Genomic DNA, 144,179 nt, shown 5'->3' on the forward strand with positions numbered 1-144,179 from the left:
TTCCATTGCTAACACAGTCCGAAAAACTCGTTAATGTCGTCGTCGCTGATAAATTTAGACTTAAAATACTCAAAAATGTTACCAAGCAAATTTTGCATAACCCAAAATGCAAGAAAACTTCGAAATCAGTTTCATTGACAAGATAATTTGTTAAAAAATGACCAAAAAGATGGAGAAAATACTCGCCCGAGTGCAAGTAGTAAAACCTCCAATGCAGCCTTCATATAGCCCGAGCCTCATTTTTTGCGCTTGTTGTTAAGACCATTTCAGTCGTCAGTGCTTTATTCTGCACCAAAATTATTCGGCGTGACCACCACTACAACTTTTTTATTTTTCAGAATTTTTTTTTCAATATTTGCTAATAATCATTTTTTCCACCAAATCTAACTTTGTGGAAAATTTGAAGTCAATCGGAAGACTTTGGAAATTTCATGACCCCCACCACTGCACGTTTTAAGGGAAAGTTGGACCCCCACTACAACTTTTTTGTTTTCCAACCGATTTTGCTCATCTTCGAACTCGTCCAATATTTTGACATGTTTTATGTGTGTCCAAAATTTGAAATCGATCTGACAAGTAGATCGACCGTAATCGTGTGGACAGACAGACAGACAGACGGCCGCAACGGGTACATAAGCCATCTCACCATCGGCTCGGGCTAAAAATCAAAATTTCTCTTAAAATCTCTTGTGCAGTCGTGTTGAGTTTTGTCCAATCTTGTCGTCAGTTGTGAAATCGTGTCTTCCAGCATGAGTTTCTCTGCGTCCTGTGACACGTGCGGAAGTATCGGTAGGCCAACCCGGGTTGCGGGGAAACAGTGGAAGAGTAATTTTGAGGCTGCCAATTCCCGGAAATTTATACGACCCGTGTTCAAATTATCTCCAACCTCAAACGAGGTAGCGCTACCTCAAACGAGGTAGCGCTGAGAAGGAAAATATGGGGCCCGTCAATCAGTGCCAAATTTGCCGGAAAACACTAAGCTCTGTGGAAATGCTGCGGCTTCATGTTAAATGGAACCACTCCTTTAAAATTCTTAATTCCTGTAGAAAATCCGACTTCACTATGAAATCCAGATCAAAATTGAGGATCCATTGAAAAAGGGTATTTCGACGAGTAAGAAACATTCTTGCTATTTTTGTTCAAAGATGGTTTCGTATTTCTCTCAAATGGTGCGTCATTTCGGGCAAAGTCACACTTTAGAGGATGGTGTAACCCACTTATGTAGGAAATGTGGGTTTGAATCATGTTCAAAATCAAGTTATAGAAGTCACATATGCGGGATGAATGGAGTGAAACAATATGAATGATATTTCTGTGGGCAAAAATTCCTATGCATTTCCGCCTTGGAGAGTAACATTGGACGAGTACATAATTAAGAAAATTAAACTGCTGTATGTATGTAATCTTGACTCATGTATTATTCTATTTAGCACTAATAATTAAATATTTGTGAATCATTTGGGCTCTTAGGATGAGATAGATACATGCATAGGTATGTATGTAGTAAGTTTTATTTTGATATTTGATAACCTATCCGATATGTTGAATGGATTTTAAATTTTATTTTTCACTTGAAGAAAATGAATTTGAATTATTCGTTATACTGGAGATTGTAATGATTACAAAGGGTTTCATTCTACATATGTACATATATAACCTGTAATCAGGGCCCGTGAGAGGGGCGGGCAAGCCGGGCACTTGCCCGGGGCGCTGAGGCGCCGAAGGGCGCCAGGGGGCGCCGGCGGAAAAACTGATATACTTATCAAGTAATTTTACTAGTGTGGTAAATAATTTTAAAAAATAGAGCGTACAGTTTGTTTATCTGTTTGAAAATTCTGGAATAGTCTTGCAGTAATGGTATTTGTTGGTATTTTACAAATGCGTACATACAGTAATGCTATTTTTTAGTTTAGGATACACTACCACAGGTTCTTGTAGGTTTCAGTTATTAGGGTTTTGTGCTTACTAAATGCCAGAAAATACTAGCGTTTAACGGGAATATTGTTTTTGCGGGGTTCTTGTAAGGGTTTGAGGCAAAATTGCAACAAACTTCTTTAAACCATATAATTAATACAAGTGATTCCAAGCTAAACTTGAATAATTTAACATTCTGGTTCAGCATGAAATTTTGTATATTTTTGCGTGCAACTTGAATTTCTAATATCCAGTGTTTCTTTTTGTGCCCACGAAATTATTTTTATGCATGCACGGTGCATAAAAATGCATAAAAACGCATAAAAATGCATAAAAACGCATAAAAATGCACGAAAATGCATAAAAATGCATGATAATACATGCAATGCAACCTTGCAATATGTAATATGTAACATGCAATATGTAATATTAAGTTTCTATGAATGCAACTTATGCAGGGAATTGAATTTCATAGATATTTAAAAAAATTATATTTTCGTACCCTGTCAAATTGGAATTTGTGCACATATCGAATAATACAGAATTATATTTCGACAAGAAAATTTAAAACAAATGAAAAGTATTTGAAGAATGATAAAACAAAAGAAGACCAGGAGACCTCATGATATCTTTTGACGTCGTCTCACTATTTACTAAAGTACCAATAGAGCAAAGTCTAAATATAGTCAAGAATAGACTCAAAAGGATACCAGATTTGACTTCGATAACAAAATTATCCGTTGATGATATTATAGAATGTCTTAAAATATGTCTTTCCTCCACATATTTTAAGTTTCAGGACGGTTACTAGTCACAAATAGAAGGAACAGCAATGGGGAGTCCGATTTCGGCTATAATAGCAGAAATATTCCTACAGGAACTAGAAATGCATATCATTGCTAACGAACGTGCAATCTACTTTTGGCGCAGATACGTAGACGACATCTTTGCATTAATAAACATCGTAAGAAGAAAGCAATTTTAACCAAAATCAATGAGTTCCATAATTCAATTAAGTTTTCCACGGAGGAAGAAAAACAAGGGAAATTACCGTTCTTGGATTTGATGCTATATGAAAAATCTAACCGATCAATTGGATATCATGCATACAGAAAGCCTACCAACACCAATAAATACCTGAACTACAATTCACACCACCCACTGGCTCATAAAATTGGTGTAGTGGACACTTTACTTATTAGAGCTTATCGAATGTCAGACGAAACCCACATCGAAGAAGAATTGGAATTAACAATTGACATTTTAAAGAAAAATGATTATCCAAACAAGTTAATTAAGAATAGATTGGATATAGTAAAAAGAAAAGCAGAACTAAATTTTCCAAAAAAAGATCCGGAGTTTGAAAAAAGAGTCATTTTACCCTATGCTGGAACTGTAACTACGAAAATAGCTAAATTCTTAAGAAGAAAACTGGAGATAGAAATTGGATATTACCCCGGGACTAAACTAAGCTCTCTTATATGCAACACAAAAGAAAAACCTCCCAATACCAAAGCAGGAGTATACAATTTCAAATGTAAAAACTGCTCGTCTAAATATTTTGGAGAAACTCAAAGAGATTATGAGAAGAGATTTGCAGAACATCTATCCGACATACGCAGAACAGTAATAACCAGAGTCCGGATAAATTTGTTCTTAAAACCCCCGAAATATTTATGTAAAATGTTCAATCAAATCGCCAAAATATGTATATAAAACATATTTTTAATTCGCTCTAAATTGCGTCAAATTTAACTTATTTTACTGCAGAAACGAAAAAAAAATTCCAAATGACAAACTAACAACGTTTCCACATGCTCTGGTATTATTTCTACGATAATCAGAATTTTTTATGTATTGTGAATTTCTGAGGTTTCTCGAAAAGGATATATTTTTTCGAAAAAATCGCTGAAATATGTAAAAACATATTTATGTGTATCAAAAATAAGATATATTTTTGAAAAAATCGCCGAAATATGTAAAAACATATTTATGTTGATCAAAAAATGCACATTTTCGGCAAAATAGTCGAAATATGTTAAAACATATTTATATGTACCAAAACCTGGAAATATGTGAAATATGTGAAAACATTTTTTTGACCGTGTGACCTATGCCTGACCAGGAACAATATCCCAAAGTTTCAACCCGATCGGGTTATTATTGAAAAAGTTTAAAATACATACATATCCGGACTCTGGTAATAACTTCCCCGGTAGCATTACACATGACAGAAAATGATCATCAAGTGGACACAACTTCTATCGAATTAATTATGAAAGAGAAAAGATGCTACTTCCGGAAGTTTAAGGAATCATTATGTATACGTAGCACAGAGAACAAAATGAATAACTCTCAAGGAATGAATATCAACCCTATATGGTGCTCAGCACTTGTCACTTTTTTAAATTATCAGTCGCTATAATTACCCAAACTACACTTCATTAATTCCAAAAAAAACAAATATGTATGTACTTCGCCATTTATGTTTTCAGTCCAATTTACGACCTGATGAAGGTATCTGTATGTACCGAAAGCTTGTCAATAAACTCAATTTCAAGAATATGTCCTCCAATGCCGATCAATCAGATTATAGAAAAGTATTTGTTTTGTTATAGAACACAAGCCAATGTTCAGCCGTTCATAAAAATCATCGTGTTAATTCATTTTCATTTATAAAACTTTCATTCATTTTTCGTGTTGATAAATGAAAAATATTTTTACACTAAAATACGAAAATGATGAGAAAAATTCTTAAATAGCACGTCGTTTCCTCAATTAATCGAATATTTAGAAAGATTGCATTATTCCAATATTATTTGCATGCAAATTATTTTTGTGCATTTTGGTGCATTTTCATGCACTTTTTAGGATTTTTAGTGGGTGTCAATAAACGTTTCAAAACATTTTCGTGCACTAATTTCGTCCAGGTGTTATTTAACAGCAGAAACACTGCTAATATCCCTAACATGTAAATTCTATCCTAGTTTCCCAATTTGACTTATGCACAAGTTAAAAATAGACTTTTGATTTGACAGTATAAATGTATGAATATGTTACTTAAATTAATAACTTAAATTCTCAAAACTTCATGCAGAATTCCAATGTTGAATCAAATTTACTCACGAGGGAAACCTTTTTGGTGCCCTGAGCCCCCAGCGTAACCACTATATACATTCGACGCAGTTTTTAATACTAGTCCGACGATGTAACAAAATTTACGTGTTAAAATGACATTTGGTCACGTTGTGACGACTTTAGTGACGCGCGGAACGGTCACTTTCGCCATGCTTTTAATAGCGGACGTCCACTCACTCGCTCCTCGCTTATCCTGGAGAAATCTCAACCCATTTACTCAAGCTGGCACCGTATTTTGAACCATATTTTTATAATTACAAATTAACTTTAATAATAATTATAATTAATAATTGTCATTAATTATGACACCAGATTAATATTCAACATTAATTTACCTACCTATATAATTAATTAATTATAATTACTATCTAAGTTTATTAGTAGTTATAAAAATACAGTGCAAAAAAAAGTGTCAAAACACAGTGCCGGTGTTGAGTAAATGTGTTGAGTAAATGGGTTGAGATTTCTCCAGCGAGATGAGCGAAGAGCGTGTTACTGGACCTCCGCTATTAAAAGCATGGCGAAAGTGACCGTTCCGCGCGTCACTAAATTCGTCACAACGTGACCAAATGTCATTTTAAGACGTAAATTTTGTTACATCGTCGGACTAGTATTAAAAACTGCGTCGAATGTATATGTTGGTTATGCTGGGGGCTCAGGGCACCAAAAAGGTTTCCCTCGTCAGATATGTACGTAAGTAATTTGAAGAAGTTCGTTTCAACCTGACAAAATTCTTGCAAAATCCCCCCACAAGAACTCAAAATTCCTTAACAAGCCCATTTTTTAAATTAGCGTTTCTACCGTTTGGGTTTATGCGTGAGACAAAAATGAATCACTTTTTTCGAAAATTCAAATTAATTTTTCCGGAAATTTTCTGAAAATACAGGCCGTTCACACGTACATACATACAACTCAGGTTTACATGAGATGATTTTTTTTGTGTTTTATTCACGCGAAAACTAAGCATATCATTATTTTTTATTCTTAAGACTAACTTCAGGAACGAATTTTAAACTTTTCCCGCCAAAACCTACGGTTCTACAAAAGTTGGAACAGTTTGAATTTAACGCCAATTCAAAAATTCAAAAATAAGAACTTCCGCTTGTAAAATTTAAATATCAGGATTTTCTGTCAGTTCCTGTGGACATAAATTCCTGTGAATCATTCAAATTTTTAAAAAAATATTGATGTTTTTCTAATCAACCAAGCAAATCATTGTGAAGAAACATATTTCCGACTATTCAAATTCGTGCTAAAATTCCAAAACTTACACGATATTATTTTGGAAGCAAAACAATTTAAAATTCCCCTCTCGCGCTCAAACTAACGCTTTCTAAAAATTCAAAAAATATGTACATATTGGTTATGTTTTTTTGGTTGGTATGTTTTTTTCGTGATCAAAATAAAACTGATCACATGTACATAAACCTAAACCAGAGGTTTACACATTAAAACCATTGTGTGCAGTCTGATTTCTTCGAAATTTTTTAATTAAATATCAAATACTGATTATTTACTCGCCTTGAAAATATGTGATTAAGACCCATTTTTTACCCCTAAAAAATTATCGGGTTATGAAAATAAAAAGAGAAAAATTAGGGGCGCCGAAATATATTTTGCCCTGGTAAATATTTTGGGTCGCACGGGCACTGCCTGTAATAAAGTTATAATCAGTCGGATAACTAAATACTGTACATGTAATTAATGGACCTTCATTAACTGTATTAATTAAAGTATTAAATCAGGTTAACGTGTTACAATTTGAATTGTATAGAATTTTTTCAAATTTATGATTGTAGTAAATACTGAATTTATGTATGTATACTAGTTTTGCATTAAATTATTAAAATAACATTACGTCGTACTAATTCTAAATAGTTCTAAGTGACATTGGTGCTTAATTTTAAATAGTCCTAAGTGACATCGATGCTTAATTTTAAAAAGCCCTAAGTGACATCGATGCTTAATTTTAAAAAGTCCTAAGTGTCAAAAAAATTTCTAAAAAGTCCTAAGTGCACCCATGTTATTAGTTATGCATAATTTGACTAAATACTATGGGTGCACTTAGGACTTTTTAGACATTTTTTTGTCACTTATGGCTTTTTAAAATTAAGCATCGATGTCACTTAGGGCTATTTAAAATTAAGCATCGGTGTCACTTAGGTCTATTTAGAATTAGGACGACGATTTGTTATGTGGCCCAATGTGGACAAATTGTTTTGTAAATCGCTGAAGTTTAAAAGAAACTTTATTTTGCTACAACCTGAAATAAATGTGATACTAAGGAGGAGAACGTCACCACCTGCCCTTCACAGATCTCGATGCCCTTTGGATATGTGGTAGGGTCCTATGAGTGTACTAAAACCCTGAAGTGGTTTGACTCCATGGCCACATTTGCGCCCGCCACACCCACTCAAAGGCGCCAAAAACACGAAAAAAGCCCTGTTTTCATGTTCTTTAAATGCCACCAAAAATCCAATTTTGCTCGGATTTTTATAAAATTTACATTTTTGTGATCCCAGATACTTGTGTGATCATATCCAGTAGATATCTCAACTTTTTTGAAATTTTGAATTTTTTCGAATAATTCATCAGCTCGAAAATTTCGAAAAAATCAAAAAAGTTGAGATTGCTATTGGATATTATCAGACAAGTATCGGGGATCACAAAAATGCAAATTTTATAAAAATCCGAGCAAAATTGGATTTTTGGTGGATTTTTGAAGTTGGTAACTTTTGTGGTTTTCATCCCTTCGAGTGGGTGTGGCGGGCGCAAATGTGGCCATGGAGTCAAACCACTTCAGGGTTTTAGTACACTCATAGGACCCTACCGCATATCCAAAGGGCATCGAGATCTGTGAAGGGCAGGTGGTGACGTTCTCCTCCTAAGAAACAGAAAAGTACAACTTTAACATTTTCTTATTGTTTATGTATGTACAAGTACTTCATTAATCTGGATTATATTTGATTTATTTCTTTGTATATGTAGTTGAAACATGTTTATATTTTCAGGAGTTGAATTTTAATAGTTGAATTTTTTGAATAAGATCCTGAGAATCTTTAATGATGTCCCAATGTTGGAGAATCAGGCCTTGGTTGGGGTACTGGAGGAAGTGGGCGATTTGGCGGTGGGCCAGGTGGCGGTGGTTGGGCACGATTGGGGGCTGGTGGGTTTGGTGGGGGATTTGGTGGACGAACGTTAATCCTCTGCGCATGCGGGTCCTCTTTCCTCTCTTGACGAAAATTTTGTTCCATTGGGATGCCAAAAGAGGGTGTGGCAATGAATGCGATCAGGATAACCTTTCGGGCAAGAGAGATAAATAAATATTTAAACGCTCGAAATAAATTTGAGTAAAATATACTCCTGGTTGAGTTAGATTTGGGATGATACAACAGTTGAGTAAAATTTACGCCACATGGGGTAAAATTAGACAACGTGGCGTATTAATTGGGCAACGTTGGGAGAGTGTAATCCAACTGTTCTGTCATTGAAAGAATTTTACTCAATTTTATTTAAAATGAAATATTGTCAATGTTCGCAAACCTTGCATATTTGGCCAATGAAGCTCAGCTTGCGAATTTTGCGAAGTTTGCGAACTTTACCAAGGAAATGTTTTTACTTCGCGAATTTATTTAGAAAAAATTTGCTAAGATGCGAAATATGATATTGTTGAGAGTACGCAGACTATTCGTATGTAAGTCTAATTTTTCAGGATTCATATTGAATGTGAGTACTTACGCAAACAGTGAAAAGAAAAACCAACTTCATGTTTACAGATTTCTGTTATTTCTGCTTGTGGCTGTAAAGGATTTCCAAAATGTTGGAATTGATGAACTGTGAAATTTTATATGATCGTTGCAGCTTTTATGGGTATGGAATTAACGAGGCAAATACCACGAAATATTTCCGTTCGCGTCCTCATAGAGGGTCCAGTAATGACATAATTACATTTAAGCCGAAATGGGTAAAGTTTTCTGGTAAATGTCATTACTTTGTCGTTAGTGGTTTCGTCGTTAAGTGGTTATAGAAACACGTCATGCTGGACAATAATTATGCTTAAGTTAAATAGCAAGACTGGATGCCGGTTGAATAGTAAGATTGGATTTTGACAGGTCAAGATTGTTTTGACGCATGGTTAATATGCCTTTTTTTACAAAGGGGTTAAATCTATGTATCTATATTTGTAGTGTTACATATATGTACATACCCGCAATCTTTTTAATATTAGTCAATGTATACATATCAGTAATATCAGTGTTGTAGTAGTTAACTACATAATGTAGTTACACAACTACAACGGTTTTGAAAAAAGTAGTTGTAGTTAAAATTCAACTACATTTTTAAAGTAGTTGAGGAAAGTAGTTCAACTACTTTATGTTCAACTACGTAGATGTAGTTAAACATCTACGTTTCTACTACATTTCAACTACATTTCAACTACATTCACTTTTTAAGTTTGAGAGCAAGGTATATGTATTTCACAATTTCCCGACACCATGGAGTGATTACCTAATAATTCAATTCAATTTTGCCAAAAAACGATTAGAAATAGCAATGTATGTATCTTGAACAAATCTCAAAGAAACCAAACTAAAATATATGTACAGGTAAAATATATGTATGGTGTATTTTTTTATTAATTGCAAAAGCGGTCTTTACTTCTTTCTAAAAAAGTACTTAAAAAGTATTTGAAACGTAGTTGAACAGTAGTTGAAATGTAGTTGAAAAGTAGTTGAAAGTAGTTGTATTTTGTAGTTGAACTACTTTATTGAATAGTTGGAAAACACTGAGTAATATATACTAATCAGTTTTTACGTACGTATGTATGTAAATTTGTACGCATTATTAGTAAATAGCCCCAGGAGAGATAAGGATATTCACTTTATCAAGCTGTTGTATTGCATATTTCTTTGGTATCACATTATTTTCATATCATGAAACCCCTCATCCTGGGTCGTCCTAACTTTCCAAATCAATTCCAATCGCACCCAATTTTTTTGGGGTTGCGAATTGCCCATGTTTATGATAATTGAGAAAGTTGGTTATACACAGAAATAACTGGGTCGAACTGCAAACCGTCGGGTGGGGTTAGTTCGGGTTTTTTTAGTACCCAGGAAAGTCGGGCATGGGCGGGTCGGGTTTTCAAAAACCTTGACCCATCTCACCTCTACCTATAACCTACAACGCCCATTGTCGAACTCATTCGTCCTTCAAAAATGAGAAACATGTTGACTAAAACTGCGTGTCGAAATTCGAATCGGTTCTAAAGTAATCGTGGATACAGACGGATGGACCGACAATACATTTGCATAGAAGGATTTCGCTTCACTTCGCCCCTCAATAATGAAGTAACAAGTTAATCTAGATATTTGAATAAAGTTCAATAATTCGGACCGTTCAGCACTAACTCCTCATCTTCATCTGTCGCAAATTCTTATAAATTAAGCAGAAAGGATTCATAGAGTCTATGGGCGAAAAGAATTTCCAGCTCGGTAGATGTTTCAACCTATATACATAGGCAATAACACATTTAAATATACGAGGGGGACTAGAAAAGTTTCCGGCCTGACCTTGAAGTGGTTTCATTTTGCCCCAGTTTTTTCTATGGCTCAAAAGATAAACTCATATAGATCTCTCATAGCACAACTAGAAAAAAATACGGTCATGGCCGAGTCAAGGAGGTCGTTGTATGTGACGGAAACCAGTGAAATCAATCAAATCACGAAAACTGACTTTGAAAATGGAGACAAGTACTTCTTTCCACATTTGGTCACCGGCGATGAAACCTGGGTGTACTGCTATGACCCTGAAACCAAACAGGAAAGCATGCAGTGGAAGCACTCCGACTCTCCACCCCCAAAGAAATTTAAAGTACAGAAGTCAGCCATGAAGGTGATGGCAACAGTTTTTTGGGATTCGGAAGGAATTCTCCTTGTCGACTTCTTGGCTCCAAAAACTGCGATAACTGGCGCCTATTATGCCGAAATTTTGAAGAAACTACGACACGCTGTGGTGGAGAAACGACGAGGGAGAAAGTGGCGTCGCTTGCTGCTTTTACACGACAACGCCCCACCTCACACATCCAAAGTTTCGCAGGATGCTATTTCAAAAGAGAAGATGACAGAATTGTTTCACCCCCCTTACAGTCCAGACCTGGCCCCCAGTGATTACTACCGGTTTCGACATTTGAAGAAAGATCTAAGGGGAAGGAGATTTTCAACCATTGAAGAGGTGAAAGCAGCAGTTTTGTCCTTTTTTGACCTACAAGATGCAACCTTCTACAAAACTGGGATAGAGTCTTTGAAATCTAAATGGACCAAATGCGTTGAGCTTGGAGGGGATTATATTGAAAAGTCATAAGGTTAGTATCCCAAATTTGTTGCGGCATCATGGTCAGGCCGGAAACTTTTCTAGTCCCCCTCGTACATTTCATTATTGTCTAGTCAAAAATTGTAAATTAGATACCTTAGCACACTCTTTATGATTTGCTTCGATTATTTTTGTATACTCGGCGAGAATCCCAAATGGATTTGGTGCAAATTCAATTTCAAGCGTACCTATAACATTTGTTGAACGAATTTTAAAATACACAATACTAGGATTAAATTTCTAATACATCCACTTACCAAAGCTGGTTGATGGCGCTGAGGACATTTCGAGATTAGACATTGCTTGGTTCTTGTTTTTAAGTTTTTGAATTCATACTTCAATTTGTTTTTTTTCAATTTGTTTATTCAATTTTATTGTTTATTTTGGCCGAACACGTGTCGACCATTGGAACGCGAAGATGGAGAAAAGAGCAACCAACTTACTTCTCCCGCCAAGAGCCCTTGCATGAATGCGACAAAATGCATACACAACAAAGATAATTATATAATTGTATTTGCTATATAGCAAATAATTATAGAATAGCAATTAATATTAGAATAGCAGAATTAACAAATAATTATAGCAAATAGTTATACGTTTAGAAGGTTACATTATTTTACATAGATTCAATTGTGGGCTTTTAGAATATGTATGATGATTGAAACATTTGTACAAGCATAGCCATTATTTTTTACTGGTTACTTTTTTCTGTTAATAGAATCGACACTTTTAATGACTTATTCCTGATTTATTTGATAATATAAAATATTTCAAATATTCGGTGGAAAATTGTGATGTTAAAATGCATAATATTGAAAATTTCTATTATTATTATGTACCTTATATATTATCACAGCGGAACCGTCCTTGACATCCAAACAAAATTACACTTTTGGTTAATAATTTCATATTTATTTTAACTCTTTCGAAAGCTTGTTTGAGAATTAAAAACGGAAAATGACGACTTTCCGTAATACATCACATTACTGCAGCAGCAACTATAATACCACACATACATATAAAATAACGTTTGAATTCCTCCCGCCATTGTCATCTTTACTTACTTCATTACTTTCTTCAATCCACCTGTTACCCGTGGGAATACGAAATTTGACCCTCCCCGCAGTATCTTCTAGTTTAAAACGCCCATTCTTTACTAGGATACCACTTGGAAGGATGTCCCAGTTGAGCAGAAATCATCCTCGACTTGGTAATAAGAACAGTCTTCTCGCAACCCGCGGCCTCCTGTTCCACGGCGGCATCGGCAATTTCTGGGGTAACCTGCGTCTTGTTGATCTTAACATAATTGTTCATAACTTCAGCATGATAAGCATGCTTAGGATTAGCAAAATCCAGAAGTAAAGATAAATATGTTGCTCCCTTGATTGACTGGTGTTTTTTAAATATCGCTAAGTACCTCGGATTATTAATGTCATACAAATAATGTGTCTCCGTTCCAAGGTAAATCAGGAAGTCGTAATTACGAATCCCTGGCTTTTCTTTCTTTACATGAGACAAAAGTCTAAAGCAGTCCTGTGAGACGTTCTGATCTCCTGGCTTTATAAACTCGTTGATTCGATCGGCAACACTATTTTTCCAGTAACTCGCTCCCCTCTGGCTACCAGTCATACGATTTACCCAAGACTGCATACTCAACTGATCAGATTGACTGGCGCTTAATAAATTTAATCGATCATTAGTATCACATACTAAATATTTCCAATATATTGGATGTGACCCTCGTAGCGGAGCATTCAAGTCGGTTATCATTAACCCATCGTAAGCATTCGTGAGAAAAATCAAGAATAGCGACCACGTACCGAGAATAAGACGGATGAATGTTATTTTTATGTAGACTGTCATAACTGCAATTAGTATTGGCAAGCAGAGCCCTACCATTAACCAGAGTAAGGACTGGAAAGGTTTAACATAGAACACAAAACTAATCGAGGGTTGGGTATGGCACGTGATGAATTGATACCCTCCAAATCCTGTTAGTATAAAGTATTCAGAGGAAATGATCTGGATCCTGTCGGCGACATTGACGAGATTAGCGATTGCTCTATGTTGAAAACCCTCATTTACATTAAATAGAAAAATTGTCGACTTCTCTTTTACAATAAGTTGATAAGCCAGGAGGAACAAAGGCGACCATTTGATCGAACGGTCAAATGGGTTTGGTTGACTCTGATGGGGCATTTGTGAAGCGAAACCTTTGTATGGTACGTCCTACATTTGGGCGGCTTTTGCAAGTTTAAAATAGTCTGATAAAATTTTAAGAAACGAAATCCTTTCGGTTTTAATCCACACTTTATATTTTTTTGGTTTATTTCTGTGCTTTATTTCAACGCACAATTGTATACCAACCTTGTCTAGGGTAATCGATTTGAAGGCAATTATTAGAACATAATATAAATCAACAGGGTCACGGAAAGTTTCTGAGTTAATTTTACCTTCCATTTCCGTCTCACTTAGAGTTGTCAGAATTATGATGAACGCTACTCTTTTTCCATAAAATATTTGCTTTTCTCCTGCCTCGGTGAAATACAGGTCGGCCTTACTTTCAGCCATCCTCCATTCTACGATGGTGTATGTTGCGTTGTTTCTGTAGTGCCCGTTGGTCCAACCAGACGCAGATAAAAACAATAATGGGAACATAATTCGTAATCGAAAATTTGGAGACCGAACTTTGTATAAATCCGTCGTGCTGAATTACCACGTCACAATTTTGTCCTCCTTCCAGTAGGATCTGTTGACTGGGGTAGCTCTTTTCTCTTACCATGGTGAAATGTGCGTCAATACTTAGAATTGCAAATCGATAAACTAAAATTGTTATTAAAATTATGATAGACATACATAATGCACCTAGAATACAAGTACTAAAGACAATTATATAACTAGAGGCTGCTGATCAACCGAGGAACTCAATAGAGGGTGTTAAATAAATTTTAGATTTGGGATGTAAAATTGTGTTTAATTCAAGATCGCAAAATTGTATCGTAGTAAATGGTTTTCTCATGGAAAATGAACAAATTTTAACCGACTTACGACGTCAAAATTAAATATTCTCAAACGTTTTTCTTGACTCGCGTGTTAGATGAATCGATTTTTTAAGACCTTGTATATGAAGTTATAATGTTAAAATCTATTTTATGTAAATGAGCATTTGCCTTTCACTGGTCTCTACCAGATTATATATGTATCTGATTCTAGCAATGGATTTATTCAGTTAATTTAATCCATTCAGTTCGTGTTATTCTTGACTCGTCCTTAAATCTACAATAGCATGAAACGGACAATCAAATCTTTAACATGACATGTACAATCAAACCTCAAAAACCAGGTATTAAAACCTTTCCTGTATTAGGGAGTTTGGCCCTCCCACGTCAAGTCACGACTCTTGAGCGGGTACGTTTTTTCGTCACGAAGATTAACGGTCACATTCTTAATGACATTTTTTCGGCCTGAGTGTGAGTGGCCACTCAAACTCAATGAATTTCATATTCTTAATGAAAATAATCTCCACTCAACTGAGTGGAGACTTTGGAAAAAAGTGAGTGAACTTTGGGTCATGGAGATAAGTTCAACTCAGACAATTTTCACAGTTTGTATTCCCAATGACTTTTTTATTTCTCCACTCAGCGAATTTTCAGCGAAAGTATCACTCAATTTCGCTAGTTACGCAACGAGCTATCTTTGGCTGCACTCTCGACATTCACTTGCAAAAAATAACTTGATTTCATACAACAAAATCATATTTCCGGAAAATATTTGGAACACCTTCTGGAAAATTACTTTCTTCATTAAATACGTAAGTTATACAAATATAACAAACATACCAAATACCTTTCACACTATTTGTTCAACTCATTAAAATTAATCCAATTATGCATATTAACAGTGAAACATGGCTCCCGTTTGCAAGATTATGAAGATCGATTGGAGCGGATTCACATTGTCCCGAGTCGTCAATTGAAGGACAAGTCAAATCCTATGGAATCCCTCTCCGAGCACCAATTCCAATCCCGGTGTCGTCTCAGCAAGGACGCTACTATATTTGTGGCTGACCTTATCAAAAACCAGCTTGTCAATCCCTTAAGGCGTGGAGTTCAGATCCCTCCAATACTGCAACTACTCGTTGCCTTACGTTTTTATGCTGGGGGCAGCTTCCAAATTGAAGTCGGTGACTTGGCACGATTATCGCAAGGGACTGTATCGAAGTTGGTCAAACGTGTCTCCGGTGCCCTGGCAGCCTTGGGCCCTCATTTTATGAAGTATCCAGATAACAACGAGGCCCATTTAGTTCGGCAACGCTTCTACACGTATGGCGGATTTCCAAGGGTGGTGGGCGCTATTGACTGCACTCATGTTCCAATTAGGTCTGTTGGAGGAGATAACGCAGAGGTTTTCAGAGATCGGCATGGGAATTTCTCGATCAACGTTCAAGCAGTCTGCACATCAGACCTGAAGATCACTAACGTTGTAGCCCGCTGGTATGGGTCTTGTCACGACAACAGAATTTTCGAAAATTCAACACTTTTCGGACAACTCGGTCGAGGAGAAGTTCCAGGGATCCTTGTTACTGACTCGGGATACAGCTGTACTCCTTATCTGATGACCCCACTGACAATGCCGAGAACTGCAGCCGAACAGCGATATCAAAGTTGTCAAATCAAGACTAGGAACCCCATCGAGCGCTGCTTTGGCACCGTGAAACAACGTTTTAATTGTCTTCGGTATATGCGCCTCAAGCTATCAACAACCTTGTCCACCATTGTTGCATGTTTTGTTCTACATAATATTGCTATTATGTATCGTGACGATTTGGAATTCGATAATGATGATCACGAGGACGATGCGAACAGTGATATACCGAACCAAGGTACAAGTTCCGGAATTTCTGCTAGGAATAGAATTATTTCTTCTCATTTCTCATAATTTAATTTTAGAGAATGTTTTATTTACAGTTACTTGTATTTAATTAAATTCGAATTGCTTACATAAATTTCCAAACAAGTAAAATAAATTGACTGCATAAATTGTATACATATTTGAATTGCAATCATTTAAGTTTAAATGGGATAATTGTTTACATATCATCATTGCATAGTTTAGATTTTTTAATTTGTAAACTAATTAACTTCATTCTCGCATTGTGAAATTCTACATCCATCGCTATATTCTTCTCTTCTCTTTCAATTTGCATGTCGAGCAGTTTCAGTTTCTTGGCTTGTAACTCTTCCTCCAGTGAAATAATAATTTCATGCCCTGCAAGAAGCTTGCGCTTTCGGTTTGGTGGTCTCGATTGCTTGGTTTTACTACACATCACCTTTCGAACTAAAAATTACAAATGGTTATCAAAATTGCAAAATTGCCGTAATCATGATAAAAAGTTGTCTCACTACTTGTGTCATTTGTATTTCCGATGTCGTCGCAATCAGATGGCGGGACGATAGCAATTGCCTCAACTTCGACCGTGCTTTGCTTGGCTGCATCTTTTTGATTTCGTCCTAAATAGATATATACATTGTATAGCTTATACAAACAAAACAATTTGTGACAAAATAACGTACTCCGTAACCATTCATCGAATCCAAGCTCCACACCCGATCCTGCAGAATCAGCGTCATCGTCATATTTATTTTCAAGCGAGGTCATCTGTGCAGGAACAATCGATGCGACCTTATTGGAGGTTGGGGAAAGAGAAGTCTCTTTCGACCCTCCGCCGGTTTTACCTCGTCCCCTCTTCTTTTTTGAAATCTATTAAAACAATGTATCAATGTTATGTAATCATAATTTCAAATTATAATTGTAATCATGTAATGGAAAATAGTGATAATACAACTAACCTGCTTTTTGCAGCGACTTTTCAGATTTTCCCAGCCTTTTTTTAACTGAGCCCCTGTATGTTTCACTACAGAAATGTGCGAACAGAATTCTGTACTCACACTGTCCCAAGCGTCCTTCTTCTGAGCTGTCCACACCGCGTTGGTTTTCTTGTTCTCCACCACGGCTTTTACAGACGGCTTATTCACTATTTCCAACAAGATTTCTTTCTCCTGAGCAGTAAACGGGGGCAATTTTGCAGTCTTTTTTTTCAGATTCGTCTTCCGAATTAGACATGATCCCCTCTTCTTTCGTTCGACGCAATGAAACAATAGTTTTGATAATTTACGGTTGCATTAACAATTAAAGAGAAGTCCACCAAGCTTTGGAGATGTTAAATAGTTAACACGAATTCTATTAGTAAATTGTTTATTTACTTGCTCTGGTGGGCAAATTTTATTTTTTCAAGTAAAGTTGAAAGTCCCACTCAAAAATCTCGACTCAGCTCACAAATTGAAGACTCAGCTCACAAGATCTGAGTGGAGGTTAATTTTCATTAGGAATACCAACTGAGTTGAGTTGAGAATCGACACTCACACTCACACTCAGCAAAGTGTGAGCGTTAGTGGCGATTTTTATGTCATTAGGAATGTGACCGTAAGACTTGGAGTAGGGGCGACTCGAGTTAGCTGTAAACAAGCAATAGAAAGAATTAAAAAATAACGGACTTTCCCTAATCTTTTCGAAACATTGTCAATAATTTTAACTCTTATGTATTTACATCTCAGAACGCAATAATGTTACGAACTGGGTTGCTAATTTTTGATTACTTAAAACCATGGGTTTTTCCGAACCCAATTTTTCATATGAAAACTTAAAGCCAAATGATAAGTTGTCAATTCCATTGTTAATCGCTATAAAAATATCTCCATTTATTTAAGTGAGTACGGAATACAGAGGATGATTTACGTAGCCGGACAGGAGTTTGAAGGTCAGTAACTTCGGAACGACTTGGAATGCAGCCCTGTAATATATTTTTTGAAAGCCCTTATTTTGACCTATAAGTGCAGAACTTTTGTGTACTGAAATCATTCACTATACCATGTAAATAATTTTTCATTCCATATTATTTCATAACATTCTCCATGAGTTACTGAGGATACTTAAAGAAGGGTGAGGGAAAAACTTAATACAATCCTAAGGGGTATACATATTGAAAAGGCTGAGGACAAAATTAGACGAAACAAACAAAGTGGCATAAAATTCTGTACCGGACCGTATGTATAAGGAGAGACTGACTCCTTACGTACATATATTTATCCAATCGAGCATAAACTTAATTTGAACTGCTAACCAAAGCAGAAATAGAAATTGGAATTTGCCGACCTCGGCAGGAGGAGGAGACGTAATTACATTTGACAACAAATTAATATTCGAAAGAAATTGGGTTAAACGTAGTAAACTTAGATTTCATTTTAATCACAAGCCTAATTAATTGCTTAATGAAAATAGAGCATTGGAAAAATGATGATCCCAATATATCTCAGACTGTTGGAAAGCTTCATTCCGAATTTTAGTTCTAAAAAACTTTTGTTTTAGTGCCTTTTCACAACTAAAATTTGGAGAATGTTTGACAAAAAAGTTTTCGAATATTTTGATCGCCTTATCCTATTTTGTCGCAAATTAGGTGCTAGCCCTTTCGACTGGGATGGAAAAACTAGACAACTTTTCTCCACAAAAAAAGATACACGCAAGGCTAGATTTGAATTATTTGTCAAAATCGCTTACACAATATATTGCGTCACTAAAGCCATCCTGTTACGTGGAAATTTGAATTATTTCAACATTTGTCTAGTCTTTGGTTATGCGTTCTGCCTCAATTGTTTGATTTCGATGCCCGCGACAATCTATGAAAAAGGTTTGGCAGCCGTTGTGAATTGTAGTTGTCGGTTCATACTCCAATATCAAGGTATGGGGACAGAAATGATTTCTATGAAATCTTCGAAATCGAAAATCGAAGATCAACATCGAAATCATCGAAATCGAAAATAGAAATCGAAATGAAAATAATCTATGAATTTTCAGAGCGGTGGTACGATTTGAAGGATCCATACCTTTTGAAATTGAATACATACATGATACAGAGCTTTCAAGCTTTAGCCATTTCACTCAGCTTGGCGTGGACTTTTGCGATGTGGATGTATCTGTGGGCCCCGTTAACGCCGCCATTACCATATGAAGGTTTGCCATCATTCCTTCAAGGTTGGATTTCATATCTTGTGGTTGGATATTGGTACTGCTTCCTTATAATGAAAGCTTCGGCAACCATTGTCTTGACAGCGATAATTACTCTGATCTATATAATTTGCCTATTTCCAATCATCACGAACCATTTGAGAGCTGATGTACCAGTGTTGTCTCGGAACTTTGAGAAACTACGGAATCCCAAAAATCTGAGTTTGGTATATCGATGTGTGGAAATTTGGCATGCTGTTTTCCTAGAAAATTGTGGCTATCTCTTAATACCGATACAATTCTTGGTAGCACAATTTGCACTGTTGGTAAACTATTTGGTTATCACGAAATGGTACGTGATGCAAGATGCGGCAATTTTTTGTATGATGTTTACCTCATTTATCGTTCAGGGGGGGTGGTTAGGCTTCACAACTTTCGGGGCGTGGTTTCGAGATAATTCTATAAAAGTGCTGCAGTCTTGGAACAATATACCGGGTACAAGTAAAGCGGAAATGAAATATATGGACAAGTTTAGAAAGTCATGTCGCCCTCTGTATATTGGACACCCGGGAATGTTTAAGATTACTAGGGCGACGGTGTTGAAATATATTCAGGGAGTTTCGAGGGGCACATTTAATGTACTGCTTGGGCTAGAAGATGCTTAGGCTTTGGGGGAATTGTAAATTCCGGGTAGACAGTTAGCTAGCGATAATAAACGACATAACATCAGCTGTTGTCACCAGCCTTACTCCAAATAAGTTAAACTTCCAAGGTATTATTTAAATAACCCGCACTTGCTATTTTTTAAAACCTTCTATTGTAATAAATATTTATTATAAGAATAGCCCAGTCTGTCATTCTGTCCGGAACGCATGCCCTCAATGAATAAGCACACGATAGCATTGAAGGATAGCACGAGGTATGTGGGAACAAATATGCAGTTGGTTTTGTGTTAGTTGGATATATATATTTTATATCTATATTGAATATGTATATATATATAATAATATAATATAATAAATAAATATAATATAATAACATACGTGTTTACATATAGAATATATATTGGCGCCGGTCGACCATTCCAAATACCAAGTCTCGCTCTGCACAGCCTACGAGAACACGTTATTGGAAAATAATCCTATCCGTTTTTATCTGCATGTCTGGCTAGTCTAGTTTTCCGGGATGTAGTGTATGAACTTCCACGATTGCAAGTTTCTCGCAGCCCCTTCTTCCGTTGTCCCCTTCCAGCTGGCTTTGTCATGGATTGACCCGTTCGCCTCCTGCATCGACAATTATCCTGGTAAGGCTTTTGTAATTGTTTGTCCATCATCAGCGGAAAGGATCACGAACTCTCCAGGTTGACGAACTCGCTGTGATGGAGGCGTGGGAGGGAGAAGTTTGGAGAGCAGACGAAGTCTCGATTTCGGGTGATTCTTAACGTAATTAATCAAATGACTTCTCACGTCTTTGCTAATGTCGGTCTCAAAATGTGTAATCCCACCGTTTCATTGCAATCAGCAGGAAACGACTTCTGCCCTAAATCAATAACGGATCTCATGGCCTTGGTCTCAACGACTCGTTCAACCGATACCATTTGAAAAGGTTTGGTACATAGATGCGCGGAATTGAACCCTCCCTGTGCCATTGGTATTGGCTTAGGAAATTTACCAGTTAGACAATACAGATAAAATACTTATATATGTATGTGAACTTGCATACCATAACATTTCTATTGAATAAGGCTTCGATTTCCACAATATTTGCGAATATTATTGCATTGGTTCGTCTTGAATTTACGGGATCGCTGATTGCGTATTGCATTGATTTCGACTTAAAGTACTCTCCCTCTCGGTCGTCTAATATTTTTTGAAGATTTTTTGAAGCTCTCTTTCTCTTTTCCAATTTGATCATGTTATCATAAACTGTTTTCGGGTAGACGTGTTTGAACCCAAACGTTGGATAGGCTGCCTGAAATAAGAAATTCTTTAGCTTCTGGTTCTGACATTCCTTGTCTAGATGGTCAAACTATTCCGTCTCTGGTGCTGTATTTTTCTTAATTTAAGGATTTCCAATTTCAAAATTTCAATTAACACTTTTGTAAACATACTGATGGTGCAAGGCGACTTCATTAATTTCTTGAGTGATTAATAGTTTTTTTTATTGCTTACGTCCAAAACCAATAACTGGGAAGAAACAATGCAGCATACGATCCGAAGTAGGACGTTAGGTCGGTTCATAATTCCGTTTGGCATCGATCGCCGATTTCTGTTTGACGTGTTCTATTTGACATAAGGTCTTCGGTAAATTTTATTATGAAGATGTAATCTAGTATGGGCGGCTTCACCAAAGACCATATAATGAAATTAATTTGTTAGCGGCAGATAAAGAATTTTCGTGCTGGAACTTGTAAATGGATTTACAAGCATTATCATTATCGTCATATATCACCAACCATTTCGTAGGCAGCTTCGACTTGATATTGCTTACCTAATATTTATAACAAATATGTGCGGGCCATGTAGAAAAATAATGCAAACATTGCATATAGTTTTTCCCAGAATTAAAAGTAAATAATGTTGTACATATACTTGCGAATTTTAAATTCTAACCTTTATGCAGCCAGAACTAAATCTGCGATAAGGTTTATAATATTAATCCGCAATATCTGGGGTATCTGGGTATGTTAAGCGTTTTGAATATTTAACTGGTCTTCAACAGGGCGGGAATTATACTGTAATACATAAGATATTTTGGAAATTAATACACATTTATGCTGTCGCACTTTTTTATTGCTACCTCAATTAGTGAGCAGTCCGCCTAATTACATACATCTCATTTATGGTGGATCAAAAACACCGTAGAGTAATTCCAAAAATTTGGAACTTCGGGGAATTGAATGTTGGAAAAGTGGACAAAAAATTTATTACATTTGTTATAAAGGTAATGGTACTTTATGATTTTATTTATAATGAAGACTAAAGTGTAAATAATTCTGAGAATTTTGTATGTAATCCGCCCTTTAATAAATTATATAATAAAAATTTCAATCTACGTCTGCATTTTATTGCCTCGTTGAATATATGTAAATACAGTCCACGTCGGACACTACTGGACCACTGTTGAAAAATATTTTGCGCAAATAAGAAGATATTCCACAACTTGCGATATAATTCACGACATGTCTCTGATAACTACATTTTACTGGATCGTACTTAACGGTTGCATTTTCCCATCTGCCCATCGGATGCGGGTTGCTATACCATGTGCTACCCAATGCTGGCATGTTGTGACGGTAAGCTAAAAAGAGTGCATTTATTTGTTTAACTAAAAGTAGTATGTATTTAATACTATTTTTTGTAGTTTCTATCAACGTGAATTGCCGGATTGAGCAAAATTGTATGCAAAACTGCTCCCCGGACTCTAACCCTTACACATAAATCGAACAGGAAGAAACTTCTGAAAAGTTAAAAATTCTAAAATTGTACATTTTCATCGTATCTAAATCTGATTGAAATTGTGGATATGTACTTTCGAAGTAAATATAATTATGTATAAGAATATGTATGGACAGTATCAGTATATAATATGTATAAGATTATGTACATTATGAGATAAATTTGGTCTTGAATTACTTTTTGGTCAGTTTATAAGATAAACCGAAATAAATTTTAGTTGGGTGCATAAATATCAATATCTAATCAATTAACTCTATAATATATGTACATATTGTCAACGATTTTTTATAGAACACTTATGTATGTATAAAACTACATAATTAAGTTATGAAATTAGGATTTTTTGCGCACTTCTTCCTCTTAAGTTGCATAAAAATCAAACATATTCTGAACATGAGTAGAGCTCAATGGGTACATACATTTTAGTGTATACAATCCTTGTTAAGTACATAAATCTGAATTAAAATTTACAGATAACAAATTGTACCGTATCAGTTATAAGTTCGTCGATCTGATATTACTAATTGGGAACTGGGATGGGTAAAATAATAAAATTTCCAACATGTCACGCCACACTTGAATTAAACAATCGCTCAACACACGTGTAATGAAGTTATAACAGATTTAATTACGTTTCCGTGTATTCTTTATCAGACTGGTAATTGCGAACTTTAATCTTACATTATGGCATGGGTGTAGCCCCATGGTTGAGTCTGGTCCAATATAAAGGTTTGCACCATCAGGAAGACCAAGTTAGCAGATTGAGTTGATTTACATTCTTTAACCGTTTCAAAAAGTCGTAAAAAAATGTCGGTAAAAATTCAGGTATTTCTTGCAGCAATAATTTGCTCAGTGTATTTCGTCATGTTAATCAACGCCGCATCCGTGTCTATTGAAGCTGACGAGCTGGTTAGGTTAGGTTAAGGAAGACCAGGTAGGGATTTATTTGGTTTCAAACTTATATTTTTATTGACAACTTATTTATTCTCCAGCAATCATGCAGTCCAAGGACGGTACCCTGTGTTCCAGTCACGAACGTGTCGCATTGTTGCGATTTATGTACTTTTACGATATTTGGTTTCAGTTGCGCTTTAAACTAGTAAACTGATTTGGTGATGAATAAAGTGCAAATAGTAAATTCCAGATTGTGAGGGTTTTAATGTATTCAGTTTTTTTTAAAATATTTACAACATATTAAACAACAGATTATGCATGAAGATCTGGGTACATAATTCGATCACTAACTTTCTCATAATAAATCAAATACCTGTTTTGTACATGTTTACCAATTACCATTAATTTGCCTGCATGACTACATATACTACCTAGGTAAATCAGTCGATAAATTAACCGACCTTTCGTACCATACTACATTCATATATGTATTTACATATATACACACACTTACCAGATCAGTCGGAGTTTGTGGGAGAAAAAAAATAAAAATATTATGGAAAAGCAAAAAAAATAAACAAAAACAAAACAAAACCCATTGATTTTTTCCATACTCTGATGGGAAATGAGAACCAGTTTTATAAGTCAAATTCTGGAATCCCTTCTCCTACATTTTGAACTCTAAAAATTATGTTCCTTAAGTTGGGTAAAAATACTTAACATCTTAGAATCATGTACGAATATTTATAATTAGAACGATCCGTGTGTGTCATTAATCATCATTTAATGTGTGTATCATTTATGTGTACAACATGGCCTGACAAAATAATGTATATATGTATACATTTGGTAAATAAAAGGTAACTGTAATTATAATGAATTTTGCAAATTGCTGCTTTTAAAAACTTAAGAAACGAATAAATTAGTCATCGTACAAAGAAAACTCACACTAGTATAAATATCACAATTTTTCTAAAACAGCAGTAGTAAGTTAACCAACTGATCCGTGCAAAACTGTTGTACAACGAGTGGAGTAAATCCGTCCACAAAATTCTGACCAATCCTTACCTTCATCGGTGTCAAAGAAGCCAGTACTTTTCTACTTAACCGCATACTTGTCCCCGCCTTAGAATCCCGCAACCATTGCGCGCTGCCCGTATATATCTTGCCCGCAGCGGAAAAGAGGATCAACTTAAACGCCGTGATCATCAGGGTTTCCACCCCGATGAAAGAAAACACCAGGGGGTTCATCCCCTCTCTGAGGCGGATGCAGGCAAACGCACCAAGGATTTCAAGCATGGGACTGATTGACATGGCGACGGGAAATATGCGATCCTGGATGCATGAATTGAGCACTTTTTCGTACACTTGGAGTTATCTATATGTTCGAGTTAGCTTTACGCTGCTGGCTTCAAAAAACAAGGAACATTCTAGCCAGAGGTGGATCATTCCACCGAATAAGACACACGCGACAAACACGCCCAAACCCATGGTCATGTAGTGCATCGCGGCAAATTCAAGGGCTGCCAGGGTTACGCGGATAAATGGACCGGCAGACTGGCAAGAATTCCGTTGAAGCAGGACTGAACCCAGGAAGGGCTGCTGGCATGGGATGAACAGTACAAGGGCCGCAATGACGAGGGAGAATATGAAGTGTTCCAATTCCATGTTGAGGAACATGATCTGGGTTATGGTCCGGACTATGATCCGTTCCTTTCCTGAAGAATCTTGGAATGACGAGATTGATTATATATTATATGTCCAGTATCATTACTAAAGATTGAAGTTATTAACGCATTGTAAATCTTACTTTTGCTCGAATGATACTCAGTGATGTTCTTCTTGATAGAAATTAGCGCAGCCCTGATACCTAATTTGAATGGTTGGTGAACCGTTTTTCCAACAGTACGGCGGGCAGGGTTGCTTCCTAAAAATTAAATTCTATACTTCAATTTGCAATTATTTTCCTTCATCTGCTATCGTCAGCCTAACCATTTGCCGGTACTGGATCCGCTGAACATTTTGTCATGACATTCAACAAAGCCGGGGCACCTCGATCCGCCTCCCAGTACAGGCTGATAACCATCGTGACGACGTATGGTAGGCAGAACATGGCAGAAATTATCTGTGTTACGTGAGTGGAATGGGAGTTGTGCAACAGGATTCCATACGCCTGGAGAGCAACATGGATCAGATAGGCCAGGAAGGAAAGATGGTCCAAGGTAGCGGACCTTCCAGTTAAGACCTCCTTATCTGTGTCGAAAGTTAATGATAACCAGGTAAAGCGGTCGGCGTTGGAAAATGTACGTCTCAGAAAGGGGAGCAGGATAGGTGACAACATTTCAATGATAAGAATTGAACTCTGTATCAAACTATTTCATTCCTGTCATATATAGAACAGTAATAAATTGGATGCACTCCTAAAAATTTAGCCGATAAACCTTACCAAGTAAGGAAAACCGAGTCATAAGAACACGTGTACTACTTTTGAGTTAGATTTACGAGGTATGCAAACCTCCATACACAAATTGTTCACATTTGGGAAACTGGTTTTCAAATTTTGAAATAAATGGATTTAATTTTACCCCCAATTTCCAAACGGGTACATACATCAAACAGATGGACTACTTTGATAAACGCATATTAGAAAGTCGTCCCTTAATCTGAAATAAGTATGAAAAGAGGGTAAGCGAGGATTCGTTACTTTGTGGTGTATGTGGTGTGAGAAAAAAATTCGTTTGACATCTTAATTGCTAAGAGTGTTTTCATACCCCCAGTCATTAATTTTTTCCTCGAATTCAATAACATGAAAAGGGTAGCGCTACGCATGCATAGATAAATGAAGAAATACTCATTTCTACTGAATCAAACATGTCAAATAGATAAGACAATGTTGACTTACGGCGAGATAGTTGTAAATATGGGGCGATGGTAATCAAAGTTTTGCTCTGCATACATATCCTGCTGTGAGCACAAGAAACCTGGACGGCATTTTGACTACGCCTCAAATGTGACGAGCTTCAAGGGGGTATAAATATTTAGAGAGAATCACTCCGAAATAAACTTCACTTGTCCGCCCAGTGTCTATCGCAGGGCGTAAGATAAAACAAAACTAAATAAACCGTTACAGCGCATGTAAGCAAGGGGTGAAAGAAGTGTGCTATCCGTAAAATTGACCTTAAAATGACATTTTATGACCTTTGACCTTGAAGGGTGTGACCCACAGGGTCCATCTTCGAACTCGTCCTGTCCCTTGACGTTAGGAGTTTACGTTCAAAATTTCAAGTCTCTATGTCGTTCCGTTCAAGAGTTGTCGTACCAACGGACAGACAGACAGACAGACGGACATAACGATCTTATAAAGGGCTTTCACCCCTTAATAATTGATTTCAGTCTATTTAAAAATAATTCTAGCCTTCCAGACCTATTCAAGTATTTGTATCAACGTCTATGTATATATTTGGAGAGGAAATGTAAAAATTTCACGGCCTGCGTCAATCCACCTTGTATAATGTGTATGTATGTATCTGTGCACACGAGTTAATAATACAGAGGCGTAGTCTCTTAGGTGTAGACAAACTAAAGGGCTTTACATTTAAACAATTACCAAAATTCACAGACGAAAGATAAGGCTCCAATAAATTAAGCTAGGGTGGCTTTAAAAATCTATCTCTACATGCGTACATGTGGTTATGCAATCTAAGAAGTGAAATAACACCAAATTTAAATTTATTACTCTTCAGTAAAGATGACACTCATTATCCTCGGACAATCAACAATGCAAATAACATGAATAAATAGTTAGTTTCCAAAGTTATACATGGCAATTATGTTAAGTCGACATAAACAAGATTATCTGTATACAGCTCGGAATGAAATTACACTTGGAATGAATCATTAGGTTCCATTAGGTTGGTTACAACATAATATAACTACTTATAAAATAAATACTTGTGTCGGCATTAAGTATTCCATCAAACTTCAACAGCTTTGTAACCGTCAGCAATAATCACGCATTTCTTTCTGATTCCCTCAATTGCGCAAAAACGATCACGAACGATACGACTGTACTAATTGTCTGAATTATAGTAAAATTTATTCATATCAATACACTGAACTCGCAATAAATGATTTCAAACTTACCGTTGTAATTAGTTTTCAGTCCAACGAGAAGAAGTTGCTAGGGCGAATTTCAAAAGTTTGGAAGGATATTACTTGTCTTAATTCCTTAATAAATGGACAATTCGAATGACCGAAGGATGGATGATGCTTTCTCATCTCTACGATTCCAAGTTCAGAGAGTGTAGTTTTAAAATGGTCCCCCTAGAAGTATAGGTAAAATTTAAAACTTCGTGTAGCACAAAGATGTAAGGCTTACATAATTCTGAACAGGATGAACTTTTAATTAGTGATTAATAGGTACTAAATTGCTGATAAAATTACATTTGCACAAATTTCATAGAATAAGTCATTCCCATTGTTGTAAATTTAAATTGGTCACAAATTTAATTTTCAGTTACTACATAATTAATTTTTTTGAAGATAAGCTGTCAGCCTCACATCTTAGTATATATTGTTGAACGTTCCTGTCTTTTCCTCTACTCCTTTGCAACAATTGGATTTTCGGCGATATCATCCCTGCGGAACGTAAATTGCCTCCGACCGCCTGTTCAGAAAACTTTCAATCCCTACCAACTTATACAACTTACCGCGTTTTGAATATCCTGTCCAACCTCTATGAGTATGACAATCTTCAGGATAACACATAAAACTATGACAACCATTGCTGCCGTTTGCTTAACCACGACTCCCCGCAGCTCCCCGGGCGGAACGTTGCTTAACCTTATCAGTGTGACAAACAAGACGTGCACCGCCGTAATCAAAATTAGTATAGATGACGTGATGAAGGTGAAAACAAATTGATCAGCGAATCCATTCACATCCCGTAAAGTTTTAAGGAGTTGTCGAGTTCTCTTTAAAGGGTCCCAATAATACTGTCCTCGGAATATCTTCGTGTCACAGTACGGACAATTTACTGCATGTTCGCTTACTAGGTGGAACTCCAACTTTCCCAGTGCTTTGCGAATGGAACGATGGAAGAATATAAAAATTGAAATAAAGACGGTAAATGCCGCATCACAATGGATGTTGGTCCAGTGGGCCATTATTTTTCCGGTGACAGGTGTCCCCGTTGCTAGAGAAACAAATAAATTATGTATGTTTCTATTTAATCAATGATTTGTTGTATACACCGGTTCGGAATGAACAATGATTCCCAAGAGTTATTGCCGCCGCTCGGAAGCAGTTTGTTTCCCATGCGGTGATAAACAATCTATTACCAGTACCGTTAGTTATGACATCATCCATAATCTGGTTAAGAAGATTGTATGGACAGAAAAATATTTGGGCTACACGCGTCGTAACCCTCGCAATGTTCACATCCCACGAAATAATATCAAGATATGCTAAAAGGGGCGAAAACCATCGTTATCTAAATAAATCCACTAGATGGCGCAATGCAATTGTTCCTGCTTACCGCCTTAACCAATTATTTTACAAAATCAATTTAAATTTCCCAATTTAGTATATACCTTGAATAAAAATGTTTAACGGGAGAATCTCCCAATCCTTGAAGCCAGACGACTCAAACACATTTTCCAAGTCCTTCTCTATGACGGTAACCATTGTGCAAGCATTTACAACGGATCCGATTGAAAGAATAAAAAACTGAGGACTAAATACTGAAGGAGATTCCTTTCCAAGCAAGCCCAACTGAGACATCGATTCTAACAGTGATCGGATTTTTCTCGTCTTCAAAATTGCCATTGGTTGCCAGAGGTATCGTTGAATGAAAAATATCCAAATGTAACCACCAAAAATTATTTTATCAGTGGATCTATTATCCGGACTTTTATACCATTCGGAGGACGTTACAAAAAATGGAGTTATTTGAAGCACGATGGACAATGAAATTGTACAAAAGATTGTGGAAGCGATGATTGATTTTATTGGGATTCTCGCATTTCCCCACTCAAATTTCAACGGCAGGATGCACGGGTAGCGGGAAATTGTTAGGAATAGTTTGATAGATGAAGTTTTACTTTTCGGGTCCATGGTAACTGTAAGACGAAGGGGGAACACACGCTGGTCACCTTTTACTCAACTGATCTACTTAAATATATTGATCGGAACTAATGATAAAAAGCACTTATGCAAAGATTAATCGGTGCGTCTTAATGTAGGTTAATTATTAATTATTATTATATTGTTGGGTGAAGGTTCTGCCTATTTATCAATTAGATTGGACGTCAGAGCAAGTCACGATATTTGTAAGCATATCAACTTTCATATTTAATTGTCGAATTCATCAGCGTCAAAAGTAATGGGAAATATATGGATTCACTATTCTTCATGAGTTTCTGCCAAGTAGCTTACTACAGTATGACATTATAAATATGTAAGGAGGGCAAAATATTTTGTATAAAATTAACATCAAGCGATAGATTAACTTCAGGATATAAATTTTGTAGATAAATTTTATTAGAGTGTTGAAGTGTGTTTGTAGATAAAAATAAACCGTTACAACGCATGTAACCAATGGGTGAAACAAAACCGACGGTCAGAAAAGGTCAAGGTCAAGGTCAGTGACCTTGGGAAAAGGTCATGAGGTCAAAATTGTGTTGTGGACGAGTTGTACACCGTTAACAGGGCTTAACTTTTGAGTTTGGAGTCAATCGGACACCTGGAGGCACGGGCGCGCACTCAGGTCACGGTGACCTGAGAAAAAGGTCATGGCGTCAAAATTTTGTTGTGGATGTGTTGAACACGTCTAATGGAGCTTAAGTTTTTACTTTGAGGTCAATCGGGCACGTGTAGGCACGGGCGCGCACTCAGGACACGGTGACCTGAGAAAAAGGTCATGGCGTCAAAATTTTGTTGTGGATGTGTTGAACACGTCTAATGGAGCTTAAGTTTTTACTTTGAGGTCAACCGGGCACGTGTAGGCACGGGCGCGCACTCAGGACACGGTGACCTGAGAAAAAGGTCACGGCGTCAAAATTTTGTTGTGGATGTGTTGAACACGTCTAATGGAGCTTAAGTTTTTACTTTGAGGTCAATCGGGCACGTGTAGGCACGGGCGCGCACTCAGGACACGGTGACCTGAGAAAAAGGAAATTTTTGTTATTGTATCCAAATTTTATTTTAATAGATACATGTGAAAATATATATATGTACTTATTGTGGATAAGAGTACCTCAATAAATATTGTATCTGTGTATACGTATATGTGAGGATTTTGAGATCATGTTATGCTAATTCATTAATACATGTATAAATTTTAAGTAAGTTGAATAAAAATATAGATACTTTGAGCATCCCGTGCTCGATAATTTGATGTGTAATGGAATTATGCATTTTATTTGCAAAAGTACAGATAATAAACCGTTACAACGCATGTAACCAAGGGGTGAAAGAAGCGTGCCATCCGTAAAATTGCCCTTGGAATGACATTTCATGACCTTTGACCTTGAAGGGTGTGACCCACAGGGTCCATCTTCGAACTCGTCCTGTCCCTTGACGTTAGGAGTTTACGTTCAAAATTTCAAGTCTCTATGTCGTTCCGTTCAAAAGTTATCGGTCCAACGGACAGACAGACGGACGGACAGACAGACGGAGAGACGGACATAACGATCTTATAAAGGGCTTTCACCCCTTAATAATGGGAGGCAAGTAGACGCGTGATATTTTTGTCTTACTCTCATGCATTTGAGTAAGAATTTTTCGATTCAACAATAAGATCCACCACTAATTTTAAAATTTGGAGTTAAGTATTTTAAGATTGGTCCATCTAATAACAAAACCGTGGCCTTTTCCTATCTAATTTTTCTTCAACAACTTGGCCGATGGCTTCCATGCCTATTAGCATTGGAAACTCAACTAGGAACTATTTTTGCAATTCCTAACCGATTTTGAAAATTGAACATGTTTTGGAAAGGTCGGACATTTTTCTATAATATATATTTTCAAAATTTAAAATTTTGACCTGTGTGACCTGAAATCAAGGTCATAAGGTCAAGAAATGATAATAATTCAATTGTCTTAAAAATACTATTATCATGGATTAAGTCGATATTTTAAGGTCAGGGGAGGCCGCCCTAATTCCAGTCACTTATTTTTTTCACCCCCTCCCCCTCTCAGTGGGTGTGCCAACGGCGCTTTTTATGGCATCCCCGAAATCATGTCATGCGATACCAATAAATTACCGGGAGACCAAGGGGAGCTCAATAATTACTTAAGATTTCAAAACGCCACACCCCCCCCCAAGTGGGTGGTGTCATCAGCGCTTTTTCCTATATCCAAGATAAGTATATAGTGCGACACCAATAAATTACCGGGAGATCAAGGGGAGCGCAATGGTCACTTCAAACTTTAAATAACCACACCCACAAGTGGGTGTGCCGAACGTCGCATTTCGCGGTATCCAAAATAAGTAGGTCATGCGACACCAATAAAGTATCGGCGGATATAGGGGAACTCATGCGACATTTCCAATTTAAAAAAATCGCCCCCCCCACTATACTATATACTTATCTGCCAAAGTGGGTGTGGTCATTCATTCTTTTGGTATTAATGAAATGCATGTTAAACGACACAAATAATTGATTTGTCCCGATGGATTAGCTTCGTTTACGACTTAAATGCTGCAGTGAGATGAATAAATAAAGTATCTCCAATAGCTTTTTTTATTGTGATTTATTACTTTGGTCTTATTTAATGTACCCTGGCATAACTTTAAGAAAAACCTATCAGTACAGCTTTGCTAAGCCCGAGCCAGGGTGGTGTACTACATTAGATCTGAAAACAAAATTGGTTTACCTTACCAAAACTTTGAAAATTTGTGCAGAATAACCCAACAGGGGTTTCAGTGACCCCCGTGGACCGATATTTACCTCAATTTGGCTTTCATTTGACTTTGATTTGATTTTCAAAACTCGGTATGGGTCACCCACTAGGGTCCCCCCCCAGATGAAAATTTTCCAAATTTTCCATCATATTCATCCAGTAGAAGCAAGTAGCAACATCTATGCCAAATTTCAGCCTTCTACGACTATTTTTAAATTTCGTCACCATAGACCCCCACCACCTATTTGACCCCCATCTAGTTTTATTTAAATAGAACAATAACAGTAAAATTTTAATACATTAAGCGCGTTTTGCCGAATTTTAAAATTATTTATTGTGAAAATAATTTATGAAATTTAAGCATTATAAGCAGAGTCCGGTTATGTATGTATTTTAAACTTTGTCAATAATAACCCGATCGGGTTGAAACTTTGGGATATTGACTGGTATGAATAAAACCAGGGAAATCCTCCAAGGAAACGGGAAAAGGGAAAGGCATTTGCCTGAGGGAAATAGCTGTTAAATTTGACACATCCGAGACACAAACATTGAAAACACGTCAGATAGATGTGTAAATTTTAACAAATTTTCGAACATAACATGAAATTCACTTTGACGTTTAACACACTTCTTTCACCCCTTGGTTACATGCGTTGTAACGGTTTATTAATTTCGTTATTACATATTGCAGGATTACTGCTGTAAGCTACGAAGCCAAAAAACTTGGCATTAACAGAGACAGTACGCCCTATGCTCGCCAGGCTATTGCGATTTGTCCCAACTTAATATTAATTGAGCAACCGGCAGACTTTGACATCCGATTGAAAGAAGCAAGCTACCAGATAAGACTCTCCATAGAAACGGTGCTCAAGTCTTTACCTGTGGAAACAACTTACGAATACTCTTCCCCAGACGAATCCTACATCGAGGTTACAAAATACATCGACCGTGTCTACATTCCGGGCCTAGTCCCGCAAATTGTCCCCAATGACCTGTGGGAAAACACATTTTTGTACAACGGTCAAGTGGACGGTAAACCGTCACCTACCTATGTACGTCAGAGACTACAGAAATTACGGCGAGGAGAAGTTGCTCCTTTGGAAAGGCAGGAAGTTCGACTAATTCATGGAGCCGTTATAGCTTCCAAAATCATCAAAAATATCCTACGTATGACAGGCTATCAATCCTCTATTGGAATCGGAAGTAACAAGTCGATCGCCAAAATTGGTAGTGGGTTGCATAAACCCGGATCAATAACAGTTCTTGCACCTGCAGGACTTGAACAATTTGCAGAATTTGTGAAAATTGATAACATCCCTACACTTGGAGGAAAATTGGGCAATGCCTTAAAACAGGATTTTAATATTGAAACTATGCTGGAATTGCAACGTGTGAGACATTTGCATTTAGCGAGAGTGCCAATGTCCAACAACGAGAGTGCCAATGTCCTGGGATATGAGAAAGCTACGGAAATTTTGAATAAGGCATACGGTCTTTGTAGGGATCTCGTAGATTCAAAAAAATTTGCAAAAACGGCAACGGTGTCTCACCAGTTTTATGGTAAGTTGGTTCGCACCCACTGGTTCTTCAGCTAAAATTGAAGAGATAAAATGTTGAATTTATTTTAAAACTTCCAGGGCACACTTTCACCCCGAAGCAATATTTTACGGAGATTCTGCAACTACTAGTTGACAAAATGCTGGTACGACTGGATTTTGAGAAGACAAATCATGCCAGGACTCCAGCCACCGTTAAGTTAAGTATTTTCCTTAAAAATGCTGACAACATTAACTCCAAATTAGAAAATGTGGTCTGGAAGGAAATAAAAGATGAGGAAGGAATGATCAAAAGTTTTATTGATAAGAATCCCCATGTCTCACCTATTCGGTGGAACTGGAATTATCAAGTTGATAAGGTGCAAATATTTGTAACGTTTGAAGATAGTCCGAACGAAATGTTGGTATCAAGTATTTATTTAGTCTCTTCAGTAATTCATAATTTAGAGAAATTTAGTTATACATAGATACATATTCAGTAATATCGTATTTACTATGCAGTACATTTAATTTAATGCTGTTTAATTTAAGCCATCTGCTCCAAGTCATTTGAATTAATTAATTAGGAAGACAGATATTATGTAACTACCCAGTGCTCAGTGGTAAAGAGATATCTTTACATATAATGGAGGACAACTATAGTACATACATATGTATATGTAGTTGCAACTTGGCTACCAATTAAGATCGCATTTTCGAAATACGAGCTAAAAATTGCAAGTATATTTTTATCATTATTTTTTACTTATATATGTAAGTGATGGGATTTAGGAAAAACTTGTCGTTTCTTGGGAACGTATTTCGCAACCCCCTTGTACACTAACATAATTTACTTCAGCTAATAATGTTTAAATACTTACTATAATAAACTGTATCATATTTACAGATCTTATTAAAATTGTAAAAAAACAAATATGTAGAATATAGGATTTTAAAAATATTAATATTCGACATTACAAATTCCAATTTTTCGAATTCATATTTAAACATCATGTGCATGCTAATCACCAACTTCAGCTCTCACAAGCATATCATTTTTGTCTTTCACAAATCTCGATTTAGGGTATTTATCAGTTTATTTTGAGCCAGTGTAAATAAATCTTTCAAAACAATACACGGCACCTTTTGTCGGCCGTAGTGTACTCGACTATTCCTTTCAAAATCGTTCAGGGAAAAATACACCGCGATAAGCCATCCGCAATGTATGTATTATGTGAGGAGGATTCCTACCCATTGGGGTAGACATCCAGCTGCGCAGGTCACCATTTGGACCTATTGCAGAGCCATCCGCAATAGACGTCAGTTAATACTCTCAAGGTGAGTTAGACGATACGTTCAAGCAGGGTGGGGTAAAACCACAACAAATTCCCTGTCCTTCCGCTGATAATATGCCTCATCGCAAGAGTGGATTTGCAAATTAAATACATATTTACCGACATACTTAGAGAGGTATGAGGATGGGTTATCAGGATTGTAAAACGAATTAAAACGAATTTATTTAAAATATATGTACACAAATACAAATGAACAAATTGCTACGATTGTATCTGTAAATAATAATTTTAACTGCCAAAATCCACGCAAAATTCAGTTGGGTATTTATTCATGTGTTTCATTAGTAGCAGCTGCAGAACGGTGTAACACATAAGTTACACCTCCGAGGCTACGAAGCTTGCCAATTTGAGAACTAATTTTTTTAGGAAATATTTTAGTCGTTACAAATTTAAATTTATAAAAGGCATTGATTAGAAATTTATGACTAATTAAAACAAGTCATTGGGTACATATTTTGGAATTTCAAAGCTAATCGTAGTGTCGGAACCAGGATACGCGGCAGGTATGTGTTTACTACAGAATATTGATGAAGATATTGTGCACAAATCTCTACACGTCCTGTTGCTACATCTGATATTGTCGCCCTAATGGGAAGCGTACTACCAGCCAAAACATCATTTGGAGTAATCGTGAATCTGATAGTGTAAGATTGTCCCGGCTGTACAGATGAGTTGGGCAGGTCAGCATCGATGTACTTATCAACTGAACTCAAGGAAAGAGTGCTTAGGTGAGACTAGAAATGAGACAAAAATTTCGAAACCAACCACAACTGAGGTATCTACGTATATACTCGTACAAGCGAAAATATTTGTATTCCTGACATCACCGTCCTGGCAATAATTCCTTGGGTTTCGTAATTATATAAATTTGATTCTAATTCTATCAAGAAAAATATTTTAATGAATTTTTAGCGCGTATCAGAGCTTATTGGAACGCTTTGTCCGTCTGTTCCGTCCTTAACTTTCGTGGAACTTATCGAATCGATTTGAAATTTAGTGTTCATTTAAAAAATGGAAAATGTAATGCTAATTTCGAATATGGGTATCATTGGTTAAGTGGTTGCCAAATCCTGGTTAGATAGGTTGGTGGGGGTATTATATGTAAAAATTTCAAAATAGTGTTGAAACACTGATATTTAGTATGAAGGTAGCCACTGAATTACCTCTAATGAAATATTTAATACGGAAGGAAATTTAGAAGGAGTTCTTCTTAGGATTTAGCGTGATTTGAATTTAAAAAATTGTCATGAGCAGGGACAACATAACCCACAGGGATTTTTGAAAAGCATGCAATCGAATTAAAATTTGGTGCGGAGTTTGCTGGTTATCAGGTTGGCTCAAGAGGTTCTGATAATAGAATATGAATCCAAGTTGAGAAAATGGTGTTTAGCGGGAATTTTTTTAGGATAGGTGTTTTTTTCCTGACTACAGCCCCTACCTAAGAAAAATAAACTTGCATCACATCATTTCAACAAACAACATGATGGATGACTGAAATATCTAATTTTACAGATAATAACCACTTAAAACTACCTGGCATCAATACAACATCATTCGTATCAAAAATTCCGTACCATATCATAAGCAAAGAGAATAAATTATTTTTATTGACGGAAAAACTACAAAAATTAAGCCTGTCGCAATTTCTGTCGTTTTCGCCTTAGCCCTTGGCTTTGTGGAACCCCATGGCTACCTGATGCAACCTTTGGCCAGGACGTCCATACATTTGGACACCAGTCACCCCCACGACCCGCCATATTGGTATGACAACAAGTAAGTATCAGTAAACTAATCCGACATGATGCTATTCTAAATAAATTACTATCCAACAAGTTTAGCCTGGCGCAATCCATGGACAAATTATGGGTGGTTTTATGGTGTTAAATTGCGCATTATGAGGATCTCAGATTTTTTTAATTTTTCGGGGTTAGGCGTGATATGAGACTGAAATTAATGAGTAAGATTTTGCATTTATGTACAGTTCAGTCTCACATCACCCCTAACTGTGTAAAATTAAAAAAATGAGATCCTCATAATGCGTGATTTACCACCATAAAACAACCCATAATTTGTCCATGGATTGCGCAAGGCTACACTTGTGGGGTAACACATCAGTCCCATTGATATTTCTCTGTATTTGCATTAATGAAGCATGACAGTGCCCCCTACGTTTGTCAGGTTAATTAATAAATATATCTTGCAGAGGCGTCTGGTTCAATAATGTTCATTAGGATATCCAATATAGCCAGTGTGGAAGGTGAGCAGGCGTTTATAGAATAGTTTTTTTCTAATATAAGATGGTATTCAAGTTACGAAGTTTTATACCTTGCTGAAATACAGGCATAAGAAAAATTAGGGCCTATGTTTGAATCTATAGGTGTGGAGAGGCCGCTGGTAACTACGACGCCTCCCAGGGTGGTATTTACGACAGGGGTGTTCTTACCGGAAATTATACTTCAGAATCTGTAAGTAGTGATTCCAACTTATAGAAAATGTCAGCGAAATCCGGTTAAAATTTAAGCTTGGCAAATTCAACTAGTACCATAAAATTATAAATTTACCGAATGTATTGTTTTAGATAATTGAAGTCAAAGCTGGCTTTGACAACGCACATTTTGGCAAAAACATTTTGATCTCGCGCGATTAAAAATAAGTTTTCCCTAGATTGGCCTGCCGTGCATATCATAGAGCTTTACAAATTTACACCGTACGTCATAAAGACTTCACAAATCATGTATCAATTTGATTTGTACCAAATTGCTTCGTAATAGTGTACACAAAGCTGGCTTAAACTATCTAGGGGATAAGTTCACATGTTCCCAGTGTCTTTGTCAGTTCCACAAAATCAGTGAACACATGTACATATTTAAGTGCAACTTCCAATCCCCTTTCTAAATCCAGGGCTGGTTTTCCATGAAACGCTACGTTTAAAAGTAAAACGAATGATTTCTCGGTAACCGCATTGCTACCGCCATATATGGGTCAGTAAGTAACGAAGAGAGCGATGTTTCCATCCACCTATCAATGTTGAAATTTGGCTCATCCGTTAATTTCCATCCCTGAACTACGGCAGAACCTTTCCATTTTATTTCTGGGCGAAGAGTAGTCAATCGATTATCTTCGGATGGGAATTCTGCCACCGAAAAACTTACAAGCAGCTCATTTGCCTCGTTATTGTTCCGCTCCGCCGTCCCACAAATCTGACAAATTTTCCATCCAACTTTTAAAATATTCCGATCAACGCCATCCCTCGGTTTGAACAGTTTCATCCTGACAGCTAGAATGAATTGGCGAGACTTATCAGCGATAAAGATCGGTTCCCAAATAATAACTTTATATCCCCGAAGCATGCAAATCATCTCTGGGTGTGATTGGAGGCTTTCAAGTATTTGAAATGTTATCGGGATCGACGACTCATACTGTTGAAAAGCGTGCTTCGGGTTGGAGATCACATGATCCCACAGCTGCTCAAATTTTACCGACTCCGAACACGTAGAGTCGATCAGGCCGCACCAATTTTTCTCGCGAAGGTAAACATTTGAACACAAATATTTATAAAACATTCATGTCAAATCCTCATTAAACAAAATTCTTATCTGATGTTTAGAAACATGTACATAAAGAGGATGCATAATTGTGTGAGGAAATTGAGACTGCGTTTAAACGTACGTAAAAACTAAATTGCATGAGAGCAGGTAGTCAGGAAATGCATATGTAATGATATGTAATGCATATGTGTGTATACACTGGATAGCACGAGAAAAGTTACTCGATTCGCTATGCAGCCGTCTCACACTCTCACTATGTTTCACCCACAAAATGCATGCAATGTAAAAACAGCAACTTTGTTCATGAAAAGCAGAGAGAAAGAAAGATACATGCATGCATATTAGTTACGAGACGGTCAATTCTCGGAAAGACCGAAATAACTGCGACTCAGGTCACGTAAGCAGCGTGCTTTTGCGTCCGACCTTCGGTATATAAACGGTCACGGTCCACCGCCAAAGGAGTCCAAAAAATTCTGCGTGCTAATGCAAACGCTGTTATGCACACGCGTGTTTTAAATAATCTCACGTTACCTCAATTGAGAAGGAACGGAGATATTAATTAAGCACGTATCAATTTGCCTCAAAATTAATAATAAACATAATAATAAATATCACATGCATGAAGTATGTGTATGCCAAAAAGTGTAAATAAATGAATAATCGTTTTATTGCCACAAATATTAACTTGTTCGTTTATTTATAATCACAAATACACATAACATAAAATCATTCATCACAATTTCTCACGAACCTAAACACCTGAACTTGCAAGTGGCAATATGATCTCTCGCATCTGACAGAAAATACCGCTCCGTGCAACCAAGTTTGTTGTTGGCGCACGTAGTCTCAAATTGTAACCGGAATACATACATATGAATAATGACACACAGTATGTAATATTTGATCGCATGCATACATGAACCTAAGTAATGAGCCATCACTTCTAATCATGACAATACGATCTGGTTAACACATCGAATTCTTTTGTGACTCAAGATTATCTTGTATATGATAAAAATATCTGCACGCAATAATCACGATCACATATTTTTATATAAATGAAATCTCAAAAGTTTGTGATTCCTTTCCTTTCCTTGGTGGAAATTCAAGTCAGTTTAAAATAGTGAATTTATAATGATAACCAACACGTGTTCCAATTATAGTACTAAGTAAATTTCAAAATTAAGTTATTCAATTTTCTAAACATACTTATACATAGTTTATTAGTTTACTGAACAAAGTCAACTACATGTTCCTAAATTAATTGCAAGGCATGCACCAAGTAGACAAATGTAGATCCAAGTAAACTACATATATGCATAGAATTATACTAGAAATTACGTGAGGCCTGATCGACAAAATATACATATGAAGATATTTGTGCATCCTCAAAACTCAATCCAAACTACTTAAAATATTAATGGGTTCAAAAAACTCAAAACTCAAACTTAACACTGAACCAGTTTTTTTTTCATTTACTTAACGTGGTCCGACAAACAGAACATTGCCAATTTGGAGTTACGCCTTTACCTATTTAGGGAACAAAGAATATGCAATATTTTGGGGGGCTCGAACCTCTCCTTAATCATCTCCCTCATGGCGACACTAGCCTTTTGAATATACTGTCTCCGATCCTCATTTAACACTTGGGTCACCCTGAGCATCCAATGCCAATTATGAATTCCATTCGCTTCACAATCTCCACAGATATGCAAGCTGCACACGAGGCAGAGAAAAATTGACCCTTTGGATGGGAAAACGTTGCAAGTTTCGCATACTAAGGGATGCGATACGACGCCCTCTGATTCAACCCTCTCGCTAGTTTCCAGCAGGTACTCTGCATACTCCTCTCCATTAGTGGGTATAGGAAACATCATTCGAATCATGTCATGCTCGGAGTGCAACCCCTTCCTGGCGCAAGACTCACACAAATCGAAATTGTTGCAAACTGTGCACTTGAACCTACTCCCTTTTATTGGAACCGCTTTGCAAATGTCGCAAGAAACTTGTGAAAATTTTGGAAACTCAAAAGAGCCTGAAAAGACATAGTTTTCTGTAACGTGCCTATAATCGAACTTGGGTTTGAGAATTTCGTTCATAAGGTAATCTACGTAAGGTTTACGAAATAACTCACCTTTTAACAATATGTCCCGATAATCGCTGGCAATCAGTGGGAGTTCGCGTTCCATATTTGAATAAACGTCATCTACCCTTTGGAACTTTACCTTCAAAAGTAGAATCACGGATTTCTCGTTGATCGCTGTTTTATTTCGATTTGCAACCGGAATTAAAGACGAGAGCGGTGTTTCCATCCAGTTGTCGCTGCTGATGTTTGGCTCATCATCGGTTAATTTCCAACCCTGCACGACACTGTGCCCTTTCCATTTTATTTCTGGGGTATGAAAAGTCCCCGGATTTTCTTCGGATGGGGACCGAACTACCGAAAAGCTTAGACCTGAATGGCGCTCCTCGGTTCCACAAACCTGCAAAATTTTCCATCCAATTTTTACCCTATTACGGTCCACACCATCCTTTGGTTTGAACAGCTTCATCGTTACGGCAAGAATGGACTGGCGAGATTTAAAGACGATGAAAATTGGCTCCCAAATTATAACTTTGTATCCACGGAGCAAACAAGTCATCTCCATGGGTGATGGAAGGCTTTGCAAGATTTGAAAAGTTGTCGGTTTCGAAGACTCGCATTCTCGGCAGGTGTGCTTGGATTTTACGTGATCCCCCAGGTGCTCAAGTTTTACCGACTCCATGCACGTAGAACCTAGCAAGCTGCACCAAGCCTTTTCGCTGAGAAGTTAAAAGATAAAAGTTAGGGCACAAAATACAAATTAATGAAGTACAGATTAATGGCGCCCGAATCAGGGTGTACTTTTCTATAGTAGAGGAATTATGTAATTTAACTTTATCCTGCCAAATTTCTACGTCTTGATACACCAATATCAGAGCCCTTCCCGAACTCCGGCCTTATCTTTCCCTTTAGATGCAATACGCCTATTTTGTACCTCTGACTTAAACCGTGGAAAACGCATCCTCGGCGTTTTAATCAGTTAACCGATTCTCAGTTAAACGATATTCTTCAAGTCGATTCATAATTTTGCATGCCTCAAATTTGTTTAAAATTATAATTGGATCCAATTGATTTAAAAACACTTGTCACCAATCTGCAAGACATGCAAGACAAGAAAGTTTTGCCTGACGTGGCCTGCATAAAGGAGCGAATAAAATACCTATATGTAGCTATCATTATGTGATTTAAATATTATTAGTTATAATGACTTCTTTACCATATTACCTATTATAATTATTATTAATTATGAGATTATAAATTTCATTACACACATTTCCATCCGTGCATATGTATGATCCAGCAAATTATTTAGGTTGACCTTGAAAATAATATGAGCTACTTTGTTACGCTTGTAACCTTCCGTAGCATAATTCTACATAAACCGACTGATATCACCATAACTTTTAATTTCTTGACATCGTTATGACAATCTTGTGACGTCCTAGAAATGTTTCAGAATTTAGACATAGCATTAACAATTTCACAAAGTTCCAACTGTTCCATTAGTCAGGATCGGTAAGGTAATACATGGTCGAAGTAATATGAAGCACAAAAGAGAGATACATACATATGTATAAAACGTGCCGATGATCAAATTCCAGATAAGGTTCAACTTGGCTTAGAATTATCGGAATTGTTATCAACTGGTCGGATTTTCTTTATCATAATCACCCCCAACATGTTTTTAACGCATAATCATTTTTACTAAGTAATTATTCATTAAGCAATCATTAATTGGATAGTTTATATAATGCAACAATTTAAGTTTTTCGGTAAACCAGCACAAACTTATTGAGCCAGGTTTTTCTATATACCCACACATACATCTCTTCATTGCCAACAGGTATATGAATAACAATAATTTTTGTTTTGTCACTACAAAGGGCAGGAGATACATACATATCTGCATACATGGTGTGAAAAAATTATCTGACCCCCCATAAGTACACTTTCAAACTATTGCAATTCTCACAAGAAAAAAAAATTGTTGACAAAATCTTTTCAGTATACAATACATTAGTATTTTCTTCCTCCTCCAGACGATGCTTGCATGTTCTGAGTTTTTTTCCGGAAAATTTCTGGGAGATGTTTCAAAACAGTTTTGGAAATATTTTTCCAAGTCTTCTGAAATCGGCGAGTCAGAGAACCACGGTCGTGTGGGACTGGTTCTTCGTATGTCTGGTTTTTAAGGTAGGACCACACTCTTAGCAAAATGGTATTGAATTTAATTGAATCATCACCAAACGGAGTGCATATATGACTTAACCAAATTGTGATAATATTTACCCCACATTGAGATAAATCTTCCCCACATTGTGATAAATCTTCCCCACAATGTGTAGACTTAACACTAGACAGTGAGGATGTAACACATTGTGGGGAAGATTTATCACAATGTGGGGTAAATATTGATTATGTTCCAAGCAAAATTTCTTAGAAAGTTATTCTATCTGCCTAATTATCTACCTCTCTGGTTTTTGAGACTTGAAACAGGGTGCTACCCAAGACAATTAAGCATAATTAAGAATGCAATGAGCTTCGTACTGAAAACACTGCAACGCCCGGAAGGCAGTGCACTTAGGATTAGACAAGTTCTTAATAATTTGATAAAAACAAGTACATATACTAAAAAGAAAATGAAAAATAACTGGTACCGTGATCTGATAAATTTTCTGAAGAAATATGAATGTGATTCACTTTTTAGCTTTGATCTTCATAATGTAAATTTAGAAACCATTAATAATTTAAAGCACAATAAAAATAAAATAGTTGATAAGATTCGCAATAAAATAGTGGAGGATGATATAACTAAAATGAAATGTTCAAACTCTTTAGGACATTTTAAATATATTAAACTACATGTCAAAGTAGAAAATTTTTTAAATAATAATATTAATTGGAATTTAGTTAAATTATGGATTCAATTAAGAGCCATGTACCCGAGATTTACGATCAAAACTGTAACTTTAAACGGAATTAATGTTATTTATAAAAATGATGCTGACATAATTTGTAGTTTATGTACTTCTGCAGTTGAGGATTTGTATCACTTTATTTGTGTATGCCCAAATTATGATCTAATCCGTAAAATTCTAAGCAATAAGCTTGCCAAATGTCTTCCGTCAAGTAAAAATGATTTTGTAATTTTTCTATCCGATTTGAATGTAAATAGTTTAAAAAGTATTAGTCATTTTCTGAAACAAGCTAATGAAATAAGAGAGATCCACCATGGCATAGGATAATTAACCTCTTACGGGCTACTAATATTTAAATAAAATTTCCCTTCGGTACGATATTGATTTCATAATTATACCTGATAGCAACCAATTAAAATTTTCCACCAGTTTCCAATATTCGAGTTTTTGACGAAAAACACGAAGAACATTGGTCGGTATAGGGAAAACTCCAAAATTTTAGGAGAAAAATAGTGAAAAAAATCCACTTTTCACCATCGAGTTTTCCACAAAATACCGAAGAAATATTCTTTTTTTGAAGAAATTTTGGTGTCAAGGAAATTTTGAGTTTTGTCTCAAACCCGTCCAAATTTCGTTTCATATGTCTGGAAAAAATTTATAAGTTTATTTTGGACGAAAATTTGACCACTGCCTCGAATTCTGACTCCAATATGTTGAATTTCATATCCTTGTATCATTCATCGTTGTATTCAACATATTTTCAATATGTTGAATTTTTCAAAATAATTGTTATCATAACAATGAAGTAAGGAAATAAATACTGTGTAGTAAAGTCCTTAACGGGATTTTCTTTTTTTTAATGCAACACGACACAATTTGAGTCATTCATATTTTACAGAGGTGGGCAAATAACTGCAGTGTCGTTGACCGATGTGTTTAAAATATACAAGATAGATTTACAAAACATTTAAAAATTAAAACCCATAAATATCACGTCATGAATTGCAGATAGTATTCGAATTATTTACAAGTAAAGTTTAATGTCTTTTGATTGTTTCCAGTAGGGGCATGAGAAGAGGAGGGCATGCCCCAATGGAAGACATTGTCGCACCCAAATTACCTCCGAATGATAGTCGCGTTCACCGCTCCGAAGTGCAATGGTGGGTCTTAGTCTGGGGCAAGCACCCTGTGGATCGTGCTTATACCCAGCGCTAGATAAGGTTTAATCGCATTTTGTCCTCCAGGAGACCAGGTATTTTATGCCCTGTGTCCACCACGTATGTCCAGTTTTGCTGCATCTCACACACTCTCTCGTACCTCTCCCCACTGGGAAAAGTTTCTCGACAAGTGCGGGAATCCAAGCCCTTCCTTGCTTTGCAGTTTGTGTTTGTATTTGTAATTGTTAAAATTTATAATAAATTAATTTCAGCTACTTATTCAAATTACATGAAAGTTGGGTTTACGATGTCTAATGGGATTGTGAGATAAAAAATCGAGTTTACGTGGCACAAGCAGGATCGCCTCCACCTTCTAGCGCGCGGTTAAAATCCCAGCACGTTTGCTTTTTGCAACTCTAAAAAACTTTACAAAAACAAAAAACATAAATATTTTTCATATTTTTGCTGTTTTGATTGTAGTCGTTACAACTTTGGATAGTCGGACCAACGTGGGGGTTAAATATAGTAATTTTTTGTTATCCTTACTGAGTAAAAGCCAAGCATTTACAAATAATTTCCTTTAAAATAATTGCACCTTAAACAATCTTCATCCCACAAATTCCGGTTCTGTCTAACTGTTTCATATTCTACTACAACAGTAAAAAACATGGCTACCATTGCACAATTGAGGAAACTGCTGATCTCAACACCATCACTACAAGGATGGTACGACAAGAGTTGGAAACCAAACTTGATGAAGATTTATCTGAAAAGAGAAAACAAATTGAGAACTTGGTCTTGGAAATTTTGGACAAGCAAAACGGCGCAGGAGACGGCGTAAAACAAAAGCTGAATCTGAATCTGAGGAGGAAGACACGCCAAAGCAAAAGAGGGGGAAGAAGGCATCTGACGATGATGATGATTCTGAGGAAGAACCCAAGAAGAAGAAGAAGCCTACTGCAAAAGGGAAGAGAAGATTCATTAAGAAGTGTAGATTGAGTCCCCAGTTGGCTAAGGTCATGGGGGAAGAGAACATGGCTCGTCACGAAGTGGTCAAGAAGATGTGGAGCATCATTAAGGAGAAGCAGTTGTATGATCCAAAAAACAAACAGTTTGCTATTTGCAATGCGGATCTGCTTCCCGTTTTTAAAGTGAAACGGTTCAGAACTTTTGGGTAAGTTAGCGGGACATTTACATAGTAATGAATGATATGATCCATGGACTAATACTAATAAATATGTTTTTTTTTTAAATTTAGGACGATGAAGTACTTGGAGACCCATTTCTTCGAGGAGGACTGTATTGAAATTCAAAGTAATTGATCCAAGTCAAATAACTGACTCAAAGTTTTTTCTAAGTCTCATCTAATGTTTTACTTTACTCCTTTACAGTTGACGATTGATGGCTATTTTTGTTTACGACGGTACCTCATCTATACTAAATCCTGCTGTACTGTATGGTTAATTTGTTGGTATCGTGGTTAAGTTTCCTGTTTTTTTGCCTTTTACTATATATAATAAATTTTTCTTATGTTTAATTAAATGACACAAAGTGTCCAAACTCAATTTTATATAGTAAATATCCCATAATAGATCGATAACCTTGTATTAGGGCCCCGTTTATTATTATCACAAGACTTGAAATTAATTAAAGTTTTTGTGTTGGTAGCTTATTGCAATAAATTATGCCACAGTTATTTTTTTGTTTTCACGACATTTGTACGTTTAAAACCAACCTTTTGTGCTGCTTAATTAAGGAAGGACATTATTTTTCGTTTTGTATTTTTAAAACTTGTATAATTTTCCCAGCTCTGATATTTCATGCGACACACAACAATGAATGTGACGAAGTAGAAGTGTCATTGTTACAAATGACACTATCATCCTAACAAGAAGGTGGATTGGATTTGAAGAATAATTTTTAGATATTATACTCCATTGGCGAGATAAGTTCACGACTAAATATTAATGATTGGCTGATTAGCTGCTACTGTGTAACTTTAGTGTTGTGTCTGTCTGCATAGAAAATATTAAAAATCGACACATTTTCAAATTCTGACTTCTCAAATGGTAAGTTTTGTCTACTACGATTAATAATCGTCTCACAAGGGACCATACCGAGGTGTCCAACGAGTTGAGGGTCGACACCTATACCAAAATGACCACAACACATGACTTGTTAAACAAACTGGAGGAATTTCCGTGTAAAATTCACTTTTCGTCACGTTGTGACGATATTTGTGACGAGCGCATGACCATCCGGTTGCCAGTGGGAGAGGTCGGCCACTGAACGATCAGGTCGACAGAGAAGCGTCGCCGTCTTCAGAGATTTCAAATTCTTTCAAATTTTGAAAACATTTTGAAATTTTGAAGAAATTTTGAAATTTTGACGAAATTTTGAAATTTTGAAGAAATTTTGAAATTTTGAAGAAATTTTGAAATTTTGAAGAAATTTTGAAATCTTGAAGAAATATTAAAATTTTGAAAAAAATGTGTAGAGGACATGTTGTCTTCAGAGATTTCAAATAACTTCCACACCTATTTTTTCAAAATTTCAAAACTTTTTCTAAATTTCAAAAATTTCTCAAAATGTTAGAATTTCTTAGAAATTTCAAAACTTTCTCAAAATGTCTTCAAAATTTCAAAATGTTTTCAAAATTTGAAAGAATTTGAAATCTCTGAAGACGGCGACAATTCTCTGTGATCGACCTGATCGTTCAGTGGCCGACCTCTCCCACTGGCAATCTCCCGATGGTCATGCGCTCGTCACAAATATCGTCACAATGTGACGAAAAGTGAATTTTACACGGAAATTCCTCCAGTTTGTTTAACAAGTAATGTGTTGTGGTCATTTTGGTATAGGTGTCGACCCTTAACTCGTTGGACACCTCGGTATGTTCCCTTGTCAGTCAGTGAGTAAATAATCATTTCATGTCTAATCAAAATCTCTGCATTTTTATTTACTCTTCTGCTGACCTAGAGTTCAGATTTGTTATTTACTACTTGATAATCCCTAACCAAACCACGAAATAAAGTGGGTAATAATAAATATCATGGAGAGGGTGTCGGTTATCGTGAAATTATGTAAGTATTAATGCATGTATTGTGGCGAGTAAATTAAGTACACAATAATATAAGAGCCAACTGCATGCAACTTTCAGCTGGACAAATGCATGCGAGGAAATTGTATTCCTAAATATTTATTTGTGACATACTTTAATTTTACGACCTTCATAAAGCATAACCCCAAAGCGACCTTAGGAGCATGTATGTCAAACTCGGGGAATTTTGGGGGTAAATGTCGCTTTTTCTCGTGGTTTTTTACGTGTTATACACGAATTAAACACCAGTTGACGTGAAACTCGTGTAAAACCGGTGTTTAACACGAGTTTAGATACACGTGAATTTAATACACGTGTTAGTCACGTATCCATTAACATGGGACACGTGCATAACTCGGGATGTGCTGCTAGGGATGTACATATTCACCATCATCACCATCATCTCCAAATGAATTATCTATTATCATTCACATCATTGATTCCATGCAACTCGGGACGCCCAACTGACGCCAAGACGCCACGAAAAGAAATTCATTTCATAAGTAATTTGTGCGATGAAATAAGTTAAGAGCCCTACTTTTTTACTGTTTGAGAGAAAAGATAAAATTCACACCAGACAAGAAAGTCAAGGAAGAGAAGAAGCACAGTCGCGCATTCATCACAACTTTTGAAGAATGTATGTACATAAATATGATAACGTTCCCCATTCATCAGTCAAAAGTCGAAGCTTGTACATAACTCTTAATACAATTATGTACGTACTGAGCTGACGTAAAGTGAGAATGAATGCCTCTTAACGTCTCGAATTGATGGATTTTTTAGTGTAAATAAGAAACGGATAAGTTCTCATCCAGCCGAAATTTCTTCACATGTTATCAGGCTGGCCGAACATCTCGGTCAAATACGGTTTATAACATGTGAAAATCCGACCCTAGATTTGTGGGCTATTCGTGCACATCATCATCACTATCACTAATCGGACGAAAATTAGGTATCGATGAAATTAATTTTACTTTTCCATTTTAGTAAGACAATAATTTGCGTGCAGAACTTTTTAATTTTTGTGCTTATCTGAACCCGCTATCAAGGGATCAAGATAAACACTAAATATGATCCCTTGATAACGGCTTCAGATAAGCACAAAAATTAAAAATTTGTGCACGGAAATTATTTTCTTACTAAAATGAGAAAGCAAAATGAGTATGAATGAAATCTGACATATTTAGTGGTTATCTTGATGCCTTGATAACGGCTTCAGATAAGCACAAAAATTAAAAATTTCTGCACGGAAATTATTTTCTTACTAAAATGGAAAAGTAAAATTAATTCCATCGATATATAATTTTCGTCCGATTAGTGATAGTGATGATGATGTGCACGAATGGCCCACAAATCTAGGGTCGGATTTTCACATGTTATAAACCGTATTTGACCGAGATGTTCGGCCAGCCTGTATGTTATTATCTATGGAGGAATTGTCTCTAATCAAATTGTGGTAGTGGCATCGCCAGTCAGCCGTGCCTGACAACGTGAGATGTTTGTCACGGACAAAACAGAAGGAACATGACCATGAATTGGTTTTCGTTTAAGAAATGAAATATTATCTTGCGTGTGTGTTTCTCCATGCTACAAATAAAATCAGTAGTCGTCGTTGGAGAAATGCATGCATGGAAAAGTTGAGACAAAAGTTCGGCATGGCAGGAGATTCATCTCTCATGACCTGACAGGGGCAAAGGTCGCTTGTTAAATGTTACTATGAAAATTAATTCATCGCTTTCTTTCCCTATATTTGAAAGGTTCCGTACAAAATGTTTACTTTCTATGGGAATGTTTTTTTAACAATTAAAATGAAACGACAAATTTCATGCATTTATCTGCTCATGGAAATCTCACAATTAAATACAAGTTTCAAGTAGTTAATATTTTGTACTGAAACCTAGTAAACAATTGTTGTAAATAAATGTGTACTTATAAAGCTGGAAATTGATGCAAGTGGGTAATCAATTTTAATTTGTGTGCATTTGGTGATGTTTTCTTCAAGCTTTATTAACGCATAATTTTAAAACTTCATAAATCAATAATTCCATACATGCTCAGTCAATTGCCAAAGTTGTCACAATAAAGGCAAACTTATCAACTTGATAAGTTCTTTACTAACAACTAACTCTCTAAAGTCTTGGATTCCCGGAAAAAATGGTATGGAAAAAAGGGTAGCAGATGTCATGGTCTCGATAAAAAGGTATATGGATAAAATGGTATGATGAGACAATGGTATGCGGAAAAAAGGGTATGATTAAAAAATGGTATGCGGAAAAAAGGGTATGATGAGACAATGGTATTGCTCTTCGAAGAGTAATACCATTGTCTCATCATACCCTTTTTAGGGTCAGCGATGCATACATGTAGTAGTGCTGAAATCACTTTGAAATTCCACAACTTTTCTCTGATTATAAGCGGTCCATCTACCCAGCGTGATAATAACCAAAATAAGCAAATTTCCTCAAGGAGCTTGTCAATATGACCTGTCATCCACTTTACAACTCCTGATCCCTGTAATATATGCCAGTTCGAAGTTCTAGTTTGATTATATAATGACTGGCGAGCGCATGAAGTCATCAAAAATGCAAAATAGGCGATTCTCTCGAGTTTCATCTTCAACACTCCATATTTTACTCGTTAAATCACAAATCCATCTTTAACCTGTGCTGCGTGAAAGAGTACAATACCTATATACTTCTTGCAAATTTTCAAAAAATTCGGCAGCAGATTCGTAATACAGCACAAAAAATAGAATGGTTGATCATACAAAAATTTCCGAAAATTCAATTTTTGCATGCACTTTTTGACTTTGGGATTTTATTGTGAAAAAACTATTAGTCAGATTCTTATGAATTTTCGTACACAATGTACACACGATGCACACAAGGATTAAATACATAAGTGAGGTTTCAAATTTCTACCTTCACGCCGAAGGGTAGATGAACATTACTTTTTGATTTTCCCTCGTAGATAGTGTGCTGGAAACAGTTTAATCTTGTATAAATTATTTTGACAACTCATAATTTGTATCATTTTGTCGGTATCCATTGCATCCCATAATTATGTATCACACCAATATCTAAAAAAAAATTACTATTCCGGACTGGCGAACTCTTTCAAATTCTAAGCAAACCTTGCCCAACTTTATTTCATTTGTTAATATCGACGACGAAGATGAGCAGTTGTTCAAAGGAAGCATACATCTTAAGTTCGACTTCGGTTTTGTACATAAAGTCTTGTATTCGAGTTTCTTAATCAAATACAAAGATACGCAGGTGCACATGGAACATGTTTGTTGCAGTTGGCTAAACCAATGGCTTAAGCCAATCTGAAAAAAGTGCCTTTAAAGAAATATTTCTACGTATGTGATCGTTCACATCTATGTAAAAAGGTCACGTGTTAGTAAAGCATAAAAATTGAACATTTTATATTAATAAATAATATTTTAAAGCATTTATTGCTTCCAAGACTAATAAAACGTATGAATACTGATTTTTTAAAATATAAATTAAACAAATTAACAATTTAACCTTATGCTAGCTACGCTAAAATCTAAACCAAATTTATACGTCATTCCCCATTTTCTTCCTTCTATCTCGGGTTGGAGACACATCGTTTGTCCCGAGTAGTTCGGGCCAGAGAACAGGCCCCAAGAATACTGTCCGCTGAAAAGAAGCGACCCAATTTTCACTGGTGGAATTATTGATGGCGTTGAACGTTTCGCCTTAAAGGGCACGCCATAAAAATATGTATCACGATAGAGTAAAATTTCTTTATCGATCTGAAGCGGATCCCCAAGTCGAGTTGCCGTCCATCGGGAATTGTAGTTCTAAAGCATGAATTGGCACTCATCCCCGACTCCGTAAAAGTATGAGTTGGCACTATGGTCGTACCCATCGTATTGAGTTACCCTCCAGCTTATAAAATTCAGAGCAATTAAAACCAACTTATAATTTATAGAAAATACTTATTAAGCCGAGAGGATGCGTTCTCACTAAAATGTTTTTGTTTTAAGAAACTTACAAACCCATCACTTTGAAGTACACGTCCTCACCATTTCTTGGGGGAATCAAGTCCTGCTCCTTGTCAGATGTTGGATTGAGACCTATTGTATGATTCCCGGAAGTGCAATCCTGGTCAGCGACGTATTGTAGAAGATACTGAGGTACTCCTTCAGATGCCTGACTAATCTGGAATATCGTGATTGTCGCGTAGCAGCCGACAATGAAGACATTTATTGGATGCATTATAAATTATTTTCTGGCAGCTAAATTTCAGAGGATGTGGTAAGCCTTGAGAAAATGATTTGTATGTGATTGCGCGAAGCCGGATTTATACAAAATTGAGGACGTTGCAACACACCCTCTCGTATTTTGGAGATAGCAAAATAAATACCTTTTATATTTTTGTCAAAATAAGAAAAATAGCATTGGTTCAGAATAATGGTAGAAATTGATGAACGTGATAAACCCGCAGTCAACAGTCGGTATTTAATAAATATTTTTGCTTTAATGTCCACATGCAGAGTAATTTCCATTCGAATAAAATATGCAAATGAACATCTGGTTATTTCTAATGTGTTTTTTCAAGATTTCTAACAAATTTGAGAACGTGCAGCTAGGCAGACATAACCGGCGTTTAATTTTTGCATTCATAGACTTACTACCTGTATAATCCGTGTGAGTGGAAACTCTCGGGACATCAACACACATAAATATATACACATAAATTAGATGCTGGATAAATATTTATTTTTATTTTTGCTCATTTGTCACACTATCTGCATTAGAATAAAATGGAGATAAACATTTTATGATTTTTACACCTTTTTTATCAAAATAAGAGGACGTGATGAGAAACATTTGGTTTGCTGTATAAAAGTGTCTCACTTTTATCAATTCGACATTATTCTAACAGCAATTACCAAAAACTGTACTACACACTACAAACCAAATCATCAAAATGCAAACAAAAATATTTTTCTTTTTTACTCTCTTCGCCGAAATCGTGGTATTGAAGACCAGTCAGGCATTTCTCTGGTATTTCTCAGTATCTAATTCAGCACATGGGGGACCCGCTTTGCACCCCAGGAAACCATTCGTCAAGTATCAACTCCACATCTGATCAGGAACAAAATTTAATCCCTCCAAGGAACGGGCAAGAAGTTTATTTTAGAGTGATGGGTTTGTAAGTTGTGTAATTTTTTAAAGTAAACTTTGCAATACGTTTCACTTCTGTCGAATGGTTTCTTTACCTTAATATCTGAATAATTTAAATTCGACAAATTACTTATGTTTAGCTGGAGGATAACGCAATACAATGCACTCTTCGATCGTGCTATCTTCTACTTGGCTGGTACTGGAAATGAGTGCCAACATCTTTGGTCAGAATTAGACTACCGTTGGACGGCAACTCGACTTGGGGATCCGCTCCAGATCAAGAAGGAAATTCAACTATTCAGCGATCCAAATTTTAACGGAACACCTTATAAAGTTAATGCTTCGATGCCATCGATAATTCCTCATGTCAGAGTTGGCTCCCTTTTTTTCAGCGGAAATCACTCCTGGCGGTTGTTTTCCGAGCCGAATTACAAAGGAGAAACCACCTGCTTCAGCCCGCAAGTGCAAGGAAGAGACTGGGGCATTACGTACAAATATACTAATAATTTAATCGTTGGCAGTGTGAAAGAAGGATGTTAGTTATGTTGTAAACATTTGTTTATGTACATGAAATATATCAAATACATTTTTGCAATTATGTAAACTCTGATATTTTATTTCGTTGCCCAAATGCTAACATTTTTTTTCTTTCAACTACCCAAATTTACTTGTCCTCATACAACTTCAAGTGTATTGGTTTAGAATAATAATGAAAATGTGAATATTTAAATCATACAAAATCTACATGCTTGACGTCAAGATTTAAGAAATATATGGGCCTCACTCTGACTTTAGCTTACACTAACAGTAACGTGATAAGAATATCCGTACAAGTTTTCCAAATTACAAGGGATGTCATCCTATCAAAAAATGTATCATTTCCTATCCCAACTTGTAAGGGGGAACACGACGCAATAAATCTTATTTCCCATCTCGACACCTTTTTCAATCCTCGCCTTGCAACCGACCTTACATCTTCAGATCGTCGATACGGATATGAACAAATATTGAAAAAAATCTGGATTGTGATAAGGTTAGGTTACCTAAGCAACTCGACTGCCAGGAAGATAAATAATACTAGGATGGGCAAAGGGATCGAATCGTTGGCGGAAAGTAGGATATAGAGCAATGTTCTTTCACCCAGGATTACCCCGCCAACAACTAAATGCACGGCGGGATCTTTCCAGGCATTTTTGTGCAGGCGAGGTAGAAGTTCAAGACTCCTGGACTGAGGGAGTTACCGGCTTGGAGAGTGTTTCCCTGAGTGAAGTTCCCTGAAAGATATATATACAATTAGAAGTTAAGCTTTTTAAAAATAGATGTTACACATTGAGCAGCATGCACACCTTTTGAGCTCTTTTAACAGTAGGAGTTGAACTTCGATTGGATAAAGCAGGAGTGCAATTACTCCAAATATCCGTATGTTGATCATACCAGAACCTTTATAGGTAGCAAGTATGGCTTGAAGCCCTCTTATTAGCATCAAGTCTCCTGGAGCGTCGTCCCAGCCTTGGCAAGGAAAAATTGCCATAGTTACGAATGCCGGTGGCATATACATAAGGTTTGACAAAGCTGGCGGCAACGAAAGCTACCGGTCCGGCTTGAATAGTTTAAGGCAAGGAGCCGGATCCCAATAAAATAGTAGGGGACCTATCCTACCAAAGAGACAGAATAAAATATTTATGGTTACAAGTATAAATTTAGTATGTAACGAATTAGGCAGCTGCTTTTAAAAATGCCTGCCTAGCTTCTACTAGAGGTAAGGGTTACGATAGAATCTATTTCTAGTTTGAAATATTCATACAAAAAAATTCTAAAGCTAGATGTTAAAAATTTCTAAAACTTCTCAAATAAGAACGACTCATTGTTGTGAATAAAGGAAATATTGATGTAGGTCGATGGACAATCGACACATAGGAAAAAGGAAGTCATGACTTTCATTATAAATAAGTTTGTTCGCACCAAGTGAACAAAAACGGAGGTCGACAGGATAAGAAAAGCATAAAATATAAAAACCCTGACCATAACTCGATTCCCCACTCTAAGCTAACCAAGTTACAAAATTAGTGCCATCGTAAATAGCGGACAAATTCTGCATGATGATAAACCTGTTACTTGGGACTTGGCTTCCATATGGCTCGAAGAATTCATAACACACACGACCTCCGTCGGTACACGGACCAGGTGGAAAAAACCGAAACAAATTGATATAAGTATGACGAGAAAGAACGCCATTAGGATCCTCTTCCAAATTTCTGCCATAGCGAACTCATCTGTTCGAAACCAATCCAAAATAAGGATCGAAGGCAACACAACTGATCCAAAGTCACAAATTTGTTGGACCACGGCCAATTTTGATTTGACAACACGAAGAACTTTCTCATCATCAAGGATGAATGCGAATGCGTGCGTGCGAAGGGTCAACTGGATAATCACTTTGGTCACGGAGGTATATGACGAAATAGATGACGGATTGATGGAGAACAAATTCAAAATCCTAGAAAACTTCTGGCCCAGAAATAATATCTTCAGGTGTGACATCTTGGAATTTATTTCCAACATTCCAACTACTGGTGTGAATGTTTTGGGAGACATGGTTGCTTTCACCAATGTGCATAGCTACGCTCGAAATAAAGTCCCCTGGCAAACAAAAACCTTCTTTTACCGATGACAATAGACGATGAAAAAGATACAAAGTCATTCTGCATGGAAAAAATTGTGTCTCAATTTTACTAGGGAGTATACACCTAAGGAACCTTCATAAATTATGTCACGCAAAAATTCCAGACCCCCTCTACTCCATTTCTACATATGTGCCACATAGGCACGATATCATTGCATCAATGCATCCCCCTCCCCCCTCTTATGTGTCATAATTTATGAACGTCCCCTTCGACACCTCCAAATAAATATGCATTACCAAAAGTTTGATTTAAAATTTTTTTAAATCAATTGGAATGCATGTGAATATATAGAACTAGGCTTAAAGTAGAGTTAAAGTTTCTGTAGACCGTATGATATAGAAGTTTGCACACCGAAAAATCACTTACGAGTTGAATATCTCTTGCAAAAACGCAATATACTTTTTTTGAGTGAAATTTTCGGACGATAATATTATACGGCAATATACTTGAATTTTTGATGAGCTGCAAACAACTTGCAGAATCTGGAAACCGTGACAACGCTGACAAAAATTGTCACTTTATAAGAATGCAAAAGTCTTGGAGAAAATTGTAAACTCGTGCATCAGAGATCGCATATTTTTATCCTTGGCTTTGGTTGGTCCAATCGTTCAAGGGTTGGCAGGCTATTGTATTTTGGAGTTTGCGCACTCAATCAATACGGCCGTTACGATAGTTTCTATTTCTGTGTAGCAATCACAACAATGCTCTTTTTTTCAATTGGTGCCCAAATTAATGGAAGAAGCATGAGTTGGCTTATACAGCAAAGGAGGGTATGTAAGAAGAAGGAAAGTAGAAGGAAGCTGAGGGCCATGGCGTCGTTAAGAATCGAATTTGGAAACAATTTCGTAGAACCTTGGACACCGCTGGTAGTTCAGGAATTCTGTATAAATGAAACCGTGTCATTCCAATTGTTGGATACTTAAATCTAAGTCAATGGGTGAATAGCGAGTTTTGGGATGATATGTAGGTATTATTAATAAATAAACCAATCATGTATACCATATTTATTGTTCTTATCATAAAAGTTAACCTATCCTACATTATTGCTTTAATTCGAACTCTATTATCCGCTGTCGCAATTGCTGCAATATTTGGCATTCTCTAAATTTTTTCCTTTATTGCTGATAAACATACATTCACTCAAGACTGCGAGGACATTTTACATATCTATCTCACGTTTTGTTGTTAAACATCGAACAATGGTTTAAACAAATAAAAACATGACATGATTCATGACAGCAATCTAATGTTAGTACACTTAATAAATCTTTGTAGACCGGGCATCCATAGTTTAAAAAAATCTTGCATGTAACATGTCACATATTTCCGAGAATGTGGGACGATTATGAGGAAGAGTTTTCCAGCATTGAAACATAATCTTGTCATATCTGAGAATACGAGAAATTGATTTACTGGTTATTTTTTTTTTTTTTTATTTTTTTTATTTTGTAGTTTAATTTTATTTATCATAGTGTAAGGTGTATTCGCAGAGTTAATCAAAAATAAGTATCACAAAAAGTATCGAAAATCTGACTACGCGAGAGTCGCACAAATAAGGTCCCTAAACTTAAAAAAAAATCGTAGAAAATACGCAGAAAAAAAAGTAGAAAATGTCCGTAAAATTGGGAGAAGAGCGAAACGGACTACAAATAATACACCTCCTCCAGTTCCTTTCCTGGAGGAAGTGTACCCAGAATCGAGGCGACGTTTCCTCGTTGAGCGGCGAGTGAGACGCGTTGGCGGAGAAAGTTTATGGCGTTGGCCTGTCCAGTTGTGGCGGCGATCCTTTGGCCAATTTGAAGTATGAAGGCCAGCCCTTCTTGGCCCCAAACCCCAGTGGTCTCCATGGCAACGGGGACGAAAATGTATCGGTCCATGAGGAAAGCGTACCTCTTCCTCTTCCGGTCTTCTGCCTTGCTGGCTGCAGCGCCCTGGTGGCGCACAGTGTCGGGGAGATAGCTGGGGGCGAAAGTATCCGAGCAGGTGAAGTCCCACACAAGAGACCTCCCCCGCGACCAAGGGACAAGCGTCATCCCGTCAGGACGCTTGCCATCCGTAGTGGAGCACCCCGCGGGCTCCCGAATGCAGGGTACTTCTGCCGACCGAAGTGCTCTGGCGATGACGTCGTTGGCGGCCTCGTGGCGGGACCAACGACCTGCACTCCGGCGGCAGGAGAGGCCGTGATAGCCTCGGGAGGTGACCTGAGCCCCACACGGGCACTTGTGCGGCTCGCATATGTCGCAGCCGAGGCGGAGGGCGATGGCGACACGGAAGGTCTCGTTGGGGAGGAGGGTGCCTAGTTGTGGAGAGGGGAGGGCGTTGAGCCACACTCCCGCATATTTGTCGCGGAGGGAACGAAGGCGGGCAGTATCCTCCGGGATAACTGCCAAATCCGAGACTTTGGACAAGGTGGTGTCCAGTATGGGGCGTTCCCACGCCGACTGAATCCCTCTGACGGTTTCCGGTGGGAGGTCAGTGAGGCCGAGGTCGGTCCACCGCTGCACCCCCTCTGCCATGGCGATGTCGGAGCCATGGAGGTGTTCCGGAAGGAGACGTTCTACATGGGGCAGGACGCTGTGGACCGACGCTAGAAAGCACGGTATCGCCACATCCACAGCGTGCCTGACCCCCAGGCCGCCTTCCTTCACGGGTAGGGAGGACTGCACCCATGCAGCCTCCGAGAGAGAGCAGTTGAGGATCCCTTCTAGGGCGTCCTTTAGGGTAGCGTCATAGTGGGCGAGGGCGTCCAACTCTCTCCACGATGGAGCGCAGCGGAGAAAGTATATGAGTCGTGGAATCGAGATGGACGCCCGCAGGAGGAAGAATGCCGAGTGAGCCGATAGATTGAGGAGTCTTTTGGAGAAGGTGGCCAATTGCTGCGTCTTCGTGGCTAAAACTACTCCCAGGGCTTCGTTGGTTAAGGGGGCGCCCAGCAGCATCGCAGAATCGGGGCACATTAGCTGAATCCCGGGGGCAACCTGTTGGAATTGGAGCAGTATGTCGATGGCGGTGTCCCGCTCCGCCCCCAGAATCCCGACTTCACACTTGTCGTGGTTGAGGTGAAGGCCCACTTGACCACTCATCTTAGCAACAGTTGCTAGGGCCGCCAAAACTTTCTCCGGAGAGTCCCCAATGGCCCCATCGTCGAGGTACCATAAGTTGAGCTCCGTCGCCATTGCCTCGACGATGGGGTGGATCACGAGGGAGAAGAGGGCGGGGCCTAAGGGGTCGCCCTGATGGCAGCCAAGTAGGGAGGGGATGGGGATTGTCCCATAGAAGAGTGATGAGGGGTCGGCGTAGCACTGTGCTACAAATGGAAAGATGGAGGGGAAGTGGTCACGGACAGCGTGGAGAAGTGTGTCCCGCCGAATTTCGTTGAACGCGTTCCTGAAATCGATTTTCAGGAAGGCTTTTGGGGAGGGGTGGGCGTGGTTGTAGAAGATGCGGGCTGCATGGGCGCCGATCTCCGCGCCCCCCTTGATACCCACCCCCAGTTGGTGGGGAGAAAAATGTTTGATTAATTGGGGGGTGATCCTCCCTACGACGATCTTCGCAGCCAAGCGCCGCCACGTATTCCCCACAGCGATGGGTCGAATCCCGCCCGACTTCTTTTTTAGGGCGGTGAGGGAAGCTCCATAGAAAAGGGGGCAGAAAGTTGGCGGGACTCCCCCGGAGAGGACCCTGTTGAGGAAGGTCCGCATCGCTTCGGCGATTATTTATACACACATATGTAGGTTTTATTTAGCAAAATTTACATAAACTCCGTAGCAAGGATGGGTTTTTCAGATATCACCAGTTGGTTGTAATTTTATTAGCATTTCTTTAAATAAATAAATAAATTTATTACTAGTGATCATGAATTACTACTACACGTTGATGATTTTACCACCGTAGCTGAAGAGCAACTACATTAAACAATTGTATTCTAAGAGTGTACTAAATAATTTGTTCATGTAGACAACTCAGTCGTGGCATAAGGTGAATTTATTAAGTAGCTTGAGCTGCTTTATGCGAACGTTTTGTGTGTCCGTTTGTCCGTCTGTCCGTCTGGCCCTCGATTATTTCCGAAACGGTTAGAGATATCGAAATTCTGTCTTCAGAAGTTAACCATGCAGGTCCCAGGGACCTTCAAGTTCTATTTGGTTAGTGGGTGTGGTTAGCGGAAGTGGGTGTGGTTCTAGCTATCTCCGAAACAGTTAGAGATATCGAAATTCTGTCTTCGGGAGTTTATCACATAATCAGGCTGAATCTACTTTTTTACATCTGTACTTGCAACAGTTTATTATTGTTCATCATCAATAAATTTTCTGCAACTCATCCACACCTCGAGTGCATGGTATGTATTTATGTATAACGCTACTTATTGTAAAGGCGTTGTTCTACATTAGCTATGAGATTTACTTACAATCGAGGTCTCCCAGCGTATGCTCTCCGATTTTGACTAAACTAGTGTCTAATCGATCACAGATTTAACTCGTGACTATTATGAAATTTGCGAAAAACACGATCACCCAATGGGCATGTTTGGCTATTTGGACCCATGGATGTATATGGGTAAATAATGGATGTTTGGACCAGAAAAGGAGAAAATGCGAAAGGCAATAAATTTTACACTTTACAAATTTACGGCACGGTTTATTTTCTTCGGATGCAAATATCTCTGCCAAACCTGCGCATTGGAAGATCATACTAATTAAATTTGTGATTGATTGACACTAGTTTTTTCAAAATCGTTGAGCATACGCTGGGAGATCTCCATTGTCAGATTTTATTTTACTGGGCAGTTAGTCAGTAGTCGATATTGCTTAATTGCTTCGTCTCTTTGAATTGTTAATCTGATTATTATTAATTAATTGGACCGATTTTGATGAGCATAATAGTCTAGAAGCATGGTCTGACTCTTTCCTAATTTACAAAATAAATCTTGTCTTCCCCAATGTCAAATCATAGGATTTTTAGTGATTTTCCTTAGTCTATTACATTTATTTCGTTGCAGACATATATATGCACAATTAACAAAGTAGTTTGTGGCATTTGTATAATTCAATAGACATATACATATACAATTGTATGACATATCATTAATCTACCTGTCTACTACTTGTCAAAGTCACACACAATGATAATGATACCTTTGTAAAAACCACGAAACCACTAAAATTTGGGGGTGGATCTTCTATTTTCCTCTCCTTGTTTAGTCTCCTGAGACAGAGTTATTTTCAGTTATTGATTAATGAGAACCTCCATGTAAACCGAATCTGGATCGAGTTCCTTTTTCCTTTAAGGGTCCAAATAGTTATGTCAACATGCATACGTAAATGTGACAACCTTTCTTCTCGCCTCAAGGTTAAAGATGGAGATGTTTTCCAGGCATGTGAACTGTGTGCATGCTTCCGTAGCTTCTCTTCCCTTATCCCTGTCACCATTCAAATCATCTTAATAAACTTTTGCAAGTACAGATGTAAAAAAGTAGCTTCAGCCTGATTATGTGGTGAAAAAATTTAAATAGCGCTAAAACATCCATAGATGACGTGATGAACTCCCGAAGACAGAATTTCGATATCGCTAACCGTTTCGGAAATAATCGAGGGCCAGACAGACAGACAGACAGACAGACAGACGGACAGACGGACACACAAAACGTTCGCATAAAGCAGCTGAAGCTACTTAATAAGTATACACTGTTCAAAATATAAGGAGAGAGATGCTCGACTGTTGGAGTATTTTCAGCTACTGATTTATTAAACGCCATTCAACATTCGCCATTCAAAAGTCATTCAACTTTTCATGCATGCATTTATCCACCCATAATATTAGGTGGTCAAGTATGTGCATCATTGCACATTTAGCGACATAATTCATATTATAACATACACAATCAGGGTTATTTTTAACACTCCCTTTAACAATTATTTACGTACGAATAATAATATGATTGCTTGGTCCATTGATCTCCTTGAGAGGCTGCTCCTCAGCTTGGCGTTGAATCCGTTTAGGACACATACAGATTCCTGGCTTCTTTTTGAATCCGTTCGTCATTTGTGTTCCAGATTTCATTTAAGTCTTCACTTAAATGACTCCAATTGACTCGCGGATTCAAGTGCCAGTTTACGAGTTCAGAAAAAAGATGATCTTCTCGCTCTTTATAGACGACACGTAATATATTTCCCTTGAATTCAACCTCGTTCAGAGTGAATGTCAAAGATAATGGCAATGTGAATACTTTGTCTGGACATTTTACTCTCCTCTTGCCCACCAAGTACTCTCCTCCTGGACAATATACATGATAAAGACTGTCAAGTATTTTTACTTGTACAAACTCTTTTTCATCTCCAATTGCCGAAATCTGACACTTCTCAATCTTATAGAGTTTTCCTCCGTTTGAGAAGGAGGATTCATTTCGACACTTGTTTGAAGTCGTCATTTCAATGTTGTTGTGAGCTTTTTCATAATAAGTCTCATACACACATTCTTCTCCCACATGCAATGTGGCAACAGTCGGGCCTGAGTATTCCATACGACAGGTTAAATTATCTCGTTTCAACATTAAGAAAAACGGATCTGCTGTTAGTTTAGTGAGATTTTTGTTCACTATTGGCACCGAGAAATCCAAATTTATTTGAGTTCTCTCCTTGTTCATTTGGCATAAGTGAAATATTCCAAACTCCACTGGACACTCGTCTCCACAAGGCAGAGTGAAATTCAGATATTCCAAAAGGTCAGGAGTCATTTGTTTTTTCTTCCATGCTTTTTTCGTGTCCCAAATCACTTTTCTCCCCTCAACCAATTTACTTGTGAGGTAAGAGATTAAATATTGTATGGTTACAACTCCTTCCTTAAAGTTGTTTAAATCATTCATTGTTTGCTGGACTTGGTAACCAACTTTAATTATCTCCATTTTTAGAACTTTTATGTGCTGACGGTCTTCATAAACTTGTCTTTCAAGTTTATTGAAAGCAAATTCTAGTTCGTCTTATCGAGTTTCTAGTCGGTGTGTCTCTGCTATTGCATAACTGCCCAGTCCGATCCCAGCACTTCCAACACAAGCGACAAGAATAAATCCCACAACGACAGGAATTACTCTTTTTTGTCTTCGCCTCCCTTGTGGTGGAGAGCAAATATCTTCTAAATTATTTAGAAATATTTCGTCATATGCTTTTTCACATTGTTTTTTCATGATGTTTGCAATTCTGGGTTCCAAATCATCCAATGGCAAAAATTCGCATGGTGAAATTAAAGCGATTCTCATATTTATCGCGTGAAATCCGATCACCACTGGTTCATAGCTCTTTCTCCACAAAACAGGACTTCCCTCTTTGTGTAAATCGGTTGCTCCAATAGTTAAAAATGAGAGCAATAAAGCCATAAAACTCCACAATAAACTGGGTCGCTTTGGGTTGACAATAACACTGCACAGTGCTCTTCTCTTCTCTCCCTTTGCAGGAGGAGGAGGGACCATTCCCATCAAATATCTTTTCGTCTCAAACGACTCCCTCACCACTGATTTGGTTAAAATATCAGCAGGTTGAACTTTGTCAGGCAAATGCTCCAATACGACTTGGTTTGTTTCAACCAGATCTCGGATGAAGTGATGCCTAATGTCAATGTGTTTTGATTTGTCGTGGAATTCATCATTTTTCGCCAGTCTAATTGCACTCTGGCTGTCCGTTTTTAGACAGATAGGTTCATTTTCCAGTGAAATCATATCTAGCTCTAAGTATAATCTGGTTACCCAGACCGCTTCTTTTCCAGCGAGAGCTAAAGCTACATATTCAGCTTGGCAACTGGATAAACTTATGCAGGTTTGTCTCTTACTCATCCACACGATGGGAGAGTTGTTGTAAGTGAATAATACACCCGATGTTGATTTCCGTGAAGTTGTGTCGGAGCCGTAATCTGCATCTACGTACGCACAGACGACGTCTCGGTCTGCCTCACTTTCAGTGTACATAATACCAAGAGATTTTGTCCCTTTTAGGTATTGCAGGATTCTTTTTGCTGCATTCATATGTAGTTTGTTGTAGCTCCCAAAAAACCGGGATAAATAATGCGTGGCATACGCAATATCTGGTCGTGTACATCGCACTAGAAATAATAGTGAACCAATGAGTTGTGGAAACTCTAAATTTGGGTCACATTCACTCCCGTCAAACTGCAAACCAGGCTGCATAGGAATTGGTAGTGTGATGCAATCTTGCATTCCAAATCTCTCAAGCAAATCCTCGATATACTTGGTCTGGTGCAAGAATATTCCTTCCTCCACTTGTAAGATTTCAATGCCGAGAAATCTGACAAGGGGTTGAATTGTAACTTTGAATGAAGCTTTTAACTTCTCAATTTCTGCAAGCAACTCCTTTTTGTTTTTACCAGCAAAGAGTCCATCGTCAACGTATATTACTACGTATATTTTTCCCGTGGATGTTGTTTTCATAAACAAGCATTTGTCGCTTTTGGATTGTACATATCCCATTTCTTTCAGCTTTGCGCTAAATGTCTCGAACCAAGCCCGTCCTGATTGTGGCAGTCCGTATAAGGTTTTGTCCAATAGGTAGACCATATCAGATCCGATTTCATAACCTTCAGCTTGTTCCATGTATACTTCTTCTTTTAGTTCTGAATTCAAGTAAGCTGTTCCTATGTCGAATTGTACTAATTTTAATTTCCTTGCTGCTGCTACAGACAACAAAGTTCTGATCGTCTCATATCTGCTAACTGGTGCAAATGTTTCAGTGTAATCTACACCTTTGACTTGGTTAAAACCCTTCACCACTAAGCGTGCTTTAAATTTCTCAATTTCACCGTTTGGATTGTGCTTAATTTTATAAACCCACCGGTTTTTCAGCACCTTTTTTCCTACGGGTCGTTTTACAAGTCTCCATGTTCCATTTTCAGAATGACTTCTCATTTCAGAATCCATCGCCTCCTTCCACTCTCCAGCATATTTAGAGCTGAGAGCTGCTGAATAAGTTGTTGGCTCGGTGTTTGTTGCGTGCATAGCTACATTTGCGCTGCCGGCTTGATAAAACTTCCTTTGTTGCCTCTCCCTTTTGGGTTTAGAGGAACTGGGCTGTGGTGGGAGGGAGGTGTTCACAAAATTACGGTCTTCTTGTGATGCTTCCCATTGTATCTCATCTGCCCATGTTTCGTTGTGCTGATGAACTTTGGGGTTAGTTTGCTGCGGAGAATTGCTTGCTGACGAATAAGTCTCAGCTTCTTCACCCTCTGTCTCACTTGCCCCGTCTGTTTGTTCAGTTTCATCATTTCTTACTTCTTTGGTAGAAAATGTAGTAATAATCTCATCAGGTTCATCGTTAGTAATGCTCTCTCTTCGAGAAGCATTTGTTTCGATAAAATTCACATGTTTAGCTTGGTAGTGATATTTTCCTTCCGCTGGATCATACAAAATATAGTTCTTTGAATGCGCATCAAAACCAACCAAAATGCATTCTGTAGCTTTGTCATCGAATTTCTTTCCTTGTCCATTTGTTATGTGAGCGAAAGCTTTACTCCCAAAAATCCGAACATGCTGTAAAGTAGGTTTCTTTCCTATAACTTGTTCGTATGGAGTTTTTTCTGTATTTTTTGTACTCAAGGTTCTGTTGAGTACGTAGCATGCAGTTCGGATTGCATCCTCCCAGTGCGATTCATGCAGCTGACTTTGGATCAGCATTGACCTCGCTGCATCTTGTTCGATTCGCATTTCACGTTCTACGAATCCATACTGGGACTGCACTGAGGTGAGTTGAGACCGAATCGTATTCCTCGTTTAGAGAAGAAGGATACCAATTCTTGGCATTTGTACTCGCCCCCATTATCCGATCTGAACATCTTCACGTTATTTCCGGTCTGAGTACGCATGAAGTTAATCGCATCTATAACATTCATTGCGGTTTCACCTTTTTTCTTTTGGAAATATACTTGTCTAAAAGCTGATGCTTCGTCCTTTACTACAAGGAAGTACGAATTTCCATTTTTCGAAATTGCATTTGCATAACCAAGATCGGAATGTAAGCATTCTCCTGGCAAATACTTTACAGTTTTTTCAACTGTAACGTAACTCTTCTTCTTGGACTTTGCTTTCATGCATATTTCGCACTTGAAATTCACATCCTCTCGCTTCATATTTTCCAGGCCATACGCAGCCTCTTTGTCCTTAGTATCGTTCAGAAACTTGGAATTAATATGAGCTAATCTCTCGTGCCATACGACAGGCTTGATACAGGCCATCGCTCTGTTTACAATTGGCTTGAATTTCATTATTTGAAGACCGTCTCTTCGTTCGGCTTCAATATCACGCTGTCCATCGCGATAATAAATAATTTGATTATTTCCGCTTTTGCTTACTACTAAGCCTTTGTCGAGAAGAACATTTTCTGACAGTAAATTTGCCCCCCCTGGCACATATTCAACTTGATAAATAGTTATTTCTACCCAAACTTTGTTAATAAGTGCTTTCACTTTCACTGCTCCTACAAGCATGAGAGAGTTATCGGCCATGCTGACCGATTTTGGGCATGGGTATTCTGTATATTCGAAAAACCAGTCTTTTCGCCCACAATAATGGCGATTTGCACCAGAGTCATTTATCCAAAGGTCACTTAGCCCACCAGCCATATAAGCTCCTTCTGATTTTTCATCAGATTTCTGTTCCTTCTTTGCAGAATCTTTATCTTTGAAGGTGCACTCACTTTTCCAGTGGCCCTTTAATTTACAGATGTGACATTTAGTTTTCTTTTTCAGATCACTAATTTCTTGTCTGGTTCGCTTTGGTCGCTCTTTCTTGGCTGCATATGCTTTTGATGTCTCTTCGACATGTGAAGCATTTTTGTACGTCTCGCCATCTTCTAACTCCCAGGTTTTCAACCTGGAGAGAAGTAGAGCTGATGTTTGTTTCGCAATCTCAACTGACCTCCAGGCCTCTCGAAATTGGCGAAACTTTTCGTCCATCATACTGGAAATTATCCTTGCGACCTCCATCTCGTCATCAATTACAGCTCCCATACTTCGCAGTTGGGCGGCATAATTTTGTATTTCAATCATTGTTTTAACTGGGGACTTGCCTGAGGTTACCATAATGCTGTAATATTTCTGCCACAGCACTTGTTTGCTCTCTCCACTGATGCTTTGGTACATCGTGTTTAGTTTATTCCAGATTTCATGGGCTGTTGCACACCCAGAAATCGACTCCACCTCGGCGTCAGTCATGCACAAATATAACGAAGTCATAGCTTCATTGTTGCGTTTATCCCATTCTTTTTGAGGATCACCTACTGCTGCAGGTCTGGTGGATGTTCCGTCCACTATTTCGTTTAGGTCATGCGACCTAAATAGGCTTGACATCCTCACTTTCCAAACACGGAAATTATCACCGTCAAGTTTAGATATCGAAGATGTGTCAAACTTTCTACCCACTATTGTCGTAGTGGTAGTTGTTGTCGTTCCCGAAGTCGTGGTAGTCATTTTCTGACTTTATTCTCTCAAACTTATATTTTTAAACTTAAAATCTTTTCAGAAATTTAAGTTTTTCAGAAACTTTGCAGAACCCGTGCTGATAACGTGTTCAAAATATAAGGAGAGAGATGCTCGACTGTTGGAGTATTTTCAGCTACTGATTTATTAAACGCAGCTCATTGTCATACATATAAGATCATCATCTAAGTCATTCAACTTTTCATGCATGCATTTATCCACCCATAATATTAGGTGGTCAAGTATGTGCATCATTGCACATTTAGCGACATAATTCATATTATAACATACACAATCAGGGTTATTTTTAACAATTTATTTTCTATTTAGATAAGGTTAATTTGATAAAAGTGTCAAAAATGAGTTCCACCCATCATCTTTCAATTCCACCCGGACTTCAGTCGATCCAGCATTTGATTCCGAAGAACATTGTGCAAGATTATCTTAAGAAAACCAACGGCAGGAGAATGTCGTAACCAAGCAAAATTATACAAGCCAATCTCAGTGAAGAAGCCACTGTTTCTTTCGCTTGCAATTTTGAGTCATGTGAAATTGATATTGTTATTACGAAAAAATGGATTTATTTGAACGATTGTTGGGATAGAAAACCAATTCGAAAAAGTGTGGGATGCGCCATCATCCACATTGAATCTGGGTCTTTCTGGATCTTTCGTGTTTAAAACAGTGGACGATAAAACTAAGTTTACAAAGTCCATCAATATGAAACTCCAAGAGAGAAGACGGATGTAAGTAAAGCCATGCTTTTGTAACACAATTTGTAAATGTAGCTCGAAAATTACTATGGCTGTAATTATTCATATTCAAACAATTTTGTCCCCAGGTCTTATATAACACATCCGCTGAGTTCTACTCTGCTGGACAATTCTGCTATTGATCCTGGGATGTGTATCTCTGGGGACGAGTCCCCCAGTGACCGACCGATGGAATTGGGAAGCACCGACTCCTCACAAATGGATATTAGCTCTCATGCTAGTTCCAGCTCCAGGATGGAGACAACTAGTGTTCTTGAAATATGCCCATTTTGATTACAGATTTGAGTAAAAAAAAACTTCAGCAATTTGTCAAAAATTTGTCAGCAAAAACAAATCTATGTAAATAGACAGCAGCCGTATTATTCTAACAAGAGTACTAATTATGTCGTTGAACTAAAACCTGCAGGTTATTATCTATGTATATACAAATTATTCCAAATTATGTATTAGTAAGAAATTAGTGAGAAATTGTTACTTTAAGATGGAAAATTGTCGACGATTGATCACAATTCAATGCTGCAATCGTATCTCAAATCAGTATACATTACATTAACATCTATTTGAGTAGCTCCTCGTAAGTGGATAGGACGCCTTCTTGAGTTCTATGTACTTAAGTAGTAGTTGGGAACATATACATAATATTATTGTGATAAATTGTTACAAATTTGCCACCAAGCATGTTAAAATAGTTGGGAGGTAGGTAATAAGGTACGGGTACATATAATTTAAATAAGTGCAGCAGTATTGATAGAACGACACACTCGTTTCAACCAATTATGAAGTATTGATGAAAATAAATATTGGACAAGGAATGATGGCCAAAAATGGGAATTTATTTTAGGAATTTATAAAAGTGCATGCATTTTTTGTACTGGCCTTCATCCTATTTACCCCCGACGGAAGTAGTAGACATTGATGATGACAATTGATAGATAGCAGATCTTCTCCAGGAAGTGAGTGAGTACTGCCTGAGTATATTTTGCTAGCATAGTAATAAGTGACCTTGGTAAACAATAAGAATTGAAAATAAGAATTGGCCCGTATCCCAAAAATCCTCGCAAATTGTGTAGACATGTACATGCACTTCATTCCACTAAAAGTTACGATGTTTTCTCGTATTAGTTTAAAATAAAATCTTCAAAATGGCATCTTTAATTATGACCGTTGTGACTTTATTGGGATGACTTGACCATAGCCCAGCTATGATAGCTGGCAGGTGATCTTCGCCATGGTTTTTAGACACGACTTGAGATTTTGCTCATTCCATTGCTGTTTGGGTCTCAAAAAATCTCATCTCGCCCCATCTGGAAATTATCGATCCATCCGAAATGTCATCCCATTCCATCATCCTTTTTCGCCCAGACGAGACGATAGATAGGCAGACAAGAGGACAGGACATACACGAAAAGACACAAGACGTTGCCTTGGAGTGAGTGGCATATCATTATCATCGGCCGGAGGAGCAGCTCTGTGTCGTCATCATCGTCATGAGGGTGACCAAATCGTCCCCTTCGTGGTGGTGGTGGTGGTGGTGGTAAGTCAACTTATCAATTATAAGCATCACACATAAATTCATACCACACCCACCCACCAATCCATCCAGCAAGTATAGTATAGGAATCGTGCTGGACCATCAGTGTTTCGGGTGCAAGTGTCCACTTGCAAAAAATAACTGGGTGCAAGAAAATGGTTTCATGCACCCGAAACACTGTCAAATTCAGCGATTTTGGCCTGCGAGAAATGCAAGAAAGTACTTACCACCGCTATGAATAGATAGTTCATACAACGCGTGGATAGCATATTTCTTGCAGTTTCTTGCAGTTTGCATTTTTTTGCGCTTCTTGCTTTGCAGTACAATAAATGTAGCAAACCTGCAGGAAACGAAGCACTGAGGGCCAGGACTCCTGGCCCAGGAGGCAGTGTCATTAGCTTTTCGTGTCGCAATACCGAGTTTGTCTTTGCCGACCGGTGGGATTTTTATTGGTGACAAGATCATCGTCATGTCACCAGAGAGTTCTTATTATTACGTTATCCTTCCTACCCTCAAAGTCGACAAGAAGACATTGACAAAATGGATTTTAAAAAGTACGTGCATTATTATTATCGTGGGACCATCCACACCTGGGTTTTGCGGGCAGTAGGATCCCACCCTGTCTGCGTAACGGGTGAAATTTGGGTGGACGCTCCCTGACCGTTACAGTTATCTCTTGGTGCCTTACGGCAGCCAACCGACCGCTATGCACACACACACACACCCCCACAACACCCGACCTCCAATCCTACGTACCTCTCCCTCGTCATCATCTGAACATCTGAAGAGTAGATATGCATGCGATGATCGCCATGATCTGCATTTGCCTCAGCTGTAAAAGAGACGAGAAGTACTGCTGCTGTCAGTCACTGTATGCCGAGGCGGAAGTGGGGCAGTTGTGGTACACTCTCAATAATTTTTTGACAAAATTGTTACCGGCGGAGGTACTATGTGACTCTACCGCGTGGTAACACTATAGTAACAAATTGTCTTCTGAGGGTAAGAAATTGCCTCCGGTATGGGTAATATTTTTATTACCTGAGCGTTGACATTGGGCGCTGAGCAGGATTTAGCCTCTTTATATATGCCACCCTTTGGTGATAAATTATTGCCCGAGCGGTAGAGTCACATAGTACCTCCGCCGGTAACAATTTTGTCAAAAAATTGTTGAGAGTGTAGTCACTCGTAGTAGTGCTGTATACTTAGCAAGCAGTTTCTCTTTGTCCCTTGGGTGTGGCACTAACAAAAGGCAAGACACACACACGCTCAGCACGTCACACACAGAAGCGTCGTCATAATTAATCGTCATCGTTGGCGCCTTGGCCACGACGAGGTTTTGGAGAGAGATAGCATACACACACTCGTGAGACTGGGAATTCCTGTGGTGGTCAGATTCTTCCATTCGTTCCTCCTCTCTATGTTCAAGGACACTTGGCTCATCATCATTAAGTTGTCAGACTAGTGGCTGCGGAAGCCGTGGGGACATTGTGGGATCTGGGATAGGTTTATGTCCCATGGGGAGATTCTGATAACTGTCCGCGGAAAAGTACTGACACATATGGTGAACTTTTCCGACAGGCGGCTACCCCTGGGCGACGCAGTTATCGTCTCACAAAATGGTCAAGAGGTCGACCTCGCCGCCCTCGCCCTGACTAAACTAGCTTCAGCTGCTTTATGCGAACGTTTTGCGTGTCCGTCTGTCCGTCTGTCCGTCTGGCCCTCGATTATTTCCGAAACGGTTAGAGATATCGAAATTCTGTCTTCAGAAGTTTACCATGCAGGTTCTATTTGGTTAGTGGGTGTGGTTATCGGAAGTGGGTGTGGTTCTAGCTATCTCCGAAACAGTTAGAGATATCGAAATTCTGTCTTCGGGGGTTTATCACATGTCATCTATGGATGTTTTAGCGCTATGTAGTAAGTGGGTGTGGCTAGTGGAAGTGGGTGTGGTTCTTGATATCTCCGAAACGGTTAAAGATATCGAAATTTTGTCTTCGGGAGTTCATCACATGTCATCTATGGATGTTTTAGCGCTATGTAGTAAGTGGGTGTGGCTAGTGGAAGTGGGTGTGGTTCTTGCTATCTCCGAAACGGTTAAAGATATCGAAATTCTGTTTTCGGGAGTTCATTACACAATCAGGCTGAAGCTACTTTTTTACATCTGTACTTGCAACAGTTTATTGTTCTTATCAAAGGTTGCGGGTCTAGAAGAATTTCTGCAGGCCTATCGCATTGAAACAGCAAAAACGTGTAAATCCTGGTAGAATAATCCTACTTACATAAAACGATACAAATATGGAAAGTATTTTCAAGCCTTGGTTAGTAATGTTTTTTTTTCAATGTTTCCCAAATCTTTTTTTCTTTTGTTGTACAAAATTATGAGCACCATATAGATTTTATTTCTGATAATTTATTTATTTACTCGCCACATAATATTCATAATAAACGTTTAAACCCATTGTTCCTGTCCAGTTGACAAATTTGTTTCAGTAATGAACATACCGACTATTATAAATAGGGTCACAACCCCTAATTATTGACCTGGTAGGATATGGATACGAATTAAATGATTGTATCAGCAATGTCGACGAGTAACAGTGTGACAGCCCGGTAAAATTGTTGTTCTCGAAACCCGTCCAGCTTGAGGCCCCCGTAAGAACGACACGGTTGGGAAGAAATTCAAAATTATTCGCTGCTGGTGCCATGATCGTTATCTCGGGTCCACCAGCATAAACTCCGGGATAAACGGAAATAGACGGCGTTGTTACATTCAAGGGTCCAAAATATCTTAAAGACTGAGTTTCAGGAAATGTTCCATTGTCACAAGTCATAGATTGAGCTGAACCTGGGGAAAAAGTTCGCTCACTAGTAAAGTTAGTTCGATAGTATCCGTTCCAACTATAAGAAATAAGAAAATGTGGACTTGTTTGTTTGAAGTTTTAGGGGATAAGAAGATTAAGTAAAGAATCTTCTTCGTTACACTTACGATCCAATGTAGCAGTATGATTTTACTTGTAGTAACAGATCCGTGTAGTGTGGTGTCAGGTCCGCTTCTTTAGTTCGGAATCGATACGCATAGCCTTGGTAACCTGGTTCAGTATAAAATGTTACTTCTTGAATGAACCCAACAACCAGGGTGAAGAAGGCGGCTAGATATAAAAAACGAACAAGCATGATAACCAACTTAGTCAAGAAACGTAATTAATGGATTGTGCAAGAATTGAGGACATTTTATAGTGAATGGGTTACATCATTCCTACAGTAGAGGTACATACATTCATAGGCCTTCTAATTGAATTGGGTTAGGTTAGGTGAGGATGAACTGATAGTATTCAGAAACCACTTAAACTTTATCTATACATTCTGGTACATATAACTATTCAATTAATTTTTTGAGTGTCAGTGTCCCCAAACAATACATAAAAATAATTTTTACATTAGTCAAATATTTTATCACTTGGAAAAACCATTAGATAACAATAATTACTTGCGTAAGAGGGTTACATAACTGAAAGCAATTATTAAGCAGGTTATTCGGTATAAATTTAATGATACAATGCAAACCAAGATTACGTATATTGGTTTGTTATGTAGATATGGATCGGTTTCATTACTTATTATTTTACATTTACTGTCCATCCAATTCGTTTGTATTCAAGGACATAACAAGAGTTTATAACCATTTGTACTCGTATTCTAAAGTTCAGTCTTTTCCTGATTCTTGGACCTGATGCACATGTCGCCGTCTCAATTATACAAATATTTTACCGTACTTAATATGTTCTTCTCAATTTACCTTTACTAATTGTATGATTTGACAACTACTGATATGATAACATAATGTGTCTCCTTACTTCTTATCAAATTATCCTAATTCAATTAACCTTCAAAATGTAACTTAAGCAATACTCAACTAATATTCTTTGCCACTCTTCTCAAACTTACCACATCAATCCAATTCATTTTAAGTTCTAACCATTTTTATGTATGACAAAGCCTATTTAAAATTGAAGTAAATTACATTAAGACAAACTAACTGAACGAAGTTGTGCGAGAACTCTTCGTTTCCTAAAAAGTCTGTCCATCTCAAAAACCACGCCATAATCATCACAAAGCTACCATCCTCAAATCACACCCACATCAGGTATTAATGTGCATGAACTTTTGTTTGGGTAGATTTTTAAGCACCTGAAGTTCCAGAGCCCGATAAATTCATTTCGTTAGCAGTAGGCGTAAGGGTGATTTAAAATACAAGATGAATTTGGTGATTTGGATCAGATTTGGTGGTCAGAATTCAGAATTCATTAACGTTGTTTGTTTAATTGGCAATATTACATACATCTTTAGTTTTATTTATTAAATCTTATTGTAAGGTGTATTCGCAGAGTATGTGTGAAAAAATATGTATCACAAAAAATATCGCAAAAATCTGATTACGCAGCTTACATACATATTTATTTTTAGAACACAATTCTATTCTCCATCGAATAAATTACTAATTGCTTTAGAGGGAGGTGTGCATAAGTGTTTGCAAAATAGTAGAGTGTATTCATAAAGTTTCTTTCCCTAGAACTCGCATAACTTTTATGGGTTTATAGAAAAATGTAGTTTGAAATAATCTGGCTGGTTTATTATATTTTAAGTACCCTAGTATGATGTGTTACGGCCGGGGGTTATCAACGTCAGAGATTATCTTCTCGTGATAATTGGTTATCTGGTGATCTGCCCTCATGCCGTAGAAACTTATGCGTAGACTTGACTTGGACTTAGATTTAGAACTTGACTTGGTCTTAAAGGTTGATTTTTAATTAAATTGCTTTATTTAACTAATTTAGCATTTATTCGAATATTTTTGCAAAGCAGAGCAAAAATGGCTACTTCCTCCTTCCTTGACTGCCACTTACACACTATAGTCATTCACACTTCCTTCTCTTTGTCTTCACCAACAAAGACTGACTCTGCTCCAATCTCCCTCCAATACATCACCATGGCAACCACGACGATATGGGACAATTGCACCATCACATTCATAACTCTTGACAACTCTTCATCACACATCATAAGACTCTGAGTAACAATTGAACGTTCAAGTAATTTTTACAGTAAACTAGAATGGTTATAGATTATATAGGAACCCATTTTGCCCCGATTGCATGCTCCCAATCAGAGAGATCAATTAGTTAAGGGTTCACCTTTATCCGATTTAAGTCTCGCCGCAACAATGTGTGTTCACCAGTATTCTTCATCATTTCTTCCACCCTTGTCTTAAAGCTTTGTGACAACTTTTGTAAAAGCTCGACCGTGAGTGAATTCAACTTTTCTTCGAAAAGGCCTGTAATTCCAATCTTGTTTTTGGGTAAGGCTCTTGGAATGCTGAATCCTTTAAAATGGACCACCATTTTTCGATGGGGTTCAAGTCTGGAGAATTTCCAGGCCACACCCCCTTCCCCAGACTGACCCAACTTGCTCCTCCAACAGCTTCATTATGGACCTTGCTGTATGTGCTGGAGCACCATTTTGTTGAAAAACACAATTTCTTCTGCTGGAGAATGTACACTGCTCGCGTAAATTGTTCTGCTAGGTTTCTCATGATCATATCAAATCCCAAATTTGAAGCAGCTTCGACAAGGTCAAAGGTTATGATTTTTTGACCTAAAACTTAAAAAGTCGGCTACATCAAAGAAATTTTTTTCTTGGTGGTTCTATTTTTGTAAAGTTGGGGCAACTCATCCTGAGCATTTTGATATGTGCTGCACCTCCGTGCGATTTTTTCTACGCCCACAGTGATTTTTTGAAAAGTGCACTTTTGAGATTTTCCCCCATAAGCCCAATGTTATAACTTCAATTGTATGAACTTCAATTCATGGCAAGGCACTATGCTTCAAGAAAATTCTACGAGGGGAAAGAAATTCTTAACATGGGGAATTATGGATGGAGATTTTAGCATGATGGGTTTATATCAACTCTCCCCATATATTGGAAATATTAGATTGAGAAAAGGATATATTCACGATTACGAGAAAACGAAATTCGAGATATGAGTAAAATTACTTGGAGTTTATTTATAAATGAATGAGAATGAGAACTAATGAGAACTGACGATGTACATACATAAATATATTTAGGAGAAATGTAAATAGGATATTTGCTCCTTTAATACTTCAGAAGTTTACAATGTTTACGGTATGCAGCATCATTTGCGTGAAACCAATTATCTGTTCTTATCTAATTTGAATAAAGACACTGGTTTGCAGACCATAGAAGCAAAGTCTGGGATCTCAAAATTGACAAAAGCAGTTCCAATTTATGAAATCTGTCCATAATTAACGGCATATTAAGAACCAGGCTATAGCGTGTGTAAAACAGGGGATCTATTTTATTGTGAACATGATTGAATGAGTGAAAAAAGGCTTAAATTTTATGCCCACAACTTAAGCTGAAAGTTCCCACTTAATACAGAGGGTGTCCGCAGTTTATATGAACAGTATGAATTACCTTTTAACTTCTGAACACGATGACTGTGAATTGCCTTAGTATTTTCGATGTGTTCTCCATTCTTTTGGGCAACAAGTCTGAGTCTTCGTTTCCAACTTCCGAACACCTTTTCGCACATTTCCGGGGAGACAAGATCCCACTCTTGATTTAGGACTTTCCAAACACCAGCCATTGTGGATGCCTTCCTCTTGAAGAGTTGTTGTTTTAGGTATCCGAACCCGAAAAAATCCATCAGACTAGTGTCAGGTGACTTGATAGGGATCTCCGAATTAGATATCAAGGTCATTCCGGTGCTTTGCTTTAAATCTTGAGCGTACTGTTGGGTAAACTTTGCAGTATGTGAAGATGCCGCGTCGTGATGGATGAAAACCTTGTCGAGTTCACCAGGGTATTTCTTTGGAATTTCGACCTCCAAAAACTTACGTAAAACATTGTCCACATAGTACTTCGAGTTTATTTTTGCATTAGACCGGACAGGTATCAATGGTAGCACTCCACGGCCCGTCATTGCACCAACCACCATGAATCGATCAGAAAACTTTTCTTTTTTTGGCAGACGTAATGGGATACCCGTTTTCGGTCCTTTGTATAGCAAATTGTTCTTGTCCCGTTGCAGTCCTGAACAAAGAAGAGTGCCTCGTCTAATGTGACGACAAATTCCGACTTTTTACCTGCAAGATGACCTTCGTACAGCTTCCGACTGTTGGTTTTTCTGTTTGCGATATGAGATGGTTTTAGGGCGTGGAGTTTCGCCTTTCTCAGCACTGTTTTACACAAATCTCGATGTATAATGGTGTTAACATATGACTTGGATATCTGGCATTGCTTTGCGATCTGTCGTTGGCTTGGAGGATTCTGCTTATCAGTGAGACGATCAATTTTCTTGAGGGTGGCAGAATTCTTCTTTTTTGGGGGGCATGCATTTCGTGCAATTCCTTGGCCTGATGCAATTGATTGTCGTCGTTTTCCCTCGCAATTGATAATGTTATATATTGTGCCGACGGCAAGGTGGGTTCCAGATTTTTCAATCACTGTTTGAATACCTCTGACCGACAAGTTAGCTTCGGAAAGCGCTTTCACTGACGCTTCCACTTTGGGGTCAATTTTAGGGCCCATTTTTGAAGGTGGAAATTTCAAACTTTTAACATATGTTGCTAAGACCTTCGAGAGTGTTTTTGCTAAGTTTGGCGCAAATTGAGTCAAGCGTTCGCACGTTACCCTTGTAATTGTACTGTTCATATAAACTACGGACAGCCTGTACGATGGGACCACCCACTGGCTGAACATTGTACTATTTATGATTTTTTAACCACTTATTTAGTAGGTATCCATTTAATTTATCTGGTGGCGCATGTGTCACTTACATATTGTCAACAAATCAGTATTCTAATTTTCAAATTATCCCTCAAGTAAACTATGTTGAGTATAATAAAATTATATTCATAACTATACATATTTTTATCTTTACAACGTAGATTTTTCACTTGATAACTAACTATTTCTACAAATGTATTTATGTACATAGGACTACACTTGGTTGCCATAATATTTGATATTATTGAGGGTGGATACTTCGCACTTACAACGGCAATGTCATGGTCACCTTTGTATCCTGAACTTTACAAAAGTTCAGGACAAGGTACGCCAAGAAATCGGTAGGATCCTTAGGAAAGGGGAACCCTGCAGATTGTTGGATAGGTCGAGGTATTAAATATTCTTTTATTAAATTGTACAACGATGAAAGACTCTTTAATTTTTGCCGCGAATGTGTCCACGCAAGTGAAGTCCCAGACGAGTGACCTCCCCCGCGACCAAGGGACAAGGGTCATCCCGTCAGGACGCTTGCCATCCGTAGTGGAGCACCTCGCGGGCTCTCGAATGCAGGGTACTTCGGCCGACCGGAGTGCTATGGCGATGACGTCGTTTGCGGCCTCATGGCGGGACCAACGACCTGCACTCCGGCGGCAGGAGAGGCCGTGGTAGCCTCGGGAGGTGACCTGCGCTCCGCACGGACACTTGTGCGGCTCGCATATGTCGCAGCCTAAGCGGTGAGCGATGGCGACACGGAAGGTCTCGTTGGGGAAGAGGGTGCCCAGTTGTGGAGAGGGGAGGGCGTTGAGCCACACCCCCGCATATTTGTCGCAAAGGGAGCGAAGGCGGGCAGTATCCTCCGGGATTTCTGCCTATAACCTCTAAATACGGGTATGCCTTTACCAATTTGATTTTCTAACACTACAGATATTTTGTGCGGATATATATTTTGAAAAAAAAATTGGCAAGCGTTTTAAAACATGCGGATTAAATTTTGGAAGATTATTGGACTTCGGCTCTGGTGATAAATGACTTTTCGGACATGTCGTAGCATTACGATATGCATGCCATTTCGCTAGTAATCTTTCAAAAATTTGTATATCGTTACAATGAGTGTCACTGGTGGAAGAGCATGGTCATTAGTACTGAACCGGCTAGACACTATAATAAAGCTTAACAAACAAACAAACGATGGGTCTAAGTGGATCCGACTATCACGACGATTCCGGGTCAACAAGTTACGGCGGGAATAATTTTTAGTAGACTGGGTCGAAACTGACGCCTAATCACGATTTTTCACGGGATTGGAGAAACTAGGAATCCGTTCCTTTGCCAGGGCATTGTTGGACAGGTAGGGCGGGATTTGGGAAGAATGGTTAAGCCCGAGAGGATGCGTCAGGTGGAGCGGGATGAGATTGAGATGGAATCAGGAGCGGGAGTCCTTGAACTCCAACTGCCCGGGCAGGTTGGGAATAAAGAGTATTATGTAGACCTTCGCGCCCAGGTACGTATTTTCGGAGCCACATGTAATGAGGCATAGCTGCGTGCTTTTTAATTTGAATGTTCCGCCATTATCCAGATTTCTTGGAACTCTTCCCTCCACTCGTGCGAAGGATTGGGGATGCAACTAGCGGAAATTTTGACGGTGGACGAGAGCGACTTCCTTAAGGGTCACCCACTTCTGGAAGAGTGGCATCGTAAGTCCTTATTGTACTAGGTCTAATAACTACGTAATTAATTTAAATAACTTTCCCATTTCTGCATCACAATTTAAAATGTGTACCAAATAGAAAATGGTATGTTAAGAGTGTTGCAAAAATTTTGGCACATAATTTTGCAAATCTGGATGTATGTGGGTTTCGTTGTTTCGTAGATATCTCTTAACGGTTTCCATTTTGTTGACAGGATTCTGGGTTGCCGCCCGTGTCTTCACGTATCCGGCCGACATCACGTGGGGAAATGGGGAGCCGATTGACTTGGACAAATGGATCCCACCGAGCTGTATCATAGGTACTCCCTCACTTTTGTGGGGGTCGAGGGTGACGCTACTTCGAAACGGCGGGCACTCTACGACCCTACATCTGTCAGAAGATTGTTCCGCTTTGAAAGTGCGGAAGGCTTAATTTGTACATTAAAAATATATAAAACAATAAACTGTTGCAAGTGCAGATGTAAAAAAGTAGCTTCAGCCTGATTATATGGTGAAAAAAATTCTAAATGCTAAATCATCCATAGATGACATGTGATGAATTCCCGAAGACAGAATTTCGATATCTCTAATCGTTTCGGAGATAGCTAGAACCACACCCACTTCCGCTAATCACACCCACTAACCAAATAGAACTTGAAGGTCCCTGGGACCTGCATGGTTAGCTTCTGAAGCCATAATTTCGATATCTCTAACCGTTTCGGAAATAAGCGAGGGCCAGACAGACAGATAGACGGACAGACGGACACACAAAACGTTCGCATAAAGCAGCTGAAGCTACTTAATAATAAAATATGGTATGGGAAACCTGTTCAATGAATATTTTTATAAATACCAGCCAGCCAAATAAGTAAAACCGTGTGAATTTAAATAAGTTATGACAAAGGTTTTGTTTTGTTTTATTAGTGAGTTGCTGACAAGGATACGGAGTGCTATTAATGAGTCAGTGCATTAAAATTAACCGAATCGTGAACTTTGCACATAACCCTAGCATCACGAGAGGCGTCGTGATTTCCATGAAATTATTGCCAAACTTAATTTTCAAGGGGGAGCAGGATTTCACCTGTCTACTCATCCAACCCCGGCGATGTCGAGTAGACTTTGAACCCCCGAGAATTATTTATGAGGGGCCACTTTTTCCCAAATTTAGTCCCGCGCTGTTTCGACCATTTGTTCGCGAAGCCGGGAAATGTGCCCAAAAGCAGGATCGATACCGCGGCTAGTGCTGAGGCAAAAGGAAACAAAAAATTTCCCAAATGATCAAACAATCTAGAACCAAGTGATACAAGTATAGTCGTTGTGAATATGTTGACCAAGACGAAGAGGAGGAGGAACGTGGGGAGGTCGAGGTTGCGGAAACAATAATTTATTTACCCCACCAAGATTTACAGGTGTTGATAGATTTGCAGGATGAAAGTCATTTCCGAATGAGTCGCCTTTGTAGGACAGATGCTAAATAGGATAATTAAGATGCTACATACATTTGTCGGTGAATTATGACTGCATGCGGTAATACGATTCTTGCAAATATTCCGCCAAAAAAATTGTTGCCACTGCAAAATAAACAAAGCCGGCAAAAGAGTGGAATGGAATTAAGTGAAAAAAAATAGATAAATTGACCACTTTTTACTTTACCACTGCCCACAATATTTGTGGGGGGAGGCGCGTGGTAAAATGTGTCTTTTGGACGGTTTCGCACTTTTCTCATTCCATGTAAATTCGATTACCTCTTCAAGAAGGACAGTCGTTCCACGACACAATGCAGGGGTAGGAAGAGTGCAATCATAAATAGAAATGAGAGGGTGACCGTCACCGAAATCATGAACCACACCTGGATCAATGTTGATCCATATTTCATCACAACCGAGACGTCTTTGTGATCCTTGAATGTTGTAATTGATCCAAGAACCGGTGGCATTTCTGGCGCCAATAAAGTCAGAGCGACTAAACACGCCGATCCGACAAAGTTGTAGACGAATGACAACCATTGCGAAATCTTGATGATTAGTTCCCACTTGGCACGAAGGTTGTCCGGTGGAGCTGCACAGGAAAATGTGTGACTTTATGTAACGTTTCGTACCTTGTGGTTGAAATTATTTTGGCAAATTATATATGCTAAGGGTTTCCCCTGGTACATATGTGTTACTGGTGCGAATTGAAAATGTGCAAATATGTACAGTATATCAAAATTTTAATGACACTATGTGCATGGACCCAATTCAAACCATTATAGCTCGGAAACTAGACGACATATATAAACAAATTTATTACCACTTGCTTATCATATTGTAAGATACCAATTTGCAAAATTTGAAAGAAATTGATAAATGCATACGACCACAAGAAATATTTTATTCGGGCAAGGTGATAACCAGGCGCGAAATATTTAATGACACACCGTCTGCACCGTGCAGCTTCACCCAGCTCAACTATCGCAATAAATTTTTGTTTCCAATTCCATTTGTGTAAATCATTAATTATATTAGTGGAAATTAGTGAACACAAATTTAGGCCAGTTGCAGTGAAGTATGGCTAAGAAACAGGAAATTTCTCTCAAAGACAGACAAAAAATTGTCGCTCACTATAAAACTGGAATAGGTTATAGAAAAATTGAAAAAGAAATGAAAATTCCTTGGTCATCTGTAAGGCACATTATCAAAAAGTGGAAATCTACCGGAAGTGTCCTGAATAGATAAGGACAAGGGCGCAAACGAAAGACGACTAAACGGCAGGACGCAGCAATCTTGAGGAAGGTCCAAGCAAACCCCCGAATGTCAGCCCCCAAAATAGCTGTGGAAGTTGAAAATGAACCCGGTGTCGTAGTTCATCCTCAGACTATACGGAATCGATTAAACGCCAGTGGCCTATCTGGAAATGTCGCTAAGAAAAAGCCATGGATTTCGAAGACCAATCAACGTAAACGCTTAGCATGGGCTAAGCAAAAAGTTGACTGGTCTGTTGACGACTGGAAAAAAGTTTTGTTCACAGACGAGACAAAACTTATGTTGTTTGGGTCTGATGGACTAATAAGGGTATGGAGAAAGAAAAATGAAACCTTAAAAAACAAGTATCTCCGACCTACTGTGAAACACGGTGGAGGTGAGAAAATAATTAAGTACACATTAATTTGACATGGTCTAAAAAATCTTCAATATTTCAAGAAAACTCATGATATGGGGAAGTATGGGTTGGAATGGAGTTGGTCAGTTGGAATTCATCGACGGAATCATGACAAAGGAGGTGTACCTCAATTTATTAAAGCGACAACTTCGTCCGTCCGTAAGAAAGTTGAGATTAGGTCGCAGATTCACCTTCCAGCAAGACGGCGATCCAAAGCACACAGCCAAAATTGTGACCGCATATCTCAAGGAAGAAAAGGTGAAAGTTTTAGATTGAGTCGCACAGTCGCCTGACCTTAATCCAATTGAGCATCTGTGGGCAACCCTGAAGATCCGGGTCGCTGAACGGAAACACAAAGGAGGAAACACAAACCGACAAACTTGGAAGCTCTCAAAGGCATCGTCAGAGAAGAGTGGGGAAAAATACCTTCAACTGTCACTGAAACTTTGGTGGAGTCAATGCCAAGACGAATTGCTGCTGTGATTGCAGCTAAAGGAGGTCACACCAAATATTGATTGATGTGTCATTAAATATTTGGCGCCGGATTATCACCTAGCCCGAGTAATTTTTTTTTGTGGTCGTATGCATTTATCAATTTCTTTCAAATTTTGCAAACTGGTATCTTACAATATGATAAGCAAGTGATAATAAATTTGTTTGTATATGTCGTCTAGTTTCCGAGCTATAATGGTTTGAATTGGGTCCATGCACATAGTGTCATTAAAATTTTGATATACTGTATGTGCGTGGCACTTTAAATTTGGTACCCAGGACGTTTTCCTCTCTGCGGAACTGCCTCGCCCCATTTAACAATGATGTGAAGGGGCCGGGATCCAGGAGCAAGGGGCTGAATGAGACGGCAAGGAGGACCAATCCGAGAACGAAAAGGTTACTGAAATTTGTTTCAAGGCTTCCAACATCTTTGAAGGCAATCGTGTACAATCCGTTGACGCAGATATCACTGGTGATAGATATATAGAGGGGAATTTTAACCTTGCCACATCCCAAGGGGCGTGTCGAGACAAACTTGCACCCGGCGCGTGAGAAGGTTATGGTATGCAGTTTGAAGAGGGGTGGGATTTTTCGTGATAGGCTCATAATCCTGGTAGGGGAAGCTTGGTAGGTGTTAGAGGCTAAAATGTGGACAATTTACTTGTTGTGAGGGGCCAAGTTAAGTTCTCCAAAAATACAAATAAAGTCACAGGCACGCGAGGATATGTTATTGATGAAGCATTTTTCGAATAATTAATCCAGTCGTTTGCAAATAATTTGTGTGCGAAAATAAAATTGTTTTTATCCTTGAATTTTTTAAATTCAACTTTCTGCGCCTCAATCAAATCGGTAATTTTGTACTTTCAATTTTGAGGCGTCGTGATTTCCATGAAATTGTTGCCAAACTTAATTTTCAAGGGGGAGCAGGATTTCACCTTTCTACTCATCCAATCCCGTCGTTGTCGAGGAGACTTTGCATCCTTTAGAATTATGAGGGGCCACTTTTTCGCAAATTTAGTCCCGCACTGTGTCGACCATTTGTTCACTAAGCCGGCGAACGTGCCGAGAAGCAGGATCGACACCGTGGTTAGAGCTGAGGAGAAAGGAAATATACAATTTCCCAAGTGATCCAACAATTTAGGTCCAAGCGATACATTTATAGTTGTTGCCAATATGTTGATCCACACGAAGAGTAGAAGAAACGAGGGAAGAACGACTTTCCTGAAACAAGTGTTCGTTTGTCCCACCAAGATTTGGAGTTGGTGATAGATTTGCAAAATGGAAGTCATCCGGCCCATGCTCATTCTTGGCTCATTGCACGACCTAAGCACGAACATTAAGGGGTACGATTAGCTTGTATATCCCAACAAACACCAAAGTACCGGATCGGAACAGATAATAAGTACCGGTTCAGTACCGATATGCCCAATTTAGTGGTACCGGAACGGCACAGGATATGTATGTACATGCAAGTACTAATCAGGTACATAAATGACACGGATAACAAGGTGCCGATTTTATCGATACATACCGGTACATACTCGGCGGTGTTTTAGCGGTACCGGTGTGATACAGAAATTTCAGCGCCACTTTGGTACATGATGGGTACCTGCCGTACATAATCAGTACCGTTTTGGTACCAGTAAAATGGGGAATCGGTACATAATCGACACCACAGTATTGTTTGTAGGATACCATACAAATACTTGATACTCGTAAAATACAATGTGCTTAAGTCGATCTCGTATGGGAGTTATAAATAAATTAGTAGTTAAACTCCGTCATTTTTTCATACGCGAGTTTAATCCAGGTGATGTACAAACGTGATTAAAGTGCAATTTTGGCCGTCATTGTTAGAGCTATAAATCGGTGAATCAACTTTTCGGTTACAGGATTTAGTAACGTAATGCTATCGTTGCTTTTTTTGTGGAGTGGCACCATGAATATTGCTTGATTCGCAAATTGATGATTCTGCACACATTAATAAACTACCAAATAAAATTACAAGTAGCAGAAAAGCTAAAATTTTATCAGATGTTTTTTAGTCTGGACTGGACGAATTGTGCGTCGCGTTTGGAATGAATTTCTGGCGAATGGCAAACGGCTAAAATTTGTAAATGCGAATGGACCCCGTATTATAAAAATTTTATATGATCGCAAAAATTACATTTTCATGAACGCCAGTCGTTCCGCAACACAATGGAGGGAAAGAAAGAATATGATGACAAATTGGAAGGAGAAAGTGACCGCCAATGAAATGAAGGACCAGGCCTGCACACTCAAGATTACGAAGCGTCCGCAGTGTGTCATCATTGACTTCGTGATGTCAGGTGATTGGATAATTGACCCAAGAAAGGGCGGCAGTCTTGGTTCGAGTAAAGTCAATCCGGTCAATGCTATCGGTGCACCAATGTCATAAGCGAAAGATAAAATCATGAAAATTTTGTGGAGAAAGTCCCAATTTTTGCGAAGCTTGTCTGACAAAACTGGAACAAAAGTTTGCAAAAGAAAACATTTTGAAACGGGACGTAAATTTTTCCGTCATATCATACAGTGGAAATGACGACGCCGTCTTGGCAAATTAATGTAAACTGCGAAATCAATAAAGGAGGTGAGCTACGTAGGATGTTCGTTTTTTTGTTTCTGTATTGCCGCACCCCATTCACCAAAGACACGAATGGATCGGGATCCACGAGCAGGGGGCCGAATGAGACAACCATCAGAAATAATCCGAGAACGGAGAGGTAACAGAAATTTGTTTCTACGCTTCCAACGTATTTGAAGATTATCGTGTACAATCCGTTGACGCAGATATCACTGGTGATAGATATATAGAGGGGAATTTTAACCTTGCCACATCCCAAGGGGCGTGTCGAGATAAATTTGCCTCGGTCCCGCGAGAAGTTTATGGTATGCAGTTTGAACAAGGGTGGGATTTTTCGTAATAGGTTCATGATCCTGGCAAGGAAACTTTGTACATTCAACAATCAGTTCAACATTCTGCATGGCATTGCTTCAATGAAATTGGTAAGTAAATACGTGAAAATTGTGCAAAATATGCTAAAATTATTAAGGTATGTCACCTGTGCCCCCCCACGAAATGAGAGTTGTCACTAATGAAATGTGTAAAATACACTTTGCGTCGACGATGTTTGTGACAATTACAGAATTTTTGTGTTCAGGGTGACCACCAGAGGTGGGCAATATACATCAAAATGTATATTGAATATACTTTGCTAATATACTCAAATTTTCGTCTCAATATACTATACATATACAATATACCACAAAATGGAAATATACAATATACAAATATACGTATATAATATATAGGATTTTAGTTTCAATATACTGTACATGTATATTCAATATACAATTCCAATATACTTTGTGAAAAATGCGATACAAAGCGTAACTTAGTGTTTTCAGTTAAAACATTTCCTGTGAATTTTAACGTATTTTAAGTCGGTGACTGGCAAAAGTCGCCAGCACAAAATTAAATTGAATTTTAACTTATCGTTAGATAGTCTTGCGTATTTGGAAAACTAAAGAGTCATGAAAGTTTCCGGGTTTCTCGTATTGAACGACAATTTTTGTTACCAATGTATTAAACAATAATGCAATTGCACTTAATTATAATTAAAAATCATTAAAAAATGAAAAATATTGACAAAACTTAATTAATATGAAAATGTGGACGTAGTGCTTTGTTATAATGGGTGTTCCAGGCATGTTCCTTCCAGATTTTTTTAACACGCAGAATTCAACACATCTACTATTTTTTTAATTAACTCAAAATAACTTTTTGTTCAAAACTCGGACCACTACCCAAGAATGGCTGATTTATAAATTTCCTCAAAATTAAAGGTTCTCCCTTTCCCATAGCAGAATCGTTATACAGGTTTGAGGACCTTTAATCCATCGAAATCGATTCCAATGTGAATGGGAGCGTTTTGTATTTTATAGATAGTTAAAAAAATTGGTGGTTTTTGTGTACTGGTTTTTGTGTACCGAGTGTTGAGGTAAGAATTACTTTTATTTTTGCAAAATATTTATTTTTTATTTATCATAGTGTAAGGTGTATTCGCAGAGTTATTAAAAAAAAGTATCACAAAAGGTATCGAAAAATCTGACTACGCAGCAGTCGCACAAAATAGGTCCCTAAACTTAAAAAAACGCAGATAAATCGCAGATAAAGTCCGAAAGAGAGAGAGAGGGCGAACTACAAATAGTACACTTCCTCCAGCTCCTTTCCTGGAGGAAGTGTACCTAGAATCGAAGCGACGTTTCCGCGTGGAGCGGCGAGAGAGACCCGCTGGCGGAGAAAGTTTACGGCGTTGGCCTGTCCTGTCGTAGTAGCGATCCTCTGTCCAACTTGGAGAATGAAGGCCAGCCCTTCTTGGCCCCAAACTCCAGTGGTTTCCATGGCAACGGGGACGAAGATGTATCTGTCCAAGAGGAAGTCATATCTCTTCCTCTTGCGGTCTTCTGCCTTGCTGGCTGCAGCGCCCTGGTGGCGCACGGTATCTGGGAGGTGACTGGGGGCGAATGTGTCCACGCAGACTTTTATTTGACTTTTATTTTATAAATACATGTGACAACAATCTAAGGGAGGACCAAGGAAGCCTGATGTACTCATTGTTAGAGCACCCGCAAATGGATATAACAATTTTATAACTTCGACGTTTAACATATACCCCAGCACAACTTTACAATATGCATTCTTGTCATTCGCCACGCATTTTACACCTAATTGTATATTGTATATTTACTGGACAGTTTTTTGTCCAATATACAATATACAATATACTTTTTTCAAGTCTTTTACGATACAATATACAATATACAAAAAGTATATTATATACTGTATATAATATACTTGTATATTCAATATACATGTATATTGCCCACCTCTGGTGACCACCTTCAATGCGTAGGGCAGGATGGAAGGGTTCTTAGTAAAAGATTTAACAAATGTGGATGTCGCACAAGAATATAATTTCGATCAATCCTAATATACAAACAATTCGAGAGCTAGAGCAAATATTTAAGTGGGAATGGCTAGTTTAATATATGTTTAGTCAGTAAATATGTAAACATCCTGGCCATTTTAAACTATTTAATGTTATACATAAATATCGCAGTTTGTTAGCACAGTGAAATCAGGAATAGGCGTCTCATATGTAGGGGATCTGGTTATGTAGAAATTGGATACGGTTGCAAACAGGGTATTCCGACCCCGGGTTTTACTGGGTTTGGGTTTTGGGGTTTTACTGGGTTTTACTGGGTTGTAAATCAATAAAACCCAGCGGGTTTTACTATGTTGAAGGGGTTTTACTGGCTTTTACTCGGGTTTTATTAGGTTTTATCTCAAATTCAAATAGATAAATCAATCTAACTAGTTTGCAGGTGCTTATATAACTCTAATTAAGCACTCTGAGCAATATTCCGTCAATTTCGATATTTATTTAGAATTTTTCTTTATGATCTAAAAATAACAATTTACAGCTAGACTTGGAGGTTGATCATATTAATGATTTTTGGGTGTGTCTTTTGGTATTTTGCATCAGTTTTATGGTAAATCTTGATAAAATACACCAATTTAACAAATGAGTGTAACATTGCAATTTTTAGAAGTTCACCCCAAACATTAAGTAAAACCCAGTAAAACCCAGTAATACCCCAAAACCCAGTAAGGCCCCAAAACCCAGTAAAACCCAGTAAAACCCCGGGGTAGTTGTTTTCAGAGTAAAACTCGGGGTTTTTCCGAACCCTGGTTGCAAAATTCAGACGTATTTTGTTTACCGATCTATGTATGAATGTTTTAACGGCGTATTTGACTTTATTTGGGTGAAATCCAACTAAATTTTGGTTATGGCAAAGTCTAAACCTGAAGCATGTAAGGTGCCTGGAAATAAAGAAAGGATCAAAGCATCGTTTACATATATTTACACTATTTTACAAAACATGAAGTGTTGGGACAGGTAGCATCTACATACGAGGCACATAAGTTTAAACACCTCTGGCTAACTATAACGGATCAAGGTTACGCTGACGCATGCCGGAAGTCGAGCTATGTATCTTCAAAATTCTGTAATCAAAAGAAACAATCCTCACATGGATTCATACCACCGAGTTTTTGTGTCGACTGTGTCGCTGTTTTTTATGTGTTTTTCATATAGTACCATCTACGTATTATCGGGAAGGTGGGGCCCCAAAAAAAACAACTAACACCGCGTTTTATTCCTAAATGTAAAAAATACGGTGTTTTTAGAATCTTGTCTCCTACGTTACATGTGTTTATAAAAGCATAGTTGGAGAGGTTTCAGGCGCCAATTTACATACATATTTGTTATCATGAATTAATAGATAATTTTGCTAATACATATGTTAACCCTTTTATTCAATTGAGTAGTCAATAAATTATCTGTGCAGATTATTTGACAAATGCTAGGAGTCTTGGTTTTGTTTGACTGCGTAGAGTAATACATAATATCCAGAATTTTTAGCCCGAGTCAGGGCTTATGGAACCGTCATGTCCGTCCGTCTGTCCGTCCGTCTGTCGATCCGATAACTCTCTTTAAACGATACCGATCGACTTGAAATTTGGTATACATTGTACTTGACCCAAATGTAAGGACGAGTTCGAAGATGGGCGAAATCGGTCAAGTGGTTGACCGGTGGGGGTCATCGGAGTGGGTGGGGTATTACGCACCAAAATTTCAAAATTGTGTTAGAAAGCTGAAATTTGGCATAGAGGTTGCTAATGGCTCCTAATGAAAGAATATGAAGCGAAATTGGAAAATTTTTCAACCGGGGGTACCCAAGGGGGTGACCCATACCGATTTTTTAAAATCATCCAATCGAGATGGAATTTATTATACAGGCTGCTAATGGCCCCTAATGGAAGAATATGAAATGAAATTGGTAAAATTTTGATCTTGAGGGACCCTATGGGGTAACCCATACCGATTTTTAGAAATTACTTTAAAAGCATGAAATCCGGCAAAGTGATACTTAATGGCTTGTCATGAAAGAATATGAACTTAAAAGTAAGCAAAGTGCAACCAGAGTTACCCTAGAGGCTGTTGAAAGATTTGATGCCAATGCCAAATAATAGAAAATCCAACAGACATTAAACTATTCAGAACACAGAGTTTGGTAATATTATGTCGGGTCAATTCGGACAAAATGTAGAACTCTGACTCACGGAGTCAGGGACTCAGTCCCTGACTCGGGCTATATGGAGTCTGCACTGTAGGTTTTTTAAACACCCATTTAAAAATTTCATTATCAATATTTATCACGACTCCAAGTCTCACGAATCCAAGTCTGCAATAAGTGATTATATTTATTTAATAAATATTATAACTCGGCGCCCCATCGTGACGGGTATGTAAGGGTAGATTCAAATTATACATGCAACGTCAAGAATTTGATACATACACTTAAAATTTATCTGCATGAATTTAAATTAGATTTGAGGATGTATGTACCCATTTCTATGATGGAGACAAGAAAAAGTGGTATGAGTGGTACGGGCAAATTAAAATATTCATCTCAACTTGGATAAATTTTAGTAAAGTCCAATTTCAGATTCAATACGGCGTTGATAGCAACAGAGGGAACCGAGGAAATTACTAACGTAAAAGCTCGATGATCAAAGTCTCATAAACATATTCTAGCTTAAAATTGTATAAAATGAATGCATTCTTCTAAGGAGGAGAGACCCTCAACATGTCATCTTCAGATCTTGATGCCCTTTGGATATGTTGGAGTACCCCATGAGTCTACTGAAACCCTGAAGTGGTTTGATGCCATGGCCCCATTTGCGCCCGCCACACCCACTCAAAGGTGTAAAAAACACGAAAAAAGCCCTGTTTTCATGTACTTCAACTGTCACCAAAAATCCAATTTTGCTCGGATCTTGATAAAATTTACATTTTTGTGATCCCAGATAGTTGTGTGATCATATCCAGTAGCAATCTCAATTTTTTTGAAATTTTGAAATTTTTCGAATAATTCGTGAGCAGTGGAATCCCCAAAAATTTCTAAAATTTCAAAAAAGTTGAGATTGCTATTGGATATGATCACACAACTATCTGGGATCACAAAAATGTAAATTTTATCAAAATCCGAGCAAAATTGGATTTTTGGTGAATTTTTAAAGTTGGTAATTTTTGTGGTTTTCATCCCTTTGAGTGGGTGTGGCGGGCGCAAATGGGGCCATGGCATCAAACCACTTCAGGGTTTTAGTAGACTCATAGGGTACTCCAACATATCCAAAGGGCATCAAGATCTGAAGATGACATGTAGAGGGTCTCTCCTCCTAAGTAAACGGAGTAGACATAATATACATTTTCTCCGATATCGCTTATCAATGTTGTTTTTGATAACGTATAATCAGAAGGCCTATAGCCAAGGCCAGTATTGTAATCAAAAAGCAAAGCCAAACTTTTAACTTTACTTCGTCATAATAGAATAAAATCAATGTAGCAATATTAACCGAATCGTGGACTTTGTACATAATGCTTGCAACACGAGAGGGGTCGTGATTTCCATGAAATTATTGCCAAACTTAATTTTCATGGGGGAGCAGGATTTCACTTTTCTACTCATCCAATCCCGTCGTTGTCGAGTAACCTTGCCATCAATGTGAATCAGCAGGGGCCACTGTTTCGCAAATTTAGTCCCGCACTGTGTCGACCATTTGTTCACTAAGCCGGCGAACGTGCCGAGAAGCAGGATCGACACCGTGGTTAGAGCTGAGGAGAAAGGAAATATACAATTTCCCAAGTGATCCAACAATTTAGGTCCAAGCGATACATTTATAGTTGTTGCCAATATGTTGATCCACACGAAGAGTAGAAGAAACGAGGGAAGAACGACTTTCCTGAAACAAGTGTTCGTTTGTCCCACCAAGATTTGGAGATGGTGATAGACTTGCAACATGGAAGTCATCCTGTCCATGTCCATTATTGGCTCACTGCACAACCTAAGCACGAGCATTAAGGAGAACGACTATGTATCTTATACAATGAAAGTTGAGACTTATAAATTATGATGTGGTTAAGTCGATTTTGTAATGGAGATATAAATAAATCACTAATTAAACTACATTATTTTAGGTACACTAAAAATGTAATACTGAGCATGGCGAGAACCCCACGAAAAATTGTATTTGAGTAAGTTAACTTGTAATTCTATGGGCCATGAGCCTTGTAAGAATTAATCACAGAATAAATTATTATTATTATTATAACTACATTATTTTTCCATACATACGTAGATCTTAATTCAGTTGATGTGCAAATGTGATTAAAGTGTAATTTTGGCTATTAATTTTGGCCTTCAAATTTCAAATTTTATGTCGGAAAATAACTTTCCGGTGACAAGACTTAATACCGTAAAAATATCGTTGCTTCTATCGTGGAGTGAAACCGTGAATATTGTATATAGATGATTCACGACACATTAATAAACTAAGGAATAAAATTAAACGTAGTAGAAAAGCTATAATTTTCAGCTAAATTTTTGAGTCATTTACCACGTTCATAAATCATAAAAATTTTATTCGTGCGAAAAAATTACCTTTTCATGAACGCCACTCCTTCCGCTACACAATGGAGGGAAACAAAGAATGTGATGACGAATTGGAAAGAGAAAGAGACCGCCAACGAAATGAAGGACAAGGACTGCACACTAATGATTAAGAACCGTCCGAATCGTGTCATCACTCCCATCTTGATGTCGGATGATTGGATAATTGACCCAAGAAAGGGTGGCAGACTTGGTTCGAGCAAAGTCAATCCGATTAATGCCATTGGTGCACCAATGTCGTAGACAATAGATAAAATCATGGAAATTTTGTGGAGAAGGTCCCAATTTTTGCGAAGATTGTTAGGTACCACTGCAACAAAAATTTGGAAAAACAACATATTTGAAACAGAATATTTGCGCCAAACCATTCAATACAAATGATGACGCAGTTTTGGCAAATTTATGTAACGAGCAAAATCAATAAATAAGTTGAGTTACGTGTGAAGTTTGTTTTCTTGTCTCTAAATTGCCGCACCCCATTCAGCATGGCCACGAATGGATCGGGATCTAAGATGGTGGGGAAAATTGAGACGACTATGAGGAATAAGCTAATGACGAACATGTAACAGAAATTTGTTTCAAGGGCTCCAACATCTCTGGAGGCAATCGTGTACAAACCATTGACGCAGATTGCACCAGTGATGGATAAAGAGAGGAAAACTTTGAGTTTGTCATGCCGAGAGGGGCGTTTCGAGATGTATTTGTGGCTTTTTACGGAGAAATTTATAGATTGCAATTTAAACAGGGATGGCATTTTTGCAACAGGTTCGTCATGGTGGGACGGGTGGAATTGCAATGTTCTGTTTTAGTCTGCTAAATAAGTATGACTTTCTGTGTTATATAAGTTCGCGAAATATGGATGTATATCAATTTATTGGTGCAAAATTTATGGATATTTGCTAAATATTATAAACATTTTCCGTTTTCCAGTTTAAATTTAAACTCGAATTTAAATTTGTGTTGGGTAGCAAGATAAAATATTTACGTGGAGAAGGCAAGTATGAGAAGTATACTTCTCATACTTGCCTTCTCCACTTGCCTTATGTTGACGTACTTCCTAAATAAATATATTTATTTAGGAAGTATGTCAACATGCTGACCATTTTACACGATTTTAATTTACAGTATAAATATTCAGTGATTTGATTATGGATATGAACGGCGGGTTTGACTGAAGTCAAATACTATGTATAAGTCACATACCAATTGAAATGTCGAAGTAAAATTGTTGTTTATCCGGATCACATGACAGGAAAGTGTGAAGTTTAAACTAAATTTTAAGGCACGTGTGTTTATTAAACTTGCCTCAATTTAGTTTTAAAATAAATTTTGTTCGTGATTTATGCACAGATCAATCGAGTATTTCTCGTGTATCGAGGTTTAATTTTATCTTATAAATGCATTATGGCAATGAGTGTGGTACAGAAATGCGGCGCCATTTTGGTACATGATCGGTGCCTGCCGATGCCGTTACATACATATGTTCACAGCTTTGTGGTACCTGCCGCATATAATCGGTACCGTTTTGGTACCAATAAAATTGGCAAATCGGTACATAACCAGCTACACATTTTGGTTTGTTGGGATGATCGTTACCCTTGCTGGGAATAAAATATGTCATTGGATTCACAATTACAAGGGGTATAGAATAGCATCAAAAATTTGGACATCTTCAAAATTTCATTTTTTGAAGCGCTAGAGGAGATACGTTCCTAAATATATGTCAGCCTGTTCCAAAGTTACCCTACTAGTATTATATGTGAATCTCGGTATATAGAATTTATTTCTTTCGACTCTAAACTTTCGAATAAACCGAAACATATTTTCACAGTTCATATTCTTAGTCGCCGTGGTATGAGATGCATGACAGCCTTCAGATTTGCCTTCCTTTGTCTAATTGAAATGTACTGTTGGGGTGGTTGTTTCCAATTTTTAAAGGGTTTGTGTGAGTTTAGTTTTTAAAGTCGTGATGGTATGGACTTGTGCTTTTATGTGACTTGAAGACGATGGATAATTGTGGGCGTAAGTGTGTGTGACAATGAGGCAGAGTGAGACTTGGAAATATTTAGCTGTACCACAATTTTATGTCTGATTTGAGTGAGTACTTGAGTTACACTCATGATTATTATTACAAAATTGACAAATGTACCAAAATGTAGAGAATGGAAGAAACTCCCACCAATTAGGGAGGTATCATATAAATAGAATTGAATAATGACCCTTAAGGCATGTACATACTTGACATTGACTCGCTGTATTAATTAATGCATACAAAAAGGTTAGTTTTGAACTTAAAAGGAAAAGATTAAAATAATATTTAGTCAGAAATAGATAAGTCGATACTAAGAATGATAAAATTAAACCGAAGGTAAGAAGGGTCTAGTCACGTACAAACTTATGAAACTGAGTTAATTTTACATGAATCTCAACATGTACTAAATTATTTATTGGAAGAATGTCAAGCACCTGAGGCTTGTCGCTCTGCACGTAATAAACATACATGCATTCAAGTAGGCTGAATAAAGGGGTTGTAAAACTGAGGCTTGTCAACCGAAGGCATATCTGTTCTTTTAAACATAAAGAAATCCGAATTATTTCCAAAAAATTTTATCCAACGGGGAACTGAACCGGGATTATATGTACACTGCAGAAAATCCGGTGTTCAATTCATTTCAACATTTACACGTAAACATGGCGTAAACCAATTTAATCATCTTGGTGTCAAGAATACCACCAGGCTGTGTGGCATGGTAAAATTAACACCGATCAGGTCTAGCCTCATGGGATACTGCTGAGATATGTAAATACTGGCTCAGCTGTTTTGCAGTATTCATACAGATACAGAGGTGTAAACTTCGGATGTGATGGAATTATATCTAGTATTTATTTTATACTCTTTTTTCTCGAAATATTTGTTTTAATCCTGCCTTAAAAAAAACTGTATCTTTTATTATTTCCAACCATTAACTAATGTCTCTAGGTACGAGTATCTAAATAATAACGAATCCGTGGAAGCAATCAATAGTTTAAGATAGTTACGTATGCAACAGTCTGCAACCAAGCTTGTAATAAAATGCATACAATAATTCGCCTGACATTACTTGTGACAGCGATAAACCATGTGACAGGGGAACTTATCCCAGGTGATCTTACTCATTTTGGCAGTTGCGCATTGAACTTCCTGCGACTTACCAATATCTCCGAGTACGTCGATATAACAGAAACACTAATCCTGTTGAACCACGAAATTCAAAATGGGCTCATCTACACCATGTCTGACAAGCTACCAAATTCAATCTTGACTGTTGAAGCTGCTTTCGTTCGTGGCGGCTTTCATGAAGAATGGGAAAAATATTTGATACACCGGTGGAATGTTTTGGCCCAGAGGTAGCCGCCCCTAAAACCCTCATCGCCATTTATTTCGATAAACATGCTTTCCTCATTGTTTAAGTGTTCTGTAATATTTTGGTTGCTTCTGATACTTGTATTTCTGGCAGAGATAACATCACACCGGAAAACACGAACATTTTTACTGAACTACCTTAAAGATTTTGTAGCTCATCTTTGCAATGTATTTGCTAATACGGGTTGGGATAAGTTTAGCAATAGGGGTTATCAGGTTGGTATCATTTATGGTGCTAAATTTAAAAACAAATCCAACAAAAAAATTGGAAATCAGCGACGAAACGCACCATTGCCAAACCACATGGCTAACGATCGTATTAGTTTACCATGAAAGAGAAAAAGTTTTTATAGTCGATGACGCGAGTCTGTTCAGTTCACACTTCACATTTGAAAATGTGAAGCGTGTACACGGTGCTCAGTTACATATTTTGTGTTACTAGTCTTTTTTATTCAACCTCACATCCCCATCGTCCTTGGACTGACCACCTAAGGACGATGAGAATTGGGCAAGGCGGAGCATTTCCAAAGGATGTAAATAAGATAAGAAATTCCAAATAAAATTTCATTATTTTTATTATCTATTATTAATGAAAATGTTTTTAATGTTTTTTTTCATAATGAAAATGATGGAAAATATTGCGGTTCGCTACAAAATCTAAACCGCAGCTACATAAGATAATTCTCCCATTGAAACGAATGAACGAAGATTCGAAATTAGATTCTCAATAATTATTTTAGAATGTAATAATTATCACATCTCGTCATTCCCAAATCGAGCTTATTTATTATAATAAATGTATACAGAGGATGATTCAAGAAACCTGGCAGGAATATTTTCTTCAATTTTTGTCACGAAGCACTCGTCTATGAATGTTTTTAGTGTTTTCAATGTGTTCCCCATCCTTTTCTGATATGGAGCGAACTCGTCGTTTCCAGAAATCAAAAATTTTAACGCACATTTCGGGGGTCACTTTGTTCCACTCGTCATCCAAAACTTTGCAAAGTCCGTCAAGAGTGGTAGCTCGCCTCTTCAAAAGTGCTTGTTTCAAGGTTCCAAATCCGAAAAAGTTCATTGCTGATGCTTAAGGTGACTTATCAGGTATTTCTTTATTATAAATAACTGGTATTCCGAGTTTCTCTTTTAATTCGGCTGCATACTGGGTCGTAATCCGAGCGGTGTGAGAGGACGCTGCGTCGTGGTGAATTTTCACCTTACGGGTCTCAACAGGGTGCCGTTTTGGAATTTCTATCTTCAAAAGTGGTTTTAAAACTTTGTCCACATAATAGGTCGCATTAATTTTGACATTGTGAGGAACTCTAAGTAGAGGGAGTGTTCCACGACCACATCATCTTGTCTCCAAACTTGTCAATTTTTTTAAACACATAGTTCTCCATGTCATTTCTGATTTTGAATAGCAAATTCGACGATTCCTTTTGCAATCCTGGATAAAGAATAGTGCTTCGTCCAATGTAACGGCAAATTCAGATTTTTTCCGGCAAGGTCATCACGATACAGCCTTCGGCATGTAGACTTTTGTATCTGCTTGTGGGGTGGTTTCAAGGCATTGAACCTGGTCTTTTTATAGACCTTTAAGTTTAAATTTTCTTTTATACTTGGGTGAATTGTTGGCTGGGATACCTTGTGCTTCTTTGACAATTGGTTTTGGGTAGGAAAGTTTTCTATTTTCACGGCACGAGCTATTTTTCTGAGGAGCGTCGGTTTCCGTAGTTTTATAGGGCAGTCGTTGGGAGCAGGGTAAGGAAAACCCCGGGGTTTTGCTAATGAAAACCCATACCCCGGGGTTTTACCTGGGTTTTGCGGGTAGTCGGGGTGGTCGGGGTAGTCGGGGTTTTGGGGCAAACTGAGTCAGTGTCTCATGTATTAAGTTCAGAAATTACTGAAAAATCAGTTTTTCCGTAATTTCACAACAAAACTGGTTCTTAATTAAATTTCAATAAGTAAATAATTTGTAGAATTGCTAATAATGCCCTGTAATCATATTTTGTAAAATTTGAAAACCCCGACTACCCCTACTACCCGTGGGTATTGCTCAAATTTGCTACCCCAAAACCCACCAAAACCGCAATACCCCAATACCCCAAAAACCCGGGGTAGCATACCCTGGTTGGGAGGTTGTGGTAGACCCAAACTTATTGCAATGTTTATTTTTCCTCCTCCATTCTTGATTCTGTAGATTTTTCTTATAGATACGGTACTTTTTTAGTTCGTCCACTATGTGTGTAGGGGTCATTCCAGCCGCGCAAAATGCATGTAAGCATGGACCACTTTAAGGTCATTTTGTGGACCCATGTTTCAATTTTTAAAACCGTGTGAATATGTCTCGACACCCATATTATTCGGTTTATGAGAATCTTTTTGAATTTCGCGATTTAGACAAGGAATATTCAAGATATTGTACAAAAATGAGCCTGCCAAGTTTCTTGAATAATCCTGTAAAACAATGCTTAGTAAGCAATTAATGCTGCATCCAATTTTTCTGACCCCCCTCTCCAATTCACAAAAAAACGCTCTAATTTTTTGGTTTTTACGATTTTGGTTCCGATTTTTTAAAATAATATATATATCCCAATCACATATCTTTAAGTTAAAAAAATAGAAAACTGATTGGGACATTTTTGGAGGAGAAACCTGTACTGAGAAAAACTCGGGGTGGATCCAAACATTCCCAAATTATGCAGGAACAAAATATTATCAAAAGCTGAAATTTTTTCTACACCCTCTATCAGAGTCTTGTGAACGATTAGCAGAATCAAATTTATTTAAAATCAGGTGGTTTAACGAGAAAATGCACGGCGCCCTTAAACTTGAAATGCCGGTTTTTGCATTCGACAATAAATCAGTAACTCCGCTATACACAATAACCCTAAAGTTAGTGATTGTCCGTACAGCTATCAGGATCTGTGAACAACCATTGCCGTATGCAAAATTTTTCAAAACGGCTTGCAATTTACTGATTTTGTATGCAATGATGATTTACAACATATTAATATACTATCAGTATCAGTCAAAAATACTGAGGGGTAAATGTGTATACAAGGACATGGTTACGCTGACATGCAAGAAGTTGAACTAAATACAGTGCAGGTCATCGAAATAGGGTTCACACGTTGAATATACTTATGAAGGTAAAGTTCGATAGCCCGCACGTGTCAATTTTTGATATTTGGTGTGATGCATGATGGTTAGACTATTTTAAAAATATGGCGGTCCTAATATTAAGTTGAATAGTAAAATAAAAACTATTGCGGATTATGTGACCAACTCAATGCACGAAGGTTAGGTTAGATTGGGTTAGGTAAGGTTAGGTGAGTCTTTTAACTCGTAAATGTATTAAAAATTATATAACTGACAAATGGGCAGCAAATTACGAAAATAAAAATTTGCCAGCGTTTGCGCACGTTTTTCCCTGCCTTAAATGCAAATATCTTTGCAAAACCTGCGCATTGGCAGATAGTTCCATTTGCAAATTTGATACTAATTATATTTGTGATCGATTGACACAAGTTTGGTCCAAATCTGTTAGCATACGTTGGGAGACCTCCATTGTGAGTGTGTGATTATCATAAGATACATTGGTGGAGGCAAACCAAGCAGAAATTATGATTTTAAAATGCTACAATTTTTTTCGATTACCGCAAGCGCCAATTTTGTTTTTCATGGGAAATACACTGTAAAAAATATACTCAACTATTTTTTGTGTTAAGTTTTGAGTAACACTGTGCGTTGTAAAATGCATACTGCACAGAGTTAATGCGGTAACCTGTTACCAGATTACCGAGGTATTGGCCCGGGCCAGAGTAAATGGTTAATATTTACTCTCGGCAGGACAACCATAATACCCTACAAGGTTGATTCAACCCATCCCCGTATTACCATTTGAGCGGGTTGCTACTCCAACTACAAAGAAAAGACAGCAATATTCATCACCGTCTTACTGTTGTGTTGCTAAAACATCTCTCGATTTTTTAACAAAAAGTTTCTTAAAATCCACAAGTTAATTGATTGGTATAAAAATTAACAAATTATGGCTTTTGCCGAAGTGCATCGTGTCCTGGGTCATTGTGGATTGGAGGAATACATCGACAAATTCAAAGGTAACTAAACTAGACTTTATGATTTCTTTTGAATATTTAATGAAATGTGTTATTAATTAAATATGTAGTTGTAGGTCTTAGAATGATTTTCATCACTTATCTCTTTGTAGATAATCACATAACGGACGAAGTGCTACTGGACCTAACTACCGATCATATTGCAGACTTGGTTTCAAGTATTGGACATCGGGCGAAGCTGTCTAAAGTCATTCAACAATTAAAATCAGGCGATGTCTACGTATGTTATAATTGTAGCGAAAAGTTTTGTAATTTAGGTTTACTATCCAACCATTTAAAGACAATTCACAAGTTAACAGGTGAAAGTGAATATCAATGTCCGCATTGTAAGGGTGTTTTCAATCGTAGAGCTTATCTGAGTCATTTTAGAAACGTTTTAAAATTGCACAGCAAATTTTCAGTAGGAATTACAAATAATCATTTTAAAGATGATAATTTAAATATAGAGGAAGATCCGTTTGAGGCTTCAAAAAATTCGCCACCGATCTGTGATTCAAATAGCTCAACATTACAATTAGAATATTGTATCTCTAAACTTTATGCATGTATTTTAGAGTCAGGAAAAATACCGATGATGACTTGCAACAAAATAATTTCAGTAGTTAAAGATAGTATGGAGGAAGTAATTAAATTTTGTAATTCTATAGTTGAAAAGGAGTTTGAGTGCGGATCAGTTTCTCTGATGCAAAAATTATCAATCAAAAACTCAAATCAACGACTTCTTTCGGTATTTGATAAGTTTAGTTCCAAATATAAAATGGATAAATATTTAATTAGTAATAATTTGATGATTGAGCCAAAAGAGATCGTTCTTGATAGCGATATAGTTTTTCAGTCGAGAAATTTAAAATCAAGGCGACAACTTTATAAACCAGTAACGATGCAATATATTTCAATCAAAAGTTCAATTGAGCAATTACTCAGAATACCAGGATTTTATTCAATTTTAGAATCGAGAAATGGCTTCAACAGTGAATTTTATTCTAGCTTCCGTGAAGGGAAATTAATTAGAAATTTTGAATCTGTTAAAAATACAATTTTTTTTAAATTTGTATTACGACGATGCTGAAGTAGCTAATCCGTTGGGGTCGAAGAGTGGCAAACACAAGCTTGCTAATTTTTATTTCTCAATTATCGATATGCCACAGCATTTTCTTTCGAAAGTGGAAAATATAATGCTCGTTGCATCATTAAAAACTGAAGACTTGAAATTATGTTCTGCAAACACAGTACTCCAAGTAATAATAAGCGAGTTAAAAGAGCTTTGGGAAGAAGGAACTTCATTTACTCATAATTCCGAGTTCATTAATATCAAAATTGTCTTGGCTCAGATTTCGGGTGATAATTTAGGCCTACATTCTATCTTAGGATTTTCCGAAGGATTTAATGCTAATTTTCCCTGTCGTAGATGCAAAATGTCGAAGAAAGAATGTCAGACAAAATGATTCGAAAATAAGTTGCAACTTAGGTCAATTAATAATTACGACGAGGATGTTGCAGTTAATAATCTCAGTGAAACGGGAATAAATTTTTGTTCCGTTCTAAACTCACTTCCATATTTTCATGTGACGCAGAATTATGTATTTGACATTATGCATGATCTATTTGAAGGAGTTCTGCCCGACTTATTTAACCGCGTAGTAAATCACTTAATTTCGTCCAACAAACTAACTTTAGATAAGCTGAATTATAGACTAGAGTCGTATGATTTCGGGCGTCATTTCAGCAAAAGTAGGCCATCTCAAATCAAGCAGTCATTCTTGAAAGGTGAAACCATGGCTGGACAAAATGCTTCCCAAAATATTTGTTTATCCTTGTTTCTTCCCATTTTGATTGGGGATTTGGTAAATGTGAATGATAAGATCTGGTGCCTTTTTCTATTACTTAATGACATAGCTAGAATTTTATTGGCGAATAATATCACGAGCGGTGGTCTCGTGTTATTGGATTCCTTAATTGCAGAATTTATGCATTCGTATCAGAATATTTTTAAAAAGCCATTAAAGCCCAAACACCATCATATGCTACATTACGCCTCAGCTACCAAACAAATAGGTCCACTTCGACAATTTTGGTCAATGGCGTTCGAGGCGAGACACAAGTTTTTCAAAACTACGGCACAATTGGAAATTTTCGTAATATATCAAAGTCATTATCATATCGTTTTCAGTTGTCTCGCTGTTTCAAGTTGCTTTCTGTAGAGAATTTTACACCTCACACATTTGGTTGCGAGGAAAGTGTAAAAATTAAGTTAAATGAGATTCCTGAAGGGCTAACAATTGCAATGAGATTTGACAAATCTCTATCCTCAGAAATTAGCATAACTCGGAAAATTACTAAAAACAGTTCAATTTTTGAAATCGGTGGATTTATTTTGCTAGACTACTGTAATCAATGTCCAGCTTTTGGTCGCATAAACAAAATTATCCTTGAGGACGATGAGTGTTATTTTCTTGTAAATAAATATAGCAGCGAATTTGTAATCGAATTTGCAAGTTTTAGAATAGAAGAATCTTCCGAAAAAAATGTAATTGACAGCAACGATGTCAAGTATTTTCAGTGTTTGTATCCCAGCATTACTTTTATTAATGACACAGATGAATTTATTGTGCTTCCGTTAAAGTATGTATAAATATTCAATCTTACTTTCGCTTAATTAATTACATTTATAATATATATGTAGCTATGTATGATTAAACATATGAGTTATATATTTTGGTATGAAAATGTGTGCGTATAAATGTATTCAGTTAGGAGTGCCTTAATTTTTACCAATTATTTTGTAAAAAAGGAGTCGCAGTCCTCATTAGGTTCGTTGCTAGATGAAAAGGAGATGACAGAAAGGGGTCTCATGGTGTCGAAAGAGTTATTTAAAAAGAGTTGGAACCAACAAGTTCCTGCTCACAAGTCTGGAAGCATTTTCGGCTCACCGCAACTTGGACATAATAAGGACGTGAGTGTTGTATCAAGAAAGGCGAGTAATTACATTTTCCCATGATTACCATAAGGTAATAAGCACTGAACTAATAATCTCATAATTTTTGCAGGCAATTCAAAGCAATATTCATATTGCTGAGATTACTCCGGCTAAATCTCCAAATGACTTTGCCACAGGAGGTGAAGAGCAACGTCTGGAAGTGGTTATTGATGAGATGTCACAAGCTATTCCAATTTCATGGGTCATTGATGATTCTATATGTAAAATGCACTCTCCAACTCATCAATCTGCTTCAAATAATCAAGGAAGCCAGGTAGATGGATTACAATGAATTTTAAACATTTTATATTGGATTTATTTAAATATATGTGAATTTAATCAGTGCGGAATATTTCAGAATGAATCTGGCGTCAATTTGGGCAGAAAACCGCCTGTTTCAAAATACAATAAAACATATTATGGATTTGTAAGTTAAACGCTATTGAACAACTTGCAAGACAAAACCGGTTTAAGCTAACAAAGCTCTCTTTTACTTACAGAACTTGGCGTCCATTTTATTAGACAATAAATCCACAAAATGCATCATCACTGAGAAGATTGCTGCCAACGAACTCATTGTTAGAGATGACAGAATTGCCATTTGTAATGTTCTGGTTGACGCTCTTATTTGTAATCACAAGGTAGGATAAGATAAAGCAAAATAATTGTAATTTTATTTTATTTTATTCAACTTCAACTCAGATTATTTACGCTTGTTTTATTTTTAGTCCTAGCAAGCAGGCAATGGAGCAGTTAGCCGAGAATCTTGTGACTACGTATCCCGCACTGGGCGATCCAAGGAAAAAACATTTGGGCGCAACTATGTGGTATCAGAATATTTCACGCGGACAGGGACCTAGGGGATTCCTAGAGGAACGCCTTAAAAATCAACGTAAGAAGTTGGAAACTGTACAAAGATCCATAAGTATTGACGAGGTTGACATTTCTTCTTTCTCTTGGGAATCGGAATGTGATGACGGTACGGTTGATATCAAGTTCAATTATAGTTTTAGGCGATAAAATTTACTAAATAAAGTAATATGTATAAATATTCTTAGATAATCCGCCCGTTGATGAAAAAACATTGGAATTTTTGCGACAGAATACAAGCGATGAAGCAATTTCCATAATGAAATCCACAACTTTCATGCGTCGGACTTTAATCAGGGATTTAATGAAGGATAATCTCAATGGCTTTTTAAAAATTCCAATGCTACTTCCACGTTTGTTTGATCAGAAAGGACTGGTAATTAAATAATTATTGTTACCAAGATTTTATGCGTTTAAGATTTTATACATTTTTCTGTATTATGACTTAACGATAATTTTTGCAGATTGTGCACGATTTTAATATGAGGCACCCTCAGCTTAAAATAATTATTTATGACCGATGGCAGAAGGTTTCAAAACCACTTCTCCAGTATGCAGAAAAGAGTGGATTAGACTACACTAAAAAGTTGGATGTGAGGAAGCAAAGATGTGACCTGACCGATGGTACATGAACTTATATATATATTCGAAATTTTTCCATTCAGTTAACGCTTCAAAATTTGACATTTATTTACCACAATTTTATATTTTAGATGATATATCGCTGCTCGCATTCAGCTTGATGCCCTATATTCTGCCGTCTTGTGCAAGGAAATTGTCGAGTAAGTCTGCGACGGTTGTGACCTCAGATCAGGATGATGATATGGAAGCCATTGTAATCCCACCCAAATCCAAACGTCGAAGGACAGTCAAAGCGTCCGATCATGACGCCCGGAACAGCCTCATAATGTTTAAATCGGTAATGTAATAACATTGCGAAAGTTGCATTGTGAAATTTACTAATGGTACAAACTTTATGTGATGATCTTACTATTTCAGAAAAATACGCACGTCGCGGATGTTCTCAGCGAGAACAAAACTGTGGCCCCATTCATTCTCGCACTTGGTTCAACCTATGATTTGAAATGTGAAGATTTCTACGTAATTCTGGGTTCGCTATTCCATGCAGAAAAAGTTTTTTGCTGGCGCTCGATACATGTTTCAAAAGTTTTACGGTGCTCTACTTGCCACCACCAATTGAATCAAAAAATGTGTGGCTATTTTTGGAATATGGAGTAGCTGGAAAACCTTGTGACAGCCTACTATTGACCCCAGTTGTGCAAGCTTTAATTGGACAAATTATGCCAAGGATTTGAAATGATTATTATTATCTCTTTTTATATCTATATAAGTTTTCTAGTTAATTTTATCAAAGCACAAAAAATTGTAATAGCATAATGTGATTGTTATTTTTAATTCTAATAATTGAACAAAATTTTATAAAAATATGAATTAATAAAATAAAGTTGAAAAGTTATTTTATATCTGGCGCTACCAAATTATTAACCATGGCAGGAGTAAATCCTAACCGCAATAAGAGTAAAAAGTAACTTGCAACCGAGTAAACCAACAACCGGTACAGTGTAAAGAGTTCGTATTGCATAACCCGCTCGTGGGTTAAGAATCAACTCGTATAGGACAACTTGGGTTACCCTTTGGCACAAAAGTACTACCCAACCCTGTAACGAGTAAAATCACTTTTAACCACCCCATGGGCTGTTGTTGACTCGGTACAGGATTAATAATTTTTAGTGTGTAAGGCTGACAATTTTATACGTAGAGTTTAACAATGTTGACGTGCATGCATTTTGCAGTGTAAATTGGTTGTTCGCGATGTTAACTCATGTTACATGTTAATAAACTAACATATAAAATTAAGTAGTAGATGGCACAAATGCCCCTTCGTCGTAGATAATGCCGGCCCACGGTTTGCTCCCTACAAAGAGAGTCTTTTTGATGTAATGCTTACTTTAAACGTTACACCATGAATTCCTGACAACCATCACCACCATGCAACAAAACGAGGCTCTGGTTCCAGAAATTAAACCATTAGGGGTATTGGAAGCTTGTACGGTTTTCCTCTGTATTGGCTGGGGTTCGCCGTGTGAGCGACAAATAAATAGGTATAATATGTCGTATCTTTAAACTATACTTATACAAATTCTACACTCTCAATAATTTTTTGACAAAATTGTTACCGGCGGAGGTACTATGTGACTCTACCGCGTGGTAACATTATAGTAACAAATTGTCTTCTGAGGGTAAAAAATTGCCTCCGGTATGGGTAACATTTTTATTACCTGAGCGTTGACATTGGGCGCTGAGCAGGATTTAGCCTCTTTATATATGCCACCCTTTGGTGATAAATTATTACCCGAGCGGTAGAGTCACATAGTACCTCCGCCGGTAACAATATCGTCAAAAAATTGTTGAGAGTGTATGAATTTTAATTGACACGTTCGGTTTTCTCCCCAGTACACAAAATAGTGTTGGGTAGCAACATCAAACATTTATGTAAGCGGGGAAGGTAAGTTTGAGGCGTATTTGCGTGACAAGTATGTAAACATCCTGACCATTTTACACGATCTTAATTTAAAGTAAATATGTACTTGGTTTTGATGGTGGAATGAGAAATATGTGTGTATTCCAGAGGAAGACCAGGTTTTATTTATTTATATTGATTATGGTTGTAAAACTATGAACTATTTTGTGTTAGTGATTTCTGTATCAGTATAAACGGCCAGCGAGTTTGACGTTTTTTGGGTAAATGTCTATGAAACAAAATTGTTGTTTTATACCTGGGTATAAAATAGGAACGTGTAAATTGTTCGGAACTAAGGCTTTCTCATCAAAGCAACGAATTTGCACAATTTTACGGAATTATGCAAATAAAATGTCTGGGAGGATGTATGCTAGGCAGTGATGGGCAACCTCACGAGGCCTCGGCCTCACCGGCCTCGGCCTCTCGGAAAATGTAATGAGGCCAACGACCTCACATGGCCTCGGCCTCGCCGAGAAAACTCCAGGCCTCGGCCTCTCAATTTCGACCTCGGCCTCACCTCGAAAATCTTAGACCTCAGCGAGGTCATAGATGGGCATATTGCCCTACACCCCTACACCCCTACTGCCCTTGTAGGGCAGTAGGGCTGAGATTTTCAGGAGGGGTGTAGGGCAAGTAGGGAGTAGGGCTAGACCTTGGAAGTAGGGGTGTAGGGCAAGTAGGGAGTAGGGCTAGACCTTGGAAGTAGGGGTGTAGGGCAAGTAGGGAGTAGGGCTAGACCTTGGAAGTAGGGGTGTAGGAAAAGTAGGGTAGGGCAAGACTCCTGGCATGCAATATATACATTTTCTCAGTATTTATTTCTCAACTTTTTCACTTCAATTTTTTATGTATTGCGAAATTGTATGCCTTGCTATTTTAGCTAACCATAAGCGCGAACCACACCAGTTGAGTTTGTGGTTTCAAAATTTCGAATATTTAGTCGGAATTGCCTCATCCGGCTGCTGAATAAGGTATTTTTGTTTCCCGGACTTCATTCAGCCTGTGTAGTTTAGGCCCTAAGAAAAACACCATATGATCGTATGGTTTTTAAATTTCGTAGGGTAAGTCAGAACTTGCCTTATCGGGCAGACTTCCGTTTACAATATAATTGTGCATAAATAATTTGCCCTTGATTATTTTAGAATTGCATTTTTACCATTTTTTAAATAAATTAAACATGTTTAACTTATAAAACTCGAGATCTTTTTAAACTTACTTAGGCCTACAATGACTACCATTTTTAGAATTATTAGATAACGAATTTTTTTTAATTTCCAGAGTAGGGATGTAGGGCAAGTAGGGCAGTAGGGCTGAGGTTGTCAGGAGGGGAGGAGGGCAAGTAGGGCGGTAGGGCAAGAAGTGCCAGTAGGGGTGGAGGGCAAGTAGGGGGGTAGGGGGGTACACCTCAAGTAGGGTAGGGGTCGGTAGGGAAGTAGGGCAGACCAAGTGCCCATCTATGAGCGAGGTCGGCCTCGGCCTCTTCAATTTTCAAAGAGTAGGCCTCAGACCTCACTGGCCTCGACCTCGCTGAGGAAGCTCCAGGCCTCGGCCTCTCAATTTCGGCCTCGGCCTCACCCCTTGAACCTCAGACCTTAGCGAGGTTGGCCTCGGCCTCTCCACTTAAACATGTAGTGAGGCCTATGACCTCACACGGCCTCGGCCTCAGCCTCACCTCCAAAATCTTAGGCCTCAGCGAGGTTGGCCTCGACCTCTTCAATTTTTTAAATATAGACCTCAGACCTCAATGGCCTCTACCTCGCTGAGAAAGTTCCGGGCCTCGGCCTCATGATTTCGGCCTCGGCCTCACATCTCGAACCTCAGACCTCAGTGAGGTAGGCCTCGGCCTCTCTAATTTTCAAAGGGTATGCCTCAGGCCTCAATGGCCTCTACCTCAAATTCCTAAGAGAGGCCGAGGCCGAGGCCTGAGGTCGCAAAAAATGGCGTCAAAGAGGCCGAGGCCGCCCATCACTGATGCTAGGAGTCCAACATACTGCTGGGTACATAGACCAGAGCTAGGTAAAGCTGAAGAGGAAGAGCAACATCCTGAGGGGTCACCCGCTTCTGGAAGAGTGGCACAGTGAGCCCTTATTGTACTCGACCTAATTTAAATAATAATTGTCCCATTTTTGAACCACAATTTCAAATGTGTGCCAAGCAGAAAATGCGGTGGTATAAGTGTTGCAAAAATTGTGCTTATATATATTTTCGCAATCCGTTTGTAAATATTCGGCTTTCGCAGGTTTCGAGATATCTGTTAACGGTTTCCATTATGGTTACAAGATGTCGTCCGAGTCTTCATGTATCCGCCGTACATCGCGTCGGGAAACTGGGAACCGATCCACTTTCATCGATTCACTTTCAGGTGGGACAAATGGATCCCACCGGTCTGTGTTGTAGGTACTCCTTTACTTTTGTGGGGTCAAGGGTGATATCTACTTTGACACGGCGGACACACAACGACCCTATATTTGTCAGAGGATTGTCCAGCTTTGAAAATGCGGGAGGATTAATCAAACTAATTGCATTAATTGCAGCCTAATGCTTCATTTAACCATGAAGGAATCAGTGCATTAAAATTAACCGAATCGTGAACTTCGAACATAACGCCAGCATCACGAGGGGCGTCGTGATTTCCATGAAGTAATTGCCAAATCGTATTTTCATGGGGGAGCAGGATTTCACCTGTCTACTCATCCAATCCCGTCGTTGTTGAGGAGACCTTTCATCCCCGAGAATTATGAGGGGCCACTTTTTTGCAAATTTACTCCCGCACTGTTTCGACCATTTGTTCACCAAGCCGGCGAAGGTGCCGAGAAGCAGGATCGACACCGTGGTGAGCGCTGAGGAGAAAGGAAATATAAAATTTCCCAGGTGATCCAACAATTTAGATCCAAGCGATACATTTATTGTTGTTGCCAAAATGTTAATCCACACGAAGAGTAGGAGAAAGGCGGGGAGAACGACTTTTCTGAAACAGTTGTTCATTTGTCCTATCAAGATTTGGAGTTGCTGATAGATTTGCAGAGTGGAAGTCATCCTGTCCATGCTCACTGCAAGATGCAGCAGCATTAAAGGGAACGATTAGCTTATGTATACAATGCAAATATTTGAGAATTATAAATTTTCAAGTCTATTTCGTATAGAGTTGTAAATAAATTAGTAAGTAAACTTATGTCATTTTATCATACGTAGTGTTTAATCAAGTTGATGTGCAGATGTGATTGAAGTGAAATTTTGGAAGTTCTTCAATTTTCAAATTTTATATTCGCGAATCAAGTTCCCGCTAGTTAGTGACGTAATATTATCCTTTCTCCCATTATGGAGTGGGGCCACGAATATTGAAATGTAAATTAATTATTCGCGACACATCAATAAACCACCAAATAGAATTAAAGTATGTAGTAGAAGAGCTGTAATTTTAACGGTAGCCTTCGTAGTGTAGACTTGACGAATAGTGGTTTGTCATGAATTGAGTATAGATGGATAGCAGATGCCGAAAATTTACCAAAACAAATGGATCCCGTATTATAAAGATTTCGTAAGTGCTGCAAAATTACCTCCTCATGAACGCCAGTCTTTCCGCTACACAATGAAGGGAAACAAAGAATATGATGACAAATTGGAAGGAGAAAGTGACCGCCAATGAAATGAAGGACCAGGCCTGCACACTCAAGATTAGGAAGCGTCCGTAAGCGTTCATCATGGACTCGTTGATGTCAGACGATTGGATAATTGATCCAAGGAAGGGCGGCAGTCTTGGTTCGAGCAAAGTCAATCCGATTAATGCCATCGATCCACCAATGCCGTAGGCAAAAGACAAAATCACGGACATTTTGTGGAGAAAGTCCCAATTTTTGCGAAGATTGTCTGGTACCACTGCAACAAGTTTTTTTTCAAAGAAAAAATATAATACAAAAAAGAAACTGGATGCAAAAATGTGCGTCGCATCATTCGATCGACATGATGGCGCAGTTTTGGAAAATTAATGTAACGTGCGAATTCAATAAATGAGTTTAGTTACGTAAGAAGCTCGTTTTCTTGTTTCTGAATTGTCGCACCCCATTCAGCAAAGACACGAATGGGTCAGGATCCAAGATGATGGGGATAATTGAGACGACTATGAGGAAAAAGCCGATGACGAAGAGGTAACAGAAATTTGTTTGAAGGGTTCCCACATCTCTGAAGGCAATCGTGTACAGCCCGTTGACGCAGATTGCACCAGTGATGGATAAAGAGAGGGATATTCTGAGTTTGCCATACCGAGAGGGGTGTTTAGAGATGTATATTTTTGTTTTGCGGGAGAAATTTATAGATTGCAATTTGAACAGGGATGACATTTTTCGCAATAAGTTTGCCATGGTGAGACAGGTGGGATTGCAGTGTGCTGTTGTTGTCTGATAAATAGGTGTGACTTTCTGTGTAATGTAAGTTCGCAACAGAGGTATGTATGTAGATCAACATAATGGTGCAAAATTTATTACCATTTGCTAAATATTTTGAACATTGTCCGGTTTCCTGTTTAAATTAAAACTGTAATGTAAATTTGATTTAGGCTGGCGACAGCAAGTATTTATTTAGTGATGAACGCGTGCATGCGAAATATTTAATATGTAAATATCGCATTGTTTAATCTTACGTGTTTATATAACCTCCACGTGCAATTCGCCAAAATTAGGTTAAACTTAATTCTGTTAGAGGTATGATATGAAATTAGCAAGCCGATGTGTCGTTATGCACATGAATTGTAATATTTGGCACATCTGATAGTTCAAACGGACTTCTTTTCCAATTTCCGAGGACCGAATCATGCTTCGCGTGGAAATTGAATTATCTAACAATTGTTTTATAAAGTGGGTATCAGATAGAAAAGCCTCTACTAGTTTTATTTATCTGTATTAAAGGATTAGTTGTGTCAAGTCTCAAAATTGGTATATGTATTGTGAACGGGATTGGAAGAGCCCTCTATTGGTATATGTAGTTTGACGTGGTGAATGACGTGTCACCTTTTCTCATTTTTTACTTTATGAAACTGGGCTGTTCCTTTTCCAACTCATTCCAGAAGTATCAACCTGTGAATCAAGGTGTAATTGGCTTGTATGTGAATGTCTAAATTTCCTATTAATTCGAAACAGTAAAGATTCGATATTTGTGACATATTTAAATCATTGTGTTCTCGCTTGTTTATTTGAGTTCCTCATGCTACGGTCAGTCAGGGCAATAGGTCATATTTAACAGTCACAGTTCAGTGCTCAGTATTTAGAGATTTCCCCGTCCAGGGGGCGGATCCCAAATCTCACAGTTGGATCCCCAAATATCAGTAAACTGCATTCATAAAATTTAGAGAGTTACAGTATGCGAAATAAGTCTGATAAATAAGTTTCAATATGATCTTATTTCTTATAAACTTGAATTGCTGAGTTTCTGCATATTTATTATCGAATAACTAATTGCCGACTAATTCTGCGCCGCCGATTTTTAAGGTCACGGACATGTTACGTGTTATCATTTAAAAATAATAATTAAGTGCCAAATAACAATTCACGTACATTTTTTTCGTCTTTTTAATCTTTTTTATTGGATAGTACGACAACCTTTTCTAAGAAGAATAGGCTTTCGTTTGATCGTGTACGATGCTTTTTGGCGTGCACTGAAATTTTTGGTCAAGGTAAAGGTGGATGCCTTAAATCGTGACCGCGGCGTAATTTAAATAATTGAGATACACAAAATCATATTAATTGATAGAACTTTACCGAAAATAACGTCTTACAAATTTAATTAAAAACGAATAAAACTCATTTATTCCATATACCGGGACCCCCCATAAACTATGTAACTTAAAAATCGAGTTTTTTTTATTTTAAAAATCTTGTATCAGGAACACGTCGTCTCTCTCGTTCTCCTTAAAATAATGGTCCTCCGCATGAATAAATTCGACCAGTAGTTCTCTCGCGGTGGGGCGGCGGGTGTGTCGTAAGGACAGCATAGTGTTCAGAATGTCGCGGAATAAGGGGTCCTTCGCACCGCACAAGTTGGCGAGAATGAGGTCGTGTCCGGTATCAGATGTCAGCTTTCTGAGTTCCGAGACAACCAAGGCTAGGTCGAATCCGCCCCAAAGTATGGAGCAGAGTTGAAGAAAGATGAGGCCCAAACTGTAAATATCCGTCTTTTCAGAGTAACCTAGGCCCGTAATCATTTCCGGACTGCGGTACAAGTCGCACCCTGCCCCCTCGTTCTTCCAGGAAGACGCGGTTTCCGCAAAGAAGGGGACGGATAGACCAAAATCGCCGATCTTCCAGACAACTTGATCATCCGAACAAATCTGGGACGAGATACAATGAAAATCAAATAAAAATAAATGTTCATTTTTTCCGACCAAAGGACATTTTGGCACTCGCACGTGGTAAAAATGTGGCCAAAAGTGAATAAAAGTATCAAATGGAAATTACACAAAACTAACAAATTATCCACATTTTACCACTGCCTAAGGGTTAGAAATCATGTGCAAATTGAAAAAGTGCAAATTTCATATTGATTATTCTCAACTTTGCACATTCATCTCCCCTGCACAAAAAATTGAAACTTTTCGTCGACACATACCTTTCCCAAAATATTATTCGGTTTTAAATCCCTGTGAATATATCCCTTCCCGTGAACGTAGTCCAACCCGCGGGAAAGTTGAGTCATAACGTCCAAACTTTGTCCCACTTTTTGAACTCGATCAATTGCAACAGATTCCGCCACGTCGCGCCCGGCCTGGATCCACGTTTTCAAATTAAAATGGCACAACTCCAACTTGAGAAAGAGGAAATTGCTCATCGTCGAGGACACCGATTTTCCGCAAATGTCTTGAATGTCGAACCTCGAGGGGGGGCGCCGCCCCAATCTTCCGCCCAGGATTCGTACCCCTTGACGACATTCCTGTGGTCCAGCCGGTTCAAGATGTCAACCTCGATTAAGAGTTTGTTGAAGTGTTGCGTCGTAGAGTCCATGCCGGCCAACTTTTTGAGCGCTTTATTGATGTCGACAATTTTCACGGCGACGTCGTCACGACTCCCGGCGGCATTTTGGCAGACTTTGTACACCTTGGCGAAAGTTCCGTCGCCAATCATGTCGGAAAAGAGGAGGTCCGGTCGAGACTTTGAGAGCTGTTTGGTCTTCCTTACTTTGTTCGGAGCCCCGATTTCGGATATCCGAAGTTGGACGGAGGTGGTGAAGTCGTTTCCGGGAGGGTGGGAGGGCTCCGTGGTAAGGATTTTGTACGTGACGGCGCGATATTTTGAACGTTCGGCGGTTTGGTGGCGCCAGGAGGATTTGTATTTTATAATGGTCCTCGAAGTGATTAAGGTGGCGAGGAGGAGGGTCAGGAGGAATAGGGCAAGCTGACCGGACCAGATGGCGACGTGGCAGGAGTAGTCGGCTGACAAAGGGATGAGTCAAAATTAATTACGGTGTAAATACGGCTAGGAAAATGACGATTGGGTGTTTTTTTTCAGTTCTTTGTGTCGAAATGGGCTCTTGTGTCGGTGCGTTTTTTTATATAGTACCATGCATCATTTGGTAGATGGCGTATCAAAAAAGACAACGACACACAAAAAAGCACACCGACATAAAACACAAGAAAAACGCGACCTAAAAAAACAGAAAACACAGCATTTCATTCCTAAATGTAAAAAACACCGTATCTTACTAACATTGTTGTTTTCATTTTCGATTACTTAAGGTCCAAAAATGATGACAAAAGTCAAAACGCAGGGGGTATAAGGAATACTGACTAAAAACGTTTTGCAAAACTGTTCCTTTCTCGTAAATTGAAATACCTCCAGGGTTACCGTACGTCGGTAATTGTCTCTCTGGGATGCAAACCCAGTCGGGGTATAAAATGGAGTCGTCATTCAACTGATATCTTAGAGCGGCGCAGTCGCAGCTGCACGAAAATACGACGGCTTCCACGTCCTCGGTTATCCTTTGGGGCTGAAAGTTGCAACAAATATAAAAGCCAGAGCGGTAATAAATTTATTACCGCGGGCCATCCAAAACTATTGCGAAATTGCGAAATCGTTTTTAATTTAAAATCATCTTTGCTCACCTTCCAGTGGTGCTGCCACGGATATTTTTCTTCCTTACTGTATAAAACCGTCCTATTTTTGGAGAACAGCTCCATCAAGAGTTTACACCCATTGCGGAGTCGGTGAGACTCAAATGCTGCCGCGGTAAGGACGTTGTGTCCCGCGTAAATTAGTTCCTTCCCGAATTCAAGGGAAACCCCGGGTTGCGCGCAATCTGAACAATCCGCTTCGGAGTAAAGAGTTGCGCACGATCTCCAACTGGGAACCACCCTCTCAGAACATTTGCCGCCACATGGAATCTCCAACTTGCCAGGGCACTCACATTTAATCGAGTGGAAAAAGTAGCCAGTCTTCAATGCATACATATAATAATATTAAAATTTTAAGTTTAACATAGAACAGTGATGCGAACTGAGTAGGAATCTTGGGAACAACAAGTGGCCACACCGGGTTAGGGCGAACATTGTGCTCAATATACGAATTATTAAAGAATGTGACAAAATTTTCGGGTAAAATTCACTTGTGATCGGGTCGTGCTAATATTTGTGACGAGCGTATGTGAAGCCTACGGGCGGCATGGAAACGGATGACCGTCTCCCTCACTCACTCTTTAGGGCGTTGACCTCACTCGAATTTCTCTGAACTTTGCTTGATCTACGACGGTTAGCTGTTGATACGCTGATCGCAAATATCGTCACAAAAATCGTCACAACTTGACGAAGCGTGAATTTTACACGGAAACCCCTTCACATTATTTAATACGAGGGCGATCCCATATTTTGTTTGCACCTCTCATACAGATTCAACTCTTGACGGAGTGGGCTACAAGGAATCAAATTTGTAATTGTTTCAACGTCTTAAAAATAATTTAGTACACACGTCTTTCTTGGTGCTTTTTTGAACTCCCCGCACTCTGTCTCACTTTCCAACTACTCCATGACAGTGCGCTTCCCCACTACTATGTAAGGAAGGGCTTAAACGACGGCACACCCCCACTACTCGCTATAAATTATAAAAAAATTGATCCGAAATTATGTCCAACCTACATTTTGGAAATATTTAACGGATCGCTCTCGTACATGTGTAAGTCGTATACAAATTTTGCGCGATTAGGTGTGGGTGACACCCAAATGTTTGTGGGGCACCTGCAAAGTTCCCCTAGTGAGTAGATATGTATATGTTTAACCTTACGTCCGGTTGTGACAGCCGTATCAAGATTGACGCGCCCGTGACAAATTTCTTGCATTCGTAGCCTCCACCATTTTCCATCCCGCAAATTGTCACATTACAGTTCGCCGTCCCGATATTGGCGCCCTGGCCAAAAACCACTGTAACATTGGTTGACCGCGATCTCAATTCTTGATAAAAGTTGGGCATGTATTCCCACCCTGTGAAGATGCGGTGGAGCAGGATACCCAACCAAAAAATAAACAATATGTAACTAGCAATATAAAAACATACAAAAAAACACATCATAGTGAAGTTATAGAAGTAACCGTCTAATAAGTTATTAGTAATAACACAATCAGATAAAACCCATTATATCCATTATATTCCGAATCATAACCAATAAAAACATTCAATTAATAAATTAAAAATTATCCAATACCGAAGTTATCAAAAAGTTTTGTAAATGAAACTTGAATTTCCATCAGAAACTTGGTTATATCCAGGATAAAGGTATCTTGATTACATAAATGGTTCAATATTCTCACTAATTTCAATAACAACTTGTCAATAACAACTTTGCTTTTAATTATTAAGGGGTGAAAGCCCTTTACAAGATCGATATGTCCGTCCGTCTGTCTGTCCGTCCGTCTGTCTGTAGCTCCGATAACTTTTGAACGGAAAGACATAGAGACTTGAAATTTTGAACGTAAACTCCTAACGTCAAGGGACAGGACGAGTTCGAAGATGGACCCTGTGGGTCACACCCTTCAAGGTCAAAGGTCATGAAATGTCATTTTAAGGTAAATTTTAGAGATAGCACACTTCTTTCACCCCTTGCTTACATGCGTTGTAACGGTTTATTCTGTTGCAAATTTTGCGAAGCAAATTTATATCCAATTTTTATATGTAAAACTCGTCGATTCGACATTAATCGCCAAAAAATTATGTACCTATCGATCAGTACAAACATAGAATTTAAATACATAGATGCGTTCAAACGTTAAGATGACGAGATGAACTTATTTATATGAACTTATTTATATTTATTTATATGACCGACCAGTCATGCGTGTGTAAAAAATGTTGATAAAGTTAGATACCATTTTACTCTTGACAAATGCTATTGATTTATCTTGGACTGATTATTCTTCTTCGCAATTTGGATCATCTCTGGGAAAAAATACATTAGAAATACTACTCGGAGTAATGAATGGTCTGGTGATACAAAATTTTAACCCGAGCTACATATTCCTAGAATACGTATCAATGCAATCTGATGGGGCAAGTGTGAGACAGTATCACCTAACTGGAAGGATTGCACAACTTCTTCCCCATTTAATCGTTACGTCGGATTTCTTAGCAATTTTGGTGAATCGAAGAAAGGCGCAGAGCAATTTAACAACTATATCAACCGTGGTGGGATTATGTCTCTCCTGCACTTATGAAGTAGAAATACCACCCTTGATTTCACAGCTGGACGATTTATCAGCTTGGTTTCGAACCCTCCGAAGAGATATGAATGGCGTATATGTTGCATCTATCTTTCCGGTTCTTCCCTTTTATAAATGTGGCCTCTACCAACCGACGGAACCTCCCGCTTTGGCACCGGAGTACTGCATAAACAAAGTTTTAAGCCGATATTTTAATTATTCGGTATTACATACATCGTCTGGCCGGGTTTTTGGCGAAATTTACAGTCATTTAATAATGGTTTCTGGCAGTATTGAGGTAAGTTTGGGGTGCTGTTGTTGTGAATAATTGACGCAGGCCCTAGTACATTTGTAAAATCTGAAAGCTTTGTAACGTAATTTTACAAACTTGAACAATATAAAAAGAACCCGTTGGTCTGAATAGGTTTACAAAAATTCTTGACCTAATTTTCTTAGAAGTATGTAAACAATTTGTTAATACTTATATCGAATTTGTGGATTTTACAAGATTACGAAGACCTAAGCGAATTGTTTCACTAATTGTTTTACTAATTTATTCTCTTTTCCTAAATGACAGGCACGTTTTTTGAGAAAGAGTACTATGCGATACATTTGAGGAAACTATGGATGTTCCTACAATTCGTTCAATTTTCAAGTCTTCACTGTTTCAAACTATGTCAATTATTCTGCTCTTCTCCTCCCGTTTGACATATTTACGTGGATTTTGATATACATTGGAGGCATCTTCGTAAATATTTTGGTTTTTAAGATAACCGCATCTACAAAGGGTTATTTAATCGTGTGGTCGTTAATCACTGCGCTGGAACAACCCATCGTCACAAAAAGGGAAAGTTCAACAATGAAATTACTTATCCTGTGCGGCACCTGGTTGGCAAGTATCTACATTCTAGGCTCACTTTACAAGGGCGACATGGTTTCCGTACTAACATCCCGGACACCTCAGCAAGTTCCGAACACTTTGAAAGATCTAGTTACCTCAAACACCACCATTTTTACAAATCACTTCGACAATTTAGACGGTCCACCACCAATATCTCGTTGCGGTTTGCACGATCTAGTAATTCCTCAGCTAATGAATGCTATTACTTCGAAATATACACTGCACGATGTTCTAACAAGGCTCCGCCGCAGTTCGAAATGCGTCAAAATTTTCAATGTTTACGAAATGTCCAAAAATATTTCAAATTATGGTATCCTAACTACCAATTTCGGAACGGAGTTCATAATTCCAAATCAATTTGTATTCGTAGATCCGACATACGTGTTAACCTCGATTCAGTCCACAATCCTTCTTTTTCCAACGTATTTGTCCATCAGGAATGGAGAAATTCCATTTTACACCGAATTAAAACCGTGGATCATTTCTGCAAATTTTTTCGGTCCTAGGTTCATTTCCGGATTGGCAAGTCTTGTAGAATCGGGGATTTATTCGTCGTGGTCAAATAATGCTAAAGTTGTATCACTACTAATTGATATATATGGAGTCAAAGGGGTAGGAAATATTAGCAAGGAATTTGCGAAAATTTCTTTCGCAAAGGCAATGAAGACGAAACTTGGCGTCATGACGGCGGTGCCGATATCATTTGACAAATTGCGAATTCCTATTGTTATCTGTCTATTTTTTGCTGGAATTGGGATAGTGTTTCTTTCTAAGGAGTTAATTTAGTTTCACTTTAAAAAAAGAACGAGTAGGGTAACCCTTAAGGGTGTAACAAGTCGTTTAAACGACTTACTACGTCACGAATTCTAACTTTTCATCTATTGAGGGACAGTGACCATTGGCTATCGACTTTTCTGACATAATCTTCTTGCAGGTACATAGAGTGATAGTTGATTATCACTTTCTCAAGAAGTTATTTGAGAAATGGTCACGAGCGCATCTATACGGTCGAATCTTGTCATCAATCTCCAACTTTTCCATTGACCTTGCATCTCGAACTCTGACCTTCCTTACCTTTTCTTGTGATACCTCTATAGAATGATAGTTGATTATCATACTTATCACAGGAAAGTCAAGGATAACGCAATACCCGAGCTGCAGGGCCGGTTCAAACTTAAAATTTCACATGCATGTCGACCCTTAACTCGTTGGACACCTCGGTATGTTCCCTTGTGAGTGAGTTAATTAAACTGCAAACAAAAACTCTTGCAATTGTTGAGGGATACGTCCTGAGCCGGGCGATGATAGGATCCGTCATGGCTGATCGGACAGATCGGACAGATTTCTGTTTATCAACGAGTTTTGGATGCAGTACTGGAACACTCGAAGAAAATTACAGCAATTTAAAACTTCAAATTTACATACTAGTTCACATTTTATCATGATGCGGTGGTTAATTTCAGGGCAGAAATTAAAACAAATTCATTTCTGCTGCAAATTTAAATATTGTTAACCAAAAAACTTATTCATAAACAGCGGTTGTATTAGGTAAGTAAATAAACAAATAAATTGAAACCATTGCGAGGACGAGATGAAATTCAACATTCAATATTGTTAGCCAAAAAAAACTTTTCTGAAACTCAGTAAAAAACGGTTGTATTAATTGAAGAAATAAGTAATTAAATAAATTGAAACCATTGCGAGGATGATATGAAATGATATTACCAGTAATACAAACTTGTATGTACATGTACAGGTTTGTATGTATGCTATTAAAGTTATACGTACATGCATACATACATGCGTCATTATTTCATGGCCCAAGTATTACGATGAATTTGTACATACGTCTGTAATCAAAATAAGTATTTGGCTACTTTATGCAGTTCAAACATATGGAAAGATAATTGTCGGATAATCAAAATAATATAAATAGGTAGGAAGTGTTAAGGTAAGCTTTCATTCAATACTGCACAAAGAAACATTTCATGGTACACAATTCACTCAAATTATAATTGAATTACCTATTTAGCAAGAATATTCAATAAGGAAAGCTATTATGTCCTGAAAGTAGAGGCTACTGTTAAATGGAACCTACAACCATATATGTACTTATTTATGTATTACAAGCCTTTCCCTAATTGCCGGTACTGAGGATGAGTACACTTCTGAAAAAGGTGTGTGAACTTGAGGGTGTTTCTTAAAAATGAATTTAGTTCTCGATAAGGGATCGCCTAGCAAGACTCGTGTAAATAACATATACTCGTTATATAATATTTACATACATGAGGAATGGATACTTGGAATTTAGAAAGTAATACAATTTCATCCGCAATTTTAATCATTTTCTGGTTGGACCAGTTATTCCTTACTGAGGGTAGAATAATTCCCAGCAAGTCACAATATTCGAGCGATGTCCTCCGGATACTTTCGTTCTTTGAAAGATGTACCTTCTTACTAATTCTATACGAAGGGGACAATAATTCGAATCATGAGTTTCTCTCATTCTTGGAAAGTGGACAAGTTCCTAGAATTCTTGACGGCTTTGAGAAATTGAGTTTACAACGGACTACAAAGCCGTCATCATCCTTGCGATACTGCTCGTGTCACTCCGTGTTTATTGATTTATCTTGGAGGGATTATTCTTCCCAGTTTTTCGAAAATCATAAAGTAGATATTTTCATAAGAACAATGCATGCCATGGTCATACAAAATTTGAATCCGAGTTACATATTTATTCAATTTGGGGAAGCTAGTAAACGATACGATTCTCTAACTGCTAAGATTGCACGAATCCTTCCACATTTTACAATTACTTCAGAATTCTTAGCAATTCTTGTGAGTCGAAGTAAACCTGAATGGAGCATTTCATCAGCAGTGTCGGGATTCTGTCTCACCTGTAGTTATGACGTTGGCATGGCAGACATACCTCCATTCGTGTCAAACACAGACGATTTATCAGCTTGGTTTCGAACCCACCGTGATGACATGAATGGCCTTTATGTTCAGTCTCACTTTGCGGTTCATCCCTTCCATAAATGTGGCCTCTACCAAGAGTCTGACCCTCCTGCGTTGCAACCAGATTATTGTACCAACAAGATTTTAAGCCGATATTTAAACTATTCGTTACTTAAACCATCGTCTGGCCGGGTTGTGGGCGAAATTTACAGCCATTTAATAATGGATTTCGGGAGTATTGAGGTATGTAAATTTAGGCAGCTTTTGTGAAAATAGGTATTTAAGCAAGGTAACGGATTGACTGCCTTAATATTTGTTGTATTAATTTATTTTTTCTTTATAACAGAAACTCTTCTTACGAAAGAGTACTACTCGATATATTTGGGGAAACTATGGATGTTCCTACAATTCGTTCAATTTTCAAGTATTCACGGTTTCAAACTACGTCAATTATGCAGCCCTTCTACTCCCGTTTGATATATTTAACTGGATTCTAACCTTTGCTGGCGGGACCTTTGTGAATATTTTAGTTTTCAAAATAACCGCCTCAGTTGCATCTACTAACGGTTATTTGTTTGTCTGGTCTTTTATCAGTGCACTGGAACAACCCGTGGCCGCAAAGAAGGAAAGCTCTTCAATAAAATTACTCATGCTTTGTGGAACTTGGTTAACAAGTATCTACATTTTAGGATCACTTTACAAGGGCGATATGGTTTCCGTACTAACATCCCGAACCACACAGCAAGTTCCGAACACTTTGAAGGAGCTGATTTCTACAAATACCACAATTTTCACGACAAATCATTACGACGACTATTTGGTTGGTCCAACACCAATAGCTCGTTGCACTTTGCACAGTTTAGCGATTCCCCAGCTAATGAACGCCATTAATTCCACGTATTCAATGCATCACACTCTAACGAGACTTCAACGGAGTTCGAAATGCATCAAAATTGTTAGTGTTTACGAAATGTCGGAAAATATTTTAAAACATGGCCACCTAAGGACAATTTCTGGAAAAGAGTTCATAATTCCGGATCAATTCGCATTCTTAGATCCGACATTTCTTTTAACCGCGCTTCAAGCCACGATGCCCCTGTTTGCAACGTATTTACCCATTCACAATGGCGAAATCGCACTTTATACTGAACTCAGACCATGGATCGTTTCTGCAAATTTTTTCGGTCCGGCATTCATTTCCGGATTGGCAAGTCTCATAGAATCTGGGATTTATGGGTGGTGGTCAAATAATTTTATGGAAGTTGCTCTACTCATTGATATCGCGGGGGTGAAAGGAGGAGGAAATATTGGCGAGGAATTTGCAAAAGTTTCTTTCGCAAGGGAAATGAGAACAAAGCATGGCGTCATGACGGCGGTGCCGATATCGTTTGACAAATTGCGAATTCCTATTGTTGTCTGTTTGTTTTGTGCAGGAATTGGACTTGTGTTTCTTTGTGAGGAGTGGATTTATTTTCACTATAGAAGAAGCGCAAGTAAAGTAACTCTTAAGGGTGTAGCTAGTCGTGTAATGATCGTCCGTAGTATGCGAACCGTTCCAATGAATACGCAAACTCTTAAAAATCCAGTATTAAAATAATACCAAACCGTGAGCCTACCTACATGGTGTTAACAACGAGTAGTAATAGCTCGGTTTTAAAGTTTTGCCATTTTGGTAGCAAATTTTGCTTACGGGCATCAGGTTAGTTTAACAACTTTAATATCCATACCTATGTACATACTGTCAAATTGTTATAACCGGGCAACTCATTTGCGTATTTTGACGCATTCGAGAGTTTATTCAACATGGAATGAACGTATCGCCGAAAATGGGCACAGCGAGATTTATAAATACAGATGAGGTGCCAAGCCTACATACATATGTATGTAACAGGATAGTACGTGGCTAATATCAGATTTTTAACAGTGTATTGAGTGAAACGTTCCAATGAATATATTTTAATTTCTCTGTATGAAGTAAAGGGAAAGCTTCTTTATTGTCGAAAGTTGGTTTAGTTTCTAAAATACAAACATCAATAGAATGTGAGAAATAGTCACAAACTTATTGCACTATTGAAACTTTGGCAGAAATCAATCCATAGTAAATAATTTGGCAACCAAAATAACATTTGCTAATGATGGTGTTCATATACTCTGGTAAATAGTAACTATTTGTGTACGCACGAATGTAGCATTTCTGACGTAAATTTGAGATTGCTTCCGTGTTTATGTAGCTCCGCATTTGAGATAGAAAATATATATTGGTGACCAAATACTAAATTTAATATATGCAATGTTAAGTATGTATGTAAGCCATCTCTAATTAATGATAAATAAGTGAAATTTGACTGCATCATTATCGAAATATACAGCATTTTTACAATTAAGTGAACCCTACAGTAACTTTGTACGTCGTCTTATTCAAAATATTATTACTTATTGAATTGTTGTTTTATTAATCGTAATTTGCAAGAATAAATTGACGCAGTAACAATTATTGAATACTGGAAATGAAATTTGTTTAGGAAACTATTGAACCAATTACTCACAAATATTTAAAATACACAAGTGGATATGCGTATAGAGAAAACATGCATACACACTTTTGTTTGAGGAGTAAGAATATGTAAGTTCATGATTATTCAAAATTAGGTTTTCACTCCAAAATATGTACATATGTATCTTAAACGCATCGTTTATGTAAGAGATTTATCACCCACCCCTGGCAAATACGGGGGCATCGTATTCGCACGTTCCTGTGAATTTGCTGCAAAAGTAGTCTTTCTTGCATGGAGGACACGTTTTAGTTCCAGGCCTATCGTACACACCAGCGGAGGTTGTATGCGCAAACATGAAAATTAGGGTGAGAAATAGAATTCCACACGCGATTCGCCTAGCAGTCAGCATCTATAAATTTAAATACGGATATTAATCGAGTATTTAATAAAGTCTCCGTTTGAAAATTACGAGATTTTTTCGGCAAAAAATTAATCACTGTAACCATTTTCCTAACGAACTGCACATAAGGTTAGAATTCTGAAGATGCATGAACAGTGAGGCGATGTATTTTCTACAGGACGATCTTTGGTAAGGGTAAATTTTTCATTGCCACTTACCTTCGATATTCTATGTAAGAATGTCTAGTTCGTCAGATGAGATATTGCTTGTTGTAGAGAAGTTTAACGAAATGATGAAAATTGGTGTGTACTTGCGTTTTTATACGTTCGGTGCATGCGTTACGGGCATAGTTTATACATAATTTACTATGTTATAGGGTTTTCTCATAAGTTATTATCGACTCTGGTGGAATGAGCACACTAATAGACTTGTTGCAAAATGAGTTTGTTACTTGTAAGTTTTACACTTTTTCGTTTTTGACAAGTGGTCTGGTCTTCAAGGAAAAATTCAGATAGTCTGAAGGAATATTCTAAATAACAACGTGATTACATAATGCAAATATGCATACATACATATCTACATACATTCTCCATGCTCTAACTGATTTGGTATTAACCTTCTACCGAATTGATTTCAGCATGTTTTAGAACGGGAAATTTTTCGTAAGTAGAACATAACTAGACGGCAATGCCGGTATTGCATCCGTATCCGTTAAATTCATACAATGCCGGTAGAGTAATAAATATATGTACTCCAAATATATATACTCCTGCCAGTCATGATTTAAGTAACACAAGTTTCTTAACTATTTTATACTGTTTCGGGTACATATTGGAATCAAATTTTAAAATTAAGGCTGAGTTGGTTGACGAACTTTTGACCTTCAGCAGGTCATGAGATCCCTGCACCCGATGATAATTTGTAATTCGATTTCGCAACCTGATTTTATGTACCTATTGCTAGAGTTTAGTGAAATTTATTTCACTCACATAATGAACTGTACAATCAATTTATGGCGACTTTCCTTAGAGTGTGCATAGTGTTGACTCATCTATTATAATAATAATAATAATAGTATTTATTATACTGATCTTATCATAATATGCGATACAAAAAACACCTCATGTTATAACTTAGAGAAGGAGACTCTACCAACATTTAGTTAAATTTAAGTAAACAACATACATGGTTTCGACAGTTTACAAACTATCTAAGCCACTACTTTTAGTTAGAATAATACTTAAAGTACCTATAAATAAAAAAAAACAGTTCACTGCCCACAGTTTTGATCTTTCAGCATTACAATAGTTTCATATTTGTAACTAAATATAGTGTTTTTTTCTCTGTTAATTAATCTAATTAAGGTAGGTAATGTTGAATTATAGTATTTTAAATTTTTAATATTGCTCTGATGAACAATATTCGACTTTCTTAACATCATACTTGAAGAACCAGTACAAAATTAGGGCAAAAATACAGAATACCGACCAATTATTAGTTTAAACCCAAATTTTTTAAGTGAAATACCCCTACGCATTTCGAGAGACTCAATTTTGAACGAATTCAATACATCAATATAATTACTATGATCAACCCGTTTCCTTAAAATAATGGATAAAGCAATTTTTTGCACTTTTTCAAGTTTGTGAATAAGTTTATAATATTATATTATCACTAGGAGACAAATTCACCATGTGTGTAACATATCCAACCGAGTTTTCAATGTCAAGGCTGAAAAAGTGTGATAATTAGCCTTGGAAAAGTTTAGACATTTGATTCCAATACATAAATATGTACACGCATCATCCTATCGGACCTTGTAATTTCTGTTGTATGTATGTATGTATTTATTGATATATGGCCTGCAGCCCTCATCAACATGTAATTTCTGTTGTAGTACGTGCTCATAATTACTAATTACGAACCGAAAGTTGCATATAAAAAACGAAATAAATATCGGGATGCCAGAATTGTCCGGTAGTGAAATTAATGCTTTAATGCACGCATATGTACATACATACATATGTATGTAAACTGAAAGTTAAGTATGATAAATTTATGCACGTGTCGTGGGCATGTCAAAATTCCAAATATTTAACGAGCATTTGATATATAACGTTGGTATCAGTGTTTCGCTTTTGCCGGCTAAAATCGTTTTTTGTTGGCCAGTGGTAAAAAGTGGTCAAAAGTGGTCGAAAGTGGCCAAAATGGTAGAAAGTGGTCAAAAGTGGTCAAAAGTATTCTATTGGCTAATAATTTGCGCGGAGGGTTTAAACAGACTCTCGGCCATTGTAATTTATTCTTTGCACAAAGAATAATCGTAGTTCTGACACAGTAATTGAAATAGTCGGTAATAATTACCAATTAATAAATTCAATGTGGACAAATATAGTAAGTAAGATATACATTTGCTCGATACTTGAATATTTTTATGGCTCATTGGTGAATTCTTAACTATTCATGTGTCAATTATTAATTATTCCTGTGTCAGTTATTAATGATGCAAATCCTCAATGTCCTTAGTAAAATGATTAACTCATCATTCATTGTCGCAGAATGTCCCATTTTTGCATTTTGGCCACTTTTGGCCACCTTTGACCACTTTTGACCATTTGCCAGCTATTTTTGTAAGTGGTCAAAAGCCACTTTTGGCCGTTTTTGACCGGCGGCCTGGCCAATCTGGTTTTTGCCAAGCGAAACACTGGTTGGTATTTCTCTAGTATATTTTTGTCGTAGGTTGATTTTGCCTGTAAATGGCATGTCGATTTAGACGGTCTAAATCAGACCGTATAGTGTGCTTGTTCATTAAGACTTTGCACATTTATCGCTTTCTTAGTGTTCAATGCCAAGTGGGGTGAAGCGTGATAAATAATCTTGAAGAAAAGATGAAAACCTTTTGCATTATCATATTCAAGTACAAGTAATGTGGGTGATAAATAGCATCAATATTAACCTGTGGAAGGACGAACTATGTAATAGTAAGTACATTAGTAAATAAGTCATAAGAACAGATAAACGGGTCCCTATGTACAAGATCTTGCGGGTAATGCAACCTTAGTCCATATAATATATGTATGCACTCTTACCACAATGGTATTGAATCATCACCAAACGGAATGCGTATATGACTTAGAATGAATGAATTGTGATATCACAATTTGGTTAAGTTATATCTGCACTCCGTTTCTGCCTGTTTTGCTAAGTGAAAATAAATCCACTCCTCAATCAGAAACACTATTCCAAGTCCTGCACAAAGCAAACAGATTAGGATTTATCTAACGATATCGCCACAGCCGTCATAATACCATGCTTCGTCCTCATTTCCCTTGCGAAAGAAAGCTTTGCAAATTCCTCGCCCATATTTCCTTCCCCTTTCACGCTCTGGATATCCTCCAATAATGCAAATTCTTTAAAATTACTCGACCACCACCCATAAATCCCAGATTCTACGAGGATTGCCAATCCGGAAATGAATCTCGGCCCAAAAAAGTTTGCAGAAACCATCCACGGCATTAGTTCGGTGTAAAGTGTGATCTCGCTGTTCTGAATCGCCAAATACGTCTGAAATTGGAGCATTGTAGCCTCAAACAAGGTTAGGATATATGTCGGATCCACGAATACAAATTGATACGGAATTACGATCTTTTTTCCGAAAATGGTACTTAGCTGACCAAGGTTCGAAATATTTTTGGACATTTCATAAACATTTAAAATTTTGATACATTTCGAACTGCGTCGAAGTCTTGTTAAAATATGATGCAGGGTGTAGTTAGAATTAATTGCGTTCATTACCTGGGGAACTATGTACTATATCGTGCAGATTGCAACGAGATATTGGTGTTGGACCGGGTAAATATATAGTCGTCGTAGTAAGGAATACGATGAAATCATTCAAAATATCCACAAACGAATATTTTGCCCAAAAATTAATAGTTTTCGACGCGTTTTGTAATCTGGCCTAACCCTCAGTATTCATCATGGGATTTATTCATGCTCCCAGACAGGGTGCATAAACATTTTTGTTGTCCGTGGTTTCTCCTAATGAGAAACCACGGACAACAAAAATGTTGATGCACCCTGCTCCCAGAGATTAGGAGAAGTCAGTTTGAGCACATATTAATAAACCGTTACAACGCATGTAACCAAGGGGTGAAAGAGGTGTGCTATCCGCAAAATTGACCTTAAAATGGCATTCATTTCATGACCTTTGACCTTGAAGGGTGTGACCCACAGGGTCCATCTTCGAACTCGTCCTGTCCCTTGACGTTAGGAGTTAATGTTCAAAATTCCAAGTCTTTATGTCTTCCGTTCAAAAGTTATCGGACCAACGGACAGACAGACGGACGCACAGACGGACGGACAGACGGACGGACATAAAGATCTTATAAAGGGCTTTCACCCCTTAATAATATTGGCCTGACCCTCAGTAAATCGCATATTGTGGTCATTTTGGTGGTAACCCTGGATTCAACCGGCACCTCGGAGGTTCCCTTGTGAGAGGACAATGGAATGCGTTTCTGCGTTCCATTGTCAACTCATTGCCTACCTTGTAACCATATGCCCACACATATCCAGGCATATGTATGTACATACTTAAAAATATATATTTATTCATGTATGTATGTATAAACATATTTACCTTTACCTGAGTAATTCAACCCTTTTCAAAGACACCAAAGGATTAGTCCTAACTAAACCGTTGGCTGGCACATTTTGCAGGTCTTCGGTGAACATTTAGATTCGAATTCTAGGGGCCGTACATAAATCACGTGATCAATTTTCAGGGGATTTTGACCCCTACCCCACAGGGGTGACCTATTCGCCCCATGTTATAATTAAAATGGGAAGGATAGCATGTCTTCACCACTAACCCCCTCCTCCCCCCTCAAACCGAGCACATGCTTTCTGTACAGTCCCCAATACTCACAGTTCTATCTTAGCAAAGCCAATCCCTTTCCAGGTACAAATCATGGCGAAAGAAAAATGCATTTCATCTGTTTAATTATAGCCTCAACCATTTCACAGAGGAAATCTTTCGACCCTCTTCAGTCCTCATTCTCATAAAGGTACAGATCTAAGAGAAATAAATTGGCAATCATGAGGAATTCAAATATATTCTTGACATTTATCTTATTTCAACCAATCTTCTGCGATACAACGAGCAAAATTCTTTGTTTTGATGCGAAGAATTTCATCCAAGATGGTATCCATGACGACAATTTTCAAGACGAAAAATATTCCGGGTGCATTGAAGGTAAGCATAATGTTGCTAAAAATAATAACGGATGTACATATTTATGTACATATGCATATGGGAAGCAGATAAGAAGGCTTGACTTGTCCAGTTTTTGGTAATTGCATAAGTCGGCAGCTAATTAAACAAATTTTATGGAATTAGTAAATATATTTATCAGTAATTTTACAAGGATTTTGACCTAATCATAGACATAATTAAGCATAGAAATAGATCAGCTTGAAACTAACCCTAATTTAGTAGGCCACTTTTGGTAAGCCTATATCAAGTGCAGAAGCAAATTAGATAAACTCGCTTGGTTTTATTATTTTTTTAGTTTTCGAGAATACCTTAAAGTAATATATAGGTAAAAGTTATACTCAGGATGGGGAAACCGCAAAATTGAAGAACTAATCCAAAAATGGATTTATACAATTTCAAGGAAGTAATTCTGAGTAAAAATCGTGCTTAATTTTTTTAATAGCGTTAAAATTCGCAAAGTTGAAGTCTTTTGAAAATCCAGACTTTGGCCGATTTTTTGGAGCATGTACATACAATCCGGAGAACGCAAAAATTTCAGTCCGCTTATTAAGAATGTGGTATCTATACCAGGGACACCTATGTCCCACCACTCATCTCAATGCTGAGCTTATGGCTGGTATTGGTTTACGAAATTTGCGATAAATGTCGTAAATCGAAGAAATTTGTCATGTGTGATATTGCACATGCAAGATTATTAGTTGTACTACAATTGCTTGTGTAGCAGTTAGTCAATATTTTATTGGTAGCGGAAGATATGCAGCTCGAAATTCATCCAATTGAAGAGGATTATGTCGAGCTTCGTGTCTTCCGCTACAAATAAAATATTGACTACTGCTACACAAGCTATTGTAGCACAACTAGTAATCTTGCATGTGCAATACCACACATGACAAATTTCTTCGATTTACGACATTTATCGTAAATTTCGTAAAAAAAAACCTCGTATTTTTTCGGTTCTCGAAGACCATGAGACGATTTACCGTGCTAAATCCTGCCCACTCGCACCAGTCACGGGAAATCCAAAAACATTAGTGTTGATGGTATTCCTTTCTCTCCGCCAGTCAGAATAGGACTGATGGATTTACCATTGGGTAAATGGATGGTGAAAGAAACCGAAGACATACGACCTCTACCTCCCATTGTTTTTAATCAAAGTACTCTCATTATTCGCAAACTACCATGAAAAACACTGTTATATTCTTAAGTATCGCCTTGTCCGTCCATAGTTCTGTCCGTTCGTCTTCTGTATGCGTCCGTAAGCAGGATATCTGCAGAACGAGTCGAAGCCGTTTTCGACATTACGTTTCTACATAGGATCAGAGATCCTATTTGCACAGTTATAAAAACTGACCATGAAACTATACTCGGCGTCGACGAATTTTTGTCTGTTCAATGTGTTCCCAAAACCAACTGAAGAGTTCACATCGTCGTTTGCACGAAGGAGTAGTGAACTTTTTGGATACTGGCGAGCCATGCACGGCTTTTTATTGTCTAATTTTGAAGATTAGTATAGGGAAATAATAAATAAACCCTCACAAACGAATATGAAAAAGTAGCGTCAGAACGATCGAAATTTCCTTTAAAATGACACTCCATGTGAAAATTAAAATTAAATTTAATTTGGACCACACCCCCTGGCGCTGTGGGGTGTGGCCCGATTGACCCCATTTTCGAACTCGACCGAGAACTAAAAATTAGATGCACAATGTCGCAAATGGGGTTTGATTATGTCGACTCGTTTTGGAGATATCCTGCTTACAGACAGACGGACGGAGAGACGGACGGACGGACAAACGGACGGACAAAACGAGCACAATAAGAAGCTGACGCTACTTAATAAATAACATAAACTTGACAAAAGTTCCCTCCAACCAATTTTGGGGCTCGAAAACCGAAAATTTTCACACCTAAGTTTTTGACGCTTTCCGGGCTAATATTTCCAAAACGGTTACAAATCTCTGAATACAACCAATTAGAGATATAACGGTAATTAGTAAGTACCGTTATGTAAGTACTACTTACATAAGGTCAATAAAAAATCCAATCCTAATCCATCATCTCGTAGGGGAAGCAAAATATTTTTTATTTATTTTTGCAATTTATTTATTTCTTTACTTTTGAGATTTTTGGTTAAAAAACGGTGGAACCCTCGTAATCTCAAACCTGGAAGCATTACGAGGAGACACACAACATTCCGTCAATCATAAAAACGTTGTTTTAATCATAAAACTGGATAAACAAAGAAGAAAATGAAAAAAAGTTTTAGGTAAAAAACTAAAATATTTGTTATAATATTTCAACATTTTTTATGACTTGAAATTTTTGAATATTTTTCAAACGTATTCAGCGCATCCGAACGAAGGAAGGGGCGGATCCCAAGTATCATTCCATTGGTGGAAATTCAAAATTTTATGGCAGCTGTCAGTATTGTAGGGCAGCCTGGTAGTAGGTGCGCCAGGAAGTCAATAGTTAAGCCAAAATCAAGTACAAAAAAATCAATGGCCCACCAGCCCCCAAAAAGTTAAATTGTCGTTCGTTACTTTTCCTAAATATATTTTCGAGGGTAAGTAATTCTCTTCAACTCCTTCGGGTGAATTTTTCAAAACACCAAAAAAAGCTGCAGCTCGTCTAACAGGGGAAACATCCGAGGTGCCGGTCGTGTCCAGGGTACCCACCATGTTTAGAATCTACTAGGACCCTAGATGAAGGATCCGTTCTTATTTCCGTGTAAAACTCATATCAGGCGCCGTGCCGTGGCACCACATTCGCCAAAATTGAACGTTTTTTGTTTTTAAACCCGCCTTAACTTTTGAAATCTTGGACGGATTTTTGAAATTTTTGACCAAAATCATGACAAAGGGTTCAACTTTCATATGTCACGAAATTTTACAAAATTTCGCTGTTTTTAAAAATGGGGGTTCGTCGAAAAAATTGTAAAAGTTTCTCAAAAATATAATTTTTTTATTTTATATTTTCTTAAAATTTCGGCTTTTGTGATCATTTTAAGTATAAAATTGTGAAAATCCAACGGAAACTGTAAAAGTTATGTAGGTTTGAAATAGGTCCAAATTGCGAATTTTTAAGTTTGGCGACACGGCTCGGCGCCAAATATAAGTTTTGCACGGAAACGTGAGTGGATCCTTAATCTAGGATCCTAGTAGATTCTAAAAAAACATGGTGGGTACCCTGGACGCGACGGGCACCTCAGAAGGTTCCCTTGTACGATAAAGCTGTTGTTTTAGTATTCCAAATCAATAACAAATCCAAAAAAGTGGCATCAGAACTGCATAGTGGGTCGTGTTCCAAGAGATTTTCGGAATAAAGTTATATATTTAACGTGTAAGCTTTGCTCCTTTTTGAGACCTTATTTTGAAGTTTGTTTTCGACGACCTATGTACATAACTCACACGCAGCTGACATATTTAGCAACTTAGAGTCGAAGGATTTTCTCGGCTTGTCCGGGCGTCGATTTTTCGAAAAACGGTACCAAATTTCGGTCCACATAAATTCGCATATCGTCTGAACTATTCATCCTATCTCACCTGTCTTGATATCTGATTATCGGTCCTTAAATACTCTTTCGAAATCAGTAATTACATATGGTAATTCTACTGGGGGAACATGAGAAAAATATGTATGTGAAAACTAACCGGTCAAAATTGGGCGAACTTGCCTTATTTTATTGCGTACCACTTGGAGACGACGAGCTTCCAAACTTAAGGGCTTCACCGAAGACCTTCTTTGCTAAGGTGTTTATGAAGGTACTTGGACTACCTAATTTTCCAAGTATGGTACTGATTTCAAGTATGGTAGCTAGCGCAGTGGCTGGCAATGTTGATTTTATTTTCGTAGGCTTCATAAAATGTCAGACTGACTTACAACGATGTTTTTCCACCTTTCCAGGGTGTGATCACATCCTCCCCTGAGCTGATTGATCACCAGCCCAGGAGGGATTCGGCCTTGTGAGAATAATATTTCATGAATATTTAAGTAGGCTGTGCTCAGGTTTTGGCCAACCTGAGCACAACTTAACATTGCAGACATAGGAGTGAGTTGCGAGAGGAAATGGTGATAAGAGGTCGCCTTCTGGAGACGACTCTCCTATCACCACCTCATTAAGTTATTTGATAGATTTAAGTGAATAGGTTAAGTCGAGTCCTGTTGGAAAAGAGCAGGACAGAAAAAGAGTTAGTTAAGTTTGGGCCTTCAGCTCTGTAACATACATTTAACAATCCTACATTACCTAAATTTACCACCCACTTTTACAATACATACACATATATGTACATCAAGACGCTTTTGTACACATTTTCACATCTAAAGTTTCCGAAGTAAATTAATATTTATTAAAAATTCAGTCTACAAGCCTCTCCCACTGTTATTTATGAGCTATTTTTCAAAAATGAACCAAGCAAACTGTTACAATTGGTAGCCGAACCCTATCTTCGGCACTTTTGTGTGAAAAATTGTGTCGTTTAGTGCTACATTTGGTAGTCGAACCCTATTTTCGGTATTTTCGTGTGTAAAACTGTGTCGTTTAGAACTACAATTTGTAGTCGAACCTTATCGTCGACACTTTCTTGTGAAAAACTGTGTCATTTAGTGCTACAATTGGTATCAGAAACTTACCTTTCATACTTTCTGGTGGAAACAAACTGTGTCGTTAAGTGCACCAAGTAGACCTTGTCGCAAAGGTGCGACGAACAATTAAACGGAAGAACAAGTAAAGAAGAAATATTTTTCTCCTTGTGTGCACTCACTACCACTTGGCCAGCAACATTCATCATGGACAAAATGTGGGCGTTTTTCTCGTCGTGGGGAAAAATCACTCCTCTTCCAATTCATGGGACACAACTCCGCAACGTGACGGCTCCGAATTTCGCCACCCCCTTCCCTGTTTCCTGGGACAATTTCACCGTCGCCATGCTGTGGATCGTGCCAAATGTGGTAATCTTGCTGCTGGTCTGGTATAGTATCCGATTTTTATTTCTCAATTCAATCAGAAACTACACCGCCATCCTCTCTTTGCTAAAATTTTGCGTAAATTGGGCAGATTAGGGGATATTGTGAATGGAATTGTTACAACAATGGGTCAGTTTGATGATTCCATAGAATTAGCCAATTGTGAAATAGAATCGCTCGCCATAGATTCCGCTCGACTTTTTCTGGAGACGCATGAGAAAATCAATCGTTTTCAGGATAATTCAGCGTCTAATTTTGCCCCGTTATTGAACCTCGGTCCTCAATTATCCTCTCTAGAACGGGAAGTTCATTACAATTTGCTGCAGGGGTCAAATGAGATTTCGAGGATAGGTTAGGGTGGATCATTTGGAGAATTTATGTCATAACGATCCACGTTTTGAGCTTTTGCAAGCAGATTTTAAGGCAAAAATAGCTCTTGTTCCAGAAATGGTGCACAATTACACCACTCATTTTGCACATTCTCAGCATTTGTTGACTATGCATGAGAAATTCTCCGCATGTATTGAAGAGATGAAGACTGCTTTTGGGTTAGATATTTCTCAATTAAGGGAGGAAATAGCCACACTTCGAACTTCTTCCAATGCCCCAGGATCCAGTCCTTCTTCAGCTAATACCACCATCATTCCTCCTTCCTTTTCTGCACCATTGTCGCCCAAAATTATTCCTCCTTCTCGTAAGGCTTCACCGCCTCCACACCCTTCTGGTGTCTCATCTTCCCCACCTCCCAAGGATGGTGGATTAGGAGATGCTTTCAACACTTCTTCTGTATCCAGTGATCCGTATCAACATGAAGTTACCAACCTCCAAAATACGGTTGTTTTTCATTCGGGTGGTAATCTTCCGGTTCCCAAATTTTCTCCGACACTCGATTCCCCCGAATCCTTCATGAAAGAGTTAGAACTCTATATGAAGAGGAAACGAGTCATGTCATCTGATTGGATTCTCATGCTTCCTACTGTGTTTGAACAGGACAAACAACAAAAATTGTGGTGGCAATCCACAAAATTGTGGTGGCAATCCACAAAATGTTCCAATATAGTGTACTGTTTTATGATCTTTTTACTAGTTGCCCTTGCCAATTTGTACTTTCCACTTATAATGCGATGACGCCAGCGGTCTCGCTACGATTTTGGCGAAATAACGATAATTATGTAGCATTGGGTAAATAATTGAACACATGTTTCGGGATTTTTCATAATGCTCAGTTTAGACAAAGTTACGATAGTATAAGTGGCCGAGAATTCGCACTTATCTCCGTCAAAAACAAAAAAAGAAAAACTTCACGAGAAAAATGCGAATTTTCGGCCACTTATACTATCGTAACTTTGTCTAAACTGAGCATTATGAAAAATCCCGAAACATGTTTTCAATTATTTACCTAACGCTACATAATTATCGAAGTTTCATCAAAATCAGAGCGAGACCGCTGGCGTCGTCTCATTGTTAGTTTTCATTGTGATAACCGCTCATTCTGACCCCCTTCAAATATTTGATTGTGTGGAAGTGGCACTAGTTTACCTTAATGATCTTGTGCTTGGTAATTGGGAACCGGTCATTAATGAATCGGTTAACAGCCTAAAGAAAGACCTGACGTCCAAATTACTAAAATTTGCGAGCTGTTACCCTTTCTATGAGGGTAAGTGTAAGCTTTATTTTTGTTACTTTTGCTACACTGGTTTGGATATTTATGCACATTTCGAAATTTCCTCTGCTAACATTAGACCATATTTTGAAAAACTTGGAAAGAAAAATTCTTTAAAAAAAAATACGACCAATTTTTTAAAAAATCAGACAACCCATGCACAGTGAGTTATTTGACAAAAACTGCGAATCAATTATTTTAAGGTCTAAAATGGACCCTTGTGGGTGGGGGAGCATAAAAATATGGCTTATTGTGGTTTTCGAGAGGGGGTGTGGTGTCTGGGGGGGTTTTTATGTAATTTCAAAAAAGTCTTAAACTCCCCCCAAAACCACACCCACTTTGAAGACAATTTAATGCTGATTAAAAAAAGCTATCATACATGCCGCTGGCTCCTATCATTCTCCCGGGCAAAAATTAAACCTGGCGAAGAAACAGGATTTTTGTCCAAAACGACAATTTCGACAATTTCAAATGGCTGCCAAATTCTTAAATCGAAAAAGTAGCAGCCAACGACCCATACGTCATAAACTACCCATGTAGGTGTGTCTAATGACGCAACGTTTAGCTTTCTGGGGGGTGGCCATTTTGAGAAATCATCACGCAAAGTTGGGCAAAATCCAGGTGACGAAAACGGTGACAGGTCGAGCACTTCTGAGAGAAGCTATATCGTTTAGAGTTACAAGTAGCAATAACTGACCTGCTTCTCGTAAACTACACTCATAAGACTATAATATTGTGACCCTTGTCCCATTCGGAGTTGTAGTCTTTCTAATAATTTAAGGCAAAATTGCGTCAGATGAGCGTTCCCAGAAATTGCAAAACTCGACAACTTTAAATGGCTGGCAAATTCTTAAATCGAAAAAGTAGCAGCCAATGACCTATACGCTATAAACTACCCATATAAGTGTATCTAATGGCGCAACGCTTGGCTTTCTTGGGGGTGGCCATTTTAGGAAATCATCATGCAAAGTTGGACAAAATCAAGGTTGGCAAAAAAATGAAAAATTTGTTTACATGGAAAGGGGAAAAGTGAGAAAAAGTCTTAGAATTGTCTGAAACGTGAAAATCCAAGCCTGGGGCAATTTGAGATTTTTGGGGCATTGTGAGATTTCTTGGATTTTCACGTTTCAGACAATTCTAAGACTTTTTCTCACTTTGCCCCTTTCCATGTAAACAAATTTTTCATATTCGCCAACCTTGATTTTGCCCAACTTTGCGTGATGATTTCTCAAAATGGCCACCCCCCAGAAAGCTAAACGTTGCGTCATTAGACACACCTACATGGGTAGTTTATGACGTATGGGTCGTTGGCTGCTACTTTTTCGATTTAAGAATTTGGCAGCCATTTGAAATTGTCGAAATTGTCGTTTTGGACAAAAATCCTGTTTCTTCGCCAGGTTTAATTTTTGCCCGGGAGAATGATAGGAGCCAGCGGCATGTATGATAGCTTTTTTTAATCAGCATTAAATTGTCTTCAAAGTGGGTGTGGTTTTGGGGGGAATGTAAGACTTTTTTGAAATTACATAAAAACCCCCCCAGACACCACACCCCCTTTCGAAAACCACAATAAGCCATATTTTTATGCTCCCCCACCCACAAGGGTCCATTTTAGACCTTAAAATAATTGATTCGCAGTTTTTGTCGAATAACTCACTGTGCCTTAATACATACATTTGTCGAGCAAAAATGTTGTCAACTTTCAACATTATTAAGTTGCGTCAGCTACTTCTTGTGGTCCTTTTGTCCGTCCGTCTGTCCGTAAGCAGGATATCTCCAGAACGAGTCAACATAATCAAACCCCGTTTTCGCCATTGTGTTTCTAATTATTAGTTCTCGGTCAAGTTCGAAAATGGGGTCAATCGGACCACACCCCACTGCGTCAGTGGGTGTGGTCCAAAATTAAATTTAACCTTAATTTTCATATGGGTTGTTATTTTAAAGGAAATTTGACCGAGATTTCAAGGACGTTATTATGTTTGACCTCATGATCTTGAGGACAAGGTCATGAGTCAAAAAAGTACATAATTGTCATATGGGGTGTCATTTGAAAGGAAATTTGGTCGCGATTTCAAGGACGTTAAAATTTTTGACCTTATGACCTTGAGGACGATATCATATATGGAGAAATTTTTAAGGAAACTGGGATCGTTCTGACGCTACTTATTGTGATCACTTTGTCCGTCTGTCTGTCCACCCGTCCGTTAGCAGGATATCTTGAGAATGTCTCAACATAATCAAAAGCGGTTTTGCCATTGTGCTTCCAATTTTTAGTTCTCGGTCAAGTTCTATAATGGAGTCAATCGGACCACCCCCCCATCGGGGTGGTCCAAAATTAAATTCACGTTAATTTTCCTATGGGTTGTCTTTTAAAGGAAATTCCAACGCGAATTCAAAGACGTCAATATTTTTGACCTTCTGACTTATGAACTTGAGGACGAGGTCAAAGATCAAAAGGTTCATAATTGTCATATGGGGTGTCCTTTTAAAGGAAATTTGACTGTAATTTCAAGGACGTTAATATTTTTGACCTCATGACCGTTAGGACGAGGTCATATACGGAAACGTTAAAAGAAACTTGAATCGCTCTGACGCTACTTATTTACATTCGTTTGGAGGGTTTATTTTATTTGTTTCTTCATTATCTTCGATATTTTGTGGTACAGGTGGTCTGGAGCTGTTTGATCTTGCGAAAAATGAAAAAGAGGTTCGGTGTCCCCAATGTTCACAATGCCTAGAATGGAAACGAAATCAAAACGACAAAATGGTCTTTCTTCAGAATCTTGGCAGATTGACGCGGATCTTTGGAAGCGTTGACACATTGGAGTTTATACTTATTAGTAAATAATGCCATATTGCATATTGTGGAATCGAATTTTGTATGCTTTATCTATGTATTGTTTACTGCTTAAATAGATTTTCACTTTGAGGATAACACCTGGTATCTACACTTTCTGTTGGGTTACAACGTAGGCAAAGTCGATTATAACATTGTCCAGTCGAAATCAGGAGAATTTTTCTTGGTGAACATATTCTCTCACGGAGAACGTGTCCCCATAAAAATCACCCGCAGACGAGACATAATGACTAGTTACGAAAGCATAATGTTAGTTCTGGAGAAAGAAGGCCAGCGCCAAGCAATCCATGCTAAACTGGGTATGTACATACTTCTGTTTAATTTTTAAGTGTAATTTCAAGATAAAATATAAAGTTGGCAGGGGTACCCGGCTTCCCGGGCATTTTGCGCAGAAGTCTGGTATTTAAATTTAACTACATCACCCCGAAAACTCCCATCCCCATCAATCCCCTGCAATCCCCAGACCTACATAGAAACCTGGTAACCAGGGAATTTTAATTCCCTTGACCCCAAAATTTTCATCTACTGTGTGAAATTAGCTCCTGGATTAATTAAAAAATGTAGCTCCCATCGGAATCACATATTCTGGACATTTTTTATGAAAGTTGATGCGAGTAAACCTTGAGGCACGGACAGAGTTGCATTTGTATTTTTCGCAAACCACTAACGTTCCAAGCCAAAAAATAGCCACCACGCTGAATTTAGTAAATGATTACCTGCGTGGAAACTGAGACAAGCAGGGGGTAATTATTACATAATAGACTATTATGCAATTATTACCATAATAGTGCATAATTATTAATTATGTATTATTGGTAATAATAGTACGTAAATTTGCAAAAATTTGGTTTGGGGCGATTTAGGCGGGAAAATCAAACTTCGTAAATATTTCCTTCAATTTGTGACCTAGGCCATATTAATTTAGTGATTAGACTTAAACGTATAAAAGTTGCTTCCAGCATGCACAAAATCGTTGCATTGTTGGGGTGAGAAAATTTAGATCTGGCAACTGCCCCTCCCTCGTGCCCTGCTAGTAATTGCATGATTCACGAGAAAGCCGGGGCAGGTACGGGCAGTGTTTTAAATTTTACCGCTTGGTTTGATTTTTACATCACAGTGGTAAAAAGTGGTAAAATGGTAAAATGTGGTATAAACTGGTAACAAGTGGTAAAAAGTCAGGATTGGTTGACTTAAACTGTGGGAAGTTCGATCCAAATGATATTTTTATAATACGTAGATTGTTAATAGTTTAGCATAATGTTTCTCACCTTCCCTAACATTTCTCAGTAATTTAATCAGACATAAAAAATTACAAATTACACGTGTCATTTAATGTCCATCATAAATGTATATTTTTGTTGCGCGTTAGTTCATTACATTTTTTAACTTTCCTGTAAACTGTCACATTTAAAACAAACCGAAATTCATTGCCTTCGTGGGACAATTGACAGAAACCAAAGTTTGTTTTTAATATCTGGCTTGAAAACTATTTACAATTCTTGAATCTGTTTATCATTTTAAATAAATTTAATAATACCCAGTATGTGCTGTGGTAATAACTTATGACTTTTATAGCTGTGATCATTGAAACTTTCAATGATCGTAAGTACTTTCAAGTTGAAAGTACTTACGCACTTACTTACTTGGACTACTGTTTGGACTAGTGTGCGTTTTGGAGTCTGCTTATAGTTTAACATGAAGATTACAGATGTAATTACAGTGTGTCCACTGTCCATATATCAATCAATAATTAATTCTTGCAAATTTTTCTTAACTTCGTATGGCAGGATTAATCTCACAATACCCCAAAAGGTTTATACCACTTCATACCACTTTATACCACTTTAGCTCGGTGGTAAATACCGGTAAATACCAGTTTTTACCAGTGGTAAATACCACTTTAAACACCTGGTTCGGGTAATTGGTAAATATTGGCCGGGTAATGCAACTATCGTGGCAACCTTAATAAAATCACACCATAACTGTGTATTCAATATCATAAATCTTATGATTTTCGTTTGTTTTTAGAGATCCTCGGCAGAGCCGGTGAAATAACTTATTTCAACACAACAGAGTTTGGAGGTACGGTGCACATGACTGATAAGTTATTGGCGTTTTCAGCAAATGGGCCTAAGGGAGTGGTAGCATCTACAGTGTTAGGTAATGGATCTCATGTGTCGTAATAATATTCGTGAAAATAAGAATTAAAAAGTTTCGTTTATCTCCATAAATACAGACCTAATCAATTCTAAGGGTTACGAATTGATTGACTTGAGGCTGCCTGCAACAACCAAGGACTTTTATCCGATTCTGGTTAAGATCAATCGGGCTGCGAAAAATGCCGAAATTATTAGTTTCCATAAAAACACTAATATATCACCAGCCGCTCAATTTGAGCTATACTACCAAGGTAGTGTTAGTTTTATTGATTTTTTTTCATTTTGAAAACATTCAAAATAGCGGCGTATATATATTTACATTTCTAACATATTCATCCCATATCAGAACATACAGAAACTTGGTAAATATGTAATAATCGACATCGAAATTGACTTCTCATAGGTTTTTCTTAATAATATTTGTAATATTTGTAATATTTGTAATGAAAATTGTCGTAAAATTATCTAATACTTTTTATGCGACTTGCTTTGCTTATGTATCTTGAATATGCATATGGGAAGCTTATATACAAGTTATGCTTTTATATTAAGCTTACATATATACAATACTTATGCCCGATGGAATCGGTTAGGGAGTACCTATGTATCACTCTAGATTTGAGTCAAATAATTTGACTTCGTACGACAATAAAATAAACCGAGGTTAGCGTCGCAAAATAATGAAGGGAGGTGCTTGCATAAATAAACAATCTGGGAAGCTCGAATAAAATGAACGTTGTCACTCTGTCCACTGTCAATAAATACAAATCATGAGTTTTGTTTTAAAAAAAATTATATGTACACATATTTATCATAGATGCATATTAGTTGTTCAGACTAGATATTTTAACTTATCGCACATACATATGCATTTACAGAAACTTAAGTATTTATATAATCTTTCACTCGACTCTCAAAAAGTATGGCAAGTTAGTATACATACAATGGTTTCCAGCTAAATTCACTATCCTTCCGAAACTCGAAACCTTCCTGACCTCTGATGAACCAACCGGAAAGTGTGGTCAATTTCACTCTGCTCAAGGAAGGGACGACACTGAAGAATCGGTCCAAATCAAAATCGGCGCCTAACCTATCGTAAGACATACATACTCTCTAGAAATTCGTTACCATTTTCGTTACGGACGTAGTGCGCGACTCGTACTTCTTGCGTAATGTCTTTAGATTCAGGTAATAAACATAGCCAAAAATAAATGAGGATGGAATGCAAAATGAGGACGGAAAGGTGCTCAATTTGGTGACCAAGTTGGGAAACAAAACGACCAAAATATGGAAACTTCCGGGGTAAAAGCATGCATTGAGGTTGAAGTGAATCGGCCTGATCAGCTTGGGGTGCTTGTTGAGACACAATCACGACGCTTCAAACAGTGACGCCACGCAAAGAAAATAAACAAATTAAAAAGAGAATTGACCCAGCAGAAATAATTACAAGCGAAGGATATGTAAAATTATTACAGGAAAAGCAAGAGAGTGATCAAGATTCGAAATCGAAAAAGAAGACAAAGAAAGTGAAACAACCAGCCGCAGAATGCACCACAAAATCTAGCAAATCTAGAAAAACTAATTCAACATTCCCTGGCAAATGGTACCTTAACAAAGGGCGGTGGAGTATCGGACTTCCTCCTCATACCGGTTGACCAGTCAGACGAGCACTTCCACCTTTATTATGACGGTGACTATTTCGTCGCGCCGAGAACAAGACCACCGTTCGATTTTGTTCTAAGCTCCACATATCCGGACGAACCACCAGCGGTATTTTCACTGCATGCGTATACCTTCAATGTGAATGCGTCGTACAGAGGTGAGACGGTATCATCGTTGCATACATACATGGTGAAAATATTTGCACTAAAATTTCTTTACATATTTCCCTTTGGTCACCATGGAACCTTGAAGGGAAATTATGTTAATATTTTATAGTCAATTTCGGGTACAAATTATTTACCCTCCCAAGCAGCCACGGAGCAGTACGATGTCTTAATAATATCTGGAGGAAATCGTTAGTATGTTGTGTATCTTATAGTCTATGCGAATATCTTGTTACAGGCAGGCTTAGGACATCATTTTCCTGATATTATAATCATATTCGGTTGCCTGTGGCTGCCTGGGTCACTTCGTGCGTTACGTTGTGCGTACACCTTACTAGAGTAGTAGGACCGTGAATCTTCAAGCCTAGACAGTACAACAATGAGTAACAATTTTAATTTGTATACCTTATTTTACAGGAATCAGGTCAAATATACCCTCAACTGCAAGAGAAATCGCGGCTCTGCCCTCACAATCGGAACGCAATGCTTCCTTCGTCGAGTTGCTGACTCTAATGAATGGTTTCGACCATATTACTGGTGGTACTGAAATATTCGAGGTGGCAGGCCTAATCAGATGGTATATAACAAACTATATTGGATCTGTGGCCTACCAAATGTTACCTGATATCGTGAAGTCTCTATTTGAAGCTGGGCAAGCAAACTCCACCCAGCTTTATTACATTGATGATATTACAGGAGAAAAATACCCGATGCATGAACATCTAGGATTATTGCAGCCATCGGTTATTTATCCATTTTCAATTTCGGTCGTCAATGTGTGGAAATTCCGAATTCAGTCGGATACAGGTCGTAGTTGGGATGTTGAAGGTGGCGAAATAATTTCAATATCAGGAACCAGTTTCGCAGAACTTTTCAGTGCTCATCTTCCCACAACTTCTATGCAATACTTTCACCATTGCAACCGAAACTGGAACCTTTGTTCGCCGCGGTGCTACAAATGATACTAAAATTAGTTTCGTTCATTCCGTGAGTGGCGAGCGGGCTAGGTTTATGATCGTGCCGTATGAGTTTAACGTAACGGAAATGTATAATCCCCAAGATCAAGGAAGTCTTCCAAATTTGGCACATGCCATCAGAAGATATTCAGACGCCTCCACCATGGGACCCTGATTTTCTTCTGTACTCGAACTAATGTTCCGACATGGTCACCTTCCTGGGAGTGAAATCTTCACGGTTGGAGCCTATATGAGACAATATCTTAGTGTCGATGATCCCGCGCATGCCTTCCTGCCACAGGCGGTGAGGCAAATATTGCGAGGGAATTTGACATGGACGTTCGAAAATGAAGGCGACGTCACATCCTA

General features: G+C 37.9%; 8 protein-coding genes, 3 long non-coding RNA genes, 1 other non-coding gene and 1 pseudogene across 15 annotated transcripts in view; 6 read left to right on the top strand and 7 right to left on the bottom strand.

Annotated features, from left to right (window-relative positions):
- Positions 1–8,003: 8,003 nt before the first annotated feature.
- On the bottom strand, positions 8,004–8,964 carry LOC118433443. The gene is made up of 2 exons (XR_004833374.1): positions 8,791–8,964; positions 8,004–8,351 (listed from the first exon to the last, which is right to left on the bottom strand). It is a non-coding gene; the product is annotated as an uncharacterized LOC118433443 (long non-coding RNA).
- Positions 8,965–14,733: 5,769 nt separating this feature from the next.
- On the top strand, positions 14,734–16,359 carry LOC110862240 (putative nuclease HARBI1). Its single transcript, XM_022111421.1, has 2 exons — positions 14,734–14,764; positions 15,323–16,359. The coding sequence occupies exons 1-2, from the start codon at positions 14,734–14,736 to the stop codon at positions 16,357–16,359; spliced, it is 1,068 nt and encodes a 355-aa protein (XP_021967113.1).
- Positions 16,360–20,057: 3,698 nt separating this feature from the next.
- On the bottom strand, positions 20,058–22,508 carry LOC118433447. Of its 2 annotated transcripts, XR_004833375.1 has the most exons (4): positions 22,282–22,508; positions 21,654–22,216; positions 21,205–21,453; positions 20,058–21,139 (listed from the first exon to the last, which is right to left on the bottom strand). XR_004833375.1 is itself a non-coding variant. In XM_035845381.1 (3 exons), the coding sequence occupies exons 1-3, from the start codon at positions 21,735–21,737 to the stop codon at positions 20,945–20,947; spliced, it is 528 nt and encodes a 175-aa protein (XP_035701274.1). In that variant the 5' UTR covers positions 21,738–22,467; the 3' UTR covers positions 20,058–20,944. The 2 variants fall into 2 exon arrangements, 1 of the variants encoding a protein (XP_035701274.1); XM_035845381.1 differs by having other exon boundaries at positions 21,654–22,467.
- A 78-nt stretch (positions 22,509–22,586) lies between these two features.
- On the top strand, positions 22,587–24,085 carry LOC110862257. Its single transcript, XR_002549149.2, has 3 exons — positions 22,587–22,777; positions 22,846–23,874; positions 23,933–24,085. It is a non-coding gene; the product is annotated as an uncharacterized LOC110862257 (long non-coding RNA).
- A 15,771-nt stretch (positions 24,086–39,856) lies between these two features.
- LOC110862258 lies at positions 39,857–42,055 on the bottom strand. The gene is made up of 2 exons (XM_022111438.1): positions 41,311–42,055; positions 39,857–41,211 (listed from the first exon to the last, which is right to left on the bottom strand). The coding sequence occupies exons 1-2, from the start codon at positions 41,939–41,941 to the stop codon at positions 40,703–40,705; spliced, it is 1,140 nt and encodes a 379-aa protein (XP_021967130.1). The 5' UTR covers positions 41,942–42,055; the 3' UTR covers positions 39,857–40,702.
- A 3,181-nt stretch (positions 42,056–45,236) lies between these two features.
- On the bottom strand, positions 45,237–45,397 carry LOC118433450. The gene has a single exon (XR_004833378.1). It is a non-coding gene; the product is annotated as a U1 spliceosomal RNA (small nuclear RNA).
- A 534-nt stretch (positions 45,398–45,931) lies between these two features.
- Positions 45,932–47,019, top strand: LOC110862241 (annotated as a pseudogene).
- Positions 47,020–51,859: 4,840 nt separating this feature from the next.
- Positions 51,860–52,801, bottom strand: LOC118433440. The gene is made up of 2 exons (XR_004833373.1): positions 52,455–52,801; positions 51,860–52,348 (listed from the first exon to the last, which is right to left on the bottom strand). It is a non-coding gene; the product is annotated as an uncharacterized LOC118433440 (long non-coding RNA).
- Positions 52,802–53,322: 521 nt separating this feature from the next.
- Positions 53,323–54,200, top strand: LOC110862261. Its single transcript, XM_022111439.2, has 2 exons — positions 53,323–53,618; positions 53,731–54,200. The coding sequence occupies exons 1-2, from the start codon at positions 53,497–53,499 to the stop codon at positions 54,128–54,130; spliced, it is 522 nt and encodes a 173-aa protein (XP_021967131.1). The 5' UTR covers positions 53,323–53,496; the 3' UTR covers positions 54,131–54,200.
- Positions 54,201–72,434: 18,234 nt separating this feature from the next.
- Positions 72,435–73,244, bottom strand: LOC110862256. The gene is made up of 2 exons (XM_022111436.2): positions 73,031–73,244; positions 72,435–72,942 (listed from the first exon to the last, which is right to left on the bottom strand). The coding sequence occupies exons 1-2, from the start codon at positions 73,216–73,218 to the stop codon at positions 72,531–72,533; spliced, it is 600 nt and encodes a 199-aa protein (XP_021967128.1). The 5' UTR covers positions 73,219–73,244; the 3' UTR covers positions 72,435–72,530.
- A 39,308-nt stretch (positions 73,245–112,552) lies between these two features.
- Positions 112,553–113,511, bottom strand: LOC110862242 (interferon-induced, double-stranded RNA-activated protein kinase). Its single transcript, XM_022111422.1, has 2 exons — positions 113,293–113,511; positions 112,553–113,014 (listed from the first exon to the last, which is right to left on the bottom strand). Exons 1-2 carry the CDS (start codon positions 113,509–113,511, stop codon positions 112,553–112,555), a joined length of 681 nt encoding a protein of 226 aa, XP_021967114.1.
- Positions 113,512–133,476: 19,965 nt separating this feature from the next.
- Positions 133,477–141,820, top strand: LOC118433445. 3 transcript variants are annotated; one of them, XM_035845376.1, is made up of 6 exons: positions 133,477–134,357; positions 138,679–138,852; positions 138,929–139,168; positions 140,898–140,915; positions 140,991–141,029; positions 141,106–141,820. In XM_035845376.1, exons 2-6 carry the CDS (start codon positions 138,777–138,779, stop codon positions 141,312–141,314), a joined length of 582 nt encoding a protein of 193 aa, XP_035701269.1. In that variant the 5' UTR covers positions 133,477–134,357; positions 138,679–138,776; the 3' UTR covers positions 141,315–141,820. The 3 variants fall into 3 exon arrangements, with proteins under 3 accessions (XP_035701269.1, XP_035701267.1, XP_035701268.1); XM_035845374.1 differs by having other exon boundaries at positions 133,499–134,357; positions 140,898–141,029; XM_035845375.1 differs by having other exon boundaries at positions 133,499–134,337; positions 140,898–141,029.
- Positions 141,821–142,563: 743 nt separating this feature from the next.
- Positions 142,564–144,179, top strand: part of LOC118433442 — a 1,965-nt gene continuing 349 nt past the window's right edge. Inside the window, exons 1-2 of the mRNA XM_035845372.1 lie at positions 142,564–142,847; positions 143,272–144,179. The exon at positions 143,272–144,179 is cut by the window's right edge and continues 349 nt beyond it. Coding sequence (XP_035701265.1) covers positions 143,367–143,816 — 450 coding nt within the window. The 5' untranslated portion in view covers positions 142,564–142,847; positions 143,272–143,366 and the 3' untranslated portion in view covers positions 143,817–144,179. The remainder of the gene's footprint in view (positions 142,848–143,271) is intronic.

This window comes from Folsomia candida, unplaced genomic scaffold (assembly GCF_002217175.1).
Source record: "Folsomia candida strain VU population unplaced genomic scaffold, ASM221717v1 Fcan01_Sc052, whole genome shotgun sequence".
Classification (NCBI taxonomy): Eukaryota; Metazoa; Arthropoda; class Collembola; order Entomobryomorpha; family Isotomidae; genus Folsomia; species Folsomia candida.

Bases quoted from the DNA above. Each gene is read 5' to 3' on its own strand.
- LOC118433445 (XM_035845374.1), top strand. From the start codon at position 138,777: ATGGTCTTTCTTCAGAATCTTGGCAGATTGACGCGGATCTTTGGAAGC. The intron at 139,169-140,897 runs GTATGTACATAC...GTTTGTTTTTAG, and splicing joins AGCAATCCATGCTAAACTGG to AGATCCTCGGCAGAGCCGGT. The intron at 141,030-141,105 runs GTAATGGATCTC...CCATAAATACAG, and splicing joins GGTAGCATCTACAGTGTTAG to ACCTAATCAATTCTAAGGGT.
- LOC110862240 (XM_022111421.1), top strand. From the start codon at position 14,734: ATGACATGTACAATCAAACCTCAAAAACCAG. The intron at 14,765-15,322 runs GTATTAAAACCT...GCATATTAACAG, and splicing joins AATCAAACCTCAAAAACCAG to TGAAACATGGCTCCCGTTTG.
- LOC110862258 (XM_022111438.1), bottom strand. From the start codon at position 41,941: ATGGAGTCGGTAAAACTTGAGCACCTGGGGGATCACGTAAAATCCAAG. The intron at 41,212-41,310 runs GTGAGTTATTTC...ATGTCTTTTCAG, and splicing joins TCGGGACATATTGTTAAAAG to GCTCTTTTGAGTTTCCAAAA.
- LOC110862242 (XM_022111422.1), bottom strand. From the start codon at position 113,511: ATGAGCAATTTCCTCTTTCTCAAGTTGGAGTTGTGCCATTTTAATTTG. The intron at 113,015-113,292 runs GTATGTGTCGAC...ATCTCGTCCCAG, and splicing joins CGAATAATATTTTGGGAAAG to ATTTGTTCGGATGATCAAGT.
- LOC110862256 (XM_022111436.2), bottom strand. From the start codon at position 73,218: ATGCTTGTTCGTTTTTTATATCTAGCCGCCTTCTTCACCCTGGTTGTT. The intron at 72,943-73,030 runs GTAAGTGTAACG...TATTTCTTATAG, and splicing joins TCATACTGCTACATTGGATC to TTGGAACGGATACTATCGAA.
- LOC110862261 (XM_022111439.2), top strand. From the start codon at position 53,497: ATGGGGGACCCGCTTTGCACCCCAGGAAACCATTCGTCAAGTATCAAC. The intron at 53,619-53,730 runs GTAAGTTGTGTA...ACTTATGTTTAG, and splicing joins TATTTTAGAGTGATGGGTTT to CTGGAGGATAACGCAATACA.
- LOC118433447 (XM_035845381.1), bottom strand. From the start codon at position 21,737: ATGCCAAACGGAATTATGAACCGACCTAACGTCCTACTTCGGATCGTA. The intron at 21,454-21,653 runs GTAAGCAATAAA...TTCTTATTTCAG, and splicing joins CCCAGTTATTGGTTTTGGAC to GCAGCCTATCCAACGTTTGG. The intron at 21,140-21,204 runs GTATGCAAGTTC...AAATTTCCTAAG, and splicing joins TATTCAATAGAAATGTTATG to CCAATACCAATGGCACAGGG.